The 144,179-nt window shown below is 32.5% G+C and overlaps 6 protein-coding genes and 1 long non-coding RNA gene across 11 annotated transcripts in view; 4 read left to right on the top strand and 3 right to left on the bottom strand.

Annotated features, from left to right (window-relative positions):
• The window catches only part of LOC127707542 (uncharacterized), a 7,409-nt gene extending 1,126 nt beyond the window's left edge, over positions 1–6,283 (bottom strand). Inside the window, exons 1-2 of the mRNA XM_052212136.1 lie at positions 6,167–6,283; positions 1–3,690 (exon numbers count right to left, since the gene is read on the bottom strand). The exon at positions 1–3,690 is cut by the window's left edge and continues 1,126 nt beyond it. Of these exons, the coding sequence (XP_052068096.1) occupies positions 2,005–3,687 (1,683 nt within the window). The 5' untranslated portion in view covers positions 3,688–3,690; positions 6,167–6,283 and the 3' untranslated portion in view covers positions 1–2,004. The remainder of the gene's footprint in view (positions 3,691–6,166) is intronic.
• Positions 1–18,629, top strand: part of LOC127707548 (methyltransferase-like protein 22) — a 31,662-nt gene extending 13,033 nt beyond the window's left edge. Inside the window, exons 4-10 of one of the 2 annotated variants that reach the window (XM_052212142.1) lie at positions 7,274–7,314; positions 7,731–7,875; positions 9,165–9,281; positions 13,837–13,920; positions 16,741–16,840; positions 17,392–17,554; positions 18,184–18,629. In XM_052212142.1, coding sequence (XP_052068102.1) covers positions 7,274–7,314; positions 7,731–7,875; positions 9,165–9,281; positions 13,837–13,920; positions 16,741–16,840; positions 17,392–17,554; positions 18,184–18,228 — 695 coding nt within the window. In that variant the 3' untranslated portion in view covers positions 18,229–18,629. Of the gene's footprint in view, positions 1–7,273; positions 7,315–7,730; positions 7,876–9,164; positions 9,282–13,833; positions 13,921–16,740; positions 16,841–17,391; positions 17,555–18,183 lie in introns of both variants that reach the window. The other variant, XM_052212141.1, reaches the window with a different exon arrangement.
• Positions 18,630–20,704: 2,075 nt separating this feature from the next.
• Positions 20,705–50,805, bottom strand: LOC127710076 (polycomb protein suz12-like). Its single transcript, XM_052215815.1, has 15 exons — positions 50,643–50,805; positions 47,632–47,678; positions 44,141–44,205; positions 43,341–43,412; positions 42,128–42,180; positions 37,971–38,035; positions 36,899–37,112; positions 35,811–35,998; positions 34,846–34,990; positions 31,544–31,752; positions 30,445–30,602; positions 28,515–28,604; positions 26,266–26,365; positions 22,992–23,071; positions 20,705–22,437 (listed from the first exon to the last, which is right to left on the bottom strand). Exons 1-15 carry the CDS (start codon positions 50,749–50,751, stop codon positions 22,242–22,244), a joined length of 1,791 nt encoding a protein of 596 aa, XP_052071775.1. The 5' UTR covers positions 50,752–50,805; the 3' UTR covers positions 20,705–22,241.
• Positions 50,806–51,016: 211 nt separating this feature from the next.
• On the top strand, positions 51,017–61,287 carry LOC127710078 (phospholipase B-like 1). Its single transcript, XM_052215816.1, has 10 exons — positions 51,017–51,143; positions 52,395–52,614; positions 52,819–53,038; positions 53,520–53,681; positions 54,321–54,465; positions 55,604–55,804; positions 56,051–56,191; positions 57,058–57,243; positions 57,885–57,991; positions 58,945–61,287. Exons 1-10 carry the CDS (start codon positions 51,086–51,088, stop codon positions 59,116–59,118), a joined length of 1,614 nt encoding a protein of 537 aa, XP_052071776.1. The 5' UTR covers positions 51,017–51,085; the 3' UTR covers positions 59,119–61,287.
• A 9,336-nt stretch (positions 61,288–70,623) lies between these two features.
• Positions 70,624–89,347, top strand: LOC127707935 (heat shock 70 kDa protein 12A-like). Of its 2 annotated transcripts, none has more exons than XM_052212695.1 (5): positions 70,624–70,824; positions 79,370–79,720; positions 80,438–80,656; positions 86,958–87,117; positions 88,135–89,347. In XM_052212695.1, the coding sequence occupies exons 2-5, from the start codon at positions 79,388–79,390 to the stop codon at positions 89,193–89,195; spliced, it is 1,773 nt and encodes a 590-aa protein (XP_052068655.1). In that variant the 5' UTR covers positions 70,624–70,824; positions 79,370–79,387; the 3' UTR covers positions 89,196–89,347. The 2 variants fall into 2 exon arrangements, with proteins under 2 accessions (XP_052068655.1, XP_052068654.1); XM_052212694.1 differs by lacking the exon at positions 70,624–70,824 and adding an exon at positions 73,750–74,044.
• A 3,555-nt stretch (positions 89,348–92,902) lies between these two features.
• On the top strand, positions 92,903–126,515 carry LOC127707819 (heat shock 70 kDa protein 12B-like). 3 transcript variants are annotated; one of them, XM_052212570.1, is made up of 6 exons: positions 92,903–93,181; positions 96,846–97,191; positions 97,677–97,898; positions 99,595–99,751; positions 100,632–101,341; positions 126,042–126,515. In XM_052212570.1, exons 2-6 carry the CDS (start codon positions 96,856–96,858, stop codon positions 126,384–126,386), a joined length of 1,770 nt encoding a protein of 589 aa, XP_052068530.1. In that variant the 5' UTR covers positions 92,903–93,181; positions 96,846–96,855; the 3' UTR covers positions 126,387–126,515. The 3 variants fall into 3 exon arrangements, with proteins under 3 accessions (XP_052068530.1, XP_052068528.1, XP_052068529.1); XM_052212568.1 differs by lacking the exon at positions 126,042–126,515 and having other exon boundaries at positions 92,910–93,181; positions 100,632–102,551; XM_052212569.1 differs by lacking the exons at positions 92,903–93,181; positions 126,042–126,515 and having other exon boundaries at positions 96,643–97,191; positions 100,632–102,551.
• Positions 126,516–127,784: 1,269 nt separating this feature from the next.
• LOC127707820 (uncharacterized) lies at positions 127,785–129,248 on the bottom strand. The gene is made up of 2 exons (XR_007985026.1): positions 129,099–129,248; positions 127,785–128,317 (listed from the first exon to the last, which is right to left on the bottom strand). It is a non-coding gene; the product is annotated as an uncharacterized LOC127707820 (long non-coding RNA).
• Between the last annotated feature and the right edge of the window lie 14,931 nt (positions 129,249–144,179).

Below are 144,179 nucleotides of genomic sequence, written 5' to 3'. Positions count from 1 at the left end.
GTATCCGAAGTTTTGATCCATCAATAAATATGGCCGCCATGGCTAAAAATAGAACATAAGGGTCAAATGCAGTTTTTGGCTTATATCTCAAAAACTTAAGCATTTAGAACAAATCTAATATGGGGTTAAAATGTTTAATAGGTTAAGATTAATCAGCCCTGAAATTTTCAGACGAACAGAATAACCAATTTTTGGGTTGCTGCTACTAAATTGGTAATTTTAAGGAAATTTTGCAGTTTTTGGTTATTATCTTGAATATTATTGTAGATAAAGATAAACTGTAAACAGCAAAAATGTTCAGTGAAGTAAGATCTACAAAAAAGTTAAACATGACCAAAATTGTCAGTTGACCCCTGAAGGAGTTATTGCCCTTTAAGGACAATTTTATAATTTGTGTATCATGTTTTCTAACTTTAAAAAATCTTCTCATCTGAAACTACCTGAAGCAAATTAAACCAAACTTAGGATGAATGATTCTGAGGTTATCTAGAATGAAGTTTTTGTTTTATTTTCTGTTTCCTCGGAAAACATGGCCGCCATGGCTAAAAATAGAACATAGGGTAAAATGCAGTTTTTGACTTATCTCTCAAAAGTTAAAGCATTTAGAGCAAATCAGACAAGAAGTTAAAGTACTCATTAGGTCAAGGTCTACCTGCCCTGAAATTATCAACCAAATTGGGTACCTGATTTTTAAGTTATTGCCCCTGAATTGATGATTTTAAGGAAATTTTGCAGTTTTCGGTTATTATCTTGAATATTATCATAGATAAAGATAAACTGTAAACAGTATATATATTGAAAAGCAAAAATAATCATTGAAGAAAGATTTAAGCAAAAAATTACAGGTGAGCCTCTTGTTTACTTCGAACATCAACTTAAATTGTACGTCCTCCTGCTCCAGAATATTTATATATTTCATTATCATGGAATACTCATTCTTATAGTATCACAGTTAAAACTAAGTCTTATCTTTTTACCTTTAATTGGAAACTACTTTTACTGCAAAACAAGTAGGCATAACTTATATTTATGACCATACTTCCAATGACATTAATTATCAAATAGGATGAAATTTGAAAAAAAGGCAGGACAGGAGTTTTGAGTAAAAAAAAATTCAGGATGAGCAACTTGGCAAAACAAAAAGGCAGGATGACAATTTATGTAAAAAAATTCAGTATAAACTATTAAAAAAAAAAGAAAGGCAGGACCGAATAGAGTGAAAAAGAAAAAGGCAGGACAGAGATTACAACTAAAAAAAAATGCAGGACAAAATTTTCATCCTAGCCCCCCCATAAAAATCAAATGGTAGCTCCCTAAGACAAAATAAAACTAATTATACATCTACACACTTGTCTACATTTTCTTTTGCATTTAAACTACACACCAAACATCACAACTTAGCAATATAAGGATAGGTGATGTGGATATTGATTAGAAAGTAACCATAAAAACATATATCTATAAATTTGCCTACATTTCATCTTACATTGGAACTTCACAACAAATATCATATCACTTAAGAACATAAGGATATGTGATGTGAACATTGATTGAATAGACAGTAACCCAACAACAATAAAAATATACATCTTTACACTTGCATTACCTCTCACATTCAAACATCACACCAAATATCACCACTTAATATAAATTGAAATAAAAATATAGGAATATAAGGATATGTGATGTGAACATTGATTAGACAGTAACCCAACAACACAATAAAAACAGACAACAAACATCTATACACTTGCCCACATTTCCTCCCACATTCAAACCACATATCACCACATAAGAATATACAGGTATGTGATGTGAACATTAATTTGTTATTAACCCAACAACAACATTACAGTTTAACATATGTACACTTGCCTATCTTTCCTTTGACATTCAAACTTCATACCAAATTTCAACACTTGTATCGTGTGTATTTTGTATATTTGTATATTGCTTTCATATTTTCAAAAGCAGGTAATATCGTAATATTCTTCAGTGTGTATGTTATCCCATAGATAAATTGAATTTTGTCAAGCAACTGCCTATGTAATCACAAATGAAACCTGAAGACTCCTTATGTTTAATACAAATGCACTGAGGATTCTCCAGTCTATCCTCTTTACTAATCAGTACTTTACTATTCTGTCCATCTTTTGATATTACTATTATTCTATGAGAATTTCTGTCTGCTACAATAATGTTACCATAAGTATCTGTACAAAGTTCTCTTGGTCCTGATAAATCCTGTGTATATTGCCAGGTCTGTTTACCTGATTCATCCACACAGTATACTGCTTTACCACTCCAGTCACTATAGATTACTCTGTCATTACGGTAAACAAGCTGATACAGGTATGATTTAATCTCAACTTGTATTGACTTCAGTGTATGTCCTTCCAAGTCTATAATACGGATTTCATCTTTATCCAAACCTACAGCAAGAAAATTATTGTAGAATGATAAACCCCAGCATGGTTTGTTTAATGTGATAACTTTGGTTACTGTTTCATTCTCCATATTGAAGATCTTAATGGCTGTCTCCATAGGATAAGTCATGGCTATAGTGTCCTGATTGATCTGTGTAACTCTCCAGGCTCTACCAGGTATAGGTAACTGTTTCTGTAGTTTGCCATCAGAAGTAAGTAGGTAAACTTCACCAAGCCGTTCCACTACTATAACTCTTCCATCCATCAGACAAATCATGTCACTAATCGCCTTCTTTATGTTGATCTTTATCTTTGTCTCAATATTTATGGTCATGTTGTTTATGTTGGATTGTTCTTTTGATTCTACCTGTGCTTTCCTCTTTACACTTGTTTCTCTATTCATGGCTACTTCTGTCTTTATAACAATGACTTCTCCTAGGGATTTTAATGTTCCTAACTTGTTCAGTATCTTTTCTATGTCATCATTTTGCTTCATTTTGATGTCTAATTCTTTGGTCCTCTCATCATTTTCCAGATCTTCAACATAACGTTGACATTGATGTACTTTTTGTTCAATCTGATGTACACCAATAAATGATTGTAGTTTAGTTGTATTTGATGTGACTGTTTGTAAATTTCTTTTCATTTCTTTCAAGTGTTCCTTTTTCCCTTCAATTTCAGAAGTGAAATCAGTTGCTTTTGATTTTTCCTGATTCCAAATGGTATCTATTTCTTGGGACAACTTTTTCTCGAGGTGATCTAAATGTTTATTTATTTCCTGTCTAATTCCTTTAATTGATTTCTTTATGCTTAAACACTGATTTTCTCCCGTTTCAATGTTTTTGGATTTGTTGTTGATTAATGTTACCAATAAATTTAAGATAGAATTTATGTCTGTCTCTATAGATTCCTTTGATTTTTCAATTTTGGTTTTCTCTACGACACTTACTAGACTTTTAATGCCGGTACATTTTGAATGACTTGTGGAAATACATTCATCACAGCAAGGCATTAAATGACTGGGACAGTACAAGTTGAGTTGTTGACCATGTTTGCCACATTCTGTTTTGATGGCTTGGATGGAGGGTTTATAACTTTTGATATCAATGGTCTTATGATCACAGGTTCCTTTGGATCTTTTGTGATGACTTAAACATGTTGAGCATAATCCTTCATCACAGTTAAAACACCAGATGTCAGCTTTAGTGTTTATTTCTCCTTTGTGACAAGGTCCACATAGTATAGGTTTATTGGATGCCATGACCTAAACATGAACAAATAAAAATGTTATTTAACTTGCTTCACAAATTCCCTATAATTCAGTCGTAACCTAAACATGTTAAAACCCAATAAAATGGAAAAGGTTGGAAAGTATGACCTATGACCAAATCCAGACAAGGAATCAGAGCTATGCTCAAGGGCATAAGATACATTTACAGGGGAGGTTATGATGTTGCTAAATGTTGAAATGTTATATTTTTGGATGTCAAACTGTGATATATTGATAAAAGATGCTTTTTTCAACTGAGTTTAACCTCTTGCTTGAAAAAGAGTGCATGCATAACACCACTTTCTAAAAAATGACATTTGGCTTGATTATGTATGAAGAATATTTGTACTAATTTTTATGAACTAATCAGAGCTTTTTTTTTTTAATTAGATACATTGACAGCAAAAAATGCCTTTTTTTCTAAAATCATGATAATTATAGTCAATAGCCTAAACAAATTAATAAAATCAAAAGACTTAATAGATATATGTAGACACTTAAACCTTCAAAAGATACAATATACATGGAGATGAAAAAATCCAGTCCAGTCTAGTCGAATTGACATGTTCTTTCTAAAAAAAAAATTTCGTTTTAAACATTCAGTCGTGTGACATTTCACCCATTCTTATTAAAAACACAGACCATCAAGCAGTTTGCATACAATTACAATCTGTCTCAACTGAAACTAGAGGCCCAGGATACTGGAAAATTAATAACTGTATTCTTGATGAGCGAGAGTATGAATGCAATAAAAGCAAAATAATACAAAAACATAGTAAAAAGATAGAAAAAATGAAATAGATTCAAGAATTTTGTGGGACTCTCTCAAATTAGAAATAAAGGAATATAGTATTAAGTAAAAAAAATAGAAAAATGCAACACATGATTTAGAATCACAACTGAAAACATAATATGAAAAATCAAACAAAAAAAAATAACTTTAGAAAAATATCTGCATTAGAAAAAGATCTAAAGAGCCAATATGAATACAAAGCTAAAGGAGCACAAATAAGATCAAATAGTGGGTAAGAAAAGGGAAAAAAAACAATGCATATTTTCTAGGTCTTGAAAAATCGAAAGAACGATAAAATCCATTACTACAATTGAAAAATAATAACGATGAACTAGCAACAGATCAAAATGAAATATTAAAACTTGAATGAGATTTTTATGCTAATTTATTTGACACAAAACAAAAACCTTATATAATGAATGTTGCAAAATTATTTACTGAAACAAAACTTAATCATAGATTATCAGAAGATGAAAGTAAATCTTGTGATGGATATGTCACTTTAGAGAATTAACTATTGCTGTAAATAATTTAAAACCTAACCAAAGTCCAGGAATGGATGGGATAAGTGTTAAATTTTTTAACCTTAGCTTTGAAAATAAACAACTGCCATTTTCCAAGTTTTACAGAATCTTTTTCATAAGAAAACATTCCATTGGAACTTGCAAATTACCAACCATTATCATTATGAAATAGTGATTATAAAATACTTTCATACACTTTAGCATTAAGAATAAAAAAAAAATCTAAATCTAATCATTAATGCCGATCAAACAGGATACATCAGATAAGTTTTTAAAAAAAAGGGGCGAAAGATACCGGAGACATTCAAACTCATAAGTCGAAAATAAACTGACAACGCCTGATGGCTAAAAAAGAAAAAAGACAAACAGAAAAACAATAGCTACACAAAACACAACATAGAAAACTAAAGACTAAGCAACATGAACCCCACCAAAACCTGGGGGTGATCTCAGATGCTCCGGAAGGGTAAGCAGATGCTGCTCCACATGTGGCACCCTTAATATAGAAGGGGCAATTTTATTATCGATTTTTCGAAAGCTTTCGACACATTAGAATGGAATTTATAATTTATGTATCATACTTTAGAATATTTTGGTTTTTATAAACACTTCATAAATTGGATAAAAACCTTGTATACAAATTATATAAATAGCTCTATATTTAATAACGGGTGGATATCAGCCCCTTTCTGACCTATATAGGCATATACGGTAGGAATGTCCATGCTCTTCTCTTCTTTTCGTAATTGCTCATCCACTTCCTGTTACATAATATTTATATATTCATACACATAATGGGGTTTTCTGAAATTTTGGTCACATTGTTATGAAGAACAGCTATAAATCAAAGCTTTCTGAAATTTTAAATCAAGCTTTGTGTGGGCATGCTATACTGTGTGATGTCTCCACATCCATTGCTTTTCAACTCCCTGAACGAATACTTGTAGCAGAGGTTTCATTTGTAAGCTATTGCTCAAAGTTCAACTTTTTGGTCTAATGTTTGTTGATTTTGCCCATTTATTTTTTGAATTTATTTTCAAAAGTAAACAAAAAGTGAAAAAAAAAACATGACACAAAATACAAGCCTTGTTACTACATGGTCTTTAACTTTGTCAAAATAGAATGATAAAGTGTTTTTTACAATGATATATACCTCTTAATTTAGGAATTTGTCACATCATCTGTATGTAGGTTTCTCTCTCTTCTTTTTCTAAAATGTCGGTTACAAGGAAGTAAATTGGGACATGTTTGTACATGATCCATGTAATCAGTAAATATTTAAAGGACATCTATAAATAGATAATACCAGTAACATTTAAATGACATGATATGTTCATTCTTTTTTAAAACCATTTAGACTTGTTGCCTAACCTATGCTAATTCTAAATGAAAGACGATGTAGGGTATGATTTCAGTGAGACAGCAACCAAGCAACAAATATATCTAGAGGTCAATGTACAGTTTTCTGCAATACACAGATATCTATGCAAGCTGGGAGCCAAGACAAGTTATAATAAACAATTTAACAGAGACTGAGAGAATAGTCAGATCTGATATTGACAAGTCCATTGAGAACAAAACATTTGATGTCGATAGATGGAGCTGTTTCTTTACCATTTTTATACCCTTTACTTACGATAGTACAGGGGCATTATGTTTTTCGGTCTGTGTGTCCGTATGTCCGTCCGTCCGTCCCATAGTTGGTTTCTGTTCTCTAACTTTAGTTTTCCTCAACCAAATGTTATGAAACTTATACACAATGCTTATTACCACAAAATACAGATCAAGTTTGAATTTTGGTGGTGTCACTTTAACCGTTCTAGAGTTATGCCCCTTTACAAATGGAAAAATTGCTGAATTTTTTGTTTCCATTCTCTAACTTTAGTTTGCCTCAACCAAATGTAATGAAACTTATACACAATGCTTATTACCACAAAATAAAGATCAAGTTTGAATTTTGGTGGTGTCATTTAACCGTTCTAGAGTTATGCCCCTTTACAAACGGAAAATTGCTGAATTTTTCGTTTCCGTTCACTAACTTAAGTTTGCCTCAACCAAATTTTATGAAACTTATACACAATACTTATTACTACAAAACTCAGATCAAGTACAAATTTTGATGACGTCACTGTTACTGTTCTTCAGTTATGTCCCTTTATAACTTAATATGTTATGCAAGCGGGGGCATCATCTGTGTCCCATGGACACATTCCTCATTTATTTGTACATTATTGACTATGCTAGTATCTTTTACTTTCAGCACATAAAATGGAAACAACTTTGGAGAATGTTGGGCAACAGGTAAAAATATGAATGTATATAAACTAATAACAATATGAGATTGCTAGTCAATTAGACAGCAACCCAACACACCAATAACTAAAAGACTTAGGTTAACTTACAGTTTTCAACAACAGAAAGGTATTTTTACACTGAATCATTTGCTATAAACTTCAAAAAGTCTAGAAAAATAATTAATTAATTAAACAATCAGAGATTTGCCTTTAACATAAAGACTGTTTTTTTAATTATCTCCCCTTAACTAAGATAACTTATTCTAGTAATGTAAAATATCTACAATGTTTAGCAAGGTTATATTATGGCATTCAACAATTATCAACCACTGATTACATAAGCAAGCTGTAAATCAATCTATTATTTATTTTTAAAGAAATGGTAATCTAGCATTTTGATAGCATTTTATTTTATTCTAACAGATATGGTTAGCCAGCTTGTTGATGGCAGATTTTATTATTTCCCACAAAGAAGAGTTCCAAGGAAAGAGAATATTAGATCTAGGAGCTGGTGTTGGATTAACTAGTGTTGTAGCTGCTATGTATGCAGATCATATCATATCAACAGGTGAAATATATTATAAAGGAAAAAAATCTTCATTGGTATTTGTTTTTTGGGAATTATCACCCAATCTTGCTAGTTGAATTTAAAGGATATTGATCTTGATTATATTTTGATGCAAATATAATTCTTTGTATTTCTCTATCAAATCCCTTGTTGAAACATGTCAAAACTTCTGATTGATATGTCAATAAAAGGAGATGTGGGGTATATACCAATGAGACAAAACAACCCAATGATAAAAATAACCAAGATATCTAAAGGGCCATACACAGTCTTCAACAATAGACAGTTCTCTAAACGATATGTCAAGCTCCAAATCTTCCCAAGTCTAAATAAATTGTGAATAAATCAAACAGAAACAATTGAAGACCTGTTAGCATAACAAAATTCCCCAAATAATAAAAAAAACAAGATTATGACATGAAACAATCACTGGCAAGGTTCCTGACTTAGACAGTCACATGAATATATATAGTGGGGTTTACATAATTTAGATTTAAACAATATCAATATAGAATCTACCTAGTTGAAATCATTTCCCTAAATTTTAGTGCATTTCAGGTATGATTTGTTGTTGTTACAAAATTTTACATAATTCCATCTTTCATTACTCCAACAGGTTCATCTTTCATTACTCCAACAGGTTTGCTCTTATGATTTTCTAAGCTATAAGGGGTCTATGGAACAAAAACATAGAATATTTGTCTCTCCTGTCAGAGAAGTAAGACTTGAACATGTTGTTTTCAATGCCAGCAACATTAACAATTTGTTCAAGTTTGTGATTTTGTCATTTTAAGGAGAATCACTATTGGTAAGATAGAAAAGAAAGGATATGGTGTATAAATTCATGACCAAAAATAATTACATGCACATGTCAAAACCATAGGAAGAGGAACACAACTTTTTTTGTTGTTCTTCATCTCAAAGTCACAAGTAGAGCAGAACCCTCACCTCTATGTAAGTTCAATCATATAATGTATGCAATTGTATTATCATTGGATCCTCTCATTTCCATGGAGATTTTTTGGCCCTGCCACCAGTACTGGTTCACCACACCACATCTCCTTATTTTGATTTTTTTACCTGCTGTTTTTACAATTCAAAAGATATATCTTTATGTAAATAGTGTAGGTTGTTTTCTTGGGGTCAATTGATTACTTACATTATAAAATATGAGATTTTTTGGAGATAATTTTATTTGATTAATTTTTTTTTAACATCTAAAACACACATGCATTGCAGTACATTTACAATACTATTACAGTTTTAATAATTTCAATTTATAATTCCAGAAATAGGGAAGGACATTAAAGAACTTGCACAACACAACCTGGATCAAAACAATATAAAAGAAGTGGCAAATTATTCTGTGGGGGAATTTGATTGGTTTGAAAACAAGTATTCTGCAGGTAAATTTATTATTTTAAGTATTATCAAATCAGATCAGTTTACATCTGAATCTGGTATTTAGAATATTGGAATAGTAAAGAGGGTCATAAAAGAGAATGAATGTACAAAAATTAAAGTATGGTTTTATGGTGTATGTTTTTATGCCCCCACCGTCACCGAAGGGGGTATTAAGTGTTACCCTTGTCCGTCTGTACATCCCAAAATTGGTTTCCATTCTCTAACTTTACGTTGCCTCAACCAAATGTTATGAAACTTATACACAATGCTTATTACCACAAATGTGCAGGATGTATAAATACACAGTCACGTCTGGACAGAATGAGGACGTTAAATCCGATGCCTAGTGTAGAGAGAATGCCACACTCTCTACACGTTAAGAACACTTGAAACAACTCATTGAGGGGTCTGTAGGTGGTCTGCTGAAAGGAAAAAATTCTGTTCCTATGCAATAAACCCTCATTTTCCAATTGCATTTCCAAATTTCCAGATCTTCTTCCTGGACGACCCCTATTACAGGACCTACCTGTTGTATTAATTGTAAATTTGTTTTTGTCCTGAACATGCATGAACTATTTGCCAATGGACGTTTAGCAATCAATTAATCAATCAGCTAGCTTTCAGTAACTTCGTACTGTACTCTCAGATCAACGTGTAATGACCATAATTATTCAAATTCCTTAGGTAGGAATTTTACAGTACAGGATATCAGAAAATATGAATTTCTTGAATTTTGTTAGATAGTATGAACAGAACCGAACTTCTGGCTGCATTAGTCATCGACTGTGTGTGTGTATGTGTTTGTGTGGCCAAGGAGAGTGAAGGTTTAAGAATCAAAAGATGAATGGACGATGCCTATATATAGCTCAAAGGATAGTATTATTATATAGTAGTCTCAGTGTTTAGGTGCCTATTTTTTCAATGAAAGATCATCAAAATGTACTATCAATTGACGTATATATATCAATTATCCTCAATCAGAAAGGAATAGATATGAAAATACTAAATAGGATGTACTTCTTAGTTAAAGGGCTACGCTGATCTACGCTGGGCAGTGCATATTGTAACTATTATTTTTTTAGATTTCCGATTGTACTGCGTAAATTCATCAGTCAGATGTTATTGTAAAATTCTTTATAATTCTTTGAACTTTTCTTCATGTATATTATGATAAAATTACCAGTAAATTTTATGTTTTTTTGTACACAAAATTTTGCAACAAAAATGCTGAAAACCGTTTTCCGTCGGGGGCTTCACCATCCCCCCCCCCCTTAAACGAAAACCGTTTTCCGTCAGGGGGCTTCCCCCACCTAAACCCCTTGGCTCTGGACCTTGAGCAGCCCCCAGACCCCCTGCCGCAATTTGTGCCTACAGTATATTGGATACCTCGCTATGCCCCTGAAAACACAGATCAAATTTGAATTTGGGTGGTGTCACTTTTACTGTTTTTGAGTTATGCCCCTTTACAGCGTTATATGCAAGCGGGGGCATGATCTGTTTCCCATGGACACATTCTTATGTGTTTACACAGTAAATAACAGACTTTCATAACAAAAACAATAACCCTTTATCATTGAATTTTCCTCTTTAAGATATACATGACCGGATGAGATTTCACTATCTATTTGACATGTTTGAAACTTTTCCCTTTTTAGCGTACCTGGCCCACTTGGCCAAGTGAGCTTTTCTCATCACTTGGTGTCCTTCGTGGTCTGTTAACTTTTACAAAAATCTTCTCCTGTCTGAAACTACTGGGTCAAATTTAACCAAATTTGGCCACAATCTTCATTGGGGTATCTAGTTTTAAAAATGTATCAGATGATTCTGTCTGCCAACCGTGATTGTCGACATGGCTAAAAAGAGAACATAGGGGTAAAATGCAAGTTTTGTCTATTATTTTGGAAACAGCTATAAATAGAAAATCTGACAGAGTCAAAAATGTTTAGAATGTTGAGCTCTCTACTGAATGTCCATTTATGTCAAAACTGTCAGATGACTTCTTACAGGAGTTACTGCCCTTAAATGAGGAATTTTACCATTTATTTAAAAAAGTTTGCCTATTATCTTGAAAATTATAATATATTGACAGAAACCTTAAAGAGCTAAAATGATCAGTAAGACAAGATCTATAAATAAGTCAACAAGACCAAAATCGTCAGGAGTTAATGCCCTGTAATAACAATTTTTACCAATTTTTTGCAATTTTGCCTAATATCTTAAAAACTATATAATAGATACATAGAATCTTGAAAAAGCAAAAATGATCAGCTAGACAAGATATACAAATAAGTCAGTTTAACCAAAATCGTAAGTCAACTCCTTTAAATAAAGTTATTGCCCTTTAATGATGATTTTTCCCATTTTTGCCTATTATCTTAAAAAATGTAATAAACAAATAGAAACTTAATAGCTCAAATGTTCAGCAAGACAAGATCAACAAATAAGCCATAGGGCTGAAATCTTCAGTCCACACGTTATTAGGTAGTTCAGGGGTATAGAAAAAAAATTTGTAAGGGTTCCGCGGAACCCAGTGTCTCGCCTACTTTTTCTGTTAATCGCAGGCTCAACAAAAATGAGGAAGTAAATCAATAAAAATATTCCTCTTGATACTATATTTTGATTGTAAGAAGCTTCTGTCCAAGTTTGGTAAAAATCCAGGATAGTTTAAGAATCTAATAAATGTTTAAAAACTTTAACTGCAGACTGAATGTAATCATAACTGGGAGAAAACAAAATTTCCTTCTAGATACTAGCATTTGATCATAAACAAGCTTCTGTCCAAGTTTGGTACAAATCCAAAATAGTATAAGAAAGTTATTAAAATTTTAAAAACTTTAACCACAGAGTGAATGTGTTGTTTCCTGGCAGAAAATCTAAGTCCATTTAAAATTAAAATAAGGAAAAAATGGATTTTTTTTTTACAAAATTTACTTCTGGATACTTACTTATGATCATAAACAAGCTTCTGTCCAAGTTTGGTACAAATCCAAAATAGTATAATAAAGTTTTTAAAATTTTAAAAACTTTAACCAGAGTGAATGTGTTGTTTCCTGGCAGAAAATCTAAGTCCATTTAAAAGTAAAATAAGGAAAAAAATGGATTTTTTTTTTACAAAATTTACTTCTGGATACTTACTTATGATCATAAACAAGCTTCTGTCCAAGTTTGGTAGAAACCAATGATAGTATAAGAAAGTTATTAAAATTTTAAAAACTTTAACCTCAGAGTGAATGTAATATTTCCGGCAGAAAAACTAAGTCCATTTATAAGTAAAATACGGAAAAAATGGAATTTTATTTTTACAAAATTTACTTCTGGATACTATCTTATGATCATAAACAAGCTCCTGTCCAAGTTTGGTAGAAATCCAGGATAGTTTAAGAAAGTTATTAAAATATCAAAAACTTTAACCACAGAGTGAATATTTGTGGACGCCGCCGACGGAATGTAGGATCGCTATGTCTCGCTTTTTCGACTAAAGTCGAAGGCTCGACAAAAATGACAGAATTTTCTTATACTTTGCCAAAATGAAGATTTTACTATGCTTTTTTCAAAAAAATAATAAAAGGTATGGGTCACCATGCTATTTTTCAAGGTACGAGTCGTTCAAAATTGCCAAAATTTGCTTAGACTGTTCATGAAAAAACTCATTTTTGTGCATAAATAGAAATCTATATGACAGAATTTTGAAATAAAATATGAGAAGATAGGTTTTATAATATATTTTAAGAAAATCATTGAAAATAGAAAGAAAAAAATGGTGTCACCAAACTTATTTTCTTGCTACAAGTAAAAAATGAAAATTTCCTTATAAGTCCAGTATAAATTTTGTACTAAAAGAGTTATCTCCCCTTAAATGGCGTATTTGAAAAATTGATTCTAAAAACACAAATATTTGGTATTTGTTAAAACATTTTCGATAATGCAATGAATCACTAATTTTTCTTTATATAAACAAACAGTGTAATCAATAAATTGCAAATCTGTCTCCAAATTTGCAGATTTAGGCAAAGAAATAGACCGATTATGTACTGTGATTGTACAATTCAAGATGGTGGTATACCCCTGAACTACCTTTAATTATAATTTTTAACATTTATATGCAGTTTTTGCTTATGTTGAAAACTATAATAGATAAAAAGAAACTTCCAAAACGAAAAATTATCAGCTGGATAAGATCTACAAATATGTCAACATGACTGAAATTTTCAGTTAACTCTTAATAGAGTTATTCCCCTTTAATGATGATTTTTACTAAAAAGTGGCCATTGTTGAGATGCAGGTTAGCGGCACAGGCTCTTTAGGGCCTCTAGTTTTTCTACTGAAGGAACTGAAAAATACATTTAAAGAAGAAGAAAAAGAAAAATACAATTATCTATTTAGGTACAGTGTATATGAAAGCAATGTATTCTATATAGAAAATTCATCTCAGAATAACTGATTGTATATTTTAAAAGAAATGAATTAGACAAAAGAAAAATATTCCAGTCTCCCATCTACAAAATGATGTTTTGTCTGACATTTTTTTATTTAATCAGACCGTTGTTTATTTAGTAGAGAAAATTGATGAAGTAAAGTTAAAGATGGACCATGAAGTAGAAAATGATATAGATTCCTGTGACATTGCTATATCAGCTGATGGTACGTTAATTCCTGTGACATTGTTATGTCAACTGATGGCAAGTTAATTCCTGTGACATTGTTATGTCAACTGATGGTTAGTTGATTTCTGTGACATTGTTATATCAACTGATGGTAAGTTAATTCCTGTGACATTGTTATGTCAACTGATGGTAAGATTGTGATATTAGCTGATGATAAGTTGATTCCTGTGACATTGTGATATCAGCTGATGGTAAGTTAATTCCTGTGACATTGTTATGTCAACTGATGGTAAGTTAATTTCTGTGACATTTTTATGTCAACTGATGGTAAGTTGATTTCTGTGACATTGTTATATCAACTGATGGTAAGTAAGTTCCTGTGACATTGTTATGTCAACTGATGGTAAGTTGATTTTTGTAACATTGTTATATCAACTGATGGTAAGTTGATTTCTGTGACATTGTTATGTCAACTGATGGTAAGATTGTGATATTAGCTGATGGTAAGTTAATTCATGTGACATTGTTATATCAGCTGATGGTAAGTTAATTCCTGTGACATTGTTATGTCAACTGAAGGTAAGTTAATTTCTGTGACATTTTTATGTCAACTGATGGTAAGTTGATTTCTGTGACATTGTTATATCAACTGATGGTAAGTTAATTCCTGTGACATTGTTATGTCAACTGATGGTAAGTAAATTTTTGTGACATTGTTATATCAGCTGATGGTAAGTTGATTTCTGTGACATTGTTATGTCAACTGATGGTAAGATTGTGATATTAGCTGATGGTAAGTTAATTCCTGTGACATTGTTATATCAGCTGATGGTAAGTTAATTCCTGTGACATTGTTATATCAGCTGATGGTAAGTTAATTTCTGTGACATTGTTATGTCAGCTGATGGTAAGTTAATTCCTGTGACAGTGTGATATCAGCTGATGGTAAGTTAATTCCTGTGACATTGTTATGTCAACTGATGGTAAGTTAATTCCTGTGACATTGTTATATCAGCTGATGGTAAGTTGATTTCTGTGACATTGTTTCATCAGCTGATGGAAAGTTAATTCCTGTGACATTGTTATGTCAACTGATGGTAAGTTAATTTCTGTGACATTTTTATGTCAACTGATGGTAAGTTAATTCCTGTGACATTGTTATGTCAACTGATGGTAAGTAAATTTTTGTAACATTGTTATATCAACTGATGGTAAGTTGATTTCTGTGACATTGTTATGTCAACTGATGGTAAGATTGTGATATTAGCTGATGGTATGTTAATTCCTGTGACATTGTTATATCAGCTGATGGTAAGTTAATTCCTGTGACATTGTTATGTCAACTGATGGTAAGTTAATTTCTGTGACATTTTTATGTCAACTGATGGTAAGTTGATTTCTGTGACATTGTTATATCAACTGATGGTAAGTTAATTCCTGTGACATTGTTATGTCAACTGATGGTAAGTAAATTTTTGTGACATTGTTATATCAGCTGATGGTAAGTTGATTTCTGTGACATTGTTATGTCAACTGATGGTAAGATTGTGATATTAGCTGATGGTAAGTTAATTCCTGTGACATTGTTATATCAGCTGATGGTAAGTTAATTCCTGTGACATTGTTATATCAGCTGATGGTAAGATAATTCCTGTGACATTGTTATATCAGCTGATGGTAAGTTAATTCCTGTGACATTGTGATATCAACTGATGGTAAGTTAATTCCTGTGACATTGTTATGTCAACTGATGGTAAGTTAATTCCTGTGACATTTTTATATCAGCTGATGGTAAGTTAATTCCTGTGACATTGTTATATCAGCTGATGGTAAGTTGATTTCTGTGACATAGTTTCATCAGCTGATGGAAAGTTAATTCCTGTGACATTGTTATGTCAGCTGATGGTAAGTTAATTCCTGTGACATTGTTATATCAACTGATGGTAAGTTAATTCCTGTGACATTGTTATGTCAGCTGATGGTAAGTTGATTTCTGTGACATTGTTATGTCAGCTGATGGTAAGTTGATTTCTGTGACATTGTTATGTCAGCTGATGGTAAGTTAATTCCTGTGACATTGTTATATTAGCTGATGGTAACTTGATTCCTGTGACATTGTTATATCAGCTGATGTTCGTTTTATGTCTCAATAGAACTGAAGTTTTTGTCTCGCCTGCGACTTTCGTTGCAGTTGCGAGACATAGGGATTACAATCCCCCGACAGCAGCTAGTGTAACATATTTGTTTAAAGCTTTATATTTTAGATGGTAGAAGACCTTGATACTTCATACCTTGTATGCAGATGCCTTATGTAACAAAGTTACTGTTTGCCATAGGTCCACTGTCCTTGACCTCATTTACATGGCTCAGCAACTACTTGAAAAAAGTTAGTTTTTTTCTCACTTATGAGTAAAAAGTTAAAATTATTTGGTATATAGGTTTCTTGCAAGGTGTACATTGCCGTCAGACAGGGTTCACCTGACCTTGACCTCATTTTATGGATCAGTGATCAAGGTTAAGTTTAAGTGGTAAAGTCAGTGTTTTCATGGTTCAATGGTCACTGCTCAATTTTTGGTATAAGGTCTTGAACACATAAGCAATAGGTCTACTATATTTGGTGTATGTAATGATTGTAAGGTGTACATGTTTGTCTGACAGGGTTCATCTGGCCTTGACCTCATTTACATTGAACATGGATAATGTTAATTTTATTTGAAACTTAAAGTAAAACCTTCATATTACAGACAATCAACATAAATTCAATCATGATAAGTAAAGCAGGTGAGACATTTCAGCATGTGCACTCTTGTTCAAACCTAATTGACACCTGTTAGATTTTTTATGAATTCTTTTTCAGTTATATATGATAACAACATTACAGATGCCTTATTTAGAACTGTTTATGGTCTAATGGTCAACACATCCATTAGTACTTGGTACATTTCTACAGAGAAAAGGTAATTTTTGTTTTCTGTATTTTCAGTGCACCCTGACTTAATACACATGTGCTGCAATAAAATAAGTAATGGTTATGTAATGGCTACCACTGGGTCAATACCTCTGCTGGTGAACTATCAGTCAACATTAAGCTACCACTATCACCAGCCCAATAGTACTTTGCTATAAAAATAAGATGTGGTATGATTGCAAATGAGACAACTCTCCACCAGAGATTGGCATGAAAATACAAATATTAATTTTGCTGTATTCAATTTTGCTAAATTAAAATCTTAAAAATTATTTTAGTTAAGGAATGTATGTCGTTCTTGCATAGCTCTGATTCCTCGTCTGGGTATGGGGTATACTACTGGGTTTTGGTTTTCAAATATTTTGGCCTTAAACATTATTCCTTGCGGTCATTGTACATGTCATTCTTGATTTGTGGTGTTACTGGTAAATGTCAAATAATGGCAATGTAAGTTGTTTTGGTTGATTTGTGATTTTTCTGTTTATAATCTTATAGTTCTTTACTTTTCTGTTTAGTGGTTAATATCTTGACTGTTTTCAGATATGTATTCACATTACAAGATTTAGACATAGCTTGTCCAGCTTACCAGCACTTCAGACAATGTTTGACACAGTTACAAGACATGTCTGACCATGCTCAGTTTACCATATCCTGTGAAGAGGAATTTCCACAATGTTTCCAGTACAATAGGACTAAAGAGCTTGTAAGTACTATGTATTTGTGTAGTTTATTATGGCCAACAGGACCTTTCCAACCTTTGCTGGTAGTAATATAGTAATAAGTTTGTTGATACATCATATAAGAAATTTTGTCTCAAATAAAGTTGGAATTTCCAGACAGAAGGTTAAGATCACAGACCCTAGATTCATGTTTGCAAACCTTATCCACTTTTTATCTTAGTACTGTATAGAGTTGAAGATTGTTGTTAACCACTACTAGAAGTTGTTATCTTTGTCTTGAATGTTCAGGTGGCAAGCTTAATTTAACATTTAAGGCCCTACCTTCATGTTTACAATGATGCTATGTCTATATCATAAATGCTTCATAGATTTAAATGATATATAAGATTATTTGTAACTTTATGAAGCAGTCATGAATATCAATTAAATTTTTAAGAAGATCAAGTTCACTACATTAATTAAGTAAATATTGCAGATCCGAGGTTTATGTTTGCAAATGTGATATCAGGTCAGATATCTTACCTTTAACTACAGTGGTTTTAGTGAGATAACTTTGTAGGAGATTGATACTGACGGAATTATTGAATGTTCATATACATGTATCTTTGTTTACATTTACAATTATAACCTCTGTCATAATTAATATTTACAGGAGCTGTGGAAGGTTACAATACATAGAAATGGTACTACAAAATGATCAATAACCCATAACCTGTCTATACAGGAGAATGAAAAGCTGTACCAATAAATTATCAGTACAAAATGACAGTCTGCCGGCATAGGAAGTATAATTACCAAGAGACACAAATTACTAAGAGTAATTTTGAGCTGTGTAAATGATTACCAATAGAGAGAGAGTACTAGGAGTAATATCAAGCTGTGTTATAAATGACAATCAATATCACATTTCAGCCAACAGGATCTACAGAGTTGAAGGAGGAAGTATATTAAGTGAAGAAAAAAAAAGAAGAACACAATATAACACAGTAAACTATTTCATTTCGGAATGAAAAAATGAAAGTACCTATAGAAGACATTGTTAAAATATTACTACTTCATATTACATGTATGCCGTGTCAAATAAATGTTACATCTGTCTGTGGCATGGTATTTATTTTTTATGACATAATCAGAACAGAATGAGAAATTTTTGTTAAAGGATCTTTCATTCATTTTTCATTCCATATTAGTTGAAAATAGGCCAAGAAGTTTTGAAAATATGATCTTCAATAGAGCTGCATCTGTATCTGTTCTGTAACAAGCCTATCAGCACTAACAAATAATCTGCTGTGTCTCTCAATTATAACTTGCAGGTGGTTGAAAAGTTAGGCTTGTAGTTTTCTGAGAAGTAGAAATTTGAATTTAAAATAAGGAGATGTGGTATGATTGCCAATGAAATAATTATCCAACAGACAGAGTCTAAATGACCTGGTTTTAAGCAATAATAGGTCATTGTTCAGCCTTTAACAATGAGCACAAGCCATACAGTATATTGAATCAGCTTTAAAAGGCCCCACAAACAATTCAAACAATAAATCAATGGCCCGATTGATGACAAAACAAGTGAATCTGTGAGCTACTGCTCACTAATGATACCCCTGCCCGCTGAAAGTATAAGGTAAACAGGAAGTTGTTGAGTGATGAATCTGAAAATGCATCTCATGGTATAGCTGACTCATATAAACCCTGAAACCAAATTTCAGAAATCCTTGTAATGTAGTTCCTGAGAAAGATGCAACTAAAAATATTCATGGGACAGACGGACTGACTGATGGACGGACGGACAGACGGAGGTAAAACAGTATACCCCCACTTTTTAAATCGGGGTATAATTAGCAAAACAAAATTATATCAGACAGCTATCAACAACATCCATGAATTACAGGCTCTGGTCTTTGGACAGGCACATATAGAATGTGGCAGTGTTAAACATGTTTTTTAGCACTCGATCCTTACCTGGGACAGTGGTATACCTGTATAACATAAGAACAAACTGTCGACAGACATGTCTTGTCTGTATGTAATTTTGATAGTAAAATGCAAATGTTGAAATTAAAATAGAAGGCGTGCCTCTATTGGCATATAGATACAGAATAGTAATACTTTAACACTTAAATTATGCAAAATGTTGAAAGTATATAACCATGACACAGTACACGGCCAAATAATTTCCCTGGAAACAGAATATGCAAATGCTAACTCTAACTGCGTACCAAATTTCTTGACTTATCATAAGTGGTTCCCCTTAAACTGACCTAATCACAAACTTTAAACATGTATTTCAAAACTATGAAACAGTTTCAAAGTCAGTAGACCATGACAATGACTAAGAGGACATGCCCAACTAATCCCAATGGAAATGAGATGTGCAAATGCTTATACATTTTGTACAGCAGCATACCAAATATCATTGACTTATCATAAATGGTTCACTTAAACTGTAACTGTCCATGTTGAAGCCACTACCGCCAGAAACATGGTGTTAAAATTTTGAGAAAATTGAGGAATGTCAGTTGCCAAATGATTGCAATTCATCCCACTTGCCTTGATTGAGCTTCTTAAAATACAAGTGGCTTATATTATTTACATAACCAGGATAATATGCTATTGTCATATAAATATACCTTGCTTTGTATCAGCAACACTGATATGCTAGGTCGGACATGTCACCCTATTTAGATATATTATTCTAACTCCCACCTAATTTAGCCCCATGGAACATTAGAATTATCTTATGAGTATAGTTTATGCTTCTTTCTAAATTATGTTATGGTTGTTCCATAGTTATATTTCAAGTAAATCAGAGATTAAATGTTTTATACAAGCTATGCCATTCTAAAACTCGAAGTCTGCAAGTGATATTGGTTGCTGGTGGACATTGTATCTTATATGATGCAGTGTGTTAACTATATACAGTATACAACTAGTATTTCAGGCACGCTTATGAGTTAAACAACTGAGCCAGTAATTCAGTGGTTTTTGTTTGTTGCTGTGTATGTCATATGTCATGGATTTTTATAGCTTGCTATGCAGTATTGGTTTTGCTCATTGTTGAAGGCTGCTTCTGTTCTTATGGAAAGTTGTCTCATTGGCAGTCAGACCATCTTATTTTAAATAATTGTTAGCTTGAATACAACAGTCCTGTTTGTCCAAAGCAGACTCCAACACAAAAGGTCATCTAATTTAACAACATTACTTTTATTACAATTATTCAGCTGCACATACATACATATCACATTTTAAAAAATTTTATGGAACAATATGGCCGACATGTATTCAAAATAAGTTGTACAATTGATTTACCCCGAACATTTAGGATAATACTAGTAATCTGTATTACGCATGACATTCCACTTTTTTTTAATTGAAAATACTGCACAATATAATAATTCATTTGTATTTTTAAGTACACCCATGTTTCATTCTGACCCCAGAAAAAATAGGGAGAGTCTGCTGATACATAATTAAATAAATTAAAATAAAACACAGCAACCAACCTGATATACTGAATAATTTACATTACACAATCAAACTAATGTTGTTTTGTTATAATTCATTGTAGAATTGAATGTGAACTTTGTAATTTTCATGAAATATAATTTTAACTTAGATAGCATAATTTGCATGAAGGACTAAAACACTTGTTCCTTAAAATGTCGAGTCACTTGCTTAATTTACCAAATTTGCTCTTTAGCAACCATAGGTTTTTGGAGAAAAGGTCCTTCAAACAAACTTTTAAATTTATCCCCAATGTTGGCAAACAGCATTGTACTATATACTATGGACTCCTGTGGTGAAATATCCTTGTAATTTACAAAGATTTCTGAGTTTGGTACCCTTTTCACACATAGATATTGAAGACAAATGTGTCCCATGCTAGACACAGCCCATGCTGGACACAGCCACAGCAGTAAAAATTCTCAGGAAAATATATAATGCAACTTCTTCACGTAAACAATGTACTCGTGTAAACAAGTCGTCTCCAGGAAATACCTTGAAATAAATCTATTTTCTATTTTCAATTCCTTATAAATACAATTATCCAAGGGAAAATTTAAGGCAAAATATGTATTGAGCAAAATCATCCTGAGATTCTGATATAAATGATTTTGATGTAAAACTCCATATATTTTAATATATAACATAATTTTCATTTCAATTAAAATGTTCAAGATATTTTTTTGAGAAAAATAGCAAAAAATTGTTTCAAAATATAGGAGATTGAAGTGTCGCAAAACAAAAATGAGGTAAATTCACCTACAAAACCAATTTTGATGCTTGCTTTATTTTATTTGATAATATCATGATATTGGTGTAAAACAGGAATTGTGCCTTACCTTCCAAAATTTGGTAAAAGCAGATGGTAAAGCATAAATGTTTTTATTTAGCTGACAATTCTCAGATGTGTTATTTCTTTCAAAATTATGATTAAAATAGCAATTCTTAGACCAATTTAGTTATTTAAATACAGCCCCAACTACAAAGCGCTTCAATATGCATACAAAATATATAAATACAGGCACAACTAACAATGATCAAATATTAAACTGGAAGAAGAAAGGAGCTAATTCAATTTTGAGCTCCAAAACATGCCATCTTTAAATCTTCAACTTATTACAAAATTCATTGAACATAAAATAACAGTAAAAGTTTTACAAGTAAAGCAATGATATAAATATGACTCGACCTCTGACATTATGACTTTTGACATTATGACATGCTGGTTTTGATTTCCTCTAGTTTAGTCAATATCCTCTGTACTTCCTCTGGTTTGATCAGACTAAAGTCAAACAGATTGACCATGTGTAGTATAAAGTTTTGGTACAGATTTTTCTGTAAGATTTCCTGGCCATGTAGTGTAACAAACTCCAAGGCAGCGGTCACAATCTGACAATCACTGATATAGCTGAAATATACATAACATATTATTATTAATTAATATCATCTAAATACATGAATAAAGGTAAAATATTACGTAATCCTTCCTATTAACTGAAATATATTTGAAATACATAGCTGAAATATGGGTAAAATGTTAGTCTCACATATAACTGAAATGCAGGCAAAGTATTGTTCTATAATTAGGGCTATTCCATTAAAATGGATGTGGGAGTGTAGGAAGGGACTTTTGAAAATTCCCCTGAAACTAAAACATTTTGGTTCAATTATTTTGTATGCATTAAAGGTCATACAACCATAATTGACCTACGACCAAAGTCCAAAATAAAAATTTCCTTTCTACCCTACTACAATCAATGAAATGGAATAGCCCTTATATAATATCCTGTGAAGTATAATGGAATAGCCCTTATATAATATCCTGTGAAGTATAACTACACACACTATTCATTTTATAAAAAAAGTTTTACTTTAAAACAGATTTTTGTGTTTTAACTGTAATACAAATGATAAAATGTTTAGTCTGTAAAACAGATGCTAAAGAAAACTATATTATCATACTTGTTTCTCATCACATGAAGATTCCATAACTTCATCAATTCTTTTTCTCCTTCATTAACATCGGTAAATTCATCTATCATCTACAAAATATACACAATATTTAACATCAAAACATTGTACATAGCATAATTCATCTATCATCTACAAAATATACAAAATAATCACAATCAAGTCTTGACATAGGATCTGACTGCGAGGAAAATTTATAGGTTCATCCACATATGCGCTGAAGTAACATGTTGAACAGGATAAACTTTCCTGGCTTCGCCATCTGGGCAACTGACATTACCACATCTCTGTTTTTGGTGGGGCTCCGTTGTCTTTACTTTTCTATGTTATCTGGGCAACTGACATCACCACACCTCTGTTTTTGGGTTGCTAAGTCTTTACTTTTCTATGTTGTATTTTGAAGATTGTTGTTTGCCTTTAAGTCATTTTTCATTTTTTGCCATGGCATTGTACGGCATCTTTTGTCTATTTTTGTACTTTTTTTCTGAGCCTGATACACTTCCGTCACAATTCATTATACAATTGTTTTTTTGTTGTTGTAACCACCAATATTCTATCCTATCCTGTACATCCACAGATTTGTTGTTGTAACCACCAATGTTCTATCCTATCCTGTACATCCACAGATGATGGTTTACAATGTTCTATCCTATCCTGTACATCCACAGATTTGTTGTTGTAACCACCAATGTTCTATCCTATCCTGTACATCCACAGATTTGTTGTTGTAACCACCAATGTTCTATCCTATCCTGTACATCCACAGATGATGGTTTACAATGTTCTATCCTATCCTGTACATCCACAGATTTGTTGTTGTAACCACCAATGTTCTATCCTATCCTGTACATCCACAGATGACGGTTTACAATGTTCTATCCTGTCCTGTACATCCACAGATGATGGTTTACAATGTTCTATCCTATCCTGTACATCCACAGATGACGGTTTACAATGTTCTATCCTATCCTGTACATCCACAGATGACGGTTTACAATGTTCTATCCTATCCTGTACATCCACAGATGACGGTTTACAATGTTCTATCCTATCCTGTACATCCACAGATGATGGTTTACAATGTTCTATCCTATCCTGTACATCCACAGATGACGGTTTACAATGTTCTATCCTATCCTGTACATCCACAGATGACGGTTTACAATGTTCTATCCTATCCTGTACATCCACAGATGACAGTTTACAATGTTCTATCCTATCCTGTACATCCACAGATGATGGTTTAATGACATACTCATAACAAGTTATTTTGTTATACAACTACTAGTGGAACAGGATCTGCTTACCCCATCAGAACACCAGGGTGTTTTTGTTAGGGTACATGTTGCTCAGTCTTTAGTGTAATGTGTAAACTTTCATTTTTCTTTTTGGTCGTGATATTGTCTGTTTTTCTTGGACATGATTTTTTCATTGCCCCATTGCAATCTACTGCCTCTCTTTTCTATAATTAGTGTCAGAGAGACAGAAACTGTTCTTGATGTTTAACAGGTCAGACTAGTTAGTTTGTAGAAATCTTAATCTTCTGTAAAATTTCTTTCACCAATTCACCAATTCAACAGCCCCCTTACAAATAAATGGGGAATGTGTCCATTGGACACAGATGATGCCCAGCTTGCATACAACGTTATAAAGGGACATAACTCAAGAACGGTAACAACGACGGCACCCAAATTCGTACTTGATCTGCATTTTGTGGTAATATAAGCATTGTGTATTAGTTTCATAACATTTGGTTGAGGCAAACTTAAGTGAGAGAACGGAAATGAAAATTCAGCAATTTTTCCATTTGTAAAGTGGCATAACTCTAGAATGGTAAAAGTGATGCCATCAAAATTCAAAATTGATCTGTGTTTTGTGGTAATAAGCAGGGTTTTCAATAAGTTTGAAGTGAACAGGTTGTTTACTAATTTGAAGTGCCTTATAGAAGTTGGGGAAATTTGTTTTTGACTTGCATTGAAAATTGTGCACTCTGAGGCATTTTCAGACTGTTTACAAACACATAAAAAATGAGGTTTCATAGGAATAATATCTTTTTTTTTAGCTTATTTTTAAATAAGGTTAATCTTGTTTGGAAATTGTGATATTGCTTATCAAATAAAAATATTTTGATATCAATAATGATCTTAATTCTAATCAATCATATTGCCAGAAATTTTCAAAAGGTCAGAAAGCAGCTGATAGTTATTAATAACTAATTGAAAAAAATAACATGCACAGAAACAAAAATTGCAGGCCAACCTATATGAAATTTCTGTGATTTTTTTTTTATAATAAATTTTCAGAGTAGGTTAGACTATAAAAATATAACAGAAACTGGAAACAGGATAAGCAATAAATGTACATTGACATGTTGTTACACTGACATATTGTGTGTTCTCGTTGAGCTCCGCGTCAATAATTACATATAATTGACAACCATATCAGCGTTGAATGGATCCGGAAATTATTATGATCATTGTTAAAGAATTTTCAGTCACAAAAACTATCGATATTCATGCGTAAACTGCATAATATGTGATTCTGTTTTCACCTGCTTCTTTGTTCTTTTTTGGGGCTGTAAAGAAATCAAGCAATGTCGATTTTCTTTTTGCTTGTTTACTTGTCTGGATCAACATATGTTTTCTCTCTGTGACAAAAGGGCGCTTCGCTAATATCTAAAATTATCCTTTTACAAAGTGCACAAATGATCGCATTAAAAATCATTTCGGATGTCTCGTTCCTTATTCATCTTCGTAACATTGTCAAGAATCTATAAATATATTATAATGCGGACCTCGACGAGAACACCTAAATAAAGCGCAATCGATAACAACTTGTTTTATTACGCAACAATAGCACAGTTTTATACATTTCATTTTTTTATGGAAACACAATTTGAACCAGCGATTTCCTTAATTTGAAACGGGGAAAGGTGCTTATTGAAAAACCCTGAATAAGCATTGTGTACAAGTTTCATTACATTTGGTTACAGCTACAGCGGGGGCATAAAAATGTAGGCATCAGGACTTCAGGAGTACTTAATTTTAAAGACTATCTTCACCTAAAATTCTTGTGCTACCAGCTTTTCTTCTTAACCATGAAGGATTATAGACTGACTTAGATTACCCATTTGTCATCATTATTTACTAAAGTATTAGCATATGACATAGTCCCTTTATTTCCTTTTTTGTGTCTTTGGATTATTAGCTGAAATACATGTACTACCAGTTCTTAACCTCCTAAGATTATTGGCTGAGATACTCACATTAACAGTTTTTTGTCGTAACCACTGAGGATCTATTTCATCTTCCATATCAATCTCTGATGGTTTCACTGGCTGACAAGTTCCCAGATGGAAATATAACCTGAAGCATACACAAATTATATATGAACTTTAGTGATTTTTTTTCTTTTAATAATCTACTTTAAAATTTCACAACTATTGACAAGCCATTATTGATTCTCACAGAAGAATCTTGAAATCTCAATAATCTTTTATATAAGGCTAACAAAATACTTTACCTTCAGATCTAATCAATTCTTCTTCTTTAAATTTAGACCGTGGCTAGACAGTCTACATGTTATGACAACTATATATATACCAGTAATCAACTGCCAAACTGGTATATTGTATCATAACGGTGTATTCCACTTATCTTGGAAAGTGGTTTTTCTATTAAAAGTAAACATTTCTTATGTTATAACATTCAAGTTTAGAAATTGTGCACATCATTCAAGAGATGCACAAACCTTTAAAATTTTCGTCTTATTCCCACTGGGCCTCTTATAATAAATTTGTAATATGGTATAAACCAAATTTGATATCTCAACACAACAAATCGCACATTATGGGGAATTCATATTTCTGGTCCCTTAAAATTTGCTAAAACCAACATTTACTTCATCGAGTTATAAAATATAATTGAAGAATTGTTTCAGAGTTGAAGGCATATAATAACACTGTGTTTATATCAAAGATTTAATAAATTAAAAAAAAAACTAGATGTGTTTCTAGAACATGAATGTCCCTGCCTGAAGCCTTCTTGCAAAGGTTGAACAAAGATAAAGAAACACAATTCAATTTGAAAGGCATCATTATACACTGATGTCCCGAAAATGAGCAAGAGATGTGCAGCGATTAAAATAAGAAAGCCAAGACAAGTCTAAGGGCTGAAATTTGTCAAAATTCAGTCAATAGGAACAAAACACAAACTTAATCTGAAAGTCATTGTTATACACTTATTCACCAAAACTCAGCTCCAGATCTGCAGGTATTACACATAAAAAGTCCAGACAAGTACAACTTGTATGAATTTTCAAGTCCAAGGCTGATAATTCTACCAAAAGTAAGTCAACGCTAACTAATGCAAACTTAACCACAAACTTGATCCACAAGTTATCATTATACACTAATATATCAAAAATCAGATCAATATCTGCACGTATAAAGAGAAAAGTCTGAACAACTGTTTGATTTCAGAATGATAGGTATGGGTAACACTTTTATGTCCTGGCCATTTAGTGGCAGGGGCAAAAAAACACATAAAAGTATTGGAAATTATTAAAGGATGTTCACTGCTCTTTGTTTTTGACTTTTTATCAGATATTCAGAATTGTCTAGTTTTATCCATGTAGTGCCATTAAAAATTTTGCCCACCAAACCCCCACTTTTCTTTTCATAATTTTATTACATATATGATAAAAAGCCATTTTTGAAAATCTTAAAAAATCCTTGTTATTTTATCATAGATTTTGAAAGAAAAAAGGTGCCCATGTTAAATGTATGAAAAGTCTAGGAAGAATAATTTCCTGCCAAATTTTCAATTGCTTATATCTCAAAAACAAGGACACAGACCTTTCATTTTTTTTTCTGCTTTCTAAGTTCCATTATTTTCATACTATCAATTGGTAAAATATAAAATAACAAAAATACAGTCTTTAAAAAAGCTTGTTGTTTTTAAACAGAGGAGCAAACATTCTTAACTGATGTTCTATCATGTCTATCTATAATCAGTTTTGCAAACTGACAGAAAAAAATATTTTCTATAGTTTATATACAAATAATACACAGATTTGTTTATATATGTAGAAGTTCTAAAAGTATAAGAAAATAAAAACATCCTTTATTCATGTTTCATGACTACAAGAGTTTGTGTGGGTAAACTTTCCATTGCAAGTTCCTTATTTTCTGTAATTTGTGTACATAAGAAATATGTGTGTGCAAGTGAAAAAGTTTTAATTTTCTACCAAACCAAACTGAGTGAAAAATACCTAATGGAAGATATCAGTGATACTAAAACAACATTCAGATTAATGTATTATTGTTAATTTGTTAATCAAACACTACATGTAATAAGTCAAATGTATCACATTTTACACGTTACCAAGGTGAAATACACAAAACATCTAATGCATTCTGAAAAAAAAAATAACACACCAATCCATATAAATTTCAAACCATATTTTTTAATGCAAGCCTCTCGTTATTAAAAATTGGTATTTATATGTACATACCTATTGTGACCCTGTGTAAATTGTCTGTTTACTTGATTTTCATTTTCTGGTTCCATAAATTCTACCAGAGAATGAGGGGGTCTTTTTGGTCTGAAATCAATCATAGTAATAATATAAAAGGCATACAAAATAATATATAATGATCAGTGATAGATCTCCTTATTTTTCTAAGCATCAGCAATCAGTATACAGTCCAAAGATTAAACACCATTGATAATTAGATTGAAATTAACTAGAAAACTGACATGTCAGCAAGGGCTCCGCTTGCACTTTTTTATGTGAGCCACAAAAACAAATAATTAATACTTGTGCAAGCAAAATTCAAAAAGTTGTCAATTTTTCTTTTAACTTTGAGACCAGGAATTAATTTAGGATGTGTTCTCTACAATTATTGAACATTAGAGAAATCCAAGCACTATATATTTTGGCGCCCATTTCCTAAATGGTTTTCAAATAATAATTACGGACATATTGAACCAATTTTGAATGCAAAATTTCAGGACATCCTTAGAATAAACAGCTGCGCCATGTGCTCAGGATATACCTGTCGCTTTTTCAAAGAATAAAGTTCAATAACTTCTCAATGTCATATCAGAAATTTAAAAAAAACTAAAGGGAGGTTATCTTAATAGATATAAACCAGTCAGCAGTTTCACGAAAACTGCTCAAAGCACTTTAAAGATATTGTCTGAAAACTGGAAAATCACCCCTTTTTATGAATAAAATCCCACAACTCGGAAAAGTAAAATCTAAAATTTATAAAAATCGAAAGAGAGCTCATGTCAATAGATATAAACAATTCACCAAAGTTTCTTACAAATTGATGAAAGTGTTTTTGAGTTATTGTCCGAAAACTGGAAAATTCCCCTTTTTAATGAATAAAACCCCCATAACTTGGAAATGTAAAATCTAAAATTTATAAAAGATGAAAGGGAGCTCATGTCAATAGATATAAACAATTCACCAAATTGGTTAAAGCGTTTTTGAGTTATTGTCCGACATGTGAACGACGGACAGACAACTGTATACCATAATACGTCCGATAAACGGGCATATAAAAATGTGACCAAAATTCTATGGGATAGAGGAATGGACCACAGATTGACAGAATTTAACTAGTATACCCCTCCCTGTCCTTTGGATAAGGGATATAATTAGGAATAGCATATTAATTATATTGGTTGAAATCCTAACATAATAAAAGAACAGAGTTCCAATATCCCCCGTGTTGCATATATTTTATCTATCCAAGGTACAAGGGCAATAACTATAAAAAGCACCTTTTTTTTTGTTCTTTAAACTTTATATCAATATCTTTAATAGAGAAATGAAGGCTTTAGAGCAAATGCACTGTGATTTCCATTATAATTATTATTTCCAAGGGGCATAACTCGCATATAAGTTTCATAAAATTCTGGCAAGAATTTAACACATGAGAGTGCAAACAATGCAATTTTCCAAATAAATCAATATTTCCAAGGGCATAACTCTTTTAAAAATAATTGATCAGCACTGATTTTTGAACTGCCCAAAGACATTGATGTTACAAACCTATAATAAAAATTTCATAAAAATCTGGCAAGAATCGTACACATTACAGCATTCATAAGGCAATTTTGTGTATAATTAATATTTCCAAGGGGCATAACTCTTTTAGAAATAACTAATCAGCACTGATTTTCAAACTAGTCCAAGACATTGCTGATATAAACCTATGATATAAGTTTCGTAAAAATCTGGCAAGAATTGTATATGTGAGAGCCCTAACAAGACCGGACAGACGGATGCCTGGTATTTCTATGTCCCCTCAACATGATACGTGGGGGACAAAAAAAGTTTCTCAAAGTTTGTGATTTTTTTCACAACAAGTACATTAATATCCCATTTTTTGGTTAATCTTATGAACCCTATGTAAATCTAATAACCCTACCTATACACTATTACATGAGTGATTGGAGTCCTTCTAACTGGACCTCTCCTACAGAAGGCATATCCTACATGGCTATGTAAATCCTGAGGATTTCCTACGTAAGATCCATCATACTGATCATTTATAGAGACATCTATTCTGGCACCTTTAGGATGTACCTATTAAAGTAAAAATATCTATTTATAGAGACATCTATTCTAGCACCTTTAGGATGTACCTATTAAAGTAAAAATATCTATTTATAGAGACATCTATTCTGGCACCTTTAGGATGGACCTATCAAAGTAAAAATATCTATTTAAAGAGACATCTATTCTGGCACCTTTAGGATGGACCTATCAAAGTAAAAATATCTATTTATAGAGACATCTATTCTGGCACCTTTAGGATGGACCTATCAAAGTAAAAATAAGTTATAAACAATACAAAAGATGCAATCCTATTTTTGGTGCAATCAGTACATATGTTTCCATAATCTGCGATTTTTTTCAGTAATCATTTTTCATAAATTTTCTGTAATCTGACCAGTAGATTTCATTATGCATGAGAACTCAATATAATAATTGGGACAAAAATGCAAAAACAACTTTTTCCATCAGAATCATGAAATGTAAAAAAAAAAATTTGCTGCTTTCACTAAATATTCAAACAAAAAATGTATCGATAAATTTTTTTTTTATTTCATTCTTTAAGTTTATAAGCAATCTGTTATGATGCATTTTAATGGTTCTTTAATATTAATTTTCAATAATCAAAATAAGGAGATGTGGTATTATTGCCAATGAGACAACTATCCACCAAAGTTCAAATGAAGTGGATTGTTCAAATGAAGTGGATGCAAGCAATTATAGGCAACTGTACAGCCTTCAACAATTAGAAAAACTCATTCTGTATAGTCAGCTATAAAGGCCCTGACATGAAAAATATGAAAAAATTCAATTGAGAAAACTCACTGCCTAATTTATAACAAAACAATACGAAAAACAAATATGACAAACATGAACCAACGAAAACCACAGAACTACAGGTTCCATCTAATAAAGGCACACTGCTTTATAAAAAATTGAAGAAATAGAAATGATTACACATACATACTTACAACATAAATAAAATTAAATCTAGCATGTGATAATCGTAGATGTTTTAATAAGCTGTATAAATGGACACAGTTAAGAGAACACCACGGACATTTCATATCGTCCCGTGGATCTGTCTGCTGCCGTGTGTTGTTATTGTATAAAAACTGATAATAAATACGCTGAGTTTTCTTTGGTGTAGTTTGATTGCTCTCTTTAATCTCATTATTCCCTGCAAAGAAAAAAACATGTTTGTATCTTACTGGGTTTTTTATTTAAGGAATGACTGTAATATTTTTTGTCTATGAAGAAATAACATCAAAAATGTGGTGCACACTGAAGAACCTGCATAGCGGGTTATTTAAAAGTGTGCACCACATTTTTTAGGTTATTTTGAATAGACAGAAAAAATATTAGTAATTTAATTCTTAATTCCATTTTTAAGAGTAAATCATGAAAAAGCATGGTGACGTCATGGTCACATGACAAAATTATGTCTATGAGCTGTTCAGCCAATCAGAAGACGTGTTACATCCAAAATTAAATTATTACACAATGTTCTTATGTATTGTTGGTGATTGTGGTAGAGATTTTCTTAACTTTTAAAAATAATTGATAAAGAATATTGGGTATTATAAAACTGAATCACAGCAATCACTAGATATGAAGGCCAGTTTCATATGCAATTTAAATGATCAACTTTAATGAAAACTCTGGTATATTATAATTTATTAAATGATATGAGCAAATAAGCCCTAATACGGATAAATCAGCATGTGCAATACTGAAAACATTCCACTGTCGATATAAATCAAGAGTTTATATTGGCCCATGGGCTAATACGGGACGTTCACTTCCGGTTTCAATTTTCTTACGCCATTACTTAACGTTGGTGGTATCATTATGCATAAAAACATTTGTATTATATTTTTTAAATTAAAATCATAAAATAAACAGGTTAAATGATGTGCAATGTTTTGTAACGTCTTAAAGTCTTGAAACGGGAAAAAAACAGGGCCAATATGGAAAAAAAGCCGTATTGGCCCATGGGCTAATACGGGACGTTCACTTCCGGTTTTTAATTTTCTTATAATCATTTAATAAAAGTCTTATGAGCTGACTGTTTCTGTATTGGCCCTGTTATAGATTCTCGATCAGCTGTGTTGGCCCTCAACTCTTCGAGTCTCGGGTCCAATACAGCTAACCTCGAATCTATAACAGGGCCAATACAGAAACAGCCAGTTAATAACACTATATTATTAATTAACTACACTGTTATTGGACTTAATATGATGAAAACTGCCTATGCAATATAAAGGTGTCAACTCGGCCAATACAGAATAACTCGGCCAATATAGATTTTTTTTCTGTATTGGCCGAGTTCTGATCCGGCCAATACAGGATTTCGGAACGTCTCTAGTTTTTAGATCGAAAGTCACGATAAACACAAACTGAAAGTAAACAGTTGTTTGGAAGACGCAGTTTTCATTTACTCACCATAAACATGCTGAAACGTTCAGTATGGCAATATATTTCAGGCTAAAGACGGTCACATTCATTTAAAAAGCATTTTGAAAGCAGACGATGGAATTATTTCAGGTTTGGGGAACGAGTAGATTATCACAAAGTTCATTTCTTGTCGACCTCATAATTTCACGATGGTACAAATCGATTTACTGTTTACTTTCTCTTCTCATGTTTTGTAAACTGTCATTTATTTTTAAACCCGAACCAGGCATATGCATTCTGGAAGGGTGACCTGTAATTGTGCAAATCTTCGTTCTTTGGTCAGTTGGCTTATGGATAGTTGTATCATTTTCAACTCCTACATTATTTTTTTTTAAATATATTCAATTTGTTTCTACATAACACATGCAATGGCAGTACCTTTCCAATTACTATTTATGTGTTGTGTCTAAATTTAAATTGTAACACTTTATAGTGACTGGAAAGGGTAGAAAAATTCATCAGATGAGAAAATGCTGAAGACACCTGGAAACGGCACCAGATCATTAGATATTGCATCTTATAAAAAGAAACTGAGATTTGGATAGTTCCAGTTCAAGGTAAAAATGTTTATCTCTTGTGAAATGAAATAAAAAAAATATTGTAACACTGTAGTTAATTAATAAAGATACTATTACGTGTATTTCTGTATTGGCCTTGTTATTGGTCCTCGGCCAGCTGTATTGGCCGTCGGCTTCGCCTCAGGCCAATACAGCAAGCCTCGGACCAATAACAAGGCCAATACAGAAATACTCACGTAATAATATCATAGTACGAATCTCAGTACTGTGCATCTACAAAATCTGACTTGGTGGACTATTCTAATGACAAAATCTGACTTGGTGGATTATTCTAATGACTGGAGTACTAACTTGTGTATGCAAGACTATCTATAATCAACATAGATAGTAGTGTTAACTAATGGTTGTGCTAGGTCTGTTCAGTTTAATTTTTTGCTTCTCTCTGTATTATCATTTTGATTGCTACATTGTGTAGCTTTAAGCAACATTGTAAAAATACGATAGCTTTCATTTTTACAAAAAAGATATGTTGGAAAGCAATTGTGTGTTTTTTATATATATACTCTGTATGATTAAAAGAGGTGTGAGGTATAAACCAATGAGTCAGTAACCTTACAGTAGCACCATGGGTACTTATGTCAGTTTGCAATCTTTATGGGTTTGTAGTAGAAGAAACATGTTTTTGTGTTGACAATAAACACTTTCCAGTCTGTTGCCAATTTATGTCAAATGATGGAAAACAACAAAAATTGCATATTTCAGTATATCAAATGCTGATTTAGCCTTGACATTTGACCTTGTGACTGAAAAAATTAATAGGGGTCTTTTTCACCCAGGATTCATATTCCACAAAAAATTGGTAAAGATCTGCGTTATGATTCACAGGTTAGTGTCCTTAAACGATTCTTCTTTTATCAATATTTCAGTCCATTAATAGGTACTGTGACTTTGAACTTTCACCTACTGATCCAAATAAAGAGATTTTAGTGAGCAAACTAACGTCCCCACACCCCCATATAAAGGTGAAAAGCTTAAAATGACCTGTTGGCCTAGTTTACTGTTTAAATACCTACAGTATGAAACATGAAATATTGCCAAATATAGCTGCTGTGACCTTGACCTTTGGTTAATTGGTCTAAGTCTGTGATTAGTCTGGAATGCCAGTCTGTAAATGGAATTATGTCATTACCTGAGTCTGGAGTTGGACTGGAAAACTGGTCTGTAAATGGAATTATGTGAAAAGCCTTTGTCTGGAGTTGGACTGGAATACAAGTCTGTAAACAGAATTATGTCATTACCTGAGTCTGGAGTTGGACTGGAATACTGGTCTGTAAATGGAATGAGTGGCCCTGAGACATGATCAGATGAACTTGTTTTGTCTGTCCAATGTATATGAAACTCTAATGTTGGACATCTGCTAAAAACTTCAAATGGTTGTAGTGACTGAAAAACAAAAATAATGGATGCAACAAATGAAACTGATAGAATGCTTGCACCCTTCACAGAAATCAAAATCATTATTCTGATTAAGTATTAAAAAAATAACACCATTCAAAACATCAATCAATTTTCCAGTTAGACAATTTTCACAGGGTAACTGCCCTTTTATGTGATGCCCTGGGTCCTTGTCCTTGTGATCTTGATGCCCTACTCTTTTTATTGTGCCGCCCTACCCTTTAACTGAGCTTTAAATAACATCAAAATATATGATTTTCAATTAACAATCTACTTCGAGTTGTCAGCAAAATAAAATTAGGCAAAAATTAATGTGGACAATTGAATTACTACCCTTTACAGCAAGGGTCTCAAATATATTATTAATTAACACATGTTACCTCAGATCTAGGTTTGTTTATACATGGTCCAATGTAGAGTTACTTCCCTTGTCTTGTAGTGATTTTAAAATATACCACTTTAAGAAAACATTTATTGAAAAAAATAGAAATAAATAAAAAATTCAATGCAATGAAATTAAAGATTATTCCTTCCATAATTTCAATATTTTAGCACATGTTTATCAAAAGTAATACATTGAAAGTTGGTTTAGACATCTTTTCATCTAAAATAAAGTAATGATGAAAGAGGGGAATACACCAAACTGAAGCTATGAAAAAGATAAGGAAATGACTGACTGGGTGGAGTCTAATCAATTCATTCATTTAATTTCTTTAATTCCAGTCAATACTCAAAATTAAAGATAAAATATTGTCAAAGCAGAATTTGACTATTAATGGAAAAATCTTTGGACTACTTTTTTGCTTACTTTTCCATCCATGACAGATTCCCATGTAGCCTCCTTTCCATTGTCAGAAAGGATCTGATGTAACACAACCTCATACATGCCGTCTGTTAACTGACACCTTCTCTGTCTGTCATAGACAACTAGATCTGATTCGTAGATATCTAACTCGTTATCAAAGCCATTTTTTTGTTTCTTTGATGGAGGTTCATCTGTAATAAACATCAAATTCTCATTTTAAAATATTATGGTTTCATTTTTTCTTTATACATAATATATTTCAGTCTAGCCATAATGTATTTATGCAATGTGTGGTTGTTGTATTAAATGCCAGGTGACTTTTATTGGGTCAAAATGTGAAATGTATTTCAAATACTGTAAATTCAGAAATTATTGCGTGCATTTATTATTGCGATTTTGTTATTTTAGACTAAAATGCGATTTTAATTTTTGCGATTTTGAGAGAAATCCTGTTTAATCCTTATAAAAAAATTTTAAATGCGAGTTTAAATTATTGCGATTATAACCCTGTCTCATTTTTGCAATAATGAAAACATCGCAATAATTTCTGAATTTACAGTAGACAACAATGGTAGCCTTTCTTCCATTCCTCTGTCCATATCATAAACTTTGCTATGTTTGATGGCTCGTTTTGAAGTGGAGATATTTTCACAGATGTTGTCAAATTTACGGTTTACGAAGAGATCAAGTATTTCAAAATTGGGAAACCCTGAAAGGTCCCATGTGATGTGGCTTCACCAAGTATTAAAAAAAAACCTATTTTCCAATTTAAATTAAAAAAAACTCTGGAAAATCAGTTCTTTACAAAAATTTAATAACTCCAAAATTTTTACATCTTTATTGTACTGTCTTCTGCTCTTCAAACAGGCCAATATCATTGTATACAGGTTTTTTTTAATTTCTATTCATAGTTGAGTTCCTGATATTCACCCAATTGGAGTTTGATTTTTCTCCCCCCGCCTCCCCTACTGTAAATTCAAATTGTGTTATATGACAGGTAATCTCTCACATCTTGATGTATGCTATGGTAAAGTTGAGATACTTCATACCAGTTTTACCTCTGGATAATTAATTAACAATGATATACTGACCTTCGTCTGATAGTTCACCATTATGTAAACCATTTGTAATGTTAGGTAATAATTTGACTGTGAGAAGTAATGTAAATGAATGTCCACTGCTGTGTGAGAAATGATGCTGAGGTACTGATATGGTGGACGTCTTTGATAATGACTCGTCTGCGTCAGGGTTTACTGGAATGGTCAGTTTACCAAGGCTGGTCTGTAAAACTGGAGAGGACACATCCTGTTATAAAAGAGAATAACAAAGGGTTATTGTAAAATAGAAGAAAACAATGATTTGTCTGTGAGAACATTATTTGATTCCAATGTTTACAGGAATAGTTGGTGATATGGTGGACAGCTTTACCAAGGATGAAATGTTTACAGGACTAGTTGGTGATATGGTGGACAGCTTTACCAAGGATGAAATGTTTACAGGACTAGTTGGTGATATGGTGGACAGCTTAACCAAGGATGAAATGTTTACAGGAATAGTTGGTGATATGGTGGACAGCTTAACCAAGGATGAAATGTTTACAGGAATAGTTGGTGATATGGTGGAAAGCTTAACCAAGGATGAAATGTTTACAGGAATAGTTGGTGATATGGTGGACAGCTTTACCAAGGATGAAATGTTTACAGGAATAGTTGGTGATATGGTGGACAGCTTTACCAAGGACGAAATGTTTACAGGAATAGTTGGTGATATGGTGGACAGCTTTACCAGGGATGAGTGTTTACAGGAATAATTGGTGATATGGTGGACAGCTTTACCAAGGATTTGGTGACAATATTGTGTCCACATATCACCAACAATTCATGTAAACATTCCTGTGAGCTAAGGTTTAATGCAAGGTCACTCAGCAGTTAAAAAATCTTAATTCCATCGAAAATGTGATAGAATTTTTACAGTAACCTGAATTCATTCTAAGCTTCAAACAAAGCAATACAAATTGTAATGATAGCATACTGTAATGTAAGAGTGGAGTATGTAGTTTTCAGTCTTTATTTAGTTGTTCTAATCTCGTCTCCCGTATTTCATTTAATTTTCATTGCAAGATGTCTATTACATGATAAATCTACAGATTAGTAATTCTCCTACCTTCCTCTTTTTATGACATATTTTGAGTAATTTAGCTTCAACTTCAGCTTCTTCACAATCCAAGGCTGCAATGGATAAAACAAATTTATTAGAAAATACAAACAAACTTATTTTCAACAAAAAATGAAACATATAGTGGTCTTTTGATGTTTTTTTGCTATACCTGTGTGGCTCTGTGTTGAAGGCCGTACTTTGACCTATAATGGTTTACTTTTACAATAAATGACTTGGATGGTGAGTTGTCTCATTGGCACTCATACCACATCTTCTTATATCTGTTTAGACTTTTACAAATAACTTAATGTCATGAATTCAAAGGCCCGATTGTTCAAGTGATCAATTGTATAGCAATTGTATCAATAGAAAAATAAAAGGCTAATTCAAACAGTTCATTGCCTGTCCAATCCACTTTTTACAAGGTTTTGAACTCCAGGGTTATTTGATGACTATACTATTGTCTTTCACATATATATATGTACCAACTAGGCCAAAAATAAAATTTAGATTGTTTGATGTGGCCTACCTACCCACCTAAAAAGCAGCCTACCCAAAAAATTTAATGACATATCGGTTAAAAAAAAAATTTTAAAGATTTTTTCCTGCTATTATCTTCTTTTCAAAAACATGCAACTTATGTTGTTGGCCAAAAAATAATAAAATCCCTACGTACTTCCCCAACCCTACAAGGCATGGGTAGGCAACATCAAACTAAGAAATTTTTAAAGGTGGCCCTACAGACAGGAGAAAATCTGTATTTCACCCTAATATTTACCATGTTGTACAGTACGCACAGAGAGTTTGTAATCGCGAACTCTCATCACGGATTTCGGAGTGTAGTGGTGTCACATAGCGAATCACGGATTATACTCCCAATTTCCTCCAAAGATTCTCTCCCAACACCGTGTGGCTGTTAATTGGTTTATTGCCCATCGGATGTACTGAAAATTAATGACGCCTGACAACATAATCGGATTAGCCAGATGTATTACCTTTGTACATTTAATCGATCTTGATTGCACCTGTGTGCTTTAAAACACGGTATTAAAATTTGCTTTCTTTGACAGATAAAATTGTGACATTTTCATTCAAAATAAAATAATTATTCTTGTATGTATTTGCCCCATGTCATTGTCATTTGAAATAAAACGTACAAACGTATAAAAATACGAATAAAACACTTATTTTGTATTTTTATTATAGTCCGGTCAGGTCATAATTTTTGTTTTTTCAACAAAGACGATTTTACTACAATTAGAATCTTTTATGACCAACTCAGTGAGCAATATCCGGTTCATTAATTGTTCAATATATAAATATCAACTGGCTTAAAACAAAATGATGTTTTACGGTAATTTGGCCAATCTAAACCCAAGAGTTAATTTATCGGATCAACAAGTGAACTCTGTTACTTTCAATTTATTTTGCAATGTAAAATATTATGTTTCACTACCTCGGTAGATTACCGACTTGAAATATTTGAACTCAGAAAAGAAACTGTAAAGTGACAACTCTGTTGAACGAAGGGAAAACGTTTTGTATGCAATATGCCCTATATTCATAAAAACACAACACTGAGAGACATTCCCCGCCCAGACACAACACAATAATCACAACCTAATTTAATTATATGAAGAAAAAAAAATCATGTGTTGTTTATCTCTGTTATGATCTGTTATTGATCCTTTATTATTTAAAATAAAATTGGATGGGCGCAATCCGTATTTTACTGCTCGTTAAAAGTCCTTGGCGAAATAAAAAAAAGAAGTATTTCAACAATTAATACTATAGAATATTTAAATGAAATTATATCGTGTTCTACAAGAAAGAAATATGTGAAAAAAATGTGGATCGGATTTTTACGATCTACACATTTTCATAGAGGATCTCTACCAACGCCCAACAGGAACTGAACGACATGCATCCTGTTTTCATCTACCATTTATATATATTGTTGACCATGGACGTATAAATAATGTCCAGGTTTATGTCCTTTGTTGACTGAGAAACCTAAAATTAAAAGGCTGGTGTTCGTTTATTCAGAAAAGGATTATATTTTAGATTCCGGTTAATCAATTGTAAAAGGACCTTCTAGAGCCTCAATCTTAAGGCATACAAATGTCAATCATTCCAAAGCAAATTTAAACCCCGAATGAATTTTCCCACGGTCATCCAGAAAGGTCACCTGAGTTTACTGTTACGTGATAATATTTCCCGCCAAATAAAAATCCGTGGACAAAATTGATGTCACTATTTTTAGCATTCAATATTGTGAGCGAAGTCAAGTTCAAAGTTCAACCACGGACTGTTGATCACTGAGATGTGTATCGTCTTCCCACGGCAATTAATTTCTTTTAAAAAATTTAAAAATCACTGTCCTTTATACAACACACAAGTTTACATTCATTATGCGTAAATGAATATTATGCAACGACGAGTTGATGCAGCTATAGAAGTATTCCTGTTGTAGCCGAAATGTAATTATTTATCCTAAAGTAATGCCAACAAATCGTAAAGCGAAAATGCCGTAGACTTATTAAGCATAACGAAAGGTGAATAGTATTTTCTTTTTTACTTGCATATACAAATTTTGAGACACGTAATGTTCTTTAAACTGCTCACTTTTATATTGAGCGTTAGTTTCCGTTTATTTTTACGCAAGTATATATATGTCTCTTTTCGTAAATAAAATAATTTACCGATGAACTTAAACAAGGTCAAAATCAAGTATAGTTTTTGTTATAAAACTTTAATGCAATTGAAAGAATTAACAACATTCTGCTTTTAAATCTTTAATTTGTTTCAAGCAATTATGTAATCGTAAAATGAAAATGGCGTGGACTTATTAGCATAACGAATAGTGAATAATATTTTCCTTTTTACTTGTATACAAAACTTTGAGACATGTAATTTTCCTTTAAACTGCCCACATTTATTCAGCGTAAGTCTCCGTTTATTTTTACACAAGTATATCTCTTTTGTAAAGTAAATATTAAATATTAATTTACTGACCAGAAAAAAAACGAGGTAAAAATCAAATATAGTTTTTTTTTAATAAAACTATTTTTAAATGTACAGTGTAATTGAAAGAATTAACAACAACGTTTTGCTTTTAAATCTTTTATTTGTTTCAAGCAATCAGAAATATAACCTGATTATCAATAGACAGGAAATACAATTGTTTAATTACATAAGTAATCTCACATACCTTGACTGTCGCGTGCCGGTATAGATCAGAAGGATTAGGGCAATTAATTACCTGGTGTGACACCGCGTCACACCGGACTGGGAGAGATGTCGCTAATACAATAAACAAAAGGTAGCGAATTTACGCGGAAGTCGGAGGGAATACTCCCAAATTTCTCCGAGAATTTAGGGAGGGATGTCGGAGTTTCCTGGTGTCTCACCAAGAAAAAACTTGTTCGGAGTTTGGGAAGCCTTTCGCGAAATTTGTACTGTATGATGTAAAACCTATAAAAACGAATTGAACTATTTTGTTTCATTTTCAAATATGAGTTTTCATTCTCAGTCTAAATTATTTTGCGGAAACATAAAATGCCATCAGCAAAAAACTCAGATACAGTCAAACCTGTATTAAGCAGTCATTCATGGGAAGTATCAAAAGTGACCTCTCAAGAGAGGTGACCTTTTAAACGAGGTTCAAAACAAAATTCTGATTACGACACTGCACATAGCCGGGATAGGGGCAAATTTTCAAATTTATTCCTATTGGGCGATCTCACTTGCAAACTGGTTCCGATTCTCATTTTGACCTAGAAACTGTACACAAACATTTCTTCATGATTATGCTTTGGTTTGTTAAAAACCTGAAAATGACCGTTGTTAAAAGTTGAAATGATGATTTAGTGCGAAAGTTAGGTGACCGCTGAAAAGAGTTAAACTATATAGAGAAAATGTTTTGGAGGGTCTGAAAATGACCATTAGAGGCAGGTGATCACTGAGACGAAAACACCATTAATGCAGGTTTTACTGTAAAAGCTATTGTTAAATTTTTTTTGAAGGTTTATGGTTTTAATAGAGATGCAATTAAGATAAATTTTTTTCTCATCAAAGTCACATATTGTGGCATATTAGACAGACAGAGTACAAAGTTGTGAAGTGTTTTTGTTACAGTCTGTATAGATGTATATATCACATACCATTCTGTGAGAAAAATCCATTGAAGGTCAGGTTCAGAAAGTGTGATTTGGCTCTGAAATAAAGTATATAAAAAGTTATACAATTAGTCTTAAAATGAGGAAGACATTCAGACATAAGTTTCTACTGGTGGTGATGGAACTAACTTGTGAAATTTATTAAGTTTTATTTTGGGGATTTCATTAAATAATTTAATCACTGTTTATCTTTGTTTTTTATATTATTTGCATGTTTATATGTCTTGATAGGTTATTTTTCATACAAAATACAATCATAAATAATGTATCCAAACTTTATTAACTCAAGATGTCTTACAATTTACTACTTGTACCATCAAGTCAGGTAATTTCGTTCGTCCAGTAAGTTTATACATTTTATTGACACACGGTTTAATGAACAAATTTATTGTACCATATGAATAACTAGCCAGCATTGTAGTTTTGTGTATTTTCTAAAGCTATTATTCTTTCTTGTAAAGACCTATATATACAAAGTACACAACTTGTTCACTGTATGTCTATTTTTAGATGTCTTCTATACTTTTCTTGGTTTTTTTTTGTTGGGTTTGCTGTCTCATTAATGTTTACTCCACATCTTCTTTACTTCTGAACTTTGTAGGATTGCTGTCTGATTGAATCTAACCCACGACTTCTATTTATTCAAATTTCTGAATTATTTATTGATCCAATCAGAATTTTGTAAAACTTCTTTACTCTGAATAGGCCTGAACAACCTATCTGTTCAAGAAACACTTTCATAATAGAAATCTCACCCCTCTCCTGATTAAAGAAATGAATGAAATTTTGTAAAACTTATTTTCTCTAAAAAGGTCCGAACAACCTATCAGTTCAAGAATGACTTTTGGTTATCAAAATTATGGATTATCTTCACCACAGGCAATACAGATACTTTACAAAAGAAATCTCACCCCCTTGGCTAACGAAAGAAAAACTCAAATCTGGCTCCAATATAATGAGTAAACACTCAAATCTTGCTCCAATATAATGAGTAGACACTCAAATCTTGCTCCAATATAATGAGTAGACACTCAAATCTTGCTCCAATATAATGAGTAGACACTCAAATCTTGCTCCAATATAATGAGTAGACACTCAAATCTTGCTCCAATATAATGAGTAGACTCTCAAATCTTGCTCCCATATAATGAGTAAACACTCAAATCTTGCTCAATATATAATGAGTATACAGACTTACTTTTCTTGGCACAATGTCTTAGTCAGTTTCTGTTCTACTGTTGACAGTAAGGAACTAGATTTAAAATTCTTCCTGTAGATAAGAAAAAAAACAAATTATAGGTTAGAGACTGCTTACATTTTTATCTTGAAATTAAAACTGATAGATTAAACTGTTCAAATTAACTTGTTACAAGAAATAAGCTGTCAGATTTAGAGCAAATATGTTTTTCTGTATTTTGAAGGTGCTTTCAGGTTTGTTTGTCCTTCAGTGTCTATTTTCCAATCTTTCAAGGACTATATATATAACGCCTGAATGGTTAAAAAGAAATCAAATAAAGTTATCAAAGCTAATACAAAATTTAATAAATTTGTACCAAAATTCTAAAAGAATTAACATGTCAACAAAGATACAAAAGTAAAGTTAAACTTTATTTTAGCAACCACTGTTTTACTTTCGACAAATCATAATTTAAAAGTGGCATCTTGTTCTTATTCTGTAAATGTATAGCAGTAGAATCAATTACAAACATTTGAACACAAAATGTCTTCCACTGTAAATACATTGTACATGGCTTTGTATTATTTTTTGTGATGACCTTGACACCTGGCATATCAATGTTGTGTATTCCTACCAGAAAACATGTGGAAGGGAAACTTAATGGGTATGATACAGGATACAGAAATTTAAGATCTCATATTTGGTAAGATTCATCATACTGAAAGCTCCATGAGAAACTACCACTCAAAAGTTTTTTTATACCTTTTTTGAAATTGTTAAGAAAATACCTCAATCCTAAATCATTTAAAGATTTATTTTACCTTTTTGAATTGTCTCTTGATCTTCTGTGTTTCATATAAAATAATGTTCTTTGTAAAAATAGTGGCTGAAATAAACAATGAAAAAAAAATATATATATATATATATATACAAGTCTAAATTCAAAACAACGTTCAAACCTATGATTGTGTTGGATAAAAACAGCAATTTTTATATGTGTGCATGCAAAACAAACAAGTAAAACTGCTCACTGATGATAACCCTGCTGAAATATTTCGGTAAACAGGAAGTTGTTGAGTGATGAATCTGAAAACGCATCACACGGTATAGCTGACTTATATAAACCCTAAAACCAAATTTCAGAAATCCTTCTCAAGCAGTTCCTGAGAAAAATGTGACGAAAATTTTCAACTTGGCTATCATGTGTAAAATAATACAAGTGTTCGGTAAACAGGAAGTTGTTGAGTGATGAATCTGATAACGCATCACACAGTGTAACTTACTTATATAAACCCTGAAACCAAATTTCAGAAATCCTTGTCAAGTAGTTCCTGAGAAAAATGTGACAAAAATTTTCAACTTGGCTATCATGTGTAAAATAATACAAGTGTTCAGTAAACAGGAAGTTGTTGAGTGATGAATCTGATAACACATCACACGGTGTAACTTACTTATATAAACCCTGAAACCAAATTTCAGAAATCCTTGTCAAGTAGTTCCTGAGAAAAATGCAAAGAAAATATTCATGGGACGGACGGATGGACTGACGGACTGATGGATGGACTGACGGGAGGACAGACAGAGGTAAAACAGTATACCCCCCCTTTTTTAAAGCGGGGGTATAATTACTTGGTAGAGGGGTCTAAATACAGCACAAACAACATTATCCAAAAGACAAAAAAAGTGAAAAAGTATATTTTAACAAAATGCATTTGACTAGCAGGTCGAACAATGGATGTTCTTAAACCCTGCTGACTGCCAAGGCGATTGCCAAATAAACAGGTCACCAGATGTAACAAAATGGATCTTAATTATTAATTTAATACCAAACAGAAAACAATAAACTTGCAGAAAAGATGGCATACCGTAAACATGAGGTGCAAAAATTTGTACACCATATCCGGATTTCAACAATTAATGTCTTTTCAGTGATGTTGGGAATGGAAATGGTATTTGGAAGGCCATATAATTTACCTCAATTTAGGATTGACTCCTGAATTTTGAACAGTCGAAATAGGATGAATGGATTATATAAACCCGAAGGCAAATATAATACAAGCCCAAACGAAAAAATATAAACATGTCTAAATTGAAAACAACGTTCAACCTATGATTGCGTTGGATAAAAACCGCAATTTTTATATGTGTGCAGGTGTAATACAATCATTGATTTTCCCCTATTAGTCTTTGTTAAATTTGCACTTTTCAAAAAATTGTGCAGAATTTATCTTTGTTTCAAATAAAGAAATATTTGGCATGAGTAAAGTTTTATCCTGTCCAGTACCATAGACAAAATTTCACATAACATTTCATTGCATATAAGAAAATAACCATCACTGGAAGTTAACAATTCAAATTTTCACCCCTTTTTTTCCTGTGTACAAGCTTTAGTAACCATGTAACCTCAAGTTTCCAAAACATTCTATAGAAACACCAAATAAAAAAATAATGGTGCTTTGAAACACCCAAGATATAAGTTTATGACTTAGAAATTTCTTACTGCAATGAAATGTAGGATTAATTTCCTACAACTGTCAAATTCAAGGGAATATTTTTTTTCAACCCTTTTTCGTATGCAACCGGATGTGATGTACTAAGATTTGGTGGTATTACACCTGCATGCAAAACAAATTTCTTGGTAGAGGGGTCTAAATACAGCACAAACAACATGAGACTGAACTTAAAATTCAGCTTTCGGTGGCCTAGTGTTACTTTTCCTCATCAGTAGAATCTTAAGTTGTAACACAGTACATGATATATTAGGCATGAAGATGGAATTGATTGCAGATTAGCTAAATTCAATTCCATCTTCATGCTTAATATATCATGTACTGTGTTACAACTCTAGATTCTACTGATGAGGAAAAGTAACATTAGGCCACCGAAAGCTAAATTTTAAGTTCAGTCTAGGTGGCCAAGTGGTCTAGAGCGCTGGACACAGTGCAGGCGGTGTTGTCGCGATATCCCAATAGCATGAGCTCGAATCCTGGCGAGGGAAGAACAAAAATTTGCTGTAGATTTAACAATTGTTGTGCTGATATTTAGAGTAATTATGAATATAATATGTGTTTTCAGCCATGTATCATCGTAGAGTTGTCACTTGTTTAGACGTACTTATATATATATATATATATATATATATATATGTATCAGTGATCAAAAATGTCAATCTGTAGAATCAAAGCCTTAAATATTCATAAATTGTTGAAAATCATATATATATATAAGAACAGGTAAAAATTTCTGTCAGTTCTACTCTAATCTTGTTTGAGATTAAATTATCTCCATTATCATGCTTACAACTCTTATCTTTTTACCAAACTATAATTGATCATACATTTGATACTTAAAATCTAAGACAATTCTTCAAGATGAAAAAATTGTGATGATGGATGGATGGCTGCTTAATGTCCAGCAGCAAATTGATAGGCATATTCAGGACGAGAACATTTTAATGTAATATGAATATCAACTCTGCTTTGACCTACATGCTGAGCCGGATTTTTATTGTGAAAGTTCACATGGTAACAGTCCGCAGGAAGACATGTCACCTTAAACGGACACATTATTCTGACTCTGAGCCGACCAGTCTTTGGTCTTACTCCTTAATGCCATGTGCTTAGCGACAAAGCAGCAAATAAAAATTCTAAAGTCTTCGGTTTGAACCCACGACCTCCCACACTCGAGGTAAATAAAAAAAATTGTTACTGCTGTAATAATTTGTATTGGTGTCATTTTAAAAAATTTCAGTATTTATAACAATCTTAACAGATTTAGACTGAAAAAATCCAGAAACATTGATAGACAACATATTTCAAATTCAAAAAAAAATCAAAATTTAATGTTTGGCTAGACTACTTATAAATAAATCAAATCCTCTTGGAAAATGACTCTCACAGATACAGATATCAATTTCATAGTTCAAAATAATACCAAAGAGAAAACTGACCTTCTCTCTTAAGTCTTATTGTCTACCCCCCCCCCCCCCCCCCTTATCTTAATATCTGCATCTGCTCCACTATTTTCTAAGATAACCAAGACATAAAATTGAGAATTGAAATGGGGAGTGTGTCAAAGAGAAAACAACCCGACCAAAGAGCAGAAAATAGTCGAAGGCCACCAATGGGTCTTCAACACAGCGTTAAAATCCCGCACCCGGAGGCGTGCTTCAGCTGGCCCCTAAACAGAAATGTGTTATAGTTCAGTGATAATGGACGTCATACTAAACTCCAAAACATATAAATGAATCAAATCCACAGAGACACAATGTTTTGCTATAATATCCATTTTCATGAATACATGTTTTACTTACAGCAACTAAATGTCTGTTCCTCAAGTATCTGTATATCTGTGTTGGCTCTGAAAAAAATCATTCTAAACTTTAACCTTTAACATGAATAAAATCACATTAAATGCACTTATCTTTTCTGCAAAACAAACTTACATGTAGTTAGTTTTCTCATTTGAATTGTTTTACATTTTTCATTTCAGGGTCTTATATCATGTTTACAGCTGACTATGAGGTATGGGTTTTCCTCATTGTTGAAGGCCGTAGGGTGACCTATAGTTGTAAACTTCTATGTCATTTGGTCTCTGGTGGAGAGTTGTTTCATTGGCCATCATACCACATCTTCTTATTTTTTTATTATCTCCCTTTACCACAATAAATGTTGTCAATCATACCAGGGCTGGCAAATTTTGTTTTGTTTTATATAAATAGTTCAACTAATATTTTAGAGTAAAACATTAGTTAAAAGTAACAAAAAAGACTTTTCAACATTTTTGTTCATTGCTAAAAACAGTAAGAAGTGTCTACCTAATTTTTGGCATACATGTGCTTTACTATTAGAGATTTACAATTACTGTCCAACTCTGAGTCCGAGTACGACTATAATTCTAAGCTATACGGGTGATCTCAAAATAATGTGTACACTAATTAATTTTACCGGGTTAAATCTTTGCGTTGCAATGTGACAGGACAAAACCATTCATCAAATTGATTTTTTTACTGAAAGATTGAAGAAAGCGCCTTTTCATTCACTCTTTTTAACAGATTTTCATCAGAATTCTTAAACTTTCACAAGAATCATTTGCACGTTTTATCTCATCGCTTATATCGGTGTATGTTTTCTATTCTATTGAGGAAAAAAAAAACATTTGGAATTTCAAGTTAAATGGTGCTCTCCTACATGTCCTAACTGATGAATTATTTAAAGAGAAATGAATTTTTCTTTTTTTTTTTTTTTGGTATTTCTTTTTTTATTTTGAAGCAACCTTTTTTCCCATTGTGTATAGTCTTGGAGGATAGGAAAAATATTTTTCTAATCTAAATGGCAAATTAAGAGTTTTGACCCTTTCATGGTCCACTGAACATAGAAAATGATTGTGCGAGTGGGCAGGTTAAAGTTTTTGGTCAAGGTAGTTTTTGATGAAGTTGAAGTCCATGAAGTCCAATCAACTTGAAACTTAGTACACATGTTCCCTATGATATGATCTTTCTAATTTTAATGCCAAATTAGAGTTTTAACTCCAATTTTACCGTCCACTGAACATAGAAAATGATAGTGCGAGTGGGGCATCTGTGTACTATGGACACTTTCTTGTTTATTATTCAAACAGAGTGGATTTTTGGTACTAATCAATATCAGCTATTATCAATTTTGATTTTATTTATGATTTAGATAACAAAAGTAAGAAAGCAGTCGTAAATTCACACCCAATCCAACTGAATAGTTCAAGAAGTCATACTTAATATGAAAATATAATCAAACAGCTGATTGTTTATGTAATGTTCATCCTATGTGTCATAAAATTATAATATTCAATCATGAATCGTATTTGTACTCAGTTGCTTCCAAAATGTTCAAACATAATTACAAAATTCATAAAATATTGATTTTGTCCAAAGGGAAATAACTCGAAATGAGCATATTAAAAGATGAATCACAGAATCGATCTGAAATTAAGCCCAGGCGTTATAAAATATGCTGGTAAAGGGCAGGGCGTCATGAAAAAAACGACGGGGGGCCAATATATTCTGTAGGAAACACTATGCACCCGATTGAATATCCACAAAAATCATGATAAAAGATTAAATATTGTACATGCAAATATTCAGCTGTGTTTCTTTATGACCAAAATTCTATACATCTAATTGCTACATTTTTTTTGTATTTGTTCGCGACTGCTGGACACCACAAAGGTAAAATTTTGACATCACAATAGGAAATATCTGTCACCACAAAGGAAAAGTGATTGTTGTATGATGTCAGTAGCGATAGGGTCTCTGTTAAAATGTAGAAATTGAATTTAACTATTAAAGTAGGCTTCAGACCACAATTAATTCCCTTTGTTCGTGGTCTAGGAATATAGTTCCCAATTATTATATGGGGTATTTCTTCCTAAGTATTCTGACTACTGTTTTCTTTGAAATGTTTACTATTTAAGTGGTCCTATCAGTTGCATATATATTGAAATAAGTAAAACATGTGGAAAAAATTTATTGTTGAAAGTGAAAGTAGTGATTCGGCCAAAATGAAAGTAGGGTAGAAATTAGCCTTCGTCATTTGTTCAATATTCAAATCCTACCATTGGCTAACCCGAATAATTCAGTCGTTATATTCCGCTGATCTATGATTACTCCATTAACGCCTGAATGCATTGACAATGAAAAATCTTCAATCAATCATTCGGAATTAGCTCGGGATTTACCTATCTCGATAAAATTAATCTGATTGCTGATTGGTCACCGCTTCTACAGGGCACCAATCAAAATCCAGGATTCGTGAAGAGTTTTTATCGTGTAAGGAATTCAGGCCCTCGCAAGTAGGAGAGATCGATTACGGGGAGGGACTGAATTATTCGAGTTAACCATTGGCATGTTAATATGGCTCTCAAAAGAAAAAGCACTGATGGATTGTCCTGGGACAAGCATATTTTATTCAAATAATAATGGTCTATAAGCAGGTAAATTTATTTCATGTTTGAAGCGGTGCAATTTTTTTAATTCAATAAGACTTTTACCAAAAAATGCATTGTAACCAATGGGAAGAATAATTGTGGTCTGAGGCCAGTAACATTCAAAGGGAGATAATTTGTAAAGGACAATAGCCAATAGAGCAATAAAACTGTGGATTTACCAATGCGGTTAAATAAAGCATGAACCGAGCAAATCGTTTTGGATGATATCATGAAATAAGTATCCATATACATAAATATCAAAATAAACAGGAAACAAAGAGTGACAGAGACAGATACCTGCACGAGACAAAAAAAAATCATCAATTTTACAACAAAACAATAACGTTAAACAATATTATTTACTTTCAAAGGCTTGTAGAAACATCTCTCTGTCTGCCTGAGATGCATCTGTTTGATTATCTTCATGTTTCTGTTTGTCTTTTTGTCTTTTCTTGGGTCTATTTTGACGCATTGTTGCAGATGTTTCGCGGGAAGGACAAAGCAAATGGATAGATAAAATTAGTATCTAACACGGACGGAAAAGTTATTTTTCCGGATTCGGATTCTTGATGCAATATAGCACTTGTAATATTGTAATATATACACAATTGTATACATGTTCTGTTGAATTATATCTTTATGTAATATTGACAATAAAAAAATATACGTAAGACTTGTTTGCTGTAATTCAGTTTTTACAAATCCAGAAAATAAAATCTTTCCTGTACCTCAGTAAAAAACACATGACTATCATGTGATCATGACATTATAAAGTACTTTCATTTTGCTGCATACAGTATTACAGGATGGATATTACATTAACATTTGTTCTTGTTGTGGTATTTTGCTACAGTGTCTCTTGTGGTAATAAGATCATGTATTTATTATGTTTAGAATTTGTTAATGCCCTTTGGTGAATGATTCTTCATCTTTGATACTAATTAAGTCATGTAGTAACAAAGTCATAATTCATGCTATGTTAATTTCATGTCATGTCATTTTTCTTACTAATTTGATATGTGGTTGTTAAAGTCATATGAAACGAGTTTCTTGAAATTTTATGTTATGTAAATTAAAATTTCCAAATTATTGAACCAATGTATGCATATATACTAAAACCAGAGACACATGTGTATATATGTCTCTGACTAACCTAAGTCCTGTTTGCACGTTTTTTATATTTATTACAAATCTATAATCTATTATTGACAAATAATATTTCATTCAGTGATTGTTGATCCCAAGCTAATTAACTTTCAAGTTTGTTGCCAAAGTTTACCGGATCATGACATTGATAAACAAACAACACAGATCATGTGGAGCACATGACAAATAAGTGAATTGATAGAGCCATGATATTTTTTTTGTGTTTTCCATGTGTTCCCATTTGTTATTGAAACTTTTCCTTAACAGTTGTTAAATTATTTGCTGTATTATATTTTTTCTTGAAGAGTCAGTTGTTAATTTACCTTCCAGTCCACATTTGTTTACATTTATTCATCACAGTTTTCCCCTCGCACTTGCACTGTGCGGTGGCTCAAGTTCTAAAGAGTGTTCTCTTAGATATGGTCACTCTGCATATGGGAAAAAATCTGCCACTTAGTGTTCAGGAAGACAATTATTCAATAGCAGTACATTTATGAAGATTTTTATATAATAAAGAATTTTCTTTTTAAAAAAGTTCATGTACACTAGTTATATTCTAAAACTTAGCCATTTAAGTGTATAAAACATATTCAACTTTTTTTTAAATTTGATAAGTTTCATATGACTTTAAAATACAGAAAATAATGTTTTATTTTTGTGTTATGATTTTTCATATTTTTAGAAATTTAATTGTTGCAGTATTTAGCTGCAGTATAAAATCAATATTAGGTCAATGTCAGAAAAATATCAACTTTTGTATTGATCTGCATGGTCTTTAAAGGTTTTTTTTTTGTATGACAGGGTTGAAGGTTGCTGTATGTTCCCACATCTCCTTTCACATCTTGTGACTGATTGTTTTTCATCAGCCTTTCAATATTCGATAAAATGCAAACTTAAAGACCAATTATTTAGCCATGTTAGCATTGATGCGCAATTATTGATTTTCTTAATGTTATATTTTACTTTCAGGAGAGTACAATTATGGAAGTGTGTATTGTTCAGCCAAAAAGTGTACTTATAAGAAAGGTGTACTGGATTACACTCACTCAACAGCTGTGGCAGTATACAATGATACATTGATGGAGACAGGATGGGGGATCCTAGATATTATTTCAGGCAATGGAAAACCAGCTGATGATATAGACATAATGTATGCTGCTGGTTATATGGAGGGAGTACTCACAGCTCCGTAAGTTTATCTTGGACAGGTCAGCTGTACCATGTAATAGTATGATTACATTATGTTTTTAGTTATCTATAAAGATCAGGGCGTTTCATAATATTATTCAATATTCAACATATACATTTTTATAAATTTTAGGTAAAACTGTTTGCCCTTAATACGACCCCTGCAGCAATAAAAGTGTTGTAAATATTTGTTGTTCTTTTTTAGGCGAATCTACCAACATTACCTAAACATTAAGGATATTTTCCTGACTGGTATATCTACAAAAGTTGTCACAGATCTCAAAGAATTTCTCAAAACTCAAGATAAATGGATGAGAAAGCAAATAGAGAGCAATACACCAAAAGATCCATTATGGAGACATGTTGCCATGGTGATAGCACAGTATGATGGATTGGTTGATGGATATAAAGCTACTGCTGAACAGGTAACATATTTATTTTTAGTGATGTCTCATTTCCCTAAAAAAATTCTGATTAAAACCTTTTTAAGTCGTTGTGAATTTCTATTTGACATGTGATGTTTCTAGCCTTTCCTCTTTTTTCTATTTAGTGAAATAAAATAGATTTTGTTTTTATTGTGTAAAGTTCATTGTATTATTTTGATTTGGCCAATGTGACATCATGGAAAACATTGACAATGTGGACCTGCTGATTGCTAATGTGATAAACAATTAGTAAGCATGGCTTCTATTTAACAACTTGCATCCATTATGAAACATATATTTTTAAGTTACGCACCCCTATATATGAATAAAAAGAAATGTGGGTTATACAAGTGTAAATACAATATAGCAAGCCATGAATCACTCCGTCTCAAAAACTTGGAAATAAAAATAACAGACTGAAAAAAACAAGAAAACAATAAGATATTTGTATTTTTATGATTATTAGTTTATTCTGTTTTAGGATTTAGAAATATTTGCATTCCAAGTGTTGAATGGAGCAGGAGATTTAATAGATTTAGTGAAGGCATTAAACCCTGCCTCTATACCAAACTGGAGAGCTTTTACTCCAGCTGAAGCTAGGGTATATGTTCAACGAACAGGCATGTGTTCAGCCCTAATTAAGGTATACTATTGAATCAAAGCCTTTGTAAGAGTATTTACTCAGTCTTAAATGTTGACGAAAATCAGATGTTCAAATTAATGTGCCTTTAATAATGAAAAGGGCTTGGACCACTTGAATTTTCAAGTGAAAAACCCTTGTTAAAAATTCATTAGTCCTGTAAAAAGCATCAATGTAAAAGATGGGAGGTCCTTGACTTTTGCAATTCAAAAATCAAAGGTGCCCGCCCTACCAGCTGAAAAAACAGGTCACAGACCTCGAACTCACACTTATTTAAACCCCTGAAAAAATATTCCTTTAAGATATTTTCAAATTTTGAACAAAATGTGTGTGAAGAAATAATATATTTAATTCATTAAAAACTCTATAAAGATGCCTTTGAAAAAAAACAATATAATCATGTGATTACACAAGATTTCATTACAAAAAAGTTATCATTATAAGATTACTTAGTTAATTTTTATTTGATCACATTTTTAGATATAAAGACTTTCTTTATATAGTTGGTACCGACAAAAACTTATGGTTCTTATCATCACCCAATATTGAATCAGTCTTCACTCTTAGACCTACTTTGAGTTGGTTTTATATATGTACCAGCTAAGTTACAATGAGAATAATTCTAAAATAACTTAATTTCAGGTTTTAGGAGCCTACGAAGATATTTTTATGTCACATTCCAGTTGGTTTGAGTACCAGGCTACAATGAGAATATTTAAACATTACAACTTTAATGTAAAAGATTCAGCTTCATCAGCTAAAAAGATTTCATTTTCAAGTTATCCAGGTAAAATCTTAAGTTATCCAGGTAAAATCTTAAGCTCAAGAAAAAGGCATAGTGATTAGGTTCAAACACATTATTATATAGATCTTAGATCTGTTTCATTCCATAAAACTTATACAAGGATGATTACGGTAACCTAACTGCAATCTGTGTAGGCCTAATGTTATCTTATTGTTAATAGCAATCAATCTGATTTAATATTGGAAGGGAGCAAGCAAGCTTATTTGATATTGGGAGGGAGCAAGAGAAAATATTTATCCACATTTTTTAAATTACAAATGTACAATTCTCTGCCAATATAAATGCTAGATTAATTAATGTGAAATGGTTACTTTTGTAGTAAATTATTGCTAGCAAAGATTACAATAATCTCAATATTCATCAAGTGTCGATCCACAGGCCCTAGCTTGTCTCATATTTGTTTTACCTATACATGTATATACCTTCATATAGGCGAGTCTAAATTGAAAACAACGTTCAAACCTATGATTGTGTTGGATAAAAACTGCAATTTTTATATGTGTGCATGCAAAACAAATTTCTTGGTAGAGGGGTCTAAAAACAGCACAAACAACATTTTCCAAAAGACCAAATGAGTGAAAAAGTATATTTTAACAAAACACATTTGACTAGTAGGTCGAACAACTGATGTTCTTAAACCCTGCTGACTGCCATTGGCAATTGCCAAATAAACGGATCACAAGATGTAACAAAATAGATCTTATTATTAATTTATTACCAAACACAAAACAATAAACTTGCGGAAAAGATGGTATACAGCAAACATGAGGTGCAAAAATTTGTACACCATATCCGAATTTCGACAATTAATGTCTCTTCAGTGATGTTAGGTAAAAAAAACTCTGCTACAAAGGGCCTATAGTCCTGTTACAGTTTTCACAAATTACAATCTTTGATTAAATTTATGTATAGTACTCAATCTTTTTAAACTCTCAGATAAATTTAAAATATATCATTGACACTTATCCATAAATTTGACCAATCGTGAATGTTTCAGATCTATCTGGATAATCTAACCATCAGAGCATATATTAAAGAGTTACAGTCAAAATGAGGGTACATTGTAATCTACTACTGATTTTGTGGCATATAAGTCAAATACTCTGGTTTTTATTTTCAGGTTTCCTGGAGTCATTAGATGATTTTTACTTAATGAGCAGTAATATGGTCATGTTACAGACAACCAATAATGTCTTCAACCAAACTCTGTATAAACTTGTACAACCACAATCTTTGTTGGCATGGCAACGAGTCAGAGTGGCTAATATGATGGCATCCTCTGGTAAACAATGGGCAGATGTCTTCTCTTTGTACAATTCTGGTGAGTTGGAGGGTATTGTGAACATTGACGATTGAAATTTTATGAACATGAAAAATCTCTTAATTTATGGTTTTACCAATTTTCAGATATGTAGATATACATATAGGGTAAATGTTTTAGAACACTAAGTAATGACATTTCACATAAGCTACATTTTCAGGCATAATCAGGTTTTTTTTTATAGAAATCATCATGAAAAATCTAAAAATCTTAAAATCTGAATGCATTATTTATTTTTTTGTATAGGTACTTATAACAACCAGTACATGATACTTGATATGAAGAAAATATCACTCGGTAAATCTATCGATGATGATGCCCTCTGGGTTGTCGAGCAGATTCCTTCCCTTGTCAAATCAGCTGATACTACTAGTATTCTACGAACAGGTAACATGATCTTATTAGATTTATGTAGAGAGATGTGACATTGGGAGATGATTGTTTAGAATAAACAACTTTCTTTGAAGTGCCATTCAAACAAAATTGGTCATCCAGATTTTAGTGTTTTTTAAGGTTTTTTTTTTCTGAATAATTAATTTTCAGTTAATTTCTGAATGATTTTTACTGTTTTTGCTATTAAGTTCCTCTTTTCATACAATAAAATTCTGTGTAACTTGGAGAATAATTATATGGTGCAATCTTCTAGTCAAATAAGATGCTTAATATTAATCACAGAATATTTGTTTTTATCTTTGGACATTTAATTTTGATGTCTTAGTATACAGCATCTTATAATAACTATCAAAGTTTTGTTGAAAAGAAAACTTTTTCCCCTCACAAGTTTTTGATATCTGAAGTTAAATTCAATATATTGTGGATTCTTTTATTTCTTGGTGGTTACCAATTTCTGTGGATCGACAAAACAATTAACTTTCGTGGCTACTTGATTTCATGGTACTTACAAATTCTGCATACAAACCTGTAGAAAATCTGTATTTTGTTAATTACTAGAATTATTCTTTATCCGAACTCCAATGTAATATAATAAATAGACTTTTATTTAAAAGAAATATGGCGTATAGAATTCATGTTACAAATGTATATGTAATAGCATCAGTAATTAAGAGATATATACACATGTTATAATTACAAACAAAATTGAATGATTGTATCATCAGCGTTGAATGACAATAAATCATCAGCGGTGAATAACAATAAATAAAATGAGTAATGTAATAAGAAGTACTTAAATTGATACTCTACAAATAATGTTGAAAAAAAAGAGTATATACATTTTTTCCATATCTGTTTAGGTTACTGGCCATCCTACAATGTGCCATTCTTCGAAGAAATATACAATATGAGCGGGTATCCTGCCTATGTGGCCCAGCATGGAACAGAGTTCTCATATCAACTTGCTCCAAGAGCCAAGATCTTCCGTCGAGATGAAGGAAAGGTTGTTGATCTGATGTCAATGAAGAAAATAATGAGATACAATGGTATTGCCAATTTTACTTTTTTCATTTAAATGTGTAAAAAACATAAAAAAATAATTTACTAATTGAATAAAAGGAAATATTAGGTTTATATGTAAAAAAAACCAACCCAAAAACAGCAAACCAATGGCAAAAATAAACAACAGACAGATGTTTATACAGTTTCACAAGATTTTTACTTTTATAGAATTATTATAGAATTGCAATAGGTCTACCATAAACTGAGAATATATTTGTGATAAATTGTATTCAATGAGAAGAACGAATAAATACAATTAGTGATTTAATTATAAAGCATATGTATAAAAAAAAAAAAGTAAAATACCGGTAACAAAAATACTGAACTCCAAAGAAAATTAAAAATGGAAAGTCCCTAATCAAATGGCAAAATCAAAAGCTCAAACACCTCAAATGAATGGAAAACAACTGTCATATTCCTGACTTGGTACAGGCATTTCCTTATGTAGAAAATGGTGGATTAAACCTGGTTTTATAGCTAGATAAACCTCTCACTTGTATGACAGTCGCATAGAATATAATTTATAATGAAAAAAATCAAATAAACAGCAATTAAAAATCATTATTGTTACAGAGTTTTTAAATTTAGAAATTCTATTACAATTATAAAAAAAATATGTTTACAGATTACAAGAATGATCCTTACTCAGAAGGAGATTCCTGTAATGCAATCTGTTGCCGTGGTGATCTAAAGAAAGAGAATCCTCGTCCAGATGGTTGTTATGATACAAAGGTAATATTACCAGAAATTACACATTTTTATCTTCAGTCAAGGATTTATTTAAGCAGTATAGAGTTCTTTTGATTTCACATCCAATCTAATACAGTTGTTGTTCCTGTTCATTTAAGATCTGATTAAAATGAAATTTACTATTTTGCTAAATTGAGATTAAATCAATGATGATTGAATCTAGAGCTATTTGAATGTATGTAGTGTTTTTAAATTGATATTATTGAGATGAAACAGATTGTTTTAGGTGGTTTTGCAAACATATCTGAGTTTCAATTTCAACAACCTTCAGTATTGTTTGAAAAATTTTCATAAAATTGACTTGAATGTTGCAAGTAAAATTGTTTTACCAACACATGTATAAGTTTGAATGAAAATTAGGCTCTAAAGATTGACTCTTATATTAATCTAATATAACATATATATAATCAAGTCTTTATATATGAACTAATTATCTGAAGATATTTCATGTAGCCATTTAAGCCAGAATGTTAAAAACTCCTTTTAGCCTGTGTTGGTCTATTAATGCAGTCTGTATTGGTTTTACATGATCATATAATCATCCTGAATATACATTCAATATTTGACACTCAACATTAAGCACAAATCATTGAAGTCATTGATACAGTCTTATTAAATACTATTTTACTGATGCCTGTGGTTGTCCATAAAACCTACATAAATTGAAGCTATTTAGAGCTTGCTCTGGATTGTTAAAATGGCCATACTTTGGCCTGTGGATTTCTTATGTCTTTGTCTGAATTTGATGCATACCCACATCTCTATGTATTCATAATTGGTTTGGTCTTTAATTCCAAAAGAAGCAGTATAAGAGATATCTATCATCTCCTCCTTGATCACAAATATTTTTTTCAAATGAAACATGGAAAATATTTTTTTTTAATGAGTTACTTACCATATAACAAGTTTAATTCATTTTTCTCTGTATATTGTAGGTTTCAAACCTTGCCATGGCAAAGAATTTCACAGCAGATATCATTAATGGACCAACTCGAGGAACAGATTTACCTGTGTTTGTCTGGTCAGATGTCTATAAACAGTCTCATGTTGGTTTACCTGAGAAATATGACTTCAACTTTATTAGAACAGCTCCAAAATGGAATTTTTGAATTTTCTTTAGTCAATTGGAGTTCAACCTATACTTTACGTGAACTTGACCTCTAGTCAGTGAAAATTAAAATTACCTCCCTTTCTTAATGCTAAATTTTTTTTTTAGGATGCATTTGATTTTCATGGTTATGAGGTAGAATATAAAACAAAAATTTTAACTTGTATACTGTTTTATTATATAATGTTTCAATGAATGTTTTCTGTGAAGAATTCATAAATAAAGAACTTAGACATAACATTCAAATTCAAGGCAAATAGTCAAACTAGCTGAAAATGATGGAGAAAATGGAAATTGATTGAAAACTTCTTGATTGAGTTACCTTTGCTTAACATCCAGCTGCAAATATCACATGCATAGTCAAAATATCACATGCATAGTCAAAATATCACATGCATAATAAGGATGATAAAATAAAGATAACACATGAATAATGTGGATGATAACGGAATTGGTTGAATTTTCATTGTGGCACTCAGCTGTTTAGAAAGTTGACTTTGAAAACAGAGCTCAAAGATGTAATTTGTGGAGGTAAACATGTTATAATTTTCAAGTGATAATCATGTTGTCATGTTAAATCAAACCAAATCGAACCAAATCAAGTTTATTGTACAAAAACAGGCCTCCAGCCCACGATACATTTATAAATTCACAATTTATAATTTCAACTACACTTTAATAGTAACATATATTAAACAATAAAACACACCCATATTATACATATATATATATATATCTAATTAGTTTGTAAAATGTTTGTAATAGACCAGTATTTGTAATAAATTAATTTTTTATATAGATTATATATTTTTCATAAAGTCACAGTGACAAAACTTCCTCTCTACAGCATTTAGCTTTTTTCAAAAGTGTTGCAAGATTTTTCAAAGTATTTAAATTATTAGTTTTAAAAAGACTAATTAATGTGTCTTTGTAACAGTTACTTTGGCACTATAATGGTAAACAAATTCTTCTTATATCAGTCATGTTATAACACATGTTGTTTTCTAATGATTTTTTTTCAATTAAAAGCATTTTGTTGTTCAAAAATCAAATGTACAATTTAACAAAGGGATTGGACAGAGACAAAGCTTATTCAAATCCATTCCCTTTCACGATGGATTGAATAATCTGATATTATCTACTATATTTTTGATAATTCATAGAACATTTATTCTTGTAGTGAGTCAGGTGTCGCCGATAACTCCTTGAAATTTTTTATATATGATAAGTAGATATTAGTGAGCTTTTGCGTATTTTTTTCTTTAAATAATTTATTTTTAATTTGTTTACTGCGATTTTCAATATGTTATAGCAAGATTTTTCAAAGTATTGGAATTATAAGTTTTAAAAAGACTAATTAATGTCTTTGTTACAGTAACTTTGGCACCATAACGGTAAAACAATTCTTCTTATATCAGTCATGTTACAGGTGTTATAACACATGCTGTTTTCTATAGATTTTTTTTTTCAATTCAAAGTATTTTGTTGTTCAAATATCGAACATACATTTTAACAATGAGATTGGACAAAGACAAAGCTTATACAAATCCATTCCCTTACATGATGGATTCAATAATCGGATATTATTTAATATATTTTTGATAATTCATAGAACATTTAGTATTGGAGTGAGTCAGGGTAGACAAATACCTCCTTCTTGAAATTTTTGATTAGATATTAGTGAGCTTTTGCTGATTCTCTACTTTAAACTATTTATTTTTAATTTGTTTACTGTGATTTTCAATATGTTATACATGTTGACATGGATTATTATAAATTATATTTTTGATTATACAAGATGGACTTTGAAAGCATTGTTCACATATTAGCTATTGCCTTAAAGTATTTTTATAAATTGAATAATTTGATATGAACTAGACATTGCCTTAAAAGGAAACCCCACACACATATATTTATATAAGGACTGAAACATAGATGTGAGACTGATTATTGCTGTTAGTGTTCTCATATAGTAATTGTTTTTCTATTGTTTTGACTTATTGTTTTTGCTCATTTCTTTTTCTTGATATTATTTGTTTAATGTGTTTCAGGATTTGTAATCCACATTCCACAGCATTATAGTGTGAATCTACTTAAGAAGTATGTACCTATGTTTTTTATCTGAATGAATTTGTCATGAAAACTTTTAATTATAAATCAGTTTATTATTGGGATTAATTTATTTCAGTATCAAGTAGAAGAGAATGCTGACTTAAACATTGATAAATCTGACATAGCTTGGTCATTAATGATGCTGACTATACATTGATAAATCTGACATAGCTTGGTCATTAATGATGCTTACTATACATTGATAAATCTGACATAGCTTGGTCATTAATGATGCTGACTATACATTGATAAATCTGGCATATTGACTATACAATGATAAATCTGACATAGCTTGGTCATTAATGATGCTGACTATACATTGATAAATCTGACAAAGCTTGGTCATTAATGATGCTGACTATACATTGATAAATCTGACATAGCTTCGTCATTAATGATGCTGACTATACATTGATAAATCTGACATATTGACTATACAATGATAAATCTGACATAGCTTGGTCATTAATGATGCTGACTATACATTGATAAATCTGACATAGCTTGGTCATTAATGATGCTGACTATACAATGATAAATCTGACATAGCTTGGTCATTAATGATGCTGACTATACACTGATAAATCTGACATAGCTTGGTCATTAATGATGCTGACTATACATTGATAAATCTGACATAGCTTGGTCATTAATGATGCTGACTATACATTGATAAATCTGACATAGCTTGAATGATGCTGACTATACAATGATAAATCTGACATAGCTTGGTCATTAATGATGCTGACTATACACTGATAAATCTGACATAGCTTGAATGATGCTGACTAAACAATGATAAATCTGACATAGCTTGGTCATTAATGATGCTGACTATACACTGATAAATCTGACATAGCTTGGTCATTAATGATGCTGACTATACATTGATAAATCTGACATAGCTTGGTCATTAATGATGCTGACTATACATTGATAAATCTGACATAGCTTGGTCATTAGTGATGCTGACTATACATTGATAAATCTGACATAGCTTGGTCATTTATGATGCTGACTATACATTGATAAATCTGACATAGCTTGGTCATTAATGATACTGACTATACAATGATAAATCTGACATAGCTTGGTCATTAATGATGCTGACTATACATTGATAAATCTGACATAGCTTGGTCATTAATGATGCTGACTATACATTGATATATCTGACATAGCTTGGTCATTAATGATGCTGACTATACACTGATAAATCTGACATAGCTTGGTCATTAATGATGCTGACTTATACAATGATAAATCTGACATAGCTTGGTCATTAATGATGCTGACTATACATTGATAAATCTGACACAGTAGCTTCATCATTAATGATGCTGACTATACATTGATAAATCTGACACAGCTTCGTCGTTAATGATGCTGACTATACATTGATAAATCTGACATAGCTTGGTCATTAATGATGCTGACTATACATTGATAAATCTGACATAGCTTCGTCATTAATGATGCTGACTAAACATTGATAAATCTGACATAGCTTCGTCATTAACGATGCTGACTATACATTGATAAATCTGACATAGCTTCGTCATTAACGATGCTGACTATACAATGATAAATCTGACATAGCTTCGCCATTAATGATCCTGACTATACATTGATAAATCTGACATAGCTTCGTCGTTAACGATGCTGACTATACAATGACAAATCTGACATAGCTTCGTCGTTAATGATGCTGACTATGCAATGATAAATCTGACATAGCTTTGTCATTAATGATGCTGACTATACATTGATAAATCTGACATAGCTTGGCCATGAATGATGCTGACTATACATTGATAAATCTGACATAGCTTGGTCATTAATGATGCTGACTATACATTGATAAATCTGACATCGCTTGGTCATTAATGATGCTGACTAAATATTGATAAATCTGACATAGCTTCGTCATTAATGATGCTGACTATACATTGATAAGTCTGACATAGCTTTGTCATTAATTATGGTTATTGTCCATTATATTTGAAAATTGAACATAAAAATAAGATGTGATATGATTGCTGATGAGAAAATGTTCCACCAGAGACCAAATAATGTAGAAGTTTTAAACAACTAAAGATCACTGTATGGTCTTCAACAATGAGCAAAACCCATACCACATAGCAAGCTTTAAAAGGAATGCTCATTTGTATACGACCGTGAACTTAGACCCTCATGGGTAGTGAAGGTTGTTAAAAAAAACCTCGTCGTCATCATTTGTAAGTAATATGTGATATGGATGCTGCTGACAGAATAAAATTGAGAATGGAAATGGGGAATATGTCAAAGATACAACAACCCGGCCAAAGAGCAGATAACAGCCGAAAGCCACCAATGGGTCTTCAACGCAGCGAGAAAATCCCGCACCCGCAGGTGGTCCTCAGATGGCCCCTAAATAAAATAGTTCAGTGAAAATGGACGTCATACTAAACTCCAAAACATATAAATGAACTAGAATTAAAAAACATACACGACTAACTAAGGCCAGAGGCTCCTGACTTGTGACAGGCGCAAAAATGCGGCGGGGTTAAACATGTTTTGTGAAATCTCAACCCTCCCACTATACCTCTAGTCAATGTAGAATAAAGAAACACACAGCAATAAATGCATGTTGCAGGTATTCCCATTCTAATAAGATATCAAATTTGTACCTTGATTATACTGGGTTCCTAACCCAGGATAAAGGGGGGGGGGGTCCGGGGTTTGGAACCCGGCCCTTTGTTTTTGACGATCAATGCATTTGAATGGGAACATATAGTTGGAACCCCCCCCCCCCCCCCCCCCCCCCCCTTTATCCTGGGTTAGGAACCCCCTTTTATAAATGGCTGGATCCGCCCCTGCACATTCCTGTTCAAAGGTTGTCATAATTTGGATCTGATATGTAAAGAACAAGATATTGTTAGCATAATCATAAAAGAAAATGCAATGTTTTCAAAATCAAAGTGAACACTTTTTTATAACCAGATCCTAGGGTAACCTCTTTCTAATGTTCTCCCAATTACTAAGTACAAAGCCAATTTTTATAAACTGTCTACAGCTAGATTAATAGTCAGTTAAGAGAAACAGTTGAGGTACTCACAATGAAGCAAATGATTTAGCTAATAAAAATCAATGAGGAAGATATTTAAAGGCTGTTGACTCATTTAAATGGTTGTCACATACTCATTTAAATGGCCGTCACATACTCATTTAAATGGCTGTCACATACCGGTACTCATTTAAATGGCTGTCACATACTCATTTAAATGGCTGTCACGTACTCATTTAAATGCTCGTTACATACTCATTTAAATGGCTGTCACGCACTCATTTAAATGCTCGTCATATGCTCATTTAAATGGCTGTCACGTACTTATTTTGATTCAATGCCTTTATCCTGTCCTCAATATGCTTTTCAAGCACTGTTTGACAGCCTTGTCCTTTTTGATATAAAGGGCATAAACATTTATGTGACTTTTAATAAAATTGAGAATGGAAATGGGGAATGTGTCAAAGAGACAACAACCCGACCCTAGAGCAGAAAACTGTTTTCCAGAGGGTTTTTTTTTCAAACACAGTAGGTATTATTTGGAAGAAAGCTTAATTGTCTATAGTTTTTTTTATTTAAGGCATCTAGCTTTTTAGACATTACCCATTTGAATATAAAAAAAAACCTGTACATAATTGGTTCATGCACTACCAAACAATTCGTACACAGGTGAGTTATCTAATTCGAGTCACTAAGGGCAGATGCTTAAGAGGCACTCAACCAAATAAACATATATACAAATAGTGAAGCACTTAACACTGTATACACCAATATTCAAGTCTAGTTCTCCTCATAGATGATGCACATATGGACAATAATAGTAAACAGTTATCCAAATGAAAAAGTAACCAATGGAAGGTCCATAGGACAGTCTAAAGTGTATTGTTAAAATTTAGTGCAAAATTTATTAGGATATGGCTGCAGCCTCTAGTACAACTTGTTCAAATGCTCTGAGAAAAAATCATAGAAAAATAAAGACTACTGGTATGGGATAAATTATGAGGATATTTTTTATTGTTTTTTAAAAGCACTTATTTCAAACAAGATATACTTATTTTCATTCTTCGTTAACAAAATAAACTGATCTTTGTTAATCAATTTATTAAAGTTAGCACAATATTCCCTAGCACACAGTAATAGTTATTTTCTCATTATTTAGTGAAGGACAATTTAAAAGAAAATGTAATTTATCTTCAACTCCTGAGCTGGAGCAACTGGGACAAGCTCTCTGGGGTCAAGGAATACACTGACATCTTTCCTTTTCAACATTAGAGTTGTGTGCTGGCACTAACAAACTTTTAAAAAAAAACTAATATCAACATTGTCGATTACAGATTTGCTCGGTTCTACATACTTTTATAAAAATCAAGATATCCAACGCTTATTTCTAAACAGTGAAATTTCTTTCTGAAAATCAACAAAGCAGCCAGGCACACTGTCTACCATTACCTACAATCATTAATTGGTTTTTAAACAAACAAATTGGCAGACATTCTTGCTTTCCCTTTTTAACGCAATTTGACACTCATCTTTGATGATAAATATCAAGACGAGAATTCAACAATGTTTAAAAAAACAATGAAATAATTTGCTTATTGAACGATATGTCATGAACATTATCGTTTGTTTTGTGTTATGGTGTTATATAACCATCTGTTCAGCTTGTAAGATGTATATCGGAGCTTTGACAGGTACTAAAAAGCTTCTTGAAACATTTTAAGAGAGCTGACTGACTACACTTCATGTTGCATCAAATTTTATGAACAAATAATTCAGGACCTCTACAATTCAATTTCAGGATATCCGTTAATGTTTATGGAGATCCACAACTATTTCATGACCTCCACAATTCGATTGAAGAATATCATGAAATCGGTTTAAGGGTGTCATGAAATCGATTTAATCATGACATTTAATGAACAATTTTGACTGATTATATGTGTGCTCCTTGTTGCAGCAAAGACATATCCTACTCTGCTTTTGTATTTTTAAATATCGCCCTCTTTCAATAGATAAAATATGAGCACTTATCCTTAATTTACATAATGTTGATCTATCACATTTGGATTTACAATAATCAACATATGAGGGTCTTTTATTTGGTTTATATAGTATATTAAAAAAGTTTAATTTTTTATTTTGATTGATGTCAGTCTCTGGCTTTTGAAAGGCTGTATCTTTAATTCTCTCTTGAATGTGTTTTAAACAAATTTTAAATATCAAAAGGATTTTATATTAAGGTATACATGAAATTTTTTTTCTGAGACAAGTGCCTGTCTTCATTATCTAAACAAAATATCTGTTGTTAACTAAGATTTGAATATAATTTATGATCCTTTTTAGTATTTTATTATCAAATGACTTTCTCTGAAAAAACCGACCTATATATATTTTGATAACACATAGGTATTTTTTTCAGAAACAAGTGCCTGTGAATAAGGGTAATTATCTTAGTCTGTATGGTTTTAACAACAGAAAAACGTACTTTTTAGATTATTACGTTGTATTACAAACTGTGTTATGACATTCAGCAAAGTTATCACAAATTTAAGTGGTTTAATTTGGACACATTCCACCAGTTTGAAGTACACTTCATTTATCATAATTAATATAATCTTATTTTGTCTACAAGGAGATTATAACCACCACTGGCAGAAGCTTTTCAAACCTACCTTATCTGATCATTGTACCATTAATTAAAGTAAGAAGAAGGATATTTATTCCTATTTAGGACCCCGAAGGACATTAACATTTGACATGGCAATAACATTATTATTTGAGAATAACACTAATAACATTCAATAAAATCAAGAAATATATACACTTTCTTAAGTAAATATTTAAGCAGCTTACGCTTGTATATTTAAGGAATGACTGTAATATTTTTTCTGTCTATGAAGAAATAACATCAAAAATGTGGTGCACACTTACGCGGGTTATTTTAAGTGTGCACCACATTTTTTATGTTATTTCGAATAGACAGAAAAAATATTACAGTCGTTTCTTATAATTTAATTCTAAATTCCATTTTAAACCGGAGCAAATCATGAAAAAACGTTGATGACGTCACGGTCACATGGCAAAATTATGTCTATGAGCACAAAACAACGTCAGCCAATCAGAAGACGCGTTACATCCAAAATTAAATTATTACTCTATATAAAAAATAATGCAAATGTGCATGTTGATATTAGGTTTATTATTATATATTGAGAAAGAAAATAATAATTATACATATTTGTAATGAAACTCCTTTCCAAAAGAAGTGATGTTTAGCTAATGCCAGTAAGATAAATATGGTCGCTGAGACATTATTTCAGGAAGCGTTATTGTCATTATAAATAGACATGATAATGATTGATTGATTGATTGCTGGTTGCATAACGTCCAGTGGTAAATATTTCATGCATATTCAGGACGAGATGATAATGATTGATATGTTAGTCTAAATACATAATTCTTATTATAACTTGTTATTGGCTCTCGGTAAATGGTAACTGCGAGTACTTTCAGATCTGTATACTTTGTACCGTAAGTCTTTTTGTTAATTTTTTTCAGTGGTTTGTACGCCAAGCCGTTTTACTATTCATTCTAACTTCAAGATATCTAATAAACTTTATAAGATATCTCATATAGTTTATAAGGTATCTTATATAGTTTATAAGATATCTTAAATAGTTTATAAGATATCTCATATAATTTTCTTTATAAGATATCTTATAAATTATATAAGATATTTTATAAACTATATAAGATATCTTATAAACTATATGAGATATCTTATATAGTATATAAGATATCTTATATAAAAAAATATTTATAAGATATCTTATACTTTATTCTAACTTCAAGATATCTCATAAACTTAATGAGATATCTCATATAGTTTATAAGATACCTCATATAATTTATATTTATATATACTATATGAGATATCTTATCTATTATATAAGATATCGTATATACTATATTAGATATCTTATATACTTTATAAGATATCTTATAAACTTTAGATGATATCTTATAAAGTATATAAGATATCTTATAAACTATATGAGATGTGTTATATTATATATAAGATATCTTATATGGTATATAAGATATCTTATAAAATATCTCATATAAAATATCAGATATCTTATAAAAACTAAATTATATAAGATATCTTATATATTATATGAGATATCTCATAAAGTTAATAATATATCTTATTTAGTTTATAAGATATCTCATAAAATTTAGAAGATATCGCATACAATTTTCTTTATAAGATATCTTATAAATTATAAATTATATAAGATATCTTATAAACTATATAAGATATCTTATAAACTATATGAGATATCTTATCAAGTATATAAGATATATTATATAAAAAATATTTTTAAGATATCTAATTAACTTTATAATGGTTTTACACTATTCATTTTTTGGGCCCTTTATAGCTTGCTGTTCGGTGTGAGCCAAGGCTCCGTGTTAAAGGCCGTACTTTGACCTATAATGGTTTACTTTTACAAATTGTGACTTGGATGGATATAGTTGTCTCATTGGCACTTATACCACATCTTCTTATATCTATTTACAAGATATCTTATAAACTTTAGAAGATATCTTATAAAGTATATAAAATATCTTATAAAGTATATAAGATATCTTATAAAATATATAAGATATCGTTAACTTATAAAGTATATAAGATATCCTATAAAGTATATAAGATATCTTATAAAAACTAGATTATATAAGATATATTATATATTATATGAGCTATCTTGAAGTTAGTATAAATAGTTTGCCATAGGTTTGTGTCGATTTGATGAGTCAAGCTTTTTATCAACTGATTTTCTTATAGTCAGTTCTTATGTTGTGCTGTCACACCACTTTAGCAGGTCAGGGGAGGGTTGGGCTTCCGCAAACATTTTTTATGTGTTAAACCAACCACATTATATACGTGCCTGTCCCAAATCAGAAGCCTGTAATAGTCAGTGGTTGTCGTTTGTTTGCTGTATATCATATTTGTTTTTCGTTCATTGTTTTGTCCTAAATCAGGCCGTTAGTTTTCTTGTTTGCATTATTTAACATTTGTCATGTGGGACCTTTTATAGCTTTCTATGGGCATGCGGAATGCGTTTTGCTCATTGTCGAAGGCTGTACGATGACCCATATTTGCTTCTATGTCATTTGGTCTCTAATGGAAAGTTATTTCATTGGCAATCATACCACATCTGTCTATCTTTTAATTTTATATAACTCATTTTTAAAGATAACTCTGAAATAAATACAGTCTCAAAAATTAATACTGTGGCCACTGACCTTACCAATATCATTCACTAAAAAAGCAGCAGAAACAAAAACACACACAAAAACAAACCCAACTACAGTTAGGCTCAAAAAAATGTTTTGATATTGATCTACGATCTATGGGGCAACATTTGATGAATTATGGAAAAGTTGATACAAAAATATTCCAAAGATATTTATGGTAAAAACACATTTTTACAAACTCTATCGTGAATTCGATACAGCATAAGCAGAACAATAAAGCAAAAAAAAAAACTTACGGTGGTTAATTTCAGGTGCGAATTTATTCATTTTTTTGTATTTTAGGAGTTTCAGGATATCCTTGATAAATAATCGGTGACCTCCTGAAATATTTCTAGACCTCAATAATTCGATTTAATGGCGACATTGAAGATGAACTACATTTTCTTTTAAAATGTTCATCCTATAAATATGTGAGAGATAACCTCATTAAAAAATGAAATAATGTTCTATTGAACAACAAATTACCTTCTTTATCATATAACTTGCTTATATCAATTCTATATAGTAATTCCCCAACAGTATTAAAAATTGTTGTGAACTATTTGAATGAATGCTTGTTGGTGAGAAACTCATTATAAAAAGGTACTTGATTTCTTTTTTTAAATAATTTATATGTTTTTTATATTTTTATATATTTTTCTCATACTTATCCACTGTCACTCCTTACATATGTTATTGTAGTTTGTCTGTCAGTATTTTGTTGCCATAACCATTTATTATTGTCAATGTGTTAACTAGTGCTAATAAAGTTATCTTATCTTATAACATATCATTATACAATTACAAATTACAAATATTTTATTGACACACACACAATTACAATAATTGGCAAAGGATATTTCAGTACATTATAACAATTATAACAATGAATACAGCATAATGAAATAATATGTTATAATTAAGAATATTCTATTAAGGTATACAGGAAAAAAAATTTCTGAGACAAGTGCCGGTGATAATGAAGATCAATGAAAGGAATTTCAATTGACAAACAAGCAAAATTTATGATAAACAACATAAGTATTCGTGTAGGTGTTGGACTGAATTTAAAAATCCAGTTACTCACTAAAAGATATTTATAGTTTAGTGTGTTAACTAAGGTAAACTAAAAATAGCTGTACAAGAAAACCTTCTGCAAGTGTGTTGAAATGTGTTTTCAGAAATCTATATTGACTCACATAACTTGACTGAGATAATCGTTACTGGACAACGCTGATGATATAGGTAAGATTTATTATTATTTTTTTTTTACGACAGAATCATTGTGAAAGTTAAAATGTCGCCAAATAGGTGACTCCAACATGGTCAAATAACAGGGGTTTTGCGGCGACCTTGCGACCTGACATCTCATATATAAGTAATTATTGCTCTTCTTGGAAACAATTTTACAAGTAAATACAGAGAAATCAAAAGTAATGGTTTTCAATTCAAATGGAAAGTCATTTATTAACGAATTTTATTATAATGACGAAACCCTAGAGACAGTTAGTAATTATATATTGTTACTTGGGTATTAATATTGGATATAACGCCAGTTTTAATGTCGCCATCACTTCGCTTATGGAAAAATCTAGGAAAGCATTCTTTAGAGTAAAGAAAACATATAGGATTAGATAACCCATGTAAACTTCTGGAAAAACTTTTTTGATTCTTCAGTAGCCCCTATTCTCTTTTATTGTAGCAAAATTGGGGAATTATCTCGACGTTTAAAGACACTGTCTGATACATATGAAAAATAACATATAAAGTTCATCAAAGAAATCTTGGGAGTTCACTGTAAGGCCTCGAATGATGCATGTCGTACCGAACTTGCCAGGCTGCCATTAAAAAATAGGATAATGTTATCCAGCACTAAATTCTGGGACCATTTAGTAATCACTTCAGAAGGAAGTTTAGATCACCAAATATATAATGCCACAAAAATGAGCAACCCTTGGGTAAAAATGTTAAATATTATTATTCAAAGTTTAGGTTTATCATATTTGTCAAACGTTAAACCCACTATTAAGTCCCTTTTTGGTTTTATAAAACAAAGAATAATTGACCAGGGTTTTCAAGAACAACATGCAAATATTTCAGCATCTCCAAAATTAACATTTTTCCAGAGTGTTTTCAAAATGAGTGAACGTGCAGCTTATGTTGATGCTTTAAGAAATAGATCAGATCGATCCTCATTATGTAAATTAAGAGTAAGTGCTCATAACCTTGCCATTGAAAGAGGAAGATATTTAAAAGTGCCCAGGGGTCAAATAATTTGTGAAATCTGCAAAAGTGGTGAAATTGAAAATGAACAGCACATGCGACTACATTGTGGAGGATACTCCAATATCAGAGAGACTTTTGAATTCAAAATGTTCAAACCACTAAAAAAAGTAGAACCCCTTTGTACGATATATATAAAATAAAGCTTATACTTAATAATCATTCTTACACGGCACTAAAACTATCTTCCTCTTTCGTAACAAATTGTTTCAAAGCGAGAAGTAATCTATTGCAATAGATTTTCATTATACATGTATTTTATATTCACATAATTGTTTGCATTTTACTACCATGTTTATCCATTCGGTCATTATACCATTTATTGTGCCAATAAAATATTGTCTTGTCTATAAAAGGACCTGTGACAGTGTGACCTTTAAAATGTTCAAAATCGAGAATCATGAGTCGGTTTCACAAAAAAAAAAACAACGTACGACTAACATTGTCGTAAGTATGCTGAATTGTTCATGACTAGTAGAGATTTACAATAAGTGTATGACTCCGATCGATTCGTCTCCGAATACGAGTCAGAATAAGACTGATTAAATGACGGGTATGATCCCAAAATAATTAAAATATTGTAAGCATTGTGGTTTAATCATTATAGTATTAATTGAAAACTTGTTTTCGGCAATTGACAAAACTACTACAAACTTCAACTAGGACTTTTTAGTTTGTGACGAGGATACCTCCAAAGAGTTCTCATGACATTAGAAAAGGAAAATGGGCCTGATAATGGAGATTTCAATGCAGACGATGCTACAGCGAAAGCGGAACAAATTTCCACTGATAATGCTACAACCAGAGTTATTTTTTCTACATAACAGGTTCCCAAATTGTTTAAAAACCTCGGTGTTGATTTATATTCATCTGAAAGTACTGTTTTTGGTTCAACGTTGTCGTTTTGCATATATTAAGTGAAACAAAATTATAAAAACAACAGGTCTTATTTATTTATTTATTTATTTATTATATTTATCAAAAATGAAAAACAACGCAATTTCTTATCATAGATATAAGAAGATGTGGTATGAGTGCCAATGAGACAACTCTCCATCCAAGTCAAAATTTATAAAAGTAAACCATTATAGGTCAAAGTACAGTCTTCAACACGGAGCCTTGGCTCACACCGAACAGCAAGCTATAAAGGGCCCCAAAAATTACTAGTGTAAAACCATTCAAACGGGAAAACCAACGGTCTAATCTATATAAAAAGCGAGAAACGAGAAACACTTATGAACCACATCAACAAATACATGCATTTAACCTAATCCTGATGCTCCTTTAAAGCATGAGTTTTTTTTTTGTTCATCGTGTATTTGTGTTAAGTGGTTCTTGTTTTCTGGAAGATTGAATTGCGAAAAGTCAAACAATCATACAGAAAGCTTAATGTCAGTTCCAAAAATAAAATAACATTTTCGTTGGCTGTATATTATCAAATAAGTATATTTTTTTCCTATAGGTACATCCACTTCATGTATTTTCCATGTTCCTCCCACACGCTACTCACTCCCGTCGTTTTGATTCTTTCTGCCCTTTCTATTTCTATTTATATATATTGTATGTTTGCTGGTCAATTTTATTTTTCCCTTCTGAAAGTATTTGATGAAATGCACATAGAACACTCTTTCAATTGATTTGTCAATAAACAATTCAAAAAGGATACTGGGATCTGAATAGCTGAAATGTTAATGATTTTGTGGAATTGTCTATTTGAAAAAAAGCATCGTATGATTCTCTGTTATTTTTGTTCACTTCTAAAATCAGACAAACAGTTGCAAAAAAATGAAAACAACATGTTATAAATATCATGCGTTCGAAGCGCTTTTCTGGATTTACCTTCATCAGGAACGCTCAATGCCAAATATTTGAAAGCCAAGAATGTATAAGGACCGAAAACGTTGAAGAGCTATAAACCAAAAAGGACCTAAAAAAATAGCCATATCCATCTAAGGCCAACTTTGCCTGAGGGAGTTGAAACCTTAGTTTCTGTATAATTTCAAAATTTATAAACGGGCAATTTCAGATGGTTTGTTATAAATCATGTCAGTACCGAAGTACTAACTACTGAGCTGATGATACCCTCGGACAGCTTACTTGATAGGGATGATGACTGGAATGACTTATAAGTTTAAAGAATTAAATGCATGCTGTTTGGATATTTCTAACCCTAACCCAAAAGGTTTGATACAATTAGCAATCTTTCAATTGAAAATGTTTATCCTATCTTCCAAGACTATACACAGTGGAAACAAATATAAAAAAAAAACTAACCAATTAAAATTTAAAAAAAACAGTCGCATTACATGTATTATTGAATTCCCTTTAAATAATTCGTCAGTTATGATGGACCATTTAACTTAAAAAGGAGTTTTTTTTTTAATGTAAACGATAAAAATTATCAGATAACAGGAGCAAAAATGGTTGTTGCCTAAATGTTGTGAAAGTTTAAAATTCTATACAGATCTCTTAGCGAGCGTAAACGAAAAAGCGCCTTTTCTGCCCTTCGTAAAAAGAAAAACAAAACGTAAATTAATTTGATAAATGGGTTTGTCCTATCACCACGCAAAAATGGAGCACGGTAAAATGTTCAAATTATTATGAGATTACCTGTATAATTTGTAGTCTTACTCGGACTCCGAGTCCGACAGTTGTTGTAAATCTCTAGTACGATCAATCTTAGTCGTAAGTTTTTTTGTGAAACCGACTTCAGATCAGTTAATAGAACTGTATAGCTTGCTTAAAAGTGACCTGGTGACCTGAGGCAATTTGCATACGGGACCTTGTGACCTACTGAAAATGTTTACCGTGAGATTAATATTTATCCAGGTCACAGTGGCTTCCAAAAGACTAAATGTGTTGTCTATTACACTTTGTTTAAATGTGTATACATGTTTTTGTTTAAATAGACAATATTTATTAGCACAAACACATTATCATTTACATTAAATGGTAATGGCATACAGTATAGTACAATTGAAATAATAAACTGATAATAATTAATTTAGAGTGACAGTGGTATTCACATGAACAAGAAGACTACAAATATGTGTGTATTGACAGATAAACAATTATTAATGTCCAACTAGTAATTTTTGGGGGCCCTTTATAGCTTGCTGTTCGGTGTGAGCCAATGCTCCGTGTTGAAGGCCGTACCTTGACCTAAAATGGTTTACTTTTATATATTGTAACTTGGATGGAGAGTTGTCTCATTGGCACTCATACCACATCTTCCTATATCTATGAACAAAAAGGATACATATAAATAAATAAAAAAATAAAAATTATACAGATCTTCTCAATAAAAGACAATCATTAATATATTTGTGGTGATTTTTATAATGACTGCCTCAGTGTTATAGCTGATTGGAATTTACTAACATTGAAATTATGATTAGTATTAATTTTTTGTATAAAGGTATCCCTCGATATATAACATGGACAGACTGAAAAGATATTGTATTCATCCTCAATTTCTTGCCTATTACAGGATAGGCAAATGCGATGTTTTCTTTCAATGTTGGTATAACGCCCCCTTTTGATTGCTAGGGAATGGGCACTGAGTTTAAATTTACTGAAAACTGATATGTCAGTTTTTTAATTTACATATATCGATATACGGGTCCTTTTTCAATTTTTTTAGTCTTACAAAAGAAATTTAGTTTTTCACGTTTAAGGATAGAACAGTTCATAATTTGATAATCCTAGCCTCAACGATTCTTTGTTGGATAGTATTTATATAATAATTTATATTACTGGAATCAAAAGTAAGATGGCCAAAACCTAATCTGTTTAACCATTAACCAGTCTTTTACAATGTTAACCCATTTACTTGTTTTCTCTACATTATTATATATTTTATATGAACTGATGAATTAGGTGAGTTTACAATGTGGTTTAGAAATTTTATAGCTGAAAGCTGAATTTTTAAGTGCAAAGGAGTTCTGTTTGTCTCAGCTAGACAAGCTACTCTTTTAGGTCATTTTTTAGTAACAACAAACAAAAGAACTATGTCAATTGGACCTGCTTTGATACTATAACTGCCCTTGAATTTTTACTAGATAACATTTTTGTTCGCTATGGAGATTCCGTATATCGTCAGGTTATCGGAATTCCCATGGGGACTAACTGTGCACCACTTATTGCGGACCTGTTTCTGTATTGTTTAAATATATGAGTTACAATTTATGACTAAAATCAGCAAAGACTCATCGAAACAACATCTGATTCAAAAATTTAATAACACTTTTAGATATTTAGATGATATATTGGCTCTCAATAATGACGACTTCAGTATGTACACTAAAGAGATTTATCCTGCCGAACTAACTTTAAATAAAGCTAATACTAACAATGAACGCTGTCCTTTCCTGGATCTTGATATCTTTATCTTTAACGGGAAGCTTAATACCAGAATTTATGATAAAAGAGATGATTTTTTATTTCCTATTGTTAATTATCCTTTTTTAGATGGTGACGTTCCTTTGTCGCCATCTTATGGTGTTTATATATATCTCAACTTGTTCGATTCGCTCGTGTATGTAACAACGTATTTGATTTCAACGAAAGAAATCTCTGAATTACTGAAAAATTATTACACCAGGGTTTTCGATATCACAAACTAGTCAAAACATTTATTAAATTTTATCATCGGTACAAGGACATCATTCGTAAATATAAATCAACATGCAGACATCTTATACGTTCAGGTATTTCACATCCAATATTTTATTGTAATATTCTTTACAAAGCACAAAAATGTCGGCATTCACCTCAAAAGCTAACCAAACCTTTAAACAGACTTATTCGGAAAGGATGTAGTTACGATACTGTTGTCAAGTCATTAAGGATTGCATATTTTGGTATTAATATTGATTCACTCATAGGGTCTTTGCATCGGAAATAAACACATTTATTCTAAAACCAGTTGTTGCCATGATACGGGTTATGTTCTCATATATTTTATGATGGTATGATACTAAACCCCTAACGGGAGGGATTGTACTTGATTTTCATATGATAAAGACATAATCTTTCAATCAGTTTAATTGAGGTCTGGAGCTGGTATGTCAGTAACTGCTAGTAGTCCTTTGTTCATTTATGTAGCATTGTCATTTTGCTTAGTTTCTTTTGTTACCTATTCTGACATCGGACTCGGACTTCTTTTAAACTGAGTTTTACTGTGCGTATTGCTATGTGTTTCTTTATTCTACATTGGCTAGAGGTATAGGGTAGGGTTGAGATCTCACAAAACATGTTAAACCCCGCCGCATTTTTGCGCCTGTCCCAAGTCAGGAGCCTCTGGCCTTTGTTAGTCTTGTGTGTTTTTTAATTTTAGTTCATTTATATGTTTTGGAGTTTAGTGTGACGTCCATTTTCACTGAACTAGTACACAATTTTATTTAGGGGCCAGCTGAGGACCACCTCCGGGTGCGGGATTTTCTCGCTGCGTTGAAGACCCATTGGTGGATTTCGGCTGTTGTCTGCTCTTTGGTCGGGTTGTTGTCTCTTTGACATAATCCCCATCTCCATTCACAATTTTACATTTGTTGTTTTGCACTGTACCCCTAAAATTTCCTTAATAAATTTTATATGTAAATGTACAAATTGATCTGAATCTTTGAACACTTTGCTTACACCCCATACTTCACTTCCATAAAGAGTGATTGGGACATTTAAAGTGTCGAATAATTTTCAAGCATACTGCAAGAATTATCTAAAGATACTGGGTTTTTTTTAATTTTAAACCAAGCTTTTCTTCCTTTTTCCATAAGATTTTTTTTGGAAGGACTTTAATTGCCTGAATTATTTTTTGTTATTTAAGAAATAATTACATTACATGTACGATTCGTTATAATACGTTATGTACGATTCGTTATAATACGTTATTTTGATTGGCTAACAACTATCTTGCGTCATTCTGAAATAAACATTCATTTCAAAATGAAATGTAACATTCAGGATGACACGAGCTTCCACAATAAAGTGCACAGGTAAATAAAAGAAAAACTTGATAGAAGTCGTGTTTTCATGACTTCCGCGCTTCATACAAAATGTACTTCGGTCGACGGTTTTACACCCCAATAAATTTACAAAAAGAAGCATTCAATACTTATAATTACATTTTTTTGCTATGATCATGAAAACACGATTTCTATCAAGTTTTTCTTTTATTTACCTGTGCACTTTATTGTGGAAGTTATGAAATGAAGGTTTATTTCAGAATGACGCGAGATTGCTGTTAGCCAATCAAAATAACGTATTATAATGAAACATACATGTAATGTAATTATTCCAAGGTAACAATAAGATTTAACGGTCTCAAGATGCTCATTTTCTACTTTAAAATAATTACAATGTGATTTCCCCTTAGAATTGCATATCATTATTTTTTACTAGTTATTGTTTGTTTACATCAAGTTTCCAAAGGGAACAATATTTAGTTAACTCATTCAGTGTATTCTGTAGCCCTTCTTGGGTTTTTGATAATACAATAATGTCATAATAGTAATTCCATAAAACGGTTTATGTATACCGCCGAACGAAGCGAGGCGAACAATTTTTGGACTGTTTTCTGCAAAAAAATCATATAAATCATAAAAAAACATTATATAATATTTTTTTTGGTGATTAGAGGTGGGGAGCGTACGCCCTCTACGGCCCCTGGATCCGTCACTGCCCTTACCAATGAAATAAGAATAACAAACAATTAATGTTCATAGAAATTTTAGTCTTTCAAGCTTTGATGCCATAGATATGATAATAATATGTTTTAACTTTATCAGATGATGAAAAATTTATATTTTTTTATTAAAAAATGAAAATGTTTGTAGTTCTGTTGCCAAAACCTGCCATAACATTTTATTGCGACGAAATGGTATTTTATATCGTTGAAATTTGAAAATTATATTTTTATGTACATGTACATGTATCATTTTTATCCTTGAATGTGCATGGTGATATATATTGCACTTTTATGTTTTGTGTAAATAGCAAAGTTATGTTTTATTCTGATGTTTTAATATTGTATATAACAGTCTCTCATAGTTCTTTTAAGAATGGCACATGCATTCTAAATTTTTATATTGTGTATAACATGTAAATGTCATATTGTGTTTATACTTGTATGTATGTGGTGAGACTATAATAAACTATTGAACTTGAACTTGAACTATGAAAAACATTTTAATCGGTTCGCTCCTTTCTAATATAACTATACTATCCACCAGAGACCCGGCAAATGACGTACATGTTGGCAAATTACAATTTTTAGTTAGTATTTGTTTCTTTTTCAATTAGATTATATTGCAATATTTTGTACATGAAACTCCGGAAAACAGTCTTTTATCATTTAAAAAAACCTATTTGAGTAAATTTTGCACTAACAGTTTTATAATTCGTAGAATATTTACTTATCATTGCAGTGTAAATTATAAATATATAGCAGTTTTAAAATATGTAAGATTGACGTAAATTAATGTGTAAGCTGAAAGTCTTTCTATAACAGGTTATTCTTGCTATTGACATGGCTACAGCAGACGATTCGTCCATTACTACCACTCCTGGAGACAGTACATTGATGGTTGTGGCATTAGATTTCGGTACCACATACTCTGGGTATGCATTCTCCTTCCGTAAAAATCCGCATGTTATTTATGCAAACCAGCAATGGGATAGTGGAAAATATCACCTGAACTCGTACAAAACACCAACGTGCGTTGTTATCAACAAAGACAATGCAGAAGAGTTCTTTTTTGGATATGATGCTGAAAACGAATATGCAGACATCCAAACAGACAACGAGACGGATAGATATTTCTTCTTTGACAGATTTAAGATGCAACTTCATTTACGTAAAGTAGGCATTTTTTTATCTTCGTTTTGATCCGTGTATGTATGTTCGGCAAATAATCTATTATCATGTGAGGAGATCTGATATGGATGTTACCAGAATAAGACCATAATATTTAAATCATCTTTTAAAAAATCAGAGTTTTTTCTTCGTATATATGATGATGTCAAGATTGTGTGTTTTATTTTTTATGGTGTCATTAGATTGTTATACATGTACCACTAATTATAAGAGCCCTTTGGAGATAAGCCTAACAACGCTAAATGGCAGCACCTGTGGGCATGTTTAATTAATTAATGACAATCAAAGAGGCGGATTTAGGGGGTGGGACAGGGGGCCCGGCACCTTATCATCAACCCAAACGATTGCTTGTCAGGACGACCCGTTAAAATCCTATATCCGCATCTGAATCATAATTATCATCTTGACGAAATTTTCCAACTGTATAAATTAGTCTGAATTTTTAGCTTGCATTTGTGATTGTTTATTTGTGTATTTAACATTGTATAATAACATTGATATTAAATTGAAATAAATCTTTCTATCTAAATTTATATATACATATCATTTATAAGTTGATTTTAATTGAAAAATATAAAGGGAAAGGAGGAGTGCCGAACATCTTGTTTTAAAATATGGTACATATCTATTTTTTTATAATTTTTTCCGTTCATTAACAAGTGTTTATGATTTTAACAATTATGTTCCAACACTTAATTCCAGGATGTATCAGAAAGCATGAAGATTTTTGATATAAGAGGAGGCTCACTTCCGGCTATAGCAGTCTTCTCTACGGCAATTCGAGCACTTAAAGACCACGCACTAAAACATGTCGAAAGAGGAGGGAACCATATAAAGTTAGAGGACATAAAATGGGTTCTTACTGTCCCCGCTATTTGGACAGACAAGGCAAAAACTTTCATGAGGCTATCAGCAGAGAAGGTATAGAAACATGATTACAATTAATACATACTAAACAGAAATAAATAATGAAAGTTTTATCACTTTTAACTGTAAATACATGCATACCAAAGAGTCATTCAAAACTCATAATATAAGTCGAAGACATACTGACATCGTCATGGCAAAAAACCAAAAACGACGAAAATATAAACAACAGTATACAGAAATCTAAAGACTGAGCAACACGAACCCCACTAAAACCGGGGAAATGGGGTAAATTGTGAGCAACACCAACCCCACTAATACCGGGGAAATGGGGGAAATTGTGAGCCACAAACATAAGGAAACACTGTTGTAATTTCATGTTGGTATCAAAACGATGTTTATCTGGTGGTCGAACAATGGTATACATTACACAAGTCAACCAGCAGTGGGAGTAAATAGGTATACATTACACAAACAAGTCAACAAGCAGTGGGAGCTAATAGGTATACATTACACAAGTCAACCAGCAGTGGGAGTAAATAGGTATACATTACACAAGTCAACCAGCAGTGGGAGTAAATAGGTATACATTACACAAGTCAACAAGCAGTGGGAGTAAATAGGGTATACATTACACAAACAAGTCAACCAGCAGTGGGAGCTAATAGGTATACATAACACAAGTCAACCAGCAGTGGGAGTAAATAGGTATACATTACACAAGTCAACCAGCAGTGAGAGTAAATAGGTATACATTACACAAGTCAACCAGCAGTGGGAGTAAATAAGTATACATTACACAAACAAGTCAACCAGCAGTGGGAGTAAATAGGTATACATCACACGAACAAGTCAACCAGCAGTGGGAGTAAATAGGTATACATCACACGAACAAGTCAACCAGCAGTGGGAGTAAATAGGTATACATTACACAAACAAGTCAACCAGCAGTGGGAGTAAATAGGATATACATTACACAAACAAGTCAACCAGCAGTGGGAGTAAATAGGATATACATTACACAAACAAGTCAACAAGCAGTGGGAGTAAATAGGATATACATTACACAAACAAGTCAACCAGCAGTGGGGGTAAATATGTATACATTACACGAACAAGTCAACAAGCAGTGGGAGTAAATAGGGTATACATTACACGAACAAGTCAACCAGCAGTGGGAGTAAATAGGGTATACATTACACGAACAAGTCAACCAGCAGTGGGAGTAAATAGGGTATACATTACACGAACAAGTCAACCAGCAGTGGGAGTAAATAGGGTTTACATTACACGAACAAGTCAACCAGCAGTGGGAGTAAATAGGGTTTACATTACAAATACAAGTCAACCAGCAGTGGGAGTTAATAGGGTAAACATTACACAAACAAGTCAACCAGCAGTGGGAGTAAATAGGATATACATTACACAAACAAGTCAACCAGCAGTGGGAGTAAATAGGATTACATTACACAAACAAGTCAACCAGCAGTTGGAGTAAATAGGGTATACATTACTCAAACAAGTCAACCAGCAGTGGGAGTAAATAGGATATACATTACACAAACAAGTCAACCAGCAGTAAGAGTAAATAGGTATACATTACACAAACAAGTCAACAAGCAGTGGGAGCTAATAGGTATACATTACACAAGTCAACTAGCAGTGGGAGTAAATAGGTATACATTACACAAACAAGTCAACCAGCAGTGGGAGTAAATAGGATATACATTACACAAACAAGTCAACCAGCAGTGGGAGTAAATAGGATATACATTACACAAACAAGTCAACAAGCAGTGGGAGTAAATAGGATATACATTACACAAACAAGTCAACCAGCAGTGGGGGTAAATATGTATACATTACACGAACAAGTCAACAAGCAGTGGGAGTAAATAGGGTATACATTACACGAACAAGTCAACCAGCAGTGGGAGTAAATAGGGTATACATTACACGAACAAGTCAACCAGCAGTGGGAGTAAATAGGGTTTACATTACACGAACAAGTCAACCAGCAGTGGGAGTAAATAGGGTTTACATTACACGAACAAGTCAACCAGCAGTGGGAGTAAATAGGGTTTACATTACAAATACAACTCAACCAGCAGTGGGAGTTAATAGGGTAAACATTACACAAACAAGTCAACCAGCAGTGGGAGTAAATAGGATATACATTACACAAACAAGTCAACCAGCAGTGGGAGTAAATAGGTTTACATTACACAAACAAGTCAACCAGCAGTGGGAGTAAATAGGATATACATTACACAAACAAGTCAACCAGCAGTGGGAGTAAATAGGTTTACATTACACAAACAAGTCAACCAGCAGTTGGAGTAAATAGGGTATACATTACACAAACAAGTCAACCAGCAGTGGGAGTAAATAGGGTATTCATTACAGGAACAAGTCAACCAGCAGTGGGAGTAAATAGGGTTTACATTACACGAACAAGTCAACCAGCAGTGGGAGTAAATAGGGTTTACATTACACGAACAAGTCAACCAGCAGTGGGAGTAAATAGGGTTTACATTACAAATACAAGTCAACCAGCAGTGGGAGTTAATAGGGTAAACATTACACAAACAAGTCAACCAGCAGTGGGAGTAAATAGGATATACATTACACAAACAAGTCAACCAGCAGTGGGAGTGAATAGGTTTACATTACACAAACAAGTCAACCAGCAGTGGGAGTAAATAGGATATACATTACACAAACAAGTCAACCAGCAGTGGGAGTAAATAGGTTTACATTACACAAACAAGTCAACCAGCAGTTGGAGTAAATAGGGTATACATTACACAAACAAGTCAACCAGCAGTGGGAGTAAATAGGATATACATGACACAAACAAGTCAACCAGCAATGGGAGTAAATAGGATATACATGACACAAACCAGTCAACCAGCAGTGGGAGTAAATAGGGTATACATTACACAAACCAGTCAACCAGCATTGGGAGTAAATAGGGTATACATTACACAAACAAGTCAACCAGCAGTGGGAGTAAATAGGTATACATTACACAAACAAGTCAACAAGCAGTGGGAGTAAATAGGTATACATTACACAAACAAGTCAACCAGCAGTGGGAGTAAATAGGTATACATTACACAAACAAGTAAACAAGCAGTGGGAGTAAATAGGTATACATTACACAAACAAGTCAACCAGCAGTAAGAGTAAATAGGATATACATTACACAAACAGGTCAACCAGCAGTGGGAGTAAATAGGGTATACATTACACAAACAAGTCAACCAGCTGTGGGAGTAAATAGGGTATACATTACACAAACAAGTCAACCAGCAGTGGGAGTAAATAGGTATACATTACACAAACAAGTCAACCAGCAGTGGGAGTAAATAGGATATACATTACACAAACAAGCCAACCAGCAGTGGGAGTAAATAGGATATACAATACACAAACAAGTCAACCAGCAGTGGGAGTAAATAAGATATACATTACACAAACAAGTCAACCAGCAGTGGGGGTAAATAGGTATACATTACACAAACAAGTCAACAAGCAGTGGGAGTAAATAGGGTATGCATTACACGAACAAGTCAACCAGCAGTGGGAGTAAATAGGGTATACATTACACGAACAAGTCAACCAGCAGTGGGAGTAAATAGGGTATACATTACACGAACAAGTCAACCAGCAGTGGGTATAAATAGGGTTTACATTACACGAACAAGTCAACCAGCAGTGGGAGCAAATAGGGTATACATTACAAATACAAGTTAACCAGCAGTGGGAGCTAATAGGGTATACATTACACAAACAAGTCAACAAGCAGTGGGAGTAAATAGGTAAACATTACACGAACAAGTCAACCAGCAGTGGGAGTAAATAGGGTTTACATTACAAATACAAGTCAACCAGCAGTGGGAGCTAATAGGGTATACATTACACGAACAAGTCAACAAGCAGTGGGAGTAAATAGGGTATATATTACACGAACAAGTCAACAAGCAGTGGGAGTAAATAGGGTTTACATTACACGAACAAGTCAACCAGCAGTGGGAGCAAATAGGGTATACATTACACAAACAAGTCAACAAGCAGTGGGAGCAAATAGGGTATACATTACAAATACAAATCAACCAGCAGTGGGAGCTCATAGGGTATACATTACACAAACAAGTCAACAAGCGCTGGGAGTAAATAGGATATACATTACACAAACAAGTCAACCAGCAGTGGGAGTAAATAGGATATACATTACACAAACAAGTCAACCAGCAGTGGGAGTAAATAGGATATACATTACACAAACAAGTCAACCAGCAGTGGGGGTAAATAGGTATACATTACACGAACAAGTCAACAAGCAGTGGGAGTAAATAGGGTATACATTACACGAACAAGTCAACCAGCAGTGGGAGTAAATAGGGTATACATTACACGAACAAGTCATCCAGCAGTGGGAGTAAATAGGGTTTACATTACACGAACAAGTCAACCAGCAGTGGGAGTAAATAGGGTTTACATTACACGAACAAGTCAACCAGCAGTTGGAGCAAATAGGGTATACATTACAAATACAAGTCAACCAGCAGTGGGAGCTAATAGGGTTTACATTACAAATACAAGTCAACCAGCAGTGGGAGCTAATAGGGTATACATTACACGAACAAGTCAACAAGCAGTGGGAGTAAATAGTGTATACATTACACGAACAAGTCAACCAGCAGTTGGAGTAAATAGGGTTTACATTACACGAACAAGTCAACCAGCAGTGGGAGTAAATAGGGTTTACATTTCACGAACAAGTCAACCAGCAGTGGGAGTAAATAGGGTTTACATTACACAAACAAGTCAACCAGCAGTGGGAGTAAATAGGTTTACATTACACAAACAAGTCAACAAGCAGTGGGAGCTAATAGGGTATACATTACACAAACAAGTCAACAAGCAGTGGGAGCTAATAGAGTATACATTACACGAACAAGCAGTGGGAGTAAATAGAGTATACATTACACAAACAAGTCAACAAGCAGTGGGAGCTAATAGGGTATACATTAGACGAACAAGCAGTTGGAGTAAATAGGGTATACATTACACAAACAAGTCAACCAGCAGTGGGAGTAAATAGGTATACATTACAAATAAAAGTCAACCAGCAGTGGGAGTAAATAGGTATACATTACACAAACAAGTCAACCAGCAGTGGGAGTAAATAGGTATACATTACAAATACAAGTCACCCAGCAGTGGGAGTAAATAGGTATACATTACAAATACAAGTCAACCAACAGTGGGAGTAAATAGGTATACATTACAAATACAAGTCAACCAGCAGTGGGAGTAAATAGGTATACATTACAAATACAAGTCAACCAGCATTGGGAGTAAATAGGTATACATTACAAATACAAGTCAACCAGCAGTGGGAGTAAATAGGTATACATTACAAATACAAGTCAACCAGCAGTGGGAGTAAATAGGTATACATTACAAATACAAGTCAACCAGCAGTGGGAGTAAATAGGTATATATACATTACACAAACAAGTCAACCAGCAGTGGGAGTAAATAGGTATACATTACACAAACAAGTCAACCATCAGTGGGAGTAAATATGTATACATTACAAATACAAGTCAACCATCAGTGGGAGTAAATAGGTATACATTACAAATACAAGTCAACCAGCAGTGGGAGTAAATAGGTATACATTACACAAACAAGTCAACCAGCAGTGGGTGAAGATATAAACATGTCTTTGTGATGGGCTACAACAACAGATTAGTAAATTGAAATTTGAAAAAAATTAATAATGCTATTAAAGTTGTTTTACTAGTATAACGTCATGTACACTTATTTGACAGAGAAATAGAAAAAAATCACAAAGATTAAAAATCTATATAAGGGTTTATCTAATATGAAAAAAAAAACCAAAAAACATGAACTTAATTATAAACTTCATGCGTCCGAAGTGCTTTTCTGGATTTACCATCATCAGGGAAGCTGAAAGCAAAATATTTGAAAGCCAATGATGTATACGAACCGAATGAATTAAAGAGCAAATGAACAAAAAGGACCTAAAATAATAGCCAAATCCATCTTAGGTCAACTCTGCCTGAGTGAGTTTCTAAATTCTGAATCTATAAATTTATAAACGGACAATTTAAGATTGACTGGACGTGACTGCGTATTTATACATCCTGCACAGCCATACAGACGCCGCACTTTAGCAAGGGCTTTACTTGCGGTCAGAAGAAGACCAAAAGTTACCTCATGCCTATACCCCGGATACCCATTGGATACTGATTAGAAGAAAGGTTAGACGTATCTTTCGTAGATTTTGAGTATGATTTTGAATATTTGATTGTTGTAGGCTGGAATATCTGGCGACAGATTGGGTATTGCTTTAGAACCAGAGGCTGCTTCTATCTATTGTCAGCATGTTTACCGTAAAATGGATGAAGAGTCTGGAGCCATATCTGGTCCTATAATTGTTAAACAAGGTGCATCTTACTTAGTAGTTGATATAGGAGGTAAGTTGTCGGTATTGGAATTACGTCGTCAGTATAAAAGTAAAGTTCTCGTCATCTGAGTTGAGTTGTCGATGTCGGAGAGGAGGTGTCAATATTGGAGGTTTGTTTTTTCTATATCGGTGTTAGGAAGTCGATATCCGGGTTATATTGTGGAATTTGAAATAAAATGATGTCGATATAAAAAAAAAAGTTATCGTCCAAAGTGCTAAGTTGTTAATGTGTAATGTAAGATGTCGAAATTTGTGGTATGTTGTCGATATCGGTGATATTTTGTCAATTGAAAAAAAAATGTCGATATCGGTATTTTAAAATTGTCATTATTAATGGTAAGTTATCGATATTATAGGTTAGTTATCGATATTGGAGATGCGTTATCAATATCGGAAGTAAGTTTTCGGTAAAATAGATGAAGAGCCTGGAGCCATATCTGGTCCTGTAATTGCACAACAAAATGTATCTTTCATAGTCGTTGATATAGGAGGTAAGTTGTCGATATTAAAGTTATTTTTTTGGTCAATATCAAAATTAAGTTATCGTTATCTCAGTTTGCCGATGCCGTAGGTAAGTTGTCGATATCGGAGTTATGTCGATATTGGTGTTATAACGAGATTGTATGGTGATATCGTAGTTTAAGTGTTGTGGATATCAAAATTAAATTATTTAAGTTGTCAATGTCGTGGTAATTGTCTTTATCGATAGTGAGTTGATGATAACGGAGGTTAGTTGTCGATATTAGAAGTACGCTATCAACATCGGAGGTACGTTATCAATATCGGAAAGAAGTCGCCAGTGTCGGAGGTATTAAGCTGTCGATATTAGATGTAACAACATAATAAAACTGAATCTTTTACATATTTATTAAGCATAAGGTCTTTCATAACCGATTTTAGATCGGTAGCCTATAATTGCTTACTACCACTTCATTTTAACTCTAGTGAATAGTTATCTCATTGGCAATCATACAACATCTCATTTTTTATACACTATTGAAATGTGAATGTATGTCTGTCTTTCTAGGTGGAACACTTGATATTACTGCCCATCAGAAAGAAATTCACAATAAGGTCAGGGAACTTTGTCGTCCATTAGGTGCAGCTTATGGTGGGACTGCTGTAGACAGAGCTTTTATGGAGATTTTCGAGAAAATAGTTGGGCCTACAGTGATAGAAACTCTTAAAAAAGAATACACTAGCTGTTATTTTGATTTAGTTAGAGGATTCGAAATTCTAAAAAGAAAAATTGGTAATCGGAAGAGCTCTAGACCAAAGATAAACTTTCAAATTCCCGTTGCAGCATTAGATACTTTATGTCAGCGTTTCCTAGAAAAATCTTTCACTCAAATGTTAGCAGATTCTGAATACAAAGATTCTCTGACTTTAATCTCAGACAAGTTACAAATGGACAAACAAGTAGTAATATCTCTGTTTAAAAATACTACAGAACATATAATAGAAGAAATTCAAATGACACTACGCCAGACAGAGCCTTCCGATGTAACACATTTCCTTCTAGTTGGTGGATTCTCTGAGTCGGATATTGTTCAGAATGCATTAAAGGAAGCATTCCCTGACAAAGAAATAATAATACCTGATGACCCAACCTTAGCAGTTGTAAGAGGAGCTGTTCTATTCGGTCACACACCAGACTTTGTATCGTCCAGATTCACCAGGTATGCATATGGACGGCGCATACGTCCGGTATTCGATGAGTCAAAACATGACAAGAAACGAAGTGTCAAAACAAATGGACTATTCAGATGTAAAGATGTGTTTGAACGTTTTATGAAAAAGAATACATTCTGTTCTGTAGGGACGGTTTGTAATTGTCAGTATCACACGTTTGAAGAGATGCAGAAGAAGATTACAATTGCTGTTTATGTATCCGATAATGATGATACTAAGTATGTTGATGAGGAAGGCTGTGAGAAATTAGGAGAGCTTGTAGTAGATATACCTAATCCTTCAAAAGAAAGACGATATGTTGATGTAGAATATCACTTTGGGGGAACGGAACTCATTGTTACAGCTAGAGTAATAGGCACACAAGAAGAGCTCAAGGCTGAGTTTCAACTTATATAATGTTATAACCATACATATAGCTTCTTCAGCATTATGAAATAAAGTGATAATTAATTAGCAAAATAAAATCGGGTTTTTTTTTGTTGAAAATATGAGTTAATGGATTCAGTTTTGCCTTCACCCACTAAAATAAAAAAAAAAACAAAAAAAAATACTTGTTTAAATAAGTCAATTTTCAAGATCCCCCTCAAAGCATAAAAAGCATGCAATATACAATTGATTTTTTTTTATCTTTTATAAGAATTATTATGGATGTGTATCTCCCTCATGCAAAGCTCTGATTCCTTGTCCTGCTTTGGCTTAGTGGGTGTATAAGGTCTTCATTTTTAGCTCGCCTGACCCCCAAAAGAGCATAACAACAAGGAAAACCATGAAGCGAAATAAAAGAAAACAAAAATGAAACAATGCACAATAAGTGGTAAAATATAAAATGCTAGACCTCATGACATGGTTCACCATCAATCATAAAGTATTTTTTATTATATATCATAACTATTTTAATACAATATAAAATTGAATTTTCGATATATTAAAAGAAATATGTAAAAACTCTCATTTCCTGTCTGGCTTTGGCTCTAATTTTTTGTCTTATTTTTTTGGTTTATAAGCTATTTATTTCTAGTTCACCTGCTTCGAAGAAAATATGACACGATAAAAAGGTTCAACATGAAAAAATGTATTCACCCTGAAAAATGGAGAAAACTGTCATAACTTTTTTTGGAGTTATTGCCTCTGAAATATCGTTTTTTTATAATATTGCAGCAGTTGTTGGCTTTTATCTTAAAACTTTTAGCAGCTAGGTTAAGCATTTAAATTGCTAAAGAGTTCAGCAACACAAAGAGTAATTGAAGCATACATATGTGCATAGTAAAGTCCTAATAACTCGATTTTTTTTTACCAGGTGAGCGATACAGACACAGGTGTGCCTCTTTACGGTTTGATTAAGCTTTTGATGTTTCAAATATTTTGGCCTAGATCATCACTGATGAGACATTTGTTGTTGAAATGTGCAATTAGTACAGTTAAATTACTACCGTTAGTGTGATCATTAGACTTGCTACATGTCTGTCCCTTCTTAATAATTTTGTTTCCAATTTTATGCATTTAACAATTTTACTGCCATTATATTGTCAACTGCAGATGAAGGGCAATGAGTATAATGGGGCATTCAGTATGATGGCAGTTTTCAGTAGACATGTAAATTAGTATGAAAGAAATAAAAGAAAGGGAATTGTAGCAAGTCTATATGATCTTATATGGACAATATTTTTATACTTTGAATATGAATAACTATTAATGGTGAATGACAATCTGATAACAAGCATACAATGTAAAATTGAAAAATCATTTACATTTATCACACCAACGGTCGATCGAACATCAGTCTTACGCACGGCATGTGAGAAGTAAAACAAAATATATGAAAATATATAAAGCATGATAATCAATATTTCATCTGTTCTTCACTTTAATGACCGATGCTAGTAGCTTCATGGGGAAAATCTCACAAGAGATACTTGGATAAGGGGGTTAAAAAGTATAACTCTTTTGATCTATTATTTAGATGTATATTAGTGTACGGATAGAATATTGTGTTATGACTCAAGAATTCCTGCAGAATGGAGCAGAGGCTGATTTAGGAGGAAGGCCAGGTGCCCGCCCCCCTTTTGTGGGAAAAATTTGGTTGATTATTTAGGGAACGACTGGAGCGGGCCCCCTCTTATGGTAGTAGGTGGGCCCCCTTATGAAAAATTCTTGATCCGCCACAGTCGAGTTTGATAAAATAGCTCTTATTTGTCTTGTGCTTATTTTCTAAAAAGTGTATGCACTACACACACAGCGAATTTGAACCTTTGTCATGAAATAAAATGTCTCTAATAATATTTGTTCCAAACGAAAGAAATGTTTTGGAATATTCGTATATATATTGATCTAGGTTGTGGATTATATCTTTACACCTTTTAAAGATCGTACCATTATTTCATTTATGTTGTTGAAATCTCGTGACTTTTTACCCGGATGTTCGACTGGTAGCCTCGGGAACTTATTGAAGCCATCAGACGACAAAATTAATCATAGTTCATATGGAAAACAAGGAAATTGTCGACCCAGACTTCGGGGGCCAGGTTTCAGTCTCGACATCGTAACCGACCAATCTTTTGTCATACAGATCTTCCTTATTTAATTCTCTTATTTACCACGATCGTCAAACAACATTTTTGTACAACGAAAGTAAAAAATTAAACGGGATAAAAATATATGAAAGACATTAGTCATCCCATAAACCCTTTGTATTTGAGTAGCAAAATTTTTGTCTAAAATCATGGGGCCACTGAGATCATGGTGATTAATCCACATCTCTGAAGTTGCAACCCTTAATACTTATAATAGCCTGTATCACTTTATCATGTCTATAGCAATATTGTAGGTGTAATATATGAATGTCATGTAAAATACTATATGTTGTAAAGATTATATTAGTTAAATGTGTATGCCCCCTCGAATCTACTTTGGAAAATAAAATATTTTTATCTCTTATATTGAATTAAGTCATTTCAATAGATTAAATTAAATTTACAACCATTTAAAACAGATGCTTCAATTGTTTTGATGTTAACTCATAGCCAGAGAATATATGATAGAAAACCCAACTGAGATTATATATGATAATCAATTTTTCATCTGTTCTTCACTATGATAACCGATACTAGTAGCTTCATGGGGAAAATCTCACAAGAGATACTTGGATAAGGGGGTTAAAAAGTATAATTTTTTTGGATCTATTATTTAGATGTATATTAGTGTACGGATAGAATATTGCGTTATGACTAAAGAATTCCTGCAGAATCGAGCAGAGACGGATTTAGGAGGGCCAAGGGGGCTCTCCCCCCGCCCGCTTTGTGCGAAAAAATTGTGTTTATTATTTAGGGAACGACTGGAGCGGGCCCCCTCTTTAAATATGGCAGTAGGTGGGCCCTTTATAAAAAATCTAACAACTAACAATACAAAGTAGAATGAATACAGAATATTTATTACTAAAAATGCAAATAATATAAATATTTACAACATCATGTGTTTGTGGATTTTTGATAGGATAAAAAATGTTTTTTCAGTTCCATGCAGGGAGAAATATTGGGGACCCTATGGTAACGTAAGTGTCAAGTATATCCTCCCTACGTGCAAGAATGGACTGTACGGAGAACCCCCCTCTGTTTACAGAAACCTCTGCAAAAATAACAGTCCTTCCAATTTTTTATTTGCAAACAACCTGGATTACGTGTACTGCGGAGATGACACATCCCTTCTGTTACCAGAAGTGGAGGGGATTCCTCTCGATGGCAAGAGTGAACCCTAGGAAATAATTTTATACCCTCCAACATAGAGCCGGTAGGGTAGAGATATGTGCCAGAAGGGGACAGTTCTAAGTCCGTTTATTGTCTCCCTGAACCGCCAAATGAACAGGGAACTCATAAAATCCCCATTCACCGCCAAACATTCTCCGTGGTCACTGTTCTGGTGGGAAAAACTTATCGATATTTAGTTTGAAGGTTTCAAGTGCTGCTTGGATGTTTTTCAAAAAGATACCAATTCCAACATTTGACAAGTGTGTTCCGTCATGTCTGAATAAATTTGACTCAGAGGCTTTTATCGATGAATACCTCACAAAGTATTGATCTCCTTGCTTCATGAAAGACCTAACAGCACAATTAACTCGTTTTACTCGATATTTCTATTTACTTGGGCCTTAATGTGCCATGCCAATAGGGCCTTGGTAATATGTCTGACCAAATTATTCTTATGTCAGGTGCAAAAACTTTGATTCTTAAAAAAGAACATATAAATCTAATGGGATAAAATAACCTATCTCAAAATAAATATATATTTATAAACATTGGGAATCACCACTCTATATATAGTTATACACAACAAGGAAAACTGTATTTTCCAGATGTGCAGTTGACTTGAAGCACGTCAGTATATTGTAGGTAAGTAAAGATACTGTCAGTAAATATGCATTTTCACATAAAAATAATTTCTTCGTGCTAGACTGAGAGAGTTACAATAGTTAATATGTTTGAGCAGGGTATATGCTTTTGATCTATTAAATTAAATGCAAGTCTGCTTCGTTTAATTTAATAGATCAAAAGCATATATTAAATTAAATGAAGCAGACTTGCATTTAATTTAATAGATCAAATTAAATGCAAGTCTGCTTCATTTTCATTTGATGTGTTTGAGCTTTTGATTTTGCCATTTGATAAGGGACTTTCCGTTTTGAATTTTCCTTGGAGTTTGGTATTTTTGTTATTTTACTTTTTTCAGCTATGCTCCCAACAGATTGAATGACGATTCGGTCTCATTACTCGTAAAGGACCAAAAATACGCTTATGTCGAATATTCCCATGAAACAAACAGAATGAAAATACAGACTGATTCATTATCTTTCCAAATGACAATAAAGAATTACTTTCTTTCAAATTCACGTCAAGAGACATTCAATTCCTACTGGATTTTCAATTTCATCGCTTGTATATAATTTCTTTAAAGGTCAATCTTAAATTTTATACATTGTTGGTTTCCACTAAACACTGATATTTTATTCATGAAATGTCCAACAATAATACACTATCGAATAAGTTAGTGTACAATATTAAGTAATATTACGAACGAAATAAAAACAATGGACTACTACTAGTACATAAACAATACATACAAAATTCAAATTCAATTTTTTTATTCGTATAAAATCCAAAGATTGGACTGTCACAAAGACAATTCAAAACATGACAAAATTTACAAGAATACAATATTCAAAGTTAAACAACATTTATATTAAATAAGTATTTCATATATATATATTAAGATATTTTGAAGGAGGTGATATATGTGGATGACTTTCTTACGTTGTCCACTAATTTAGACAATTTCATTCTCTGTCCCATAAAAAATCATCAAAGATGCATACGTGTGTTATTAACCTCTAATATATTATCGTATTTTAATTGAAATTTATCACACTTATGCCCTATTTCTCACATAAGATGTCGTTGTACTCATCGAAGCACTAAATACTGGACAAAATATATACCCTCTGGTACCAACAAAATAAAATCATTTCAACTGGCGATATGTTCGTATCATGTTGTTCCATATTTTTTTTTAATTCTCTTCCCCCCAGAACATTCTTTTCTGCTGGTTTGTCGAAAATATTACGCAAATTACACAGGAGGTTATTGAGGATATATATAGATTCTACCACTGCATCGAGTGTGATACGATATTTATCCACTCAAGACAGTTAAATTTTCAAATTTAAAACGCGAGGCTCGTCGAGCGTTTTAAATATTTAAAATTTAACTGTCGAGAGTGGATAAATATCGTATAACACGAGATTTGGTGGTGGAATCTGTTTCTCTAATGATTTTCAAACAAAACGCAGGCAAATTTATTCCTTCTTTTCGAATGATCTGCAAAAAGATGTGTTCTTTCTATGTGACGTCATCAGGCATGGTCGCCTTTTTTCATGCCGTCACAATAGGAAATTCAGAGGAAAGCAAGAAAATTCGACTTCATAATCGGATTTTAACCAATGAAGAACTGAGATCAAACGAACCACACGTTGATTAAATTTTTTTTATACAATGGGTGCAGAAAGGGATAAATTGACGAAGAATTAGAGAAATTATTATAACACAACATCAAATGTTCTGTTATACTTATAACGTAAGTATATACAGAAGAAAAATCAAATAAAAATTGGTCAACAAGGTAATATAAATTATTGAGGGGCCTGATGTTGGGGTCTCATCACGATTCACGAGTTGATTTTTTTATCAATCACGATTCACAGAAAATAAATTTCCATGATCACGGATCACGAAAATATAAAAACAGTAATAAATCTGTAGAAAAACGGATCACGATAGCGAAAATGCGCCGATCACGAAGAACGAAAATAACCCATCAGGCCCCTCATTATTCAGTATATACATTTTGTTTTTAACTGTAGCCAGATAAGATAACTGTTTAAATATGATTCACATGTGTGACATGTAAATAAACAAATTGCAAGTCATATGTTGATTTAAGGAAACATTGGGAGTATGTCAATAAAACAGCAACACAAAAAATAAAAGTTCAACATAAAGTTTGTTTAACAGATTAAACGACATGTGTCTACTCAATCATCTACCCGATTAAAAAAAATTGAATGACATCGAATTTAACAGAATATCAAAGATTTGGCGCAAACAAAAAAATCTTCCAACCAACAATAACATGAAATACAAAAGATGTTGTGGTTTCGTTTTTGGCTTACACAATTTTAAGCTTGGAGTCTATGATGAGTTTATTTTCAACCACACAATCGATGCCACTGCTGGTGGAGGTTTCATCCCCGTATCACAAACCCAGTAGTCAGCACTTCTGTGTTGGCATGACATATCATTGATATAGTCATAATTATAAGTTAACTGTTACAAAACTTTGAATTTTTCGAAATACTAAGGAGTTTCCACTCCGGGAACTTCCTTAGCTTAAATGGCAAAACTTTTCGGAATTTTGGTGGCATGTTTTTTTTTCTTTCTGAAACCTCCCCCATATATTGATCGGTGGGCTGAAAAAGGTACAGAAAAAGAAAGAATTTTGAGTCCTCTTAGTATGCTCTTCATCTTGGTACTAAATTTAAAAGAGAAGATGTGGAATGATTGCCAATGAGACAACTCTTCACAAGAGACGAAATGACACAGAAATTAACAACTATAGGTCACCGTACGGCCTTCAACAATGAGCAAAGCCCATACCGCATAGTCAGCTATAAATAGCCCCGAAATGACAAATTTAAAACAATTCAAACGAGAAAACTAACGGCCTAATTTATGTACAAAATAATGAACGAAAAACAAATATATAACACAGTAACAAACGACAACCACTGAATTACAGGCTCCTGACTTTGGACAGGCACATACAGAGAGTGGCGGGGTTAAATATGTTAGCGGGTGCCACCACCCCCCCCCCCCCCCCCTTAACCTGGGGCAGTGGAGTAACAGTACAACATAAGAACAAACTATAAAAATCAGTTTAAAAAGGCTTAACTCATCAGATGGATAGAAATAGAAATACATCTTAACAAAAACACAGAGTGGACGTGGACGGGTACTTGTACATCCAAACAACTTAAAGACAAATTGACCTTTTAACTTTTTAATCGAGCGTCACTGATAATCTTTTGGATAAGAAACATGTGTCTGGCGTACAAAAAATTAGCCTGATATCATTGATGAGTTTCCCCCAAACATTGGAAAAAGGGGTAGGGCAACATTTTCGTCCAAAATATGTTTTAGTCAGTGAAAAAGTTGAAATATTGATTGTTGATTAATCGAGTTAAATCTCTGGCAATATTACTGTTAACTCTTCAAAATTTTCTGGGTGTTTTTTTTTTTTTTTTGGGGGGGGGGGGTCTTTGTTTTTTGCATAACTAGTAACGCAAGGAGTAAACAGTAATTGTAAATGTTAAAGATGCCAGTTTAAAGAGAAAATCAATCACGAAGTATATTTAAACTTGCAGGTAGGTAAAACTGTATCGGATGGTAAGTAAGGAAGTGTTTATTTATCAGTTACACAGTCTTTGTATGTTTAATTTTAAAGGTAGTGAATAATGGCGACATCCTCTGACAATACTGCCCCGGATGCTATCTCGAGTCCGCTTATTGTAGTTGCATTGGATTTAGGAACAACGTATTCCGGGTATGCGTTTTCTTTTATTGATAGACCTGATGAAATACTAACCAATGGAACATGGAATAGTCAAAAATACCACCTGGCATCCATTAAAACACCAACTTGTTTGATGATAAACAAGACAAACAAAGACGATTACAGGTTTGGATATGAAGCTGAAGATGATTACGCAGACATGCAAACAGAGAGTACAGGGGAAGCTGATAATTATTTCTTCTTTGACAGATTTAAAATGGAACTTCATGTGCAAAAGGTATTTATTTAAAGTTCACTCATTATTTTCTGTCTGTTTATTTCAAGTTTCCATGATCGAAGGGACAAACAAAACCCATTTACTTTTAACGATGATTTTAATTTGTAGCAAATGTGTTCTAATCCATAATAGTGTACTCGAGTATTAGTTATACCAGACAACGCAGCAATGGAAATAAAATGTGTTATGAACAATAATTTGTAGTAGGGGTGCCCGATCCCAACTATCAATTCGTGTTTAGGGGGTACATCCACAGTTATATTACAAAAAAATGTGATTTCATCCACCTTTAGAATTGGAACCTTGCATAATAACGAGGGAAATCGAACCTTAGGTTTTGTACAATTTCATAAACATAAAATATATGCAGACACAATGTATCAACTAAATCATGCCAACACCGAAGCCTTAACTACTGATTGGATGGCTAGTATTCTTCGCCAAAAACAGTATTTATGCAACATATATCTAACATATTTTGATAGGAGGTTTCAGAGCAAATGCTGTTATACGATGTTAAAGGTCAATCTCTGCCAGCGATAGAAGTGTTTTCGACAGCCATAAAAGCACTTAAAGAACATCTGTGGACTATTCATATAGAGAAAAATATGAGGGACATCAAAATGCAAGATATAAAATGGGTATTGACTATTCCAGCAATCTGGAGTGCAAAATCAAAGCTCTTTATGAGACGATGCGCAGAGATGGTAAGAAAAAGTAAAAAACCTAATAATCTCCAATGGTTATAAACGTTCATGTTTACTGTATACTGTAAACTGTATACTTGATAATGATTATCAATGAAATATTTGGCAACGGACCAGTTTACTTATCATGCTAAATGGGATGTTAACTGTTTCATTATACTTAATATTATCGAGATGTCATCAACATAATAAAAACAACTTACATTTGATAGTTTGCAAAACGGAAATTAGTTTACAGGAGATATCACAATATAACAGTTTAGGACCAACTCCAATCTTTCAGAAAACAATCTATTGGATTTTCTTTTTATATCTTAACATAACCATTTTAAGGTGGATGGGGATTCTTAATTAAAATCCATAGAATTTTTTAATAATTGTCAAAATCTAGTTTTTATCATGCTTTTTTCCAAAATATTAAAAAGTATGGGTCACCGGACTTTTTTCACGCTACAGGTTGTGCAAAATTGTCAGATTTTGTATAGATTATGCATGGAAAATCCAATTTTGTGTGATAAAAAGAAAACTTCACCATAGAATTTTAAGATAAAATGTGAGAAGATAGCTCTTATAATATGCTTTCAGATAAGAAAAAAAATGGGGTCACCAGACATGTTTTCTTGCTACATATCAAAATAGGTAATTTCACAACACGTCTATTATAAAAATTACTTTATCTGAGTTATCTCCCCTTCTATCTAAATTATCTCCCCTTATGTGGCAAAGTTGAAAAAAAATTAATCAAACAAAAATATTGTGTTTTTTTTAGTAAATACAGCCGTAAATATGATAAAACACATAATTTTCTATATTAACCTGGAAAGTTTTACACATGAATTACATACTACTCTCAAAATTTGCACATTTCATTAAAGATCTAGACCAATTGTCATCCGCTACTTCAAAATCCAAGATGGAGGAAGACGCCCCCAGCCACCTTAAACCTGCACGTTGTACATAGTTTTAAACAATATTTAGTGATATTAAGACTTTTCTCTAATTCTTAGCCGATTTATTCGTTTCCTGACCTGTTGATTATTTTTATTTAATCAACGTGTGTTTCGTTTGATCTCATTAATTAGCTAAGACTAATTTTAAACTTCAACGAGTTGTTGAGCTTAACTTGTCGTTAGCCTAACAACACTTTTGAACAACTGGGCCCAGTTCTACATTGGACAAATTTCAATTATGACGTCAAATGTTCTTGCTTTCCTTTGATATTCCTATCGTGACGTCACGAAAAAAGGCGACCATACCTGATGATATTACACAGAAAGAACACATCTTTTTGCAGATCATTAGTAAAAAGGATTAACTTTGTCTGCATGTAGTCTACAAATCATGCGAGAAACATATTCAAATGTCTCGAATGGAGAAATATCGTATCACACTCGATGCAGTGCTAGAATTTATATATCTGGTTGTAAATCATACGAGCCCCAACAAAATCAAGCGATGAACCTAGATGCTTCGGTATAGATTCGTCTCATGTATCGAGGAAGCTCAACTATAAAATTAAAAATTAACCACTCTGCTGAACTTTGTATTAAAGCGCCTACTTTTGGTAGATAACTATTTTCCTATACGATATCTGTTTGTTAAATCAATCGACGACGTAACAAAGAGAGCTATGTTATTGAGTTACGTAAGATGAACACTTAGTCATAATTAGTCGCTTTTTATTTATTTTTTTTAGGCCGGTATACAGAGTAAAAGACTATGTATAGCCTTAGAACCTGAAGCAGCGGCGTTATATTGTCAACAAAAACAACGCACTATTGACGAATATGGAGCAGGGAGAAGCATTGCAAAGATTGGTCAAGGGGCAAACTATTTAGTTATCGATATTGGAGGTCAGTATTCTCATACTGGAATTTAAAACACAAACCAAGGACAAATATTTCATTTCGTTTGAAATTGGATTTTCCCGTTTGCTATTTGTAGTAATTATTTATAGATGGGAACTAGTATAACTAGTTCTGATACTAGTTCTGCAACAGTACTTACTATTTATAAAGTTTGATGTTAGGTGCATCAGGCACGAGAAAAGTTTTGGCGGTTTCTACGGGTGGGGTTTTATGGTAATATATAACGTTTGGAATTTAAATGTATTAGTATCGAAGGTACTCGCAGTTACGTCGAATCTAAGTTAGTCACATTAGTATATATATATATATACAGTTGCTGCTATGTTTATTTTATGTATTTATATATGTTGCTTGAATTGAAGAAATCTGTACAATTAAGTAAAATAACATATTGTGTTGCAAGAGAAAATAATATGTTACTGCGAGCAACTAATCCTTTTTCTGTGTGTCTTGTTTATAGCCAATTGAATTTAGAGTAGAAATACTTTAATTTCGGACGAGCAGGGCGAGGGAGAATTTAATTTTCCTTATCAGAGCTCTAAAAAGATCAAATCAAAAGAATCATTCAACCACCCATAGTTACTGAGATCAACCTCGGTTTTTTAAGGGGAGGGGTGTTCGTGTTGCTCAGTCTTTGGTTTTCTGCGTGGTATTTTGTAGACGAATTTTTAGCATTTTCGTCGTTTTTTATCTTTTTGCCAAAGGGTTGTCACTTTCTCTTCGACTAATGAGTTGTTAATGTCCCTGTGGTATCATCCACCTTAGCATAGTGAAATTTGTCCTTTAAATTGTATTTGAATTGTAGTAATAAGAATGTCTTACTCACTTTCATTCATAAGAGTAATATAATGTATGTGTTTTCCAGGTGGAACCGTAGATATCATAGCACACAAGAAGATAATTCATGATAAAGTTGAAGAGCTATGTTCAGCATCAGGAAATGACTGCGGAGGTACACGTATCGATAGGGAATTTATGCAAATGATAAAAACTATCGTTGGAAAAAATGTGATGGAGGGACTTAAAAAGGAATATACCTTGGATTATATAGATTTCATAAGGGTACTTGAAATATTTAAACGGGGTGTTGGTAATAGGAAAAAGGCAACAATTAATATGTCTATACCAGTAACGGCATTAAATGATCTCTGCAAAAAGTTTGGCAAAGGATCATTTTCTGAAGCTGTTAGTCAATCTGATTATAAAAACGATTTGCATATCAAAGCCAATGTATTACAGGTCCAAATGACACTTGCAAGAGAGAAATTTAAAAGCATAACTGACAAAATAGTGAAGGAAATTGAAAATGTACTCGCACGTATTGAAGGGTTAACAATTGATACGTTTTATGTTGTTGGAGGATGTTCAGAATCAAGTATAATACAAGAGGCTATAAAGGATTCCTTTAAAAGCAAACATATAGTTACACCCGAAGAACCGATTCTTGCAGTTTTAAAAGGCGCTGTTTTATTTGGTCACACACCAGACTTTGTTACATCAAGGGTAACTAGGTTTGCATATGGACGACGCATTCGTCCAATATTTAACGAGTTGGCACACGATATCAATCGAAAAGTAGAAAGCGATGGGGAGTTTCGTTGTACCAATGTCTTTGATCTCCTAATGAGAAAGAATACACGCTGTTCAGTGGGAAGCACACAATCAATTGAATATCACACGTATGAGCAGAACCAGGCTAAGGTAACAGTTGCTGTGTATGTGTCGGAAAATGATGATACAGAGTATGTTGATGAGGAAGGTTGTGAAAAATTAGGAGAGCTTGTTGTAGATATTCCAAACCCAACAAGTGGAAGACGATATATTAATGTAGATTTTCACTTTGGTGGGACGGAACTTATTGTCACAGCTACTGTAAAAGGAGAAATGACACCGTGTACTGCACGTTTTGAATTGATATGATTAGAGATTAGAAACCATGTTTGAAAGTAAGATCGCAGTCAAGCAATGATGTTCATTCCATGCCAATCATTTTGTTTATTAATCATATGGACTGGACTTCCGAAAAAGTTCATTTTAGAATCCAGAATGCAATTCTAATTTTTTACTACAAATGAGAAAAAATTCAAAAAATCTTACATGATGCATAAATATAACTATAATTACCTAAATAATAATAGCATAACAGAAATTAGGGACATAAAACCATATATATATATGAAGTAAAAACTGCTTTTAGATTTTACTCGAAGTAACATGGAATTCAATTGCTTGGAAATTCAATATTGTATGAATTTCATGATTTTATGTTTCCTACCAAAAAAAAAAAGAATTAATGAATTAAAGTACTTTAGAATTTGATTTATGACGGAAGATAACTCTATTGGTTGGACTTAATAATAGATTGCGCTGTGTTAAAAATTACCTTGCTTGTGATAAAGCTACAACTATCACAGTTTTCGCTCTACTTACAACTAGTTTGCAAGAAAAGCAATATCCTCAAGTCGTCCACTTGTTTAGTTTTTTTTATGGAAGAAATATGATATTTTTGTATAAATACATTAAAAACAGAACTTTGCACAACTTGTCAGTCGAAAATAAATTTGAGGTCACAGAATTTTGTGTTTGTATTTTTAGTATGATATGATAACATTTAAATGAGTATGTGTAAGAGAACGATTATCTCTCATATCATGGAGAAAGGCATTATCTTTTATTTTAGGAGAGGATATGTAAAAGTGAAAATTTACTTAATTGTTTTCCAATCCTAATAAAACTGTCATATTGTAATGTTTATGTAATAAATTCAAATATTGTTCACATTAAAGGCATTAACATTCTCTTACAAACTTAAAATATAGTAAAGTGTTTAAGGCTCAAATGACATCTTGATTGGCTTTATTCAACTGGTTTCATGATCAGTGCATTGTTTATAATCGGCACTTCATAAGTTTTACGCTCACCATCATAAATTGATTGTCCGATATGATATGTCTATGTCTCAACTGTTTAGCGACATGTTCAAGTTGACAGTCTTAGATCTTTAGATACTATAACAGTCGTATAATTTGTAATTTTACCGATTTAGTTCTATTCACGATTGTGACATTTTGACTGACTGATAATTGGCGTTGCGGATGATAGATGCATAGCAAGCAACGCTTACCCTGTCGATGCACCTGGTGTCGCTCTTTTGTTTAGTTCATGTTCTTCCTTAAGATTTTGTTTGTAACCTTGATTTGTCTTCTTGAGATTTGAACATCGGTAAACTACTGTTGCCTTAATTAATGATACTATGCAAGACTTCCTTTTAAGACATTTCATTTATAAATTAGTCTTTGTGATGTAAGGAATGTCTTCTAAATTTGAGAATTTTTTAACAAATCAAATTTTAAGACATTTGTGTATTAGATGACACACCAGTTTAATTCAACGGTAGGATTGTATAAGTAGGAGCAGGATGCAAGTCATGTAATATTTAAGTCAGGAATTATCATTTTGTTTATTCACAGTTATGACAGTCCAAATCAATAAATTTCCAAATTTGAGTTACAACTATACTTTATTCAACAACCAATGCCCCTTTTTATATCAAATACTACTTATGTGAGGAAATTGACCTCAATTCAAATGTTCAAATAAGATACCTTTCATATGAAATTCAAAAGTTAATATAACTTTCTGTTTACATTGTATCAAAAACTTTGAAATGATTAGTTAACCAACCACGGATCCAGTAATATGAGTTTTGGTAAGGGCATTATAACTAAAGATTTACGTGTTATTTAAATTATGTTCTTTGTTTTGAACTGTTAGTAACCAATGGGATAACCCCTTACAAAGAAGGCAGTGTCTATTCTTCCGTCCAACCGGAAAAATATCAAAAAACGTATATTCTTCAGGCCACTCCGGCCATCCAGAAAAACCGAAACTGCTATTATGATATTATCCAGCCATAAATAGCAATGAGCGATGGATATGTGTTTTAATAAGTGGTTATCATAGCATCCAGTGTAGAATATAGTGGCAAAAAAATCTTTTTTCATTTTTTCACGTTCTCCGCGCGGACGTTTAACTCAAGATAAAACGTTCTTGAAAAAAGTACTAGTAATAATGATTAATTTTTTTAATAAAAACAGAATTATTATGGGAATAAACTCCAAGTTTCAATTTCTATTTATTTTCTACTGGCTGTTCTTTGGAACACGCCGATTCTCCGTAAATATAAACCGCTCGTTAAGAGAGATTAAAAGAAGAATATCAACAACATCGATTGATATGCAGCAAAGACACTTTTGAATTAAAGTCACTTTGCAAAAAATTGTGCCAAAAAAGTTTCCATTCACTAAAATCAAAATGTAAATTAATTTACTTCATAGTATACAGCATATTCCGACTTTTTTCTCAGTGCTTCTTACTGGTTTGCCAAAAATGCCTCTCCGATCCTCATCGGATGACCGTGAGGGCATTCCGGTGTATTGTTGCCACAGACATTTCTTTCATTTTTGACTGATAACCGAACGCAAAATAACATTCCTTATCGCTTGTTATATATCAATTTCATCAATAAATATTCATGAAAATAATTTTTAAGAACATAGATAAACGATATGAAATATGATATATCAATAACAAATCAAGAATACCGAAAATTTGTGTTAACGCATGCGGAAGAATATCTCAAGAACGTTTTGCGGGAAAATATGAAATTCAATTCCTACTCAAATCCAATCTATTAAAAAAATCGAATATCATTAATGAAAAGTGTCCACCATGCACTTGCACTGCACTATTATTAGAATAGTAGAATAGAATGATATACAAATGGATGAAAATTATATATACATGTAACTGTTATATACAAATATTAATGTAATATATAACAACAAAACAGAGTATACCGATTTTTATCACTACAATATAATAGTTATTACAGTGAGATTGAATTCCATGTCATTTATTCATCATCCACGCACAAACTTGTCTCAGAAAAAAATATATCTATGTACCTTAACCTCACTTTAAGGTATAGAAATGTGATTTTTTTTCTTTCTGAGACAAGTGCTTGTGACCATCCACAAGAACTTGCAGTCATCCGATGTTCAGTACTTCAGTACTTTGATTATGTTTACCTATGAATTTCTTGCAAGGTTAAGAGTCGGAAAAGTGATTTATGGCTATATGGACATCTATGATTCTTAACTTATCATGTTCTTGAAGTTTGGTTCCAATGAATTCGTCAAATGATTTTGCACAATTGTTTATTTTAAATGTTCGATGAATTTTAACACGTAGAAAATAAGAAAAAAGGGAAAGCACATGTAAACTGCCCAAAAGTAAGATTGTGTTTATAATAGCAAAAACATAATATTTTCTTTGTTGGGAAAATAAATAAAACAGAATAAAATAAAAAAGGGGTTTTATACTCCAAGCCTGGTATACTATTCACAGCCCAGGCATATCAGTGCATGCTCATAGATCTCCGTTGTAGTAGAACTTACAAATCATGCAGCCACGTCTATTTGAATTGGTCGTTTTCCTGTGAATTGTTTTTATGCGTATGCCTCTATTTATACAGGTACAGGTAATGGAATAAATCAGCAATTGCAGTGTGATTTCTCGCTTTATTCCTCTCAGTTTACATGCTCACGCTTTTGTTCAGAAGTCTGTCCTGCAGAAATTTGTTTTTAAAATAAGCACATTCTCTCTTATATTCTCTAAGACATCTTTGAATATAAAACACGATCTCAAATTTTCAAAATGTCCATTGCATACGCGCGTTTGCAATCCTACACCTCATCCGGGACACTTTTCGCGCCACTTGACACTTGTGATCACACTGCATGCGCAAATGGATGGCCGGAAATTTTTTTTTACCTATTCTTCTGGCTAGCCGGAACACAATAGACACTCCGTACAAAGAACATACCCAACATCCATTCTTCACATTTAAAAAACACCAATCATACTATGTTATTGGTCGCGAGCCCTTTGCTATATTCTAAAGTATACAAAAAAATATAAAATCACTAATGACCAGTAATAGTAAATAGTGTTTATTTCATTTGATAGAAATGCCAAACATAAGTCGATGCTTGCAAGTGCCTTTAAGCGAAGCGTTGACACTTGATCTTTATTTCAATCAAATTGTGTTTATTTGTTTGTAAGTGTAAATGGTGTGTTAACATTGACTTCTAATTTATTGCATATTCTATGAAAACTATCCTACTATCCTCCGGCTTTTATTAAACACTTATTTTAGTTTTTTAATCCCGTTATATTCTTAATCATACCATAGTCCTGTAAGTTAGTGCAACTTTTATCTTTGAGAAATATCAAAGAAATTTACAACATTTGAAAATATTTATACTCTGCAGAAAAGGCACGTAATGGTAAATTATTCAGATGCTTGCTTAGTATGTCTGTATGCCATACTTCGCTTCATTCATTCAGTATCTCATAATGTATGTATAGATGTTGTATTATATTTTATATTGTCTATCAAATATTTATATCGTGTAGATCCAATAAGCTCAGAGGCGGATTTAGAGGTTTTCAGTGGCCCGGGCTGCCCCTTTTGTGGGAAAAATTTTGTTGATTATTTAGGGAATCACTGAAGCAGGACTGTAGCGGGCCCCCTCTTAGGCAGTCAGTCCCCCCGCCCTCCGCCCTTATGATCATGTCTGGATCCACTGAAGCTGTATAGTTTATTAAGTAAATAAAGTATTATGATTTGATAATTTTGTCGTTTAGAGCTTGACATATCTTATACACACTTGCTCATGTAGAAAACTTCTTGATGTCTTTGACTGTTTTTTGCGTTGTGTAGCTGTCTTAGCGAAGAATATCTCACATATTCTTTCATTTGTATGGTTCGGTTAAGTCAATGAGGATAATCATTGAATAACTTTTATGTTGCAAACACGAATTGGTTGTCATTTGATATGGTCCTTAAAATGGCTGGAGATCTTCCAACGAGTGGATTTTGAAACTTCTTTCACAAATAAAGGTTAATTTAATGTTATATCTCGTCTCACAATTTTTAATATGTACCACCTTTGATAAGTATTTAGTATGACGACAATTTCCACTTCTGTTCTCGTACTATGAACAACAAATTTATTTATTTTGTAAAAAATATTTCAGTACTCCTAACTACAAAATTATTATATTTAAATTTACCTGTTTACGTTATTTTATTTAACGCCATTTTGTCCAAGGTTAAAGTTGTCTTTTGACATTGTTTTACATATTTTTTACATTGTGTCATAGATCAAATTTATTCGTTCAATGTATGTTTACTTGTTTTTGTTAATATGTCTTTTTGATTGAGTTAAGCCATTTCAATTGATATTTTTTAGTGTGTCTTTCTGTGTTGTAATGTTACACTTCTGTTCCAGGTTAGGGTGAAGGTTGGAGCCTGTTAAAACGTTTAAACCCGCTGCATTTGTTTGCTCCTGTCCTAAGTCAGGAACCTGTTGTTCAGTGGTTGTTGTTTGTTGATGTGTTTCTCGCTTCTCGTTTTTATATAGATTAGACCGTTGGTTTTCCTGATTGAATTGTTTTACACTAGTCATTTTTGGGCCCTTTATAGCTTGCTGTTCTTTGTCAACCAAGGCTCCGTGTTGAAAACCGTACGTTGACCTATAATTGTTTACTTTTTACAGATTGTGACTTGGATTGAAAGTTGTCTCATTGCAACTCATACCACATCTTCTTATTTCTAAGCTTGCCTCAAACACTTGTCCTGGATAATCACCTCATATCGGACTGGTCAAATGGAAGCCTTCTTAACATGGAATATGCTGATATTGGAAAAAAAATTCCAGAACGGGTTTGACGGAAAAGAAACCTTCAAACAGTTAAATTTTCCATTAGATCCCGAAATTAAAGGTCTAAAAAACAATAAAAGTTGCTGAGTATCCAAACAATTAACAAAATGATTGCTTAGATGAAAAAAAGAACAATCGACAATGCATTAACTATAGATACAACGATTTATAACAATTTAAAACAGGAAGACAGTCCTTTGAAGTACGATAATAACAAATTAGTGGTTCACTTATATAAAAATTGTTCACATAAGATAGTATCTTTCTAAAGTTAATCATAACAATATTTTGACTATAGTTGTTACTTTGATGCGTTCTTTTCACATGCAAAGGGCAGTTTAAAAAGACATACACGATCATACCAATAGCCATATTTTCTATTGATTATGTAGATGACACAATCTGCATTGGTTAATGTCTTTGTCATGTCATCTGGCTCGGCCACATCCCAATTATTATATGAATTAACGTCTCCTGTAACCCATCGAAATGTTCCTTCCTTTTCTCTGTCACTCGCACCAATCCACCACTGTGATGTATCTAAAGATAGTGGTAATTGGCTATAAAAGTCTTGACTTGGTAAATGCACCTTTGCAAACAGAATTAACGTCCTCTAACTTTACATTTTGAAACGATTTATAAAATCCCATTTTATCTTCTTTACTTAACTTTATATAAACAAATAATTTTTGCGTACATTGTCTCATTTTGATTACGTTTTCTCATTGTCTCATTTTGATTACATTTTCTACATAAGGAAATGCTTGTACCAAGTCAAGAATATGACAGTTGTTTTCCATTCGTTAAATATGTTTGTGATTTTGATTTTGCCATTTAATAAAGGACTTTCCGTTTTGTATTTCCCTTGGAGTTCATTATTTTTGTTATTTTACTTTTTCCTTGTGTTGAGATAAAAAAAAATATACCCAAACACATATTAAAGTCTTTTCAAACCAACAAACAAATCTAGTAGTTTTTTTTACATGCGATTTGGGTTTTTTTCTTCAGTTATGTTCCATTGTAAGATTAACCTTAACGCTTTCATTTGGAAATCTTCATTAAGTATACTATGTTACATGCGTTCCTATGTTTGTTGGCTTTTTTTTTTTGTTGCAGTTTAGTGTTTCTGTTGTTCCCTTATAGTTGATGTGTTTCCCTCGGATTTAGTTTGTTACCCGGATTTGTTTTCGCTTAATCTATTTATGACTATTGAACAGCTGTATACTACTGTGTCCTTTATTTATGCTATGGGTAGAGACAATTATTCTTTTTCAAATGTAGGATAGCATGATCTATCATGTGGATTAGGATTTGAACCTCGTCGTCGTTACAAAGTATAATAGACGTATACGTACCATATAATAATTTAACATACGTTAAAAACACTTTATCTTTGCTTTCAGTATTTAAAACAATTAAGCGTCCTCCATCTTTTACACATTGTTTCTGTGCTTCCACCCACGACTGAGGGTTTTCATAGAACTTTATACTACTGTTAAATCCAAATATATATGTCTGCATCCATTTGAACTATTACTTCCACTCCCTGGAGGAGCTGAATAAGAAATTGAAGGAAAATTTCATTTAACGATCGTCAATCAATTATCATTGATATTGTCGTATTTATAAATTAACGGTATACAAAACTTTGAATTTTTCAAAAAACTAAAGACGTTCCACTCCAGGATAAGACTACCTGATATATTTCGCAAAACCTTTCGCAATGGTTGGCCTTCGCTGCTCTTCAACTTCGTACTTTATTAGGCCTTTTAAATTGTTTTGATTCGAGTCTTTTGTAGATAAAATGCGCGACTGGCAAACACAATTATAAGCCTGGTATCTTTGGTGAGTTCTTTCTTTGGAAAACTATTTATTTCAAATTAAAAGTCAGACTTTTCAAAAAAGTAAGTCATGATAAAACAAGGGGGCAAAACAAATTAGCGAGCCTATGTTCATTCCATGTAACATCAAACGAAACAATTTCTGAAACTGTAAAATTTAATGTACTGTACGAAGCTCATTAGATCGGTTGAAAGAACGGCATGTTTTGATCGATTGGGTTAACGGATTTGTTTCTCAATTACGTTTTCCCACATCTGCTTTTATATGAGGACTACCGAAATCTTAGTAGACCGAAAGTATTCGTTGATACGGAAATCCAAGATTTTTTTTCGATTTACGAAATGAATCAAAATCGAAGTGAACTCCGGTGCTTCGGTAAGTCAGTACTTATCCAATAAATGACACTACCAATTACGTAACAATTCAGAACATGTGCATTTCCTGACCTTAAATCATGACGGAATATACAAGTTTGAAATAAAAATTAATAATTGTTTTACGAAAGAGGATAGACAGAAATACGATCGATGAAAATAAACAAACATCTCAATTAACAACACAGAAATGTAAAGTAAATACATAGTGTATTAACAATATTATGAATCATAGTGTCTTCAGCAGGTTATCTAGTTTAAGATTGTAGTAAATGTGATCATTTTTGGAAGGGTATCGTTCATATTTTTTTGTACTTGTGTATCTGTTTTACATAAAAAGCTTATGAGAGCTTTAAAAAAGAGTTTTCTTGTACCCTTATACCTCTTATATCTTTAAATGGTTATTGAATCATGATCAGAATAAATTTGATTTCATAATGTTACCTTTTGACTTTACCATAAAGGAGTCTTTTAATTGGTGAATTGAGAAAGGTTCAAAGAATACTTATCTATTGACTGGAATTTAACACCAATAAGGCAGATATTTTAACTATTTATGCTTACCTGCATCATTTTCAAGTTTAGAAATACGGTCGTCATTAATCTTTGTAGCGAAATAGACTATGACACCGGACAAGACACTTCCACAACAAAGGCCAACAAGAAGCCACATAAAATACTGTTTGTTTGAATGATGCTTTCCATGTGTGGTTGTACTTTGGTTAAATTTCAAGTCATCATAGGCTGATATATCACCATTGTTACGATTTAAGGCTTCGTAGAAGTTAAGTTTGTTAGGCGATGACATTTCTTTCATACGGTGTCCAAATTCTAAATCATTTACTTCTGTCACAGAATTATATGCTTCGTAATCCATAATTATTGCTGGATAAGAATACCGTGAAATCACCACACACAATTTGCACTGGGTAAACCCTCCGGAAGAAATGAACATCAAAATGATGAGTTGTTTGATCCACTTAAACATATATTTACTTGGATAGTCCAGTTGAGTCATATACAAACATAAAATATGTGTTAATATTCAAGATAATAAGTAGTAGTTTTTACAGTTTTACTTCCAAACTATTGTTTTTGTTTTTTTTACATGTGTTTATAATTCGCTACAGCCATGTTTTGTCTCGCCTGCGACGAAAGTCTCAAAATGCGAGACATAGGGATTACAATCCGGCGGCGCCGACGGCTTTAACTATGTGTTCAAAGCTTATATTATAAAGATAGAAGACCTGGATGCTTCCAACAGATACCTTATGTAAAGAAGTTTCTGTGTTTTATGTTCATTTTCCTTGCCCTCATTTGCATGGTTCAGTGACTGCTTGAAAAAAAGTTACAGTGTTTTTTGTGAAGTGAAATATTCACTTATGAGAAATAGAATAACTATATTTGGTATATGGGTTCCTTACAACGCCTTCATGTCCATCAGCTAGGGTTCACCTGACCTCGACCTCGTTCATCGATCAGTGATTGTAATATGTACATGTCCGACTGGCAGGTTTCATCTGATCTTGACTTCAATTTCATGGTTCATTGGACAATGTTTAGTTTTTATGGTTTGGTCTATTTTGCAGATACTAAAAGCCATAGGACCACTATATTTGGAGTATGGAATGATTGTAAGTTGTACATGTCTATCTTCCATGGTTCATATGTGGGTTACTTAATTTTCATCAAACATTGATAATGTAACGTTTGTGTGATATTTGTAGTAAAACCTATGTATTGCAGGGTATCCATGGCTTACCTATACTGATATGAGACAGTGCACTTTTCACCAAACTTGGGATGGGGTAGTATGTAAAATCATCATGAAGATTAAAATTTTGTACGCCAGACTCGTTTCGTTTACAAAAGACTCATCAGTGACGCTCGAATCAAAATAGTTTAATTGGCCAAATAAAGGACGAATAATCCTTAACTTACTGGTAGTTACGTGTGATATATATAGTACAAATGTCATCATTTGTATCATCTTATACATGACATAATCATATCACATGACGCGCATGTGCTTATTCAATTTTTGATTTTTATAGCAGTTTTCGATTCTAGTTGATTTGATTGACATTCCCTCATTTTTCATAATAGAAAACATTGTATTAGTTGTATAATATATTCCCAAGCTTGCTTGTTTAGACACCTGTCTTGTTTACAATAGCCATAAGTGATCCTTCAAGTTAATGCTATTTGTACAATGTGATGTAATGCAGTTATTTCATCAGGTTGATTGATTTCTTATATTTAGGTTTATTTATGGTTGTTTTTGCTACTTTTTGCTGTTGTTTTATAAATCAATATTTAATTGTCATATTTCCTCATATATGTCTCTCTATGAAATATTCTGTTTATATAAATCCGCATCCGGGAATATTCCAGATGGTTTTTTTTTTCTTATATAGCTACATAGACAAGAACTGTATTTTTTAAGGTTTTCCCCGAAAAAAATATGATTTTAAGGGGATCTTTTTAGGGTGACTTTATGATTTACGTGTGCTGCTTTGTAATAATAGTATTATACGGAGTGATTAATTTTGTAAAGGAGAAATTGTGACACGGTAAATAAGAAGATAATGTTATATATGGAAAATAAAAGATAATCTTAAGTTTGATGAATTCAATTGACGTGTACCGCTTTTTGGAGAATCCGTCATATTTTTTAATACCCAAGACATGATATAAAAATTAGAAGATGTGGTATAATTGCCAATGAGACAACTCTCTACCAGAGACCAAATGACATAGAAATTAACAACTATAGGTGACCGTACGACCCTAAACAATGAGGAAAACTCACATCGCATAGTCAGCTACAAAAGGCCTCAATAGTTTACTAATAGTTCATATAAGATGTGGAAATAATCATCGGGAGTACCACAACTTCAAATATGGGACAAATATAAACCTGCTTCATCTACTGCTGCGTACATGTCAGATATTAAACGCTTTATAATGTCTTAGATATGTTCATTTTTAAAACAACTCAGACGAACAGGGAGATTATTGATTATTATCAATCTTCTATTAACGTGAATGTATTCTTAGACGTTGTTACATTGTGTTTCAGGTTTTATTTTTAAGTTTTCGTAGTTTGAACTTTAAGTAGTAGGTCAACTACATTGTATGTATGCTATGATTGTAAGGTGTATATGTCTGTCTGACTCGGTAAATCTGACCTGGTACTCAATTAATGGTGATTAATTGATCAATTGTTTGTTTTCTTGTATGAGTATGTTTCATAGATAGTATACGCAATTGGTCAACTTTATTTGGTTCACAGAATGATTGTAAGGTATACATGTCTGTCTGCCATGTATCCTTTGGTCTTCACCTTATTGTCATGGTTAAGTCTGTTTCGAGGATAATAAGCAATATATCAACTATATTTGGTCTATGGAATGATTTTAAGGTGTCCGACAAGGTTTATCTGAACTGGAACTTATTGTCATGGATCATTGATAATATTAAGGATATTTGATACTTGTAGTAAAACCTTGTCTTTAAGACTTTCAACATAATATCAATGATGGTCATTAAAGCAGACGAGACATTGTTTGTGCACTCATGTTAAACTTAGATTTGTTAATTATGAACGTCCACTCATCAAATCATAACTTAGAAACTACAGTTCCAACTTTACAAGGGGAGGTTGACATTAAGTGGATTTATCTATTCTTTATAGTTTTCTTTTCGACAAAAACTGCTGATATTTTTTCAAGTATTTTTTCAACCTTGATATTGAAATTTTAGGATTTGAGCGTTCCTAATTATGGTAAATTCAGAAAAGCGCTTAGGATGCATCAACTTTGTAATGTGTTATTTTCATTCATTAGACTATAAATTTATATCACTTAAAAGATGATAACAGAATACTGTATCAATATATTTGTTTAAAAGTTATCCATTATGTCTAAAGGCATGAACAATTATGTACTCAACTAAGTCTTAATAAAGGACTAATTGAAACTAACAGTCATGTGTAGTTAAGTCGCACAATGAAATTCATACCCGTCGCTACGAATATAACGAAATGTGACATCTTTTCCTTACTATGTTTGAGCATTAACCTTTGGGTCAAGTACGTTACAGTTTGATGCCTTGTTTTAAAGTCACTTGTCTCTTTTGATTTCTTTCACAGAAATAAGACCGGGAAGGTTTTAAGTTGGCCGTAATGTTGAACGTGTAATCAATATGTACGATCTAACAAATAACTACACAACTAAACCAATTTTGATCTGAAACGGTCATTCAGATCTGAACATCTCTTAAAAGGGCATTAGCTACGAGATATAAAAAAAATAAAATATGATTTATTTTTGTTCAATCATTAATGAATGTGAAATAGTGTAATAATAATTTGCTTTAAGCAGCTAGTTTAGTTTAATTTTGTCAATACTAGTATAAGCTAAGGAGCATCTCTGATGAATTATTCACTAGCAAGTGAATAATTCGACCTCTTTAAATCCGTATTCATGTGACCTTCAATCTAACTCCTTAGCTAAAGATTTGTTACGCATGTATTAAGCATGTTCAGCCATTAAAAGGAAAAGAATGTCAACATTGAAAGTGAAACAAGGATAAATCATTTGGTTGACTGATTCGATCCACAAAAACATTCTTATACAGGTAAAATCGATGATTAACCTATAACATGAAATCAAACAGACCTAGAAAAATCAAATAACACGTATCAATATTTATGTTTATGTTTATATCGGGTTATGTGACCGCCGGCGGTCTTCGGAGGTCATCTCGATAGTTAATTGGATGGGATCTAGACTAAAATACACACGAAACTCTGGTATTTATTATCGAGTCTTATGCATTGTTAATGGTTTATTTCAGACTTATTGTTATTTGAATATACGTTTTAGTGTATTAAATATTTTTTGCACCCCCCCCCCCCCCCCCTAACATTAAATCCTGGATCTGCACCTGATTTCTGGTGATTCCGTGCTCAGAACAACCCCCATATATGAGTGGGCTGAAAATTATATGCATTAATATATGAGTGAGGGTGGGTCACTTCGGTACCCATTTTTAACCGAAAACTGAAGTAATCCCCCCACCCTTTTCATGTTGAATTGATGCGGTTCCCCAGAAGGAAAAGCTCTTGACGTGTAAAAATATGTTGTTAAATTGCTGAGAGCGTCAAGGGAATGTGTATCACAAAGTATTTCAGTGTAAGGTCAATATTTACCGTATCTGCTACGAAATAAAATTTAATTTTGCCGGGCAGCCGTGCAATGACGGAAATGATGACGGCACGTAAATTTCAGAGCCGAACGTCGTGAAGGACGGTCGATCCGAACTGGCTTTTATCCGATTTTAACCCCAAAATACCCCCCAAAAGATCTTGAAATGAACACATAATAACCTGCGCTGGTAATTACCCCTTTGTGGTATAAAACAATATTCGTGGATTTTATGTGAAGAAGAAAACGCGACACCCAATTTCAACTCTATTCATTTAGTAATATAGATATTAAAAGAAATAGCTGGTTACTTATGTTCTTTACTCATAAATCTATACGGGATATACCAACCAAAAACCAGTTGAGAGAGACAGAAACACATTGATCGAAAGAAAAGGACATAGTTCCTCAAAACACTACACACCAATGAAATATTCGGCAACAAAACCTACCAAAAACCGGCTGTCGTTCCTGAAAAAAATTTAGTGACAGCTTTAATAGTGTCACTAGTGTTGCTCATGCTAATCTGTTGAAAAGTGGCAGTAAATCATGTCGTAAACGAAGGAGAACGACAATTTTACTTTGACGAATGGACCACCGTACGGTGAACTATATTTGTTAATTTCTGTGTCATTTGGTCTTTTGTGGAGAGTTGACTCATTGCAATCATACCACATCTTCTTGTTTTTACGTATCCACGACAAATGGAAGATATATGCGATAAATTGAACATATCTGCCACAAATGGAACACATCCCTGGTCATCAGTGACAAAGCTATACCTCAATATCATGCTCTTGTCCACAAAACTTTCTTAGAGATGACTTCATTATATAAATTTTAAAATGGATAAGAATATTATAACACTAAGAACTAGTGCGCATTTCGATGTCAAACAAACTGTTGAGAAATGTTAATTAATACATCAGCTGTGTATTAGACAATTGCTACCGCATTCTTTTTCATTTAAACTATTCCGAAAATTAAATTTACATCAATGTATGTATTTATATATACACATTATTTCATTGTTTGATTTCCTCATATATGTCTCTCTATAAAAAAAATTGCATGAATCTGCATCCGGTAATAATTGCAGGAAATGATTTAAAATTAAAAGCTATTTTTCAATGATTTACCCTAGAAAAAACAATTTCAGATGTTTTTGTCTTTTCAGAAATAATTTACGGTTGTAGTGAGTCGTTGAAGTGATTAATGTTGTCAGGGAGATATGGTGAATAACAGTAGTAAATAAGAAGTATCATATTATATGCGTAAAAGAAAAGCTAATTTTAAAAAGGATTCTAGTAATGTTTGCATACCCAATGGATCCAATGAAATATTAGTAAATAAACGGATGATTATCGTCCAATGGATATTCTACATCAATAGGAGGAATACATTTTATAATGTGAATACAAATACAAACTTTCTTTATAATATTTATATACAAAACCGACCTCTAATGTTCAAGGACTTTTCACATATATAAGAAAGTTTAATACATTTAATATCAATATTCTATCACAGTGGATGCATTTTTACATTGTTGAAGTTGTAACCAGAACCATTTATCTCATGCAATATACATCGTTATACATTAAAATGAATACGTATGGTTTTTAGAATAAGATTGTGAATTACAATAATTGTATACCAATTGAATCATTACCTAAGAGCTAAGGATTCAACTCTCTTAAGCAAAGTTGACCTTAAGTGGATTTTGCTATTCATTTTAAGATTCTTCTAGTCATAACCCTACTAAATTATTCAAGTATTTATGCATCCTTGGCATTAAAATGTTTCATATTTGAGTTTTCCCGATGGAGAGTAATCCAAAAAAACCGCTTTGGAGTGTTTCATTCATTAGTCTATATTTTCAATACAACTAATTGTTAAAAAAAATATTTTATCAAACTATTTATACAATAGTTTTATTTATATTTATAATACTAGTGCAACTGTATCTCAAATCATGCAATAATCTCAATGCAACGAATTCTTCCAGGACTTTCATTTAGTTAAACGTTTAATGTAGTTTTGACATTTAAAAAAAGTCCTTTTTAACAACGTTATATTGCTGGGTCACCCAAGTGTAACACGAAACCTCTTTCTTAATTATTAACATCAATTTTATCAGCAATTAAAGCCGGGCTTCAAAGTTATTGTGATACTACACACTCTAGGTGCGGGGTGAATCAGATATGGATACTATTTCAAAGATCTGTAAGAGTACATACAATCTAAGGCTCTTCCCTCTTTAAATATTATTAAAACATTCGAATTTTCTACATTCTACATTCTACAAAGTAGACTTATCACCTGTTTTGTACTTGCATGAGCAACAAGACTAATGTCACATGTAAAGCAGGATCTGCTTACCCTTCCGGAACACCTGCGGTCATCTCCAGATTTTGGAAGGGGTTCGTGAAGTCCCGTCTTTAGTTTTATGTGTTTTATTTTGTATACTGTCGTCTGTTGTTTGGTGGTTTTTCGTTTTTTGCCATGGCATTGTCAGTTCGTTTTCGATTTATGAGTTTGAGTATCCCTTTGGTATCCTTCGTCTCTCTTTTAATGAAGTCACATCTCTTGAAAATTTTAAATTGGCTCCAGTTTGTTTTTAATGCCCGCCCCCTTTTGTGGGAAAAATTTAGTTGATTATTTTTATTTAGGGAACGACTGGAGCGGGCCCACTCTTATGGCAGTCAGTAGGCCCCCCTTATGAAAAAATCTAGGTCCGCCACTGTCGAGTTTGATAAAATAGCTCTTATTTGTCTTATTTGTCTTGTGCTTATTTTCTAAAACATTTTTGCACACACAGCGAATTTGAACCTTTGTCCTGAAATAAAATTTCTGTAATAATATTTGTTCCAAATGGAAGAAATGTTCTGGAATATTCGTATATATATATTGATCTATGTTGTGAATTATATCTTAACACCTTTTAAAGATAGTACCATTATTTCATTTATTTAATTTATGTTGTCGAAATCTCGTGACTTTTTACCCGGACGTTCGACGGATATCCTCGGAAACTTATTGAAGCCATCAGACGACAAAATTAATCATAGTTCATATGGAAAACAAGGAAATTGTCGACCCAGACTTCGGGGGCCAGGTTTCCAGGGGGCGTTTCCAGGATATTTCAAAGAGGGGGCGTAGAATCCAACATTTTTTGGACCTTTTTTTTGCTAAAAAACATAAAATAATTGTGAAATGCACTAATATAACGGTTCTTTGATTATTAAATGTCTATGGTATATTAAAATGATTGGATGGATCTTAACAGCAGTGACCAATAACGAGAAATTCCAAATTCTAGGGTATAGGGCGTTACTTTACATTTCAATAGTCCTAGGCCAGGATTTTATGAACGGGAGGCGTAATTCCGGTTGCCCTGGTATAGGGTCCACGGGGAAGGTCAGAAGCTCCTGGATTTCAACAATTAAGCATCAAATTATGAAGTATTATAACAGACTCCATGATAGACAAATTGGTGAAAATAGTCTGCCTTCGGATCATTCAAATTATGTATTGATTAACATGTGGATATCAAATCTTTGGAAGAAGTTATAAATTCAGTTAAAAGGTTATATGAAATGGGCATGTAAAATGGAAAATAAATCTTTAACGATAGCTTTTTCTGAACTCTTGATATATATGTATACCCGTTTTGTTAAAATATACTTTTTCACTGTTTTGGTCTTTTGGAAAATGTTGTTTGTGCTGTATTTAGACCCTTTTACCAAGAAATTTGTTTTGCATGCACACGTATAAAAATTGCGGTTTTTATCCAACGCAATCATAGGTTTGAACGTTGTTTTCAATTTAGTAGATATAAAAAGATGTGGTATGAGTGCTAATGAGACAACTCTCCATCCAAGTCACAATTTATAAAAGTAAACCGTTATAGGTCAAAGTACGGTCTTCAACACGGGGCCTTGGCTCACACCGAACAGCAAGCTATAAAGGGCCCCAAAAATTACTAGTGTTAAACCATTCAAACGGGAAAACCAACGTTCTAATCTATATAAGAAACACTTATGAACCACATCAACAAACGACAACTACTGAACATCAGATTCCTGACTTAGGACAGGTGCAAACAGTTGCAGCGGGTTTAAACGTTTTAATGGTACCAAACATTCACCCTTATCTGAAACAATAGTGTAACATTGTATTTATAATACCCCGTTCTAGATAGTAAAATCTGACCCCTTCCAATGCAAGGCGAAAAAAACATAACCCCATTTCAGACAATTTAGCTGAAAATCCAACCCCGTTTGTCGGAACATACCCGGTATCATATATATAGCGAGTATCCCCCGGGTAGATGTAGAATGGCCATTGGGGAAGTGTCACACAAAACAACCATTTCATGTATAGATTTACTTACCGCTTTGGTTGTTTAAAAAAGGTGTCCAAGTCACCCATCGGATGGGGGAATCAGTATAAAAGAAATCAGAGAATGTGTTTAATTAATGAATATGATAAATTGCCATATTCAATACAATATAAGCAGATAACGATAGTTTTTTTTTTTTTTTTTTTCTTTTAAAGGGGGGCGTACGCCCATTACGCCCTTACCTGGACCCGCCCCAGGACTTTCAGTCTCGATATCGTAACCGACCGATCTATTGTCATACAGATCTTCCTTATTTAATTATCTTATTTACCACGATCGTCATACAACATTTTTGTACAACGAAAGTAAAAAAATTAAACGGGATAAAAATATATGAAAGGCATTAGTCATCAAATAAACCCTTTGTATTTGAGTAGCAAAATTTGTGTCTAAAATCATGGGGCCACTAAGATCATGGTGATTAATCCACATCTCTGAAGTTGCAACCCTTAATACTTATAATAGCCTGTATCACTCTATCATGTCTATATCAATATTGTAGGTGTAATATAAGTCCGAGATTTTTCTGACGCCAAACGGCTGTTTTGCCAGACAAGCTGGGGCCGTGTGACATCAGAGCTCGTCCCATATCAAAAAGTAAAATAACAAAAATACCGAACTCCTAGGAAAATTCAAAACGGAAAGTCCGTAATCAAATGGCAAAATCAAAAGCTCAAACACATCAAACGAATGGATACCAACTGTCATATTCCTGACTTGGTACAGACATTTTCTTATGTAGAAAATGGTGGATTGAACCTGGTTTTATAGCTAGCTAAACCTTTCACTTGTATGATAGTCGTATAAAATTCCATTATATTGACAACGATGTGTGAACAAAACAAACAGACATAATAGGTAAAAATGTCAAAAATAGGGGTACAACAGTCAACATTGTGTTATAATCTTAATCACTATAAAAACAAACAAATATGTAACAAAGAAACACAAAAAGGCGTATAGACAAAGCACATAAGCAAAAATGACAAGAATACAAAAATTTACCATAGCACAATAACACAATGACGGGATATATAAGTACAGTAACAAAGAAACACAAAAAGGCATATAGACAAAGCACAGTAGAAAAAATGTATGTCGCAAAACAGCCGTTGGACGTCAGAGCAATCTTGGACAAGTGTTATATATGAATGTCATGTTATATACTATATATTGTAAAGATTATATTTGTTATATGTGTATGCCATCCACGAAGCCTTAACTACTGATTGGATGGCCAGTATTCTTCGCCAGAAGTATTATTTATGCAACATATATCTTACATATTTTCATAGGAGGTTTCAGAGCAAATGCTGTTATACGATGTTAAAGGTCAATCTCTATCAGCGGTAGAAGTGTTTTCGACAGCTTTAAGAGCACTTATAGAACCTCTGTTGACTAATCATATGGAGAAGAATATGAGGGACATCAAAATGCAAGATATAAAACGAGTATTGACCATTCCAGCAATCTGGAGTGCAAAATCGAAGCTCGTCATGAGACAATGCGCAGAGATGGTAGGAAAAAGAAAAAAACCTAATAATCTTCAATGGTTATAAATGTATAAACGTCCATGTATACTGTATACTGTATACTGTATACTGTATAGTGTATACTTGATAATTATTATCAATAAAATATTTGGCAACGGACCATGCTAAATGGGATGTTAACTGTTTAATTATACTAGATATTATCGAGATATCATCAACATAATAAAAACAACTTACATTTGAAAGTTTGCAAAACACAAATGAGTTTACAGGAGATATCACATTATAACAGTTTAGGACCAACTCCAATCTTTCAGAAAAATCTATTGGATTTTCTTTTTATATCTTAACATATCAATTTAAAACCTGCACGTTGTACATAGTTTTAAACAATATTTAGTGATATTAAGACCTTTCTCTAATTTTTAGCCGATTTATTCTTTTCCTGACCTGTTGATTACTTTAATTTAATCAACTTATGTTTGGTTTGATTTCAGTAATTAGCTAAGACTAATTTTAAACTTTAACGAGTTGTTGGACTTAACTTGTCGTTAGCCTAACAACACATTTGAACAACTGGGCCCAGTTCTTCATTGGACAAATTTAAATTATGACGTCAAATGTTCTTGCTTTCTTCTGATATTCCTATCGCGACGTCACGAAAAAAGGCGACCATGCCTGATGACATTACCTGATTACACAGAAAGAACACATATTTTTTGCAGATCATTGGTAAAAAGGATTAACTTTGTCTGCATATGTAGTCTACAAATCATGTGAGAAGCTGATTCTACCACGAAATCTCGTGCATACGATATTTTCCCACCATCGTAAGTAAAATTTCAAATATTTGAAACGCCCGGCGAGCCTCGAGTTTTTACATTTGAAAATTTAACTGTCTCGAGTGAAGAAATATCGTATGACACTCGATGCATTGCTAGAATTTATATATCTCGTTGAAAATCCTCCAACAAAAACAAGCGATGAACCTAGATGCTTCGGTATAGATTCGTCTCATGTATCGAGGAAGCTTAACCATAAAAGTAAAAATTCACAACCTGGCTGAACTTTGTATATAAAAGCGCCTACTGTTGGTAAATAACTATTTTCCTATGCCATATCTTTTTGTTAAATCAATCGACGATGTAACAAAAAGAGCTATGTTAGGCCGTGTTCACATTGAGCTAAACTCTGTGGGGTGTAAGTGTACTCTACTCTTAAACTAAACTCAATTACGTTCTCATTGATAAAAATCAAACAGGTTTTGACTACATACAGTCGATAGTCAATGTAGGCCTAGTGTGGGTTAAGTGTTCATAAAACAAGATATCAAGAGCGTTGATTTTATTGTGAATATTTAAAGAAGTTACATATATTGAATAAATATTATTATAATAATTCTAAGAATTTAAGTTATTTTCCCTATTTTTATGACAAAAAAACAAAAAATGCTCCGTTAAAAACATGAATGAATTTAATAGCCTTAGTGGGCTATTTGATTTTCAGTGGGGGGAGGTTTTTTTCTGATAGAATATTCATTTAACACCGGTTGATAGCACTTTTTATTTATTTACCATTGTGTTTACCGCGAAAATTATTTTCACTTTTTTCAACTTTTTCTGGCAAAGTCCTGCATTTTGTAGGACAAAATATTCATTTTCATTATGTCGTGGACAAGGTTATTTTTACAGTTAGTACTAGTCCATACTATTCATTTCCATAATCACCATATGTGTGACTGGGGAATAGTAATATGGTTACTCAGATCTTCTTCCGATCGGCCGTAAAACCGTTCCAAAGTAGAGCGTCCGGTTGGCTCCGTCTCGGACGGCCTCTATTAAAGGACATACCAATTGTATTCATTGTGAATTTGTTCTCAACCTGAACATGTATGAAATATTTGACACTGGACGTTTATCAACCAACAATTAATCAATCAGTCAATCATTTTCAAATTCCTTTTTTTCGCCTATTGTTACGCTGTTTTAGTCGTAATCGTGACAACTTTAGAACTCTCGAAGTTCTCCAAATCAATAGAACGATTTTCTTAAGGTACCGTCCATTCATCTTCTTGGTACAAACCATTCTTTTTATTACTTTAATAAACAAAACATTTTGTGTTCAATAACGTACAGGAACATTTTAAAAACTCCATGTTGAATCCCATGCACATCATTTTCAAGAATTCAAACAATTTTTCTCACTTCCCTCCTGGAACAAATACATTTTTTTCTTTAAAAAAAAATAATATAAACAATTTATCTAAAAAAAATTTAGAAAAATAAAAAAATATGAATTTGTCTACGCCTAACTGATACAAAAGATAACAGAGAAATTTTTAATTCAATTCTATTTAATGTACATGTAAATTACGTGTACATGTTGTAAACAGGTTTACAGTACACAGCGTTTGGTATGAACACGGCCTTATTGAGTTACGTAAGATGAACACTTAGTCATAATTAGTCGCTTTTTATTTATTTATTTTTTTAGGCTGGTATACAGAGTAAAAAGACTATGTATAGCCTTAGAGCCCGATGCAGCGGCGTTATATTGTCAAAAAAAGAACGAACTATTGACGAATATGCGGGGAGAAGCATTGCAAAGATTTGCCTAGGGGCAAACTATTTAGTGATCGATATTGGAGGTCAGTATTCTAATACTGGAATTTAAAACACAAACCAAGAACAATATAGTTCATTACGTTTGAAACTGGATTTTCCCCGTTTGCTTTTTGTAGGACTTATATATAGATGGGAACTATATAAAAGTTCTTATACTAGTTCTACAACAGTACTTACTACTCATAAAGTTTGATGTTAGGTGCATAAGGCACGAGAAAAGTTTTGGCGGTTTCTACGGGTGGGGTTTTATGGTACTATATAAAGTTTGGCTTTTAAATGTATTAGTATCGAAGGTGCTCGCAGTTACGTCGAATCGAAGTTAGTCACATTAGTATATTTACAGTTGCTGCTATGTTTATTACATGTATTTATATGTTGTTTGAATTGAAGAAATCTGTACAATTAAGTAAAATAAAATATTTAATTGCAAGTGAAAATGATATGTTACTGCGAGCAACTAATCCTATTTCTGTGTTTGTCTTGTTTGTAACTAATTGAATTTAGAGTAGAAATACTTTAAATTCGGACAAGCAGGGCGAAGGAGAATTTAATTATCCTTATCAGACTTCTAAAAAGATCAAATCAAAAGAATCATTCAACCACCCAAAGTTCCTGAGATCAACCTTGGGGAGGGGTGTTCGTCTTTGGTGTCTGCGTTGTATTTTGTAGAAGAATTGTTAGCAATCTCGTTGGTTTTGTTTTACATTTTACCAAAGGGTTGTCACTTTCTCTTCGACTAATGATTTTTAAATGTCCCTGTGGTATCTTCCACCTCAGCTTAGTGAAATTTGTCCTTTAAATTGTATTTGAATTGAAGTAAAAAGAAAGTCTTACTCACTTTCACTCATAAGAGTAAAATAATGTATGTGTTTTCCAGGTGGAACCGTAAATATCATAGCACACAAGAAGATAATGCATGACAAAGTTGAAGAGTTATGTTCAGCATCAGGAAATGACTGCGGAGGTACACGTATCGATAGGGAATTCATGCAAATGATAGAAACTATCGTTGGAAAAATGTGATGGAGGGACTTAAAAAGGAATATATTTTGAATTATATAGATTTCATAAGGGCACTTGATATATTTAAAAGGGGTGTTGGTAATAGGAAAAAGCCAACAATTAATATGTCTATACCATTAACGGCATTAAATAAAGGCAACAGTAGTATACCGCTGTTCGAAATTCATAATTGAGAAAAAAAACCAAATCCGGGTTACAAACTAAAACTGAGGGAAACACATCAAATATAAGAGGAGAACTACGACACAACAGAAATACAACATTAAAATGTAACACACACAGAAACGAACTATAATATAACAATGGCCATTTTCCTGACTTGATACAGGACATTTTAAGAAAAGAAAAATGGTGGGTTGAACCTGGTTTTGTGGCTAGCCAAACCTCCCGCTTTTATGGCAATGTTAAATATAACATTACATTGACAACATTACATGACAGGACTACAATACAAATAAATGGGAGAACATATAGGACAGAGAAACATACGAATAATAGCTAACAAAAGGTACCAGGTTTAAAATTAAAGACGCGCGTTTCGGCCACACAAGACTAACCAGTGACGCTCATATCAAAAAAGTTCGAAAGACAAAACAAGTACAAAGTTGAAGAGCACCGAGGACCAAAAGTTCCAAAAAGTTGTGCCAAATACGGCTAAGGTTATATGTCTGGGATAAGAAAATCCCTAGTATTTAGAATAATTCATACTTTTGCAAACAGTAAATTTATAAAAATGACTATATAATAGGTATATATGATAACACCGAAGTGGTGACTAACTACAGAATAAAAACGGATACATAAAACAACATAAACCAGCACATAAAAATTCACAGCCGAGTTAGCCAAAGAGATCAACGCAAAAAAGTGACGTCACATTTGAATTTCTGAAATTTCCCCAAAATAGGATAGAATTAGGATAGAATTCAAGATTTGGTTTAAAATACTCATATAACATTTATTAATAACAATGAAAATTACAATACTAATTAATATAAAATGTGATAGTAATTAGATAATTAATAGTATTATCTAGCTATGTCGGTGTTTCTTCTAATCAAACGGTAAACCAAATATTAAATGATCTCTGTAAAAAGTTTGGCAAAGGATCATTTTCTGAAGCTGTTAGTCAACCTGATTATAAAAACGATTTTCATATCAAAACCAATGTATTATAGGTCCAAATGACACTTGCAAAAGAGAAATTTAAAAGCATAACTGACAAAATAGTGAAAGAAATTGAAAATGTACTCACACGTGTTGAAGGGTTAACGATTGATACGTTCTATGTCGTTGGAGGATGTTCATAATCAAGTATAATACAAGAGGCTATAAAGGATTCTTTTAAAGACAAACATATAGTAACGCCCGAAGAACCGATCCTCGCAGTTTTAAAAAGCGCTGTTTTATTTGGTCACACACCAGACTTTGTTACATCAAGAGTAACAAGGTTTGCATATGGACGACGCATTCGTCCTATTTTTAACGAGTTGGTACATGATATCAACCGAAAGGTAGAAAGCGATGGAGAGTTTCGTTGTACAAATGTCTTTGATCTTTTAATGAGAAAGAATACAAAGTGTGCAGTGGGAAGCACACAATCAATTGAATATCACACGTATGAGCAGAACCAGGCTAAGGTAACAGTTGCTGTCTACGTGTCGGAAAATGACAGTACAAAGTATGTTGATGGGGAAGGTTGTGAGAAACTAGGAGAGCTTGTTGTTGATATTCCAAACCCAACAAGTGAAAGACGACATGTTCATGTAGATTTTTACTTTGGTGGAACGGAACTTGTTGTCACAGCTACTGTAAAAGGAGAAATGACACCATGTACTGCACAATTTGAATTGATATAATTAGTATTTGGAAACCGTGTTTGAAAATAAGATTGCAGTCAAGCAATGCTGTCCATTCCATGCAAATCATTTTGTTCATAAATCATATGCACTGGACTCACAAAAGAGGTTCTTTTTAGAATCCAGGGTACAATGACTTACTACTAGTTCTTATTGGATAAATATCATACTTTGTAAAAAAATACCTTAAAAACGGAACTTGTCAGTCGAAAATTAATTTGAGGTCAGAATTTGTTTTTTTTTTTGCTTTTATTGTATAATTTGAAACAAATTCTTTTAATTAGTATGTGTAAGTGAATGATTATCTCTCTTTTAACGAAGAAAGGCATTGTCATCTTCGTACAAACTATAAATATAGTTCAGTGTTCAAGGCCAAAAAAATCATCATGATTAGATTTAATCAACTGGTTTCATGGTCAGTGCATTATTTATAATCGGCACTTCATAAGTTTTACGCTAACCATCATGCTTGCTCAGTATGTTTGTATGCCATACTTCGCTCCATTCATTCATTATTCAATAATGGATGTATATATGTTGTATTATAATGTATATTGATTTTCAAATATTTATATTGTGTAGATCCAATTAGCTGTACGTTTAGTTTCTTACGTAAATAAAGTATTGTGATTTCGTTATATTGTCGTTTCCGGACTTTTGTGTTGATGACAAGTCTTCTATAATCTCTGTTAAAGTTAATCACAATTTCTACTTTCGGCACGTTAAGAGCTTGAAATATCTTATAGACACTTGGTAATGTAGAAAACCTATTGATGTCTGTGGCTCTTTTTTTGCGTTTGGTAGCTATCTTACTGATGTATATCTTACAAATTCTTTCATTTGAATGTTCGGTTTAGTCAATTAAAATAGTCATTAAATAAGTATTGAAGTTGCAAACACGAATTGGTTGACATCTGATATGTTCATTAAAATGACTGAAGATCTTCCAAAGAGTGGATTTTAAAATTATTTGACAAATAGAAGTTAAGCCTGCCTCAAACACTTGTCCTAGATAACCGCCTCATATCGGACTGGTCAAATAGAAATCTTCTCAACACGGAATATGCTGATATTGTTTTTTTGGCAAATACCACTTGTAAGCATACTATAACTGTTAAATTCCACCGAATGCTCTTTGTATCCATCTCAACGAAAAGTCTCGAGGTCTTCAGAAGTCGCATTATTTTTAGACATGGTTTTTACCATCTGCCGTGGTATTTGCTAGGAAATACCCCGGCACATGGAATTTCTGAATGACAATTTCACCGGCAGAGAAAAGAAAATCTCAATATAGAGAAACTTTGTGAAAAATACCATTTCTCTCATCCAATCAAAATACAGCATTATTACATAAGGTGGAATTATAAACAAAATTCCAGAACGGGTGGACGGAAAAGAAACGTTCAGACAGTTTTATTTCCCATTAGATCCCACGATTAAAGGTGTAAATACAATAAAGTTGCTGAGTATTTAACAAATAAACAAAATGATTGCTTACATGAGCGAAAAAAAAAATGACAACGCATAAACTATTGATACAACGAATTATTACAAAATGTACGCAAACAGGAAGACAGTCCTTTGAACTACGATAATATCAAATTAGTTGTTAATTTTTTTTTAATATACAAACTGTTGACATAAGATAGTTTATGTTTTAAGCTGATCATAACAATGATTTGACTATAGTTGTTACTTTGATGCGTTCTTTTCACATACAAAAGACATTTTAAAAAGACTCACGCGATCATACCAATTTCCATATTTTCTATTGATGATGTAGATGACACAATCTGCATTGGTTAATGTCTTTGTCATGTCATCTGGCTCGGCCGCTCCCCAATTATTATACGATATAACGTCTCCTGTAACCCATCGAAATGTTCCTTCCTTTTCTCTGTCACTCGCACCAATCCACCACTGTGAAGTATCTGAAGATAGATAAATTGAGAGTTAACTGTGATAGGAATATGTAAAGAATGAAATAACGAAAGTGCAAATTTCAAAGTATATTACAAATTTATGTACGAGTTACCTATGGAAAATTTCTCTAGAACAATACATGGTAATAAGCTATAAATGTCTAAAATTGGAAAATGAACCTTTGTATGAATAAACGTCCTCTAAGTTTACATTCTGGAGCGATTTATAAAATTCCTTTTATATTATTTACTTAACATTATATGTACGAACAATTGCTGCGTACATTGCCTTATTTTGATTAAGTAAGCTTTCTTGTGTTTAGATAAACAAAAATATAACCAGACACATATTTAAGCATTTTCAAACCCACAAACAAATCGAGTAGTTGTTTTTACATGCGATTTTTTTTTCTTCAGTTATACTCCATTGTAAGATGAACTGTAACGCTTTCATTTGGAAATCTTCATTAAATTCATTGTTTTAAATTTTCTAGTATAGAATACACTATGTTACATACGTTTCTATGTTGGTTGGCGTTTGTTTTTGTTGCAGTTCAGTTTTTCTGCTGTTCCGATGTTTTCTTCTTATAGTTGATGTGTTTCTCTCGGATTTAGTTTGTTACCCGGATTTGTTTTCGCTTAATCGATTGATGACTATTGAACAGCGGTATACTACTATGCTATGGGTAGAGACAATTATTCTTTATTAAATGTAGGATAGCATGGTCTATCATGTGGATTAGGATTTGAACCTCGTCGTCGTTACAAAGTATAATAGACATATACGTACCATATAATAATTTAACATACGTTAAAAACATTTTGTCTTTGCTTTCAGTATTTAAAACAATTAAGCGTCCTCCATCTTTTACACATTGTTTCTGTGCTTCCATCCACGACTGGGGGTCTTCATATAACTTTATACTACTGTTTAACCCAAATATATTACTTCCTGAATAAGAAATTAAAGGAAAATTTCATTTAACGATCTTCAATCAATTATCATTGATATTGTCGTATTTATAAATTAATTGTATACAAAACTTTGAATTTTTCAAAAAACTAAAGACATTCCACCCCAGGAGTAGATTACCTTATATGTTTCGCAATAGTTTTCCCTCTCTGCTCTTCAACTTCGTACTCAATTTGGCCTTTTAAATTGTTTTGATTCGAGTCTTATGTAGACAAAACGCACGTCTGGCGAACACAGTTATAAGCCTGGTATCTTTGATGAGTTATTTTCTTTAGAAAACTATTAAATATAAACTCAAAGTCATATTTTTCAGAAAAAAGTAAGTAATGATAAAACAAAAGGGCGAACAAACAAGTCAGTCGATGTTCATTCCTTGTAACATCAAACGTAACAATTTCTGAAACTGTGAAAACTAATGTACCTTACGAAGCTCATTAGATCGGTTGAAGTTACGGAATGTTTCGATAAAAAATTAAAACAACACCTTATAAATTTCATGCGTCCGAAACGCTTATTGTGTTATCAGAATTTTGTCTCAATGACGTTTCCCCACATCTCCTTTTATTTAAATGAAAAATATGAGGACTACCGATTCTAAGTAGACCGAAAGTATTCGTTGATACGGAATTCTTGGAGCCAAATCCAATTTTTTTTCTTTTTACGAAATCAAAGTTGGATTGAACTCCAGTGCCTCGGTAAGTCAGTACTTGTCCAATAAATGACACTACCAATTACATAACAATTCAGAACATATGCATTTCCTGACCCTTAATCATGACGGAATATATAAGTTTGATTATTTGGCCTGTTTAACTTTTTTTGATTCGAGCGTCACTGATGAGTCTTTTGTAGACGAAACGCGCGTCTGGCGCAAATACAAAATTTCAATCCTGGTATCTATGATGAGTTCATTTGAAATAAAAATTAATAACTATTTTACGAAAGAGGATAAACAGGACTATGATCGATGTAAATATGATCGATGTAAATATGATCGGTGTAAATAATATCGATGTAAATAAACAAACATCTCAATCAACAACACAGAAATCTAAAGAAAATACACAGTATGTTACCAATATAATGAATCATAGTGACTTCAGCAGGTAACCTAGTTAAAGATTTTAGTAAATGTGATCATTTTTTGGAAGGGTATCGTTCATATTTTTTGTACTTGTGTATCTGTTTTACATAATAAACTTATGAAAGCTTTAAAAAAGAGTTTTCTTGCACCCTTAAACCTCTTATATCTTTTTGAATCAGGTCAGAATAAATTTAATTTGATAATGTTACTCTTTGACTTTACCTCAAAGGAGTCTTTTAATTGGTGAATTGAGAAAGGTTCAAAGAATACTTATCCATGGACAGGTTGACCTGGAATTTTACACCAATTAGACAGATAGTTTAACTATTTATGCTTACCTGCATCATTTTCAACTTTAGAAATACGGTGGTCATTAATCTTTGAAGCGAAAAATACTATAACACCGGACAATACACTCCCACAACAAAGGCCAACAAGAAGCCACATAAAATACTGTCTGTTTGAATGATGCTTTCCATGTGTGGTTGTACTTTGGTTAAATTTTAAGTCATCATAGGTTGATTTATCACCTTTGTTAAGATTTAAGGCTTCGTATAAGTTAAGTTTGTTAGGTGATGATATGTCTTTCATACGGTTTCCAAATTCTAAATCATTTACTTCTGCCACAGAATTATATGATTCGTAATCCATAATTATTGCTGGAGAAGAATACCATGAAATGACCACACATAATTTGCACTGGGTAAAACCTCCGGAAGAAATGAACATCAAAATGATGACTTGTTTGATCCACTTAGAAATACGCTTACTGTGATACTTGAGTTGAGTCATATACTAATATAAAATATGTGTTAATATTCAAGATAATAAGTAGTAGTTTTTACGGTTTTACTTCCAAAATATTGTTTTTCGTTTTTTCACATGTGTTCATAATTTACTATTGCCATTTTTGTCTCCCCTGCGACGAAAGTCGCAGAATGCGAGACATAGGGATTACAATCCGGCGGTGACGGAGACGGCTTTAACTATTTGTTCAAAGCTTTATAGTTCTAAAGGTAGAAGACCGGAATGCTTCATACCTTGTATACAGATACCTTATGTTACGAAGTTTCTGTGTCATATGTCCATTGTCCTTGACCTCATTTTTATGTTTCAGGGACTGCTTGTAAATTTCTTTTTTGTCAAGTGAAATATTCACTTATTATGAGTAATATAATAACTATATTTGGTATATGGGTTCCTTGCAACGTCTTCATGTCCGTCAGGTAGAGTTACCTGACCTCGACCTCATTTCATGGATCAGTGATTAAGGTTGAAGTTACGTGGTCAAGTCCGTATTTCATAAAGTACAAGCATTAGGTCAACTATATTTGGTGTATGGAATGATTGTAAGGTGTGCATGTCCTACTGACAGGTTTCATCTTTTGGTTACTTCATGTTCATAGAACATTGATAATGTTAAGTAGTTTATGTGATACTTGTAGTAAAACCTATATGTTACAGACTTTAAACATGAATTCAATGATAAGTAACACAGGCGAGAAATTTCTGCGTGTGCACTCTAGTTAAAAGTATAATTTCCATGATAATGCTCTTGCTTTAGAGGCGTTTAATTGATACCAATTCTAACATTGAATACTTTCACCACGTTTTTAGTTAGGATGTTTTAATTATTTCGTAAAATGGTATTTATAAAAAGTTAGAAATGATTAAATAAAGTCGACTCTCGTTATATCGAGGTCAGCCGGACCAGAGAAATATTTGAGCTACCCGTAGTTCGACTCAAACGATTACAGGAAGTTTGATAGACCAACTCTTGCTTAGCTTGGTAAGGCTAATTAAAATAAATCCAAATGAATATGGGTAGGGGATCGATATTCTGGTCTGAGATCGATGGATCTATATGTGATTGTCTTTTATCATTATAATAAAATTATATAATTTTTTGTGTCTTATTTATTTCTGTATACAGTTATAATTTTTTCGTGTGGTTTTTAGCCTAGATAGTAATTTCCAATCAATCTCAGCGTGATTCAAAGTTAACAAAATTTTTCATTCTCGTATACAAGATATTTTACAAAATATTTTGATTTCTTTTCATTTTCTTTTATTTCAATCTTTTTCTGCAAGAAAAAAAAAACCAAAAAATAAACGAAAGACGCCGATTGAGTAGTATTGAGTTGATCACAAAACCAAGCTCATTAATGTATGATTACGGTTAATTGTTTTTTTTACATTTTAAATAATTCTTCATAAAATGTATCACTTATCATTTATCATGGTGATCAAATATAATCTTAGGAAGACACACGTTGAAAAAGAATGTCATAAATCAATACAGTGGTCAGTGACCAGAAAATTATACGTGTATTGTCAGATGAACTCTTCAATCCATTTAAACCCCCGAGGTCATGTTTTGACATATGTGTATTTATAGTTCGAGATAAATAATGCAATTTGAATGCTTTTGTTAACCTTTGTGACCGTAAATTTGGTTCGGGTAAACCGAAATTTCGACTCATCAGGAGTCGAAATACATATATTGATATGAGACTAAGTTCGGGACCATGGGAAAACTTCGACTCATCCGAAATTTCGAGTCAACCGAGTTCGAGACAACGAGAGTTAGCTGTAGTTATACGGGTACATAACAAGAGAAAAGATTTCTGGCGTCTGATCGACAGCAATACCCACGTCTCCTTATTCTTTTCCTGTCCGATCGACAGAAATACCCACATCTCCATATTCTTTTCCTGTCCGATCGACAGCAATACCCACGTTTCCATATTCTTATCATGTGCGATCGACAGCAATACCCACGTCTCCATATTTTTCCTGTCCGATCGACAGCAATACCCATGTCATCATATTTTTATCAAGTCCGATTGACAGCAATATCCATGGCTCCATATTATCCTGTCCGATCGACGGCAATACACATTTCCATATTCTTATCCCAATGTTTTTATAATGTCCTTATAGATCTATAAGTTCAAAATATTATCAAAATGTATCATAAAGTTTGAATCTCATTGATTATCAACTAATGAAAATAAATGATCTGCAAAGAAATCATAGGACTTGTTGAAAAGAAAAAAGATTTTGGACTAAAATTTTTATAAAATAGTTTTTTCATAGTTTTTAGGTGCTTTTTAGTCATAAAGCTCTTCAACTGTTTCGGTTCTTATCCATCCTTGGCTTCCAAATATTCGGCTTCAATCGTTCTTGATGAAGATAAATCAAGAAAAGCGCTTCGGACGCATGAAATTAATAACGTGTTGTTTTCATTTGTTTCATATTACTCGATATGTGGTAAATAAAAAGAATATTTCCCTCCATGGAAAGTCTTCTACATGGAATACTGTAAATTCAGAAATTATTGCGATGTTTTTATTATTGCGAAAAATGCGACAGGGTTATAATCGCAATAATTTAAACTCGCATTTTGAAATTTTTTATATGAATTGAACAGGATTTTTCTCAATATCGCAAAAATTAAAACCGCATTTAAGTCTAAAAAGACAAAATCGCAATAATAAATGCACGCAAAAATTTCTGAATTTACAGTATATAGTATTTCATCTATGGCTTACCTGAAGTTAAAATGTCATAGTGCAAATTTCATTATATTTGGGATGGGGGTAATATCTTATAATAAATATTTCTATGGCTAACCTGCAGCTAGATATAATATATTTGGTGAGTGGAATGGAGGTAATATTTCATCTATGGCTTTGCTGTAGTTATATGTGACAGTTAACATTTCATCATACTTGGAATGGGGGTAATATTTCACCCATAGTTATATTTGATAGTACAATTTCGATTGAACTTGTATTGGGGCAATATATTCTTCCATTGCTAGCCAGTAGCTAGATGTGATATCATATTTAGTGAATGGGATAGATGTAACATTTTATCCATGGCTTACCTATACTTATATGTGACAGTGCACTTTTCATCAAACTTGGGATGGGGTAGTATGTAAACTCATCATAGATATCTGGATTAAAATTTTGCACACCAGACGCGCGTATTGTCTATGAAAGACTCATCAGTGACCCTCGAATCAAAATAGTTAAATAGGCCAAACAAAGGACGAATAATCCTTGGCCTACTTGCAGTTACGTGTGATAGTACAAATGGCATCATTTGTATAATCGTATATATGTATACTTGACATAATAATATAACATGACGCTCATGTGGCTACTAAACTTTTGATTTTTTTTATAGCAGTTTTCAATTCTAGTTGATTTGATTGACATTTTGTCATTTTTCATAACAGAAAACATCGTATTAGATGTATAATATATTCCCAAGCTTGTTTGTTTAGACACCTGTCTTGTTTACAATATTTTATCCTTTTTGTCATAAGTGATCCTTCAAGTTAATGCCATTTGTACAATGTGGTGTAATGCAGTTATTTCATCAGGTTGATTGATTTGTTTCATTTTGCTTTATTTATGGTTGTTTTTGCTACTTTTTGATGTAGTATTATAATCAGTATTTAACTGTCATATTTCCTCATAAATGTCTCTCTATGAAACATTTTGTTTATATAAATCCGCATCCGGGAATATACCAGTATTTTGTTTTCTTATATAGTTACGTACACAAAAACTGTATTTTTCAAGTATTTTCCCGAAAAAAAAAGATTTTTAAGGGGATCTTTCTAGAATTTCTTTCTGATTTAAGTGTACTGCTTTGTAAAAATACGAAGTGATTAATTCTGTCAAGGATAAATTGTGACTTACAGTAAATAAGACATATATTTTAATATATGGTAAAGAAAAGATAATACAAAGAGTTATTAATTCTAGTGACGTTTGCAGCTTTTTAGAAAATCCGTCATAATTCTAACTACCTAACGACTTTTATAGAAAAAATACAATTTACCAATAGTTCTTATAAGATGGGGAAATGGATATTGAACACACAGCGTGCTTCATTAACTTATCATTAGGAGGACCATGTTTTCCAATCTGAACAAAAATGAACCTGCTTCGCACAGTGCTGCTTACATGACAGATATCAAACGCTTTAGGACGTCTTATATAGGCTCATTTTTAAAAACAACTCAGATAAACAAAAACGGTATTGATGATTACCAATCTTCTAATACCGTGTATTTATTCATAAACTGTTAAACGCTGTTTTATAGCTGACTAAGCGGTATCGGTTTTGCTCATTGTTGAAGGTCGTACGGTGACCTATAGTTGTTAACGTCTATGTCATTTGGTTTCTTGTGGAGAGTTGTCTCGTTGGCAATCATACCACATCTTCTTATTTTTATATTTACATTGTATTTCATACAATACATAGCTTCATATACATTGTAATAAAAGAGTATAGTTTTTATCTCGCCTGAATGCGAGACATAAGGATTACAATACGGTTGCGGCGACAGCGGCGTAAACTATTTGTAGAAAGCTTTATAACTCAGATGGTAGAATACCTTGGTTCTTCATACCATGTATACAGATGCCTTATGCTATGAATATTTTGTCTGTTATATGTCCATTATCCTTGACCTCAATTCCATGGTTAATTTTGCGTAGTTTGATCCTTTTCTCAGATACTGTAAGTAATAGGTCAACATTGGATGTATGAGATGATTGTAAGTTTGACTGACTGGGTTCATCTAACCTTGACCTCATTTAATCATTGGTCAATTTTTCGTTTTCCTGGTTAAGTCTGTTTCTTAGATACTATAATTAATAGGTTAACTATATTTGGTGCACAGAATGATTGTACGATATACATGTCTGTATCCCATGTATCAGCTTGCCTTCACCTTATTGTCATGGTTTGGTCTGTTTCATTGATACTATAAACAATAGATCAACTATATTTTGTATATGGAATGATTGTAAGCTATTTTGCAGGATTTGTCTGATCTTGACCTAATTTTTTATGGATCATTGATAATATTACGGGTATGTGATACTTGTAGTAAAACCTTATCCTTAAGACTTTTAACATAAAAGTAATCATGGTCAATTAAGCAGGCGAGACATTGTAACTTCACCAGGGAAAGTTGATTTGAGCGTTCCTGAAGATTAAGAAAAGCGCTGCGGATGCATCAAATTTATAAAATGTTATTTTCATTCATGAATTTATATATTCATTTCCCTATACTGATTGTAAAGATTGTTCTCAATCTTTCATACAATACCTTTAGTCTCTAGATATTTATTCTTTTCAATAGTTGAAATACTTTTGCCAGGTTTCAAAATAAAATTTTGTATTTGTCAATTTCCTAACTAGATCACGAATAATCTGATATCACGATTCAAGCCACGTATCATGCTTAAATGAACCAATGGCATATAAAACAATATACATATAAATAAATAAATAATGTCAACAGATTTGTAGTTTTGTGTCTTTTCAATATAATAAAATGTTTTTTAAATTTTCAACGTCTTTTTTGTCCAATAACATCACTGTATTATCGGTTCGTCTCTTTTTGTCTTTCTTTCTGTATACTCTTCTGTTCTTTTCTCTTTCTGTGTCCTCTTCTGCACTTTTCTCTTTTTGTGTCCTCTTCTGCTCTTTTCTTCCTTTTCTTCCAATCTTTTTGTGTGTCTTGAGTTACCTGTTTTTCATTCTTAAGTTCATTCTTAGTTTGGTCTAAATCTGTTTCACAGAAACTTTCTTTCAATTGACTTTTTTTTTCTTCCTGACAGAACATGTTCCCATCTTCTTTTGTAACTGAAACATTTACAGTTTCTTCGATAACTGGAACATTTTCACTTTCTTCTGTTACTGGAACATTCACAATTTCTTCTGTAATAATTACATTTTCTTCTGTAACATTTACATGTTCTTCTGTAACATTTACAATTTCTTCTGTAATATTAACGTTTTCTTCTGTAGCATTAACATTTTCTTCTGTAACATTAACAGTTTCTTCTGTAATATTAACGTTTTCTTCTGTAACATTTACAATTTCTTCTGTAACATTAACGTTTTCTTCTGTAACATTAACATTTTCTTCTGTAACATTAACAGTTTCTTCTGTAACATTAACGTTTTCTTCTGTACCATTTACATTTTCTTCTGTAATTTGTTGCAACAGTTCAGGCAACATCTGGACATCGACCTTGTCCGTCTGTGTACCCTTATACCTTGCACTTGTAATATTTCCTATGCATACATGCATGTCCTGCGTACTTGCTACCATGGGTTTTCTGTCATCTTCATTACCAGCTCTACCATTGAATCTCTGGTTGACAGGAAATCACTTCTTTCCGCTTCTTTGTCAATGATAAACCCATTTACTCCTTTACTCCGACTCTGACTACTCCATCAGTTTGTCTCTTAGTCTCACATTCAATCCACTGACCATTAACCTGTAAGCCTTGCTTAGGATTGATTGTGATGTTCATTTCATCAATTATGTCACAACCTAATAACACGGTATCTCCAATGGGTGCTACATAAACTGGCCATTTGAAGGTTTCACTTTCCAAACTAACTTCCACCTCTGTAATCCCTCTTGTTGTCAAGTTCTTCCGGCCTCAGCAAACTACCAAATTTCTTGCCAGTCAGTAGTTCAATAGCAATACTCTGGTCTGGCAATCCTCTAAGCAAATACTCCACACTCAGTGTACTGTGTATTGCTGTGTCAATTGTGGGGAAAGACTTCCTGACTAACATCTCGACCCTTGAAGCATACTCTTAGATTGTCTCTTAATTTTGCTTTCTCAAAGTATGGAGCTCTTGTCTGTAAGTTTCAGGATACCCATGGTCTCCGAATCTATTGGACATAGCTGCACAAAGTACTGAATATGTTATCTTTGTCTCTGGTGTAAGGAATGAAGCATAGACCATTGCTTCATCCTTGAGGGGGGCTGTAACCAGTTCTATGGCCTTGGTTGATGGGGTCTATTTGTTCATTTCCGCTATCATTTCAAATTGCATCACATATGCGTTATATGGATCCTTTCCGTTATAGAATAGCACTCTCGTTCTGCGTCCATTATCATTAAATCTTGGAACTTCTGATGTATTGATATACTGTGGTCCACTGGGATGCTGCATTGGTAACAAGTTTGGCTCTGTGATTGGTTGCTCAATTGGTTGATATTGTTGGAAATTTCTATTTGGAACTGGATACTGTGAAAAATTACTGTTCGAGGCTTGAATCTATATATATCGGCTATTCTTTACTGTATTTTGCGAATAGTTACTTCTTTGCATTGTATTATGAGGATAGGTGTTGCTCACAATTGACTATGAGTATACAAGTTCTTGTTAAGAACTGGATTCTGTGAAATATTGCTGCTACCAATATCCTGGTTTACATGGCTATGGGTACCAGCATATACATTCGGCTCTATATACTCTGTTGACTGGGTAATTGTGTTGACCAGATTTTGATTAGGGTTATTTTGACTTGAACTTGGTATAGGCAGGCTGTTTTGTTGGGCTGTTCGCTTTAATTCAAAATTTTCATTTTTACGGCATCTAATTGTCTTCTTAATTGTATGAGCTCATCACTATCAGAGTTTGATCTTGAAATTAAAGCGCCATTACTTCTACTTTGGGTTGGAACCAGGAACGGATTGGAGTTATTCTCAATTTCTTGACTTATAGCAGGTAAGTTGACAAATTGATCTATTGTACGAGAACTTCGACCAGTCAAAGGAGCTATCTCCCTTTCTCCCTTATAAATTGAAGTAGGCAATATATTTGGGTACTTATTTATTGTCTCCCCTTGATTAAAGTCCGGGACAAATCTTGCAGTAAAATGATCATGAGAGTTTCTAAGATCCCCTGAAAAATGAGCCTCAATATTCACAGATGATAAAGCATGGTTGGGAAATGCTAAACTTGGTGGGTTTATTCCAGTTCCTCTTCCCTTTTCTAAAGACATTGATCCCGTAGACACAATAGGTTGTCTATTTCTCAAATTATACATCTTAATTTTGACTGCTAAATGGAATCAAGAGTTTCGATTTACCAATTAACTTGGATTAAATTTTATCCTTGTTAATCTTGTACTTTTTCAGAATTATTCAACTTAGATTACTTTTTATCCTTGTTAAAATTGATAAAGAATTTCCTATGTCCTTACTTTTAAATCACCATTTAAATTATGAATCTATCCTTTCTTTGTGAAAAAGACTGTATAAGTTACAAATTTGAAATAGACTATAGACGTTCAACTTTGACCTTATTGAAATACAACTACAACTTAACTTTAAATTTATTCTTGTTGTAAAAACTTTATCTTGTGAAATGTACTATTTAATTTACAACTTCGAAAGAGACTTTAAATTTTACAACTAGTCCCTATTACAACTCCTCAATTTAAAACTCAAATTGGATTACAGTTTATCCTTGTTGAATATAGTATTCAATATTAATATAGCTCAACTTGGATTTTATTTTATCCTTGTTGAAATTTGACTTAAGATATTTTTCTATTTTAACATTCAACTTAGATTAGAATTTATCTTTGTTGATGTATACCCCATAACTATTTTATTTCAACTTGAATTAAAATTTATCCTTGTTGACATAGATTTTGATTAACTATATTATTTCTTTTCAACTTGGATTTATATTTATCCTTGTTGATATATATTTAAAATCAATAAATATTTTCCTTCAAGTTGGATTAGAATTTATCCTTGTTGAATTTAAAATTACTTAAATATATACTTAATTAATCTCACCAACTGTACTTTTCTTTTTTTACACCTTTTGTTGAAGTGTCCTTTTTTATTAAGTTCAGTTTTTTAAGTGTATAAACAGATATGGACAGTAACAATTTAAAAATATTTTTACTTATTAATTGCGTGCCTAAAAACAATATTCACGTAGATTCTTAAAATTTTCTTTATAAAAACTAATTTCGCTGCCACCTGTGTAAAGATTGTTCTCAATCTTTCTTACAATACCTTTAGTCTCTAGATATTTATTCTATTCAATAGTTGAAATACCTTTGCCAGGTTTTCTAAATAAAACAACAACTAAACTAATATTTCAAGAAATAGAAATTATTATTATAACTATAAATTACTACAAAGAATGAAAGTAAAATATGTTTAACGGGTTTCTGTGATTTTCGTGCGTGTAGTATTTACCTATTAAGTTTCTGTAAAGATGAGTTCAAATTCGTTTTGCCGGTCCGAAATCCCCTTTTTATAGTTCTTAGCACGCCTTATCCTTGCGTGTAAGAAAATAGGTCGCTACCGGTCAAGGTTAATCATATAAATCACTGTAAATACATACGTAAATATTGGATTATAAAGAAAGCAAGCATGATTTCATACGTCTCGACACTGATTTATCAATATTAAGTATGTAAATACAAGTAACTAAAGAAATGTAGGATATATAACAAGCTAGAAAACAAAGATGTTATTCGAATACCACATGTTGGCGGAATTTCGTAACGCTAAATCGGCAACAGTCAAATTTTCCGGGAACGACGTCACGTTTAAACCTTGGTATTGCCGCGTTACTTAACGCTCACAACACTGATGATAACAGAATACTTTATCAAAATATTAGTTTAATAGTAATATTTATATTCCTTATGTCTAAAGGCATGAAAAATTATGTACTCAACTATGTCTTAATTCAGGACTAATAGAAACTAACAGCTATGCTCAGGTAAATAACACAATGAAATTCATACTCGTCGCTGCCTTCTGAATAAAATGAATTAATATAATGAAATGAGATATATGTTCCTTGCTGTGTTTTGTAGCGTAATCGTTTGGGTCGAGTATGTTATAGTTCCTGATGAAGGAAAATCTAGAAAAGCGCATCGGACGCATGAAAACCAATATTTACGATCTAACAAATGCAAATTTAGATTAACTACATCAGTAAACCAATTTTGATCTGAAACAGTCTTTTTGATCTGAACACCTCTTAAAAGTATGAACAATATATATTTAAATCTTTTTCAGACTTTCCGTCAATTTTCAGATCTATCAACTGCGGTTAAAGCAGAACAGGTCAGACAACTCACTTGCAGTCAATTAAGATCTGTTCAGTCTATGTTCAGACTGTTCAGTAGATATTATGTACCAGTGTGTCTTTCTATGTTATGATGTTACACTATTGTTTCAGGTAAGGGTGAAGGTTGACGCCTGTTAAAACGTTTAAACCCGTTGCATTTGTTGGCACCTGTCCTAAGTCAGGAACCTGATGTTCAGTGGTTGTCGTTTGTTGATGTGGTTCATAAGTGTTTCTCGTTTCTCCTTTTTTATATAGATTAGACCGTTGGTTTTCATGTTTGAATGGTTTTTCACTCGTCATTTTTGAGGCCCTTTATAGCTTTCTGTTTAGTGTGAGCCAAGGCTCCGTGTTGAAGGCCGTACTTTGACCTATAATGATTTACTTTTACAAATTGTGACTTGGATGGAGAGTTGTTTCATTTGCACTCATACCACATCTTCTTATATCTGTATACATAATCATCATACTGAAAAACTACTGAACTGTACTGAATTGACTGCAAGCCAATTTCGATTCGATCGCCATTATGAGTCTTTTTTATACTAAATGCGCGTCTGGCCTTCGAATTGGAAACCTGGCATTGTTGGTGAGTTTTTCTATGCCGTAATTTCTAATATAAGAGTGCACAATTATGACGTCATAATGACATCCTTGCTTTTGTAATGCATCAGAATTTGTTAATTTTATTGTAGTCTATCAATTTTACATATCTTTTCGTATAACGTTTATTGTTATCATAAAAGTTTAGGGCAAAAGTTTAATTTTCGGGAACCTACTTGTTTCTAAGGACCCAATCACTTTTGGTCCTTGTTGAATGTCATAGGGTAACTTGTATTGACCATCAAACACCATCTATTCTATATAGAAAGAAGTGACAACAGCAAGTACTTATGTTCTTTACTCGCAAATTTATTTGGAACATACCAACCAATAAACCAATAAATAATAAAGAGACAGAAACACATTGACCAAACGAAAAAACACAAAGTTCCTCAAAACACTACACAGCAATTGAAAGACTATTCAGCATCGTAAACGCACCAAAATCCTGCTTGAACTTAGTCGTTCCTGAAGAGTTATCGGTGCTTGCTTCATTAGTGTCACTCGTGTTGCTCATGACCATCTGGTGAAAATTCGCATTCAACCATGTCGTAAAAGGAGAATGACATTTTGACTTCGACAAATTGAACATATCCATGACAAATGGAAGATCTATGCGATAAATGGAACATATCTGCAAAAAATGGAACACATCATTGGTCATCAGTAACAAAGCTATGACTCATTATCATGATCTTGTCCGCAAAACTTTCGAAGAGATGGCTTTAACTTATAAAGTTTAAAATGAATAAGAATATTTTGACTCAAAGAACTACTGCGCATTTAGATGTTATTTCTTTAAAGTTACATCCTATGTTGGTGAACTACACAAACAGTTGAGAAAGGTTAATTAATACATCAGCTGTGTATTAGACAATTGCTACCGCATTCTTTTTCATTTAAACAATCCCGATAATCAAATATACATCAATGTATTTATGCATATATAAACATCAGCATTCCATTGTCTGATTTCCTCATTTATGTCTCTCCGTAAAAAGAAAATTTGCATGAATCTGCATTCGGTATTAATTCTAGGAAATGCTTTATAATTAAATACAGAAGAAAAGTATTTTTCAATGATTTGCCATAAAAAAAAAAAACAATTCAAGGTGTTTTTGTCTTTTCAGAAATAATTAACGGTTGTAGTGAGTCGTTGAAGTGATTAATGTTATGCAGGAGATATATTTTTTGTAACGTACAGTAAATAAGTAGTATTATATTAAATGCGGAAAAGAAAACTTTTAAAGAGTAAAGAACTCTAGTAACGTCTTCATATATTCCCAATGGAACTCCATGAGGTATTAGTAAATACATGAATGCTAAACGTCCAGTGGACATTCAACCGTCGAAAGGAGGGATATATTTTAAAATGTGAAAACAAATATGAACCTTCTTTATGATGTTTGTATACAAAACTGACCTCTAATGTTCTAGGACTTCTCATATAAATAAAATAGTTTCATTAATTTGATATTGATATGCAAACACTGTGACAGTGGATGAATTCATGAATTGTTTTAAGGTGTAACCAAACGATTTATCTCATGCAATATGCAGCTTAATACATTATAATGAATATAATAGTTTTTAGAATAAGACTTATTTATTTCAATAATGGTATACGCATTGAACCATTACCTACTAGGATTTCAAAACCCTCAAGCAAAGCTGACCTTAAGTGGATTTTGTTATTCAGTTTAAATCCTTTCCAGTCCTAGAGCTACTCATTGTTGGCATGACACGGGTTATGTTCTTCTTATATATTTTATGATGGTATGATACTAAACCCCTAACGGGAGAGGTTGTGCTTGATTTTCATATGATGAAACATAATCTTTCAATCAGTTTAATTGAGGTCTAGAGCTGGCATGTCAGTAATCCTTTGTTAATTTATGTTATCATTGTCATTTTGCTTAGTTTCTTCTGCTTCTTATTCTAACATCGGACTCGGAATGCCTTTAAACTGAGTTTTACTGTGCGTATTGATATGTGTTTGTTTATTCTACATTGGCTTGAGGTATAGGAGGAGGGTTGAGATCTCACAAAACATGTTTAACCCTGCCGCATTTTTGCGCCTGTCCCAAATCAGGAACCTCTGGTCTTTGTAAGTATTGTATGTTTTTTGTTAATTTTGGTTCATCTACACGTTTCGGAGTTTAGTGTGACGTCCATTTTCTCTGAACTAGTACACATCTTATGTAGGGGCCAGCTGAAGGCTACCTCCAGGTGCGGGATTTTATCGCTGTGTTGAAGACCCGTTGGTG

This window comes from Mytilus californianus, unplaced genomic scaffold, assembly GCF_021869535.1.
Source record: "Mytilus californianus isolate M0D057914Y unplaced genomic scaffold, xbMytCali1.0.p SCAF_7, whole genome shotgun sequence".
Lineage (NCBI taxonomy): Eukaryota > Metazoa > Mollusca > Bivalvia > Mytilida > Mytilidae > Mytilus > Mytilus californianus.
This window is presented reverse-complemented; position numbering and strand designations above follow the sequence as displayed.

Excerpts from the sequence above, each read along its gene's own strand:
- LOC127707935 (XM_052212694.1), top strand. The coding sequence starts at position 74,006 with ATGCATGCTGTTTGGATATTTCTAACCCTAACCCAAAAG. Across the intron at positions 74,045-79,369 it reads TTCTAACCCTAACCCAAAAG|GTTATTCTTGCTATTGACAT; the intron begins GTTTGATACAAT and ends TTTCTATAACAG. Across the intron at positions 87,118-88,134 it reads CTTAGTAGTTGATATAGGAG|GTGGAACACTTGATATTACT; the intron begins GTAAGTTGTCGG and ends CTGTCTTTCTAG.
- LOC127710078 (XM_052215816.1), top strand. The coding sequence starts at position 51,086 with ATGGATATTACATTAACATTTGTTCTTGTTGTGGTATTTTGCTACAGT. Across the intron at positions 52,615-52,818 it reads GAGGGAGTACTCACAGCTCC|GCGAATCTACCAACATTACC; the intron begins GTAAGTTTATCT and ends GTTCTTTTTTAG. Across the intron at positions 56,192-57,057 it reads TACTAGTATTCTACGAACAG|GTTACTGGCCATCCTACAAT; the intron begins GTAACATGATCT and ends ATATCTGTTTAG.
- LOC127707819 (XM_052212570.1), top strand. The coding sequence starts at position 96,856 with ATGGCGACATCCTCTGACAATACTGCCCCGGATGCTATCTCGAGTCCG. Across the intron at positions 97,192-97,676 it reads TGGAACTTCATGTGCAAAAG|GAGGTTTCAGAGCAAATGCT; the intron begins GTATTTATTTAA and ends ATATTTTGATAG. Across the intron at positions 99,752-100,631 it reads TTTAGTTATCGATATTGGAG|GTGGAACCGTAGATATCATA; the intron begins GTCAGTATTCTC and ends TGTGTTTTCCAG.
- LOC127710076 (XM_052215815.1), bottom strand. The coding sequence starts at position 50,751 with ATGCGTCAAAATAGACCCAAGAAAAGACAAAAAGACAAACAGAAACAT. Across the intron at positions 35,999-36,898 it reads TGGTGAACTATCAGACGAAG|ATGAACCTCCATCAAAGAAA; the intron begins GTCAGTATATCA and ends TGTTTATTACAG. Across the intron at positions 30,603-31,543 it reads GATTTAATTTTATTTATGTT|GTACATCCTAAAGGTGCCAG; the intron begins GTAAGTATGTAT and ends TTACTTTAATAG.